Here is a 129,030-nt window from a genome sequence, read left to right as displayed (position 1 = left end):
TCTCAGCCCTATCTTGTAGAGCCCCCAGAATGGTGTTGGTGGTTTTCAATAGGTTTGTAATGGTGGACCTGCGTTTCAAGGCATAGTGAATGTATGGTGATTCACATGGCAGAACCTGGTTGGTTAGGATAGGAAGAAGGCACTTCTCCATGACTTTGAGGAGACATGAGGCTTTCATTATTGGCCTGAATTGTGAAATTGATGTTGCTCCTTGTGTTTTGGGGATTGGTCGGACAATATATTGATTCCAGGCTGTTGGGAAACTTTGCGTTGTGAGGATTCCATTGAAGATACCTAGGAGTGCATCAATGACGAATACACTAACGCTCTTAAGAATGAATTGTGGGACCCCATCATATCCAGTGCAAGACGTTGGTGGGATATCATTGATGGCCTGGATAAGCTCTCTTTTTGTGATGATGATGGAAGCGAGGACATCTCGCTGACAACTGTTGTGAATGCTCTTAAAGTCTGATGCTGACTTTGGCTTAAATCTTGTGATGTAGTCTAGCCATTCAATTGGATTAAGTTGTTGGGGGAATTCATCATGCCTTGCCTTAAACGGTGCTTTCCCGATCTTGATTGTTTTGTCGATATAGGCTTTAATGGCTTCAGATTTGCTTCTATTGAACTGGGCGCGGGCTCTTGAGTATGCAATTCTGTCTAGTGGGTCTAATTTTTCTTTCCATTTTGCATGTAGTCGTTGTTTATTCCGAAATTTAAGGCTGAGATCTTGGGTCCACCATGCTTTGCTTCGACAGGAGATTGAAACTGTTTTTGACGCTGCAGTTCGAGCAATAGACTGCAGCCAGCAGGTAAGAAAGTGCAGCCCGAGCTGTGGATCACATTGGTTTAGGGCTTCCCAAGGAAAAATAGATGCTGCGAAGCAGCATTTCTCTGGATTGAGGAGAGACGGGCTAATCACTGTCTTCTTAACTGGTGCCTGATGTTGCCAGGATGTCCTGGGAGTGATTGGAAGAATGAGGCCTACTGGTAGATGGTCTGACATGAAGGCTGTTTCCGGTTGGCTGTCAACGGTGAGGGTGTCTGTTGCAAATATTAGGTCTAACAGGTTAGAGCCTCTGGTAGGGGAAAAATTCTGGAGGGTCAGACCTACTGATGCCAAATTAGAAGATAACAATTTGCGAAGACTGTGTTGGCCTGAGCTAATATTAAAGTCTCCACACACTAGTAATGTTGCTTTAGGGTGGCATTGATTAATGATCCAGTTGGAGATCTCTTGTAAAGTGTTCTTTACTGTGGGAGGGGGGATGTAGACTGTGCACACGTCAAGTCTGTGGCCGTGAATGCTGAGTGAGGCTCTTGCAGCTTCAAACAGTTCTGTTTTTAGTGTTGCTGAGCTTGTCAGTGAGAATTTTTTTGTGTTGAAGAGAATGCCTACACCACCACCAGTTGTCCGTTCCCTGGAGGCAAAAATGCCCGAGAAGCAAGTGGCTTGAGAAAATGCGAGGTCTTCTTCATTGGGGGACAGCCATGTCTCTGTGATACAAATGATGTCATACCACCTTGACAAAAGAAGAATTTCCATTGTCTGAAGTTTATTTCTCAGACTTCTAGTATTTTGATAGAAAATTGTGCACATTAAAGAAGTTTGGATGTATGTCCTTGTTGGAGCTCTGATGGCCTTCATCAATCGTCTATGGTTCGTTCTGGAGGTAGTTCTCACCTCAATCTTCATATGTCTTCCCTCAGGCGTTTGTGGTGGGTGATCATGGCCCTGGCAAGCTTCTGTGAGGGTGTTTGAACCTTTAAGAAGGTCCTGCTCAGTATAACCGGAATGTTCCTCCCCAAACTTCGACTTAATGGCGGGTCTGAGTCAGGTTTTCCTTTCATTATTTGTGGTTTTAATACGTTGGGGATACCGCATCCAGGTAGAGGTACGCTTTGTAGTGTAGAAGTGTTTCACTAGTGCCCCTGCAGGCCAAGAAGATGCAAGGCTGAGTAGTTTGTAGTTTGATTCTGCTGTAGTGATTTTGAATGATGCATAGTATGGTTGTTTGGTCGTGAGCCTGGTAACGTCTGTGTCTATACCTAAGTCTTCATTCAAATAAGACCACATCTGTTCAACAGTTGTCTGTGGAGAAAGCCTGGAGACAAAAATTGATTTTTCATGTGAAGAGATTTTTAGCGGAATTGCATGTATTTTCGTTGAGTTAGCAGTCCCGACTGTGGGCTTCATGTTGTAGTTTGGCTTTTCTGGTGCAGTTACTTGGTTTTTTGTGTATTTCTGCTTCCCTTTGCACGGTGTCATCTTAGGAAATGTTGGGTGTCTTGGTTTGGTTGTTTCCTCGATGTGGGGGCGAGATGAATAATTTCGGGATGATTTGCTGTGGTTCTGAAATTTCCGGGTGTGATTTGGTTGATAGGGAAGCTCCGGTGCCTCAGATTGTAGACTTTGCATGCCGGGAATTGGTTGCCCCTCTTCCTCTGGTGCGTGCGGCCTGACCCGTAAGCTGGGGGCATTCTTCCAAGGTGTCCGGACGGTTGAATGATTAGATTTAAGGACATCTGCAAATGTAGCACATTGGCTTACTTCTGAGTCTTGGACGGAATAGTTTTGTACCCGAGACGGGAGAAAATGGGTGGTGCTGTCCTTCTGTGATTTATGTGAGGAGGGGTAAGAGGAGGTTTGGAGTTCAGACGCTGGTTCTCCAGGAGGGGGAAATCGTTCATTGCGTTGAAAACTCTTATTCGCTCCTAATGTTTTTTCCTTGAATGGCTTGGTATTGATCCTGAGTGGGGGATGATATTCATCAGTTGTCTTTTCCTGTGATCGAGAATGATTTTTTCCTTGGGAAGAACACTGTTCGTTCGTGCCTTCTGGAGGGGGCTGTTGAAGACCAGTGGATTCGGCCCGATCAGGGATGTCGATCGAGGCCTCAGCGGAGTCGCTTCTTCTAGGATTTGTAGCGGAAGGAACGTGACTAGATTTTGTTTTACACTCAGGACAAATTAACATGATATTGGTCTTTTCATAATTTTTATAAATCTTAATAAGGTCCTGCGCGTTGAGCAGATTGACAAGCTCTCTAGAATCCTCGGACTTATTCAGTTCGATTTTATTGTAGATGTCTAGAAGAATAAGCTTGATGTCCTTGTTACATCGATGCAGAAATGTGACGTTATCATGAAGTTCTGCGAGGTTCGCTTTCATCATACTAAAGCCGAATTCCATTTTCGAAATGACGTCGGATGAGGTCTCCTGGAGGTTCCTTAGCTCGTTTTCCATGAAGTTGACTCTTGACATCACAATTTCGGAACTGCTGACGATCGCTTCCATGACGTTGGAATTACTTTCTGTAGTCATTTTATGCTGATGTTCGAGTTTTGCGACTACATTCTCTGTCAGACGCATGTGAGAATCTTTTAACTGATCTAGTCCGGATACCAATTCCGTAACGGCGACTTGAATTGGGTTCACTAGGACTCTCAGCTCATCACAGCCAATGGGATCAGTCTGTTCCGAATGTTTTCTGTAAAAGGTGGGATGCGCAGTATCAACTTTATCGCTGTCATTATTGATCATTTTGCAGACATCACATTTCCACGCAAGTTTAATTTTCTTTGCAAGCTTTTTTACATCCGAATATGGGCTGCAAGGTCCGCAGAGACATACCTGCTTACAGGAAGAACATACAAGTAGAAAATCTGCTTCCTTGAGACATCCGGTACATATCAAATTTTCGCCCATGCTGACTAAACTGAAATGTAATGGCAAAGCAGGGTCAGTGAAAGATTAAAATACCTTCAGCGTTTTTACGTTAAACGGAGTGATCTATGGGAAGGTCACTTCGAAAGTGTGCCCTGGGGCGGCTGGCTTTAGCAGGAGACAATCAAAGGGGGGTTGCGCTGACCTTGTCCGCAACTGAACTGGCGAGAATGACTTTCTTTGTCAGAAGTAGAAACAACGATAAAAATTATAAAAATTACCTTGAATCTGACGACCTGATGCAGCTTATCCAGATCTAGAGATCCTCTGTGAGTTTAGTCCCTGGTAGACCAAAAATCACCACTGAATAGTTTTACAAAACCATTTAAAACAGATAAATTTCTGGAGCACCTTCGAGCACATGTTCACCTCGGTACGCGCATGCGTAACTTTTTCACATCGTGTCTGAGTTAGTCGATCTAGGCCAGGGTAGCATGGTTTTTTCTTCCAGAAACTCGGGTTTTTCATCCAGCAGACAGAAAATCGACCTCAGAATACGCAATTTACAGATAAGATACACGAAGCAACATGGCCTTAGTCGCTGATGCTCCTAAAAAAAACCCTACTACAATGGAGGATTGATCCAAAGTCTGGTCGGCCATCGGAAGAAACAGTTCTGGAAAAATTTCCATCGTTGAAGTAAAACATTTAGAAAATAGAAAAATTAAAATTGCCTGAACTTCAAAAAGTACATAAAATTTCCCAGGAGCATTTTAACAATAATACACGAGTATTTGGAGACAACCTAAGTTTGTGCAAGATGGGTTCCTAGAAATCTTTCCATTTATGATAAACTCCAGAGGATGGAGTCATCAAAGGAGAATTTAAAATTAATTCACACTAATCCAGATAGATTTTTATCCCGTTTGGTGTTGAGACTTTGCTACATTTTATGGTCCTGAATCCAAATTAAAACCATGCAGTGGAACCACAAGGGATCTTCAAACTATTAGCTGGAAAAGAACTGGCGTCAATTTTCTCGAATTAAAAAGGATTATTGTTAATATATTACCTTGAGCACAAAACCAGTGACAGGAGAATATTATGCCAGTCTTAGGCAAAAGTCATCGGGTTTTACTTCTCCATAACAATGCACCCGTGCTTAAAGCCCGGGTTGGATAGTATAAAATTCATGAATTTGGATTTTAACAGTAAAATAACTTCTCGTATAGTCCATATCTAGCCCAAAGTGACTATTATTTATTCAGAAACCTCAAGGTTCGTCTTCGTGGAACTAATTTCAAATGTGATGAAGAGCTAGAAGCAGCTGTGGAAGCCTGGTTTTATGTTCAACCCGAAGAAGAATTTTTATTTGAAGGATTTACAGATTAAATTCAATGTGTATTGAACTTCTGGTTGAATACATTGAAAAAACAATTCTGTTGTAATGTCTTTTATACACCGTTCTCAGAAATATTTGTCCATCCCTCGTAATATAAATTTCTGTTGAAATGGGAGAAGATTCTGAAACCATTCGTAGGACTGAAACATCATATTTTAATAAGTTGGAGTCAGTCTGATTTTTCCTTCAACACCAATGCCCGAAAATCTGAAACATACCAAAATTTCCAGTGGTTAGATTTTAATGAAATTTGGGATGGCCCAACAGGTCTTTCTAAAAGATCCAAATATAAAATTCCATCGATATCCATCCATTGGAAGTCGAATTATTAACCAAGACGTTGAAGAAGACATTAACCATAATCGGATAAATGCTTGATTATTGGATTTTCTATAAAATCAGATGCGTCTAAAAAAAGAAAAAAACAATAGTAAAAAAATCCATCTCAATCTATTCGTAACGTAAAGCAAGACCAACGTCACGTGGGTTGAGTCTTCTTTCCCCTGTGTTCAGTTGGCTAATAATTGAAAGATCATTGACAGAAGACATCAAATTAGTGTTGGGCAAACACAGAGTGGCCTATTTAGATTATTTATCCTCTCCTCTCATGAACCACGGCAGACAATTCTGCATACAAACGAAGTAGGGCGAATTATCATAAAAATGGGGCAGCAACAAACCGGGTGGGGGAAGGGGCGTCTCCAGAAATCCCTTTCCCACATTATCGCAAGAATCATGGCGTGGTAAAAATGAAAATCATATGCAAACTAGCTACTGGAACGAGGGACCGTGCCAAATTACTTTTATTTATAGAGAAAAGAACAATGAAAGCTGTCTCTACTGTCATTTTCTTTTGTTTCTGGGTCCTGTAGCTTGTCGCGTGTAATAAGATTAAATTTTCCCTGAAGACGTAGCGAGATAGATTATGGTTTAGAAACTTTATCTTCGCCAGGCATTTTTACATATTTATATCTTCACCAAATGCGTACTTGGAGAAGTTTATATGCATTTACCTGTCACAGTTCCCAACGAGAGAGGAAATAATTGCAAACGAAATGTCAGCCAAAGAATTATAGATATACGTTTGAACTGCTTCTTTAAGGCGCATTCGGTGCCTACTTTATCAAGGCTACTGATCGAACCTGGTGTGTTCTGGACGTATTTATGGCGACTAAGGGTTTTCGACCGTGTCGACTTTGTACTCTGTAAGTTCCTTATACATCTTTAAGGCGCTTTAAATATTATTCTCAAGTTCTAATAAGATCTTTCGAAAATGACAGATAAAGGATAAAAAAAAGAGGTTGGAGAAGATTCAGTGAAGAAATTTTAAGGATTTATGCGATAAGACAATTTCACTGACCTTAAAAAAATTAAATTAACAACCGATAGTTGCCCATTTCAAAGATAATAATTTATAATCATATTTCTGTAACACGAGGGGCGGTCAATAAGTCTTTACCCTCACCTAGAAATATTCCTGTTAGGAATTTGATATTCTCGTAAGTTACTGTATATTTATTTATTCTTCTAGATCCATGTGTTACTGAATACAGCGAGAGGTGGTGTGTCAGAGAAAGTTGAGGTCAGGCCCGTCATAAAATTTCTCCATTTGCAAGGCAGAGAAGCAAGACAAGTCCATGAGTTGGAAGCTGTATATCGGGAGGATTGCCCATCATGTGAGACGGTGAAAAATTGAAAAGACAGTTTAGGTGTGGACGAAGAAGCAGTGTGCACGATGACTTAAGAGAAGGAAGACCCATCTTAGCCAAGGCCCTTTCATTGTGGCTAAAGTGGAACAACTAGCCCTTGAAGGTGGACGTTTGACTATAAATTTTATAGCGAATGAAGTGAATATTAACCATAGGTATTTGCACCATAATAGGTGGCAGCCCAATGGACTTCGGGATTATTGAGACAGAGTGATGTACCCAGAGACAAAAGAGCAAACAACAGAAACGTCCATCTTCACCAACCCCCAAGTCAAGATCCAATTGTCTACCAACAGGATCACGCTTTCATCCTTCTGGGAGGTACTGTAGAAACCTCTTGGAAAAGTTAAAAGGGTTATCAAATTGAAGAGACTTCGGAAGCTATTCAAAGATGTCCGCCAACTAGCCAACTATGCTCCTGCTCCTGCTTACAAGGACTGCTCTCACAGTGGACTTTTGAGAATCTGCAATACCCACCATATTGACCGACGTCGCACTGTCAGACCTCTTCCTTTTCCCTAAAATAAAGAAACCATTATAGGGCCGCAGCTAGTGAGGAAGTAAAGAAGCGGAAGCCTGGTTTTCTGCTCAAAGTAAAGATTTGTATTCAAGGGTCCTTGAAAGAGCTTATCCACAGATGGGAAAGCTGCAGCTCTAAAATGCAGCTTCACAGAGAAAGATGAAAGATCCACCCAAGTTTCAAATCCATAACTGAAATATTTCTAGGTGATGGTTGATCGCCCCTAGTAGTTTTACCAGAGCAGAATCATCTTTGTTTGTTTCAATACGCTTCATATTGAAGCAATGGCTTTCTTCGTTCATGATCAAAAATGCATTTCTTCAATTAAAAGGAAAATAGATAAATAGAACAGCGTATGAGGCGTGGAAGGGGATTATCGATTTACAAACCAAACACATTTGAATGTCAGTGGATTTTTTTCCTTAAATTATGTCCACTTTGGTATAAGAATTGATCGCTTTATTCCCACAAGAGAAATAAGCTAAGATGTGATTTTTATCACTGGAATTATTACCGAAAGAAATTAAAGAATCTTTTAGCGGTGAATTATTGAGGGAGATACAAAGGCAGCTCTCCATTAACGCTTCCATCATTCAAGAATGTTTGCACGCTGGAAAGAAAACCTTCTTAATTCTTCTACCATCTGCACTCGAAGAAAGTGGGAACGAAAGAGAAAATGCAATACCTGCTCACTAAGCAGGTTTCAACGTTATTTATAATTCCCGGCCCTGAATAGAATCGGTGAAACGAACAAATCTGAAAGGCGGAAGTCGCTTCTACCCTTCTGAAAAGTGCAATTAGAAAGGCACGTACCGAGGCCTTTTCTGAAGAGGCACATTTAGGTAATTTATAGATAAATATTTAAGGATTTTATTCCAGAGAAAAGCGTTTTCCGAGCTCACTTTATGAAAATTGGTTTCCAAATAATTACACGGTTCTTGCGAAGTCGCGAGGATTTGAATTCTTACATTTCTTTGATGGAGGATTTTCAGTAAGATATAATTTGTTGTGGGCAGATCAAATGCTTTTTCACCGAAGTCACTATTAATGTTAGAATGGTATAATGATGCAAGACGCGAACTCTCTCATATTATTTCCATTCTGCTTTGAATTTTGACAAGCTCTCCGCCTTGGTCGCCTTGCATACAACTTATTATAACGTGTTATAACATTCTGTCACAGAATGTTATAAATGGTAAACTTCAAAAAGATTGTAAACAAATTCAAAAAGATTACAGAATAGTAAGATATAATTCGTCATTTACTATCAGCGCCATCGACGGAGGAACAAGAACCAACAAGAACAAGAACCTCCCAGTGCTGGTAGAGCTTTTCTTTTATATAGATTTTCAAAGGATTATTCAAAATAATTTACACTGAAAGGAGAGAATTCATGTGATACCTGGTTCCTGGGAAACGCGAGACTGTCACCCCTCTCGCTAGTGGACGAACCCACCGCTTGGCAGGTATACGGCATTACTGCATTCACGTAGACGGTAATTCGATGTCAGTATGGGTAAACGTCGTGAGTTAACCGACTTTGAAAGAGGGATGATAGTGGGTGTCCGATCCATGGGTCGCTTTATCGTGGAGGTGGTACAGAAATTACACTTTCCCCGTTCGACAGCATCAAGAGTGTATTGGGAATACGACATTGCCGGAAGAACATCTCATCGTGGACAGCGCTGTAGGCGGAGAAGGTGGTGGATGAACCTGGCCCTCGACGTCTGTCTCGCATTGTTTCAGCCAACTAGCGAGCGACAGTGGCACAAATTACCGCCGACTTCAACGAGGGAGGTGCCAGAAACGTCTCCACCAAGACAATCAGGCGATCATTAGCCGCAATAGGTTATGGGAGCCGCCGACCCACCAGAGTCCCATTGCTAACACCATGACACAAGACTCTTCTCCTCAACTGGGTTAAAAAATATCAGCATTGGACCTTGGATGATTGGAGACGAGTCTCCTGGTTCGATGAGTCCCGTTTCCAGTTATTTAGAGCGGACGGAAGGGTGCGTATCTTGTGGAAACCGCACAAGCTGTGCACCTGTCATATCAACAAGGAACTGTTCAGGCAGGTGGACGGTCGGTAATGGTCTGGGGCGTGTTCAACTGGCACACGCTGGGACCTCTGGTAAATCTAGACGCATCTCTGAACGGTGCAGGTTACCTGTCCATTCTTGGAAGCCATCTGCATTTCTTCATAGTCCTCATGCACTGACAGGGAAATGGACTCTTCCAGCAGGACAATGAGCCTCCCCACAGAGCTGTGATGACTAGAACATGGTTCGAAGAGCATTTCGCAGATTTTACCACCATGGAATGGCCTCTCCGTTCATATGAACCCTGTGGAGCATCTTTTGTATGCTGTGGAAAGGTCCGTTCGGGCTTTGGCTCCTCCACCCAGGAATGCCACGGAATTATGGACAGCGGTGCAGCAAGCATGGATAGAAATACCCGTGAAACGCGTGTGACCGCCCTTATCCGGGCGAAAGGTCGGCCTACCCGTTACTAGGTAAGTATACTATGATTTATGTCCACTCAGTGTAATGGCAAATGATGTAAAAAGGCAAACTTATAGAGAATCAGAAAAAAAAATCCCATTTCACCTATACATCCCTCCAATAGTTTCTCTAGTTCTTCCATGCATTAATTCAAACGGTCCTCTTCCACAACACCAGATAGGATTTTGCTTCCCAAATCAACCACCCTTTGGCTGAAGGAAAACTCCTACATCTCTATTCTGCAACTATCCTTTCTCAATTTAAATTTATGCCCCTGATGTGTGTAGTCTGAGCAAGAGGAAGAATTCCATCAGCGCTGAGTTTGCTCATGCCATTTAAAGCCTCAATTTAAATGCAAATTGCAGACGCTGCAATTTGCAAAACTGAAGCCTTTCATAGTAAGAGTATCCCTTTGTTCCTCTCACCAATCTCAACTCTACATTCTTCCTAAAATGAGGCGGCCTCAAGATCTGATTGCAGTACTCGAAATGGGGCCTGACCATTACCTTATACAAAATTCCTGTATATCATGAACTGTCCTGGCAGCAAGTCTGCACTGCTCAGAGAACTTCATGTCTGGCTGCTCAATTACCCCCAAGTCTCTTTCATTCTCCACTACCCTGAGTGTAGCACCACACAGTTGACAAGTTACTCTGGGGTTACTGCTACCCATATGCAGTACTTTGCATTTGTCAATGTTAAACAAGAATTGCCATTTCTGAGCCCATCTGCCTAATTTTTCTAGATCTTGTTGCAGCAGGAAAACCTTCATTATTGTCATTAACCAACCTGCCAATCTTAGTTATATTGGCGAACTTAGACAATAAGCGTGATATACTTTCATCAATATCATTGATAAATACAGATAACAATAATGGGCCCAGTACTGCACCCTGGGGGACTCCACTAATAACATTAGTCTAAGAATACCAGTGTCGTTGATAACCATTCCCACTCAACCAGCCCTTTATCCATAACAGTGACTTGCCCTTAGTGGCACATTTCCCCAATTTGTACAGCAGTCTTCGTCCAAATACATACATGATATCAAAATTATTTTTTGCATCCAGTTCCTTTGTCACTCGGTCATAGTATCCAATCAAATTGGTCAGACAATATGTCGCCTTAACAAACCCATGCTATGACTGAAATATAACTGCACTCTTGTCTAGATGGTTCTGAAAATAATGGAGTCTGGTTCTTTATTTTCCCTGGAATAGAAGTTAAGCTAGCAGGTCTGAAATTACTCACATCACCCTTTAATCTACTTTTACGAATTGAGGAACATTCTCACATCTTTAGGGACCTCCTCTGAATCCAAAGATACTCTCATAATTATGACTAAGGATTTACTTACCTCCTTTGCTGCCACCGTTATTATACTTGGATAGATCCTATCCACCTCAGGTAGCTTCTTTATGTTTGACTTCAACAATTTCTGTACGACTTTCTTTTCAGGTATCACAATTTTTGATTCCTGTTAGAGTTTGATAATCTACCATCCCCTTCTATAAAGAATTCCCCATGTGTGAATGTAGATGCAAAATACCTATTGAGCCTGTGTCAGCAACCTGAGCAGGATCATCAACTATTAAATTATCGCAATGATGATTGGCAGGCCTAAAATTCTTCTTCATAGCATCTTCTTCATAGCTTCTTCATAAAAAAAGAAAACTCAAGTTTTTTGGACATATAGTAAGAAGGAAAAACTTTATGTTGAAGAATACAAAGGAAGGAAAAATCGAAGGGAAGCGGTGCAGAGGAAGACCTGACCTGCAACTAGGTGGAAGGATGGGATCAGTGAACTTCTGGGCATGACACTTTGCGATGCCACATTAGAGAACATGATCGATGCAGTTGGAGGAATTTGTTGGTGGGAACAACAGCTCCTCAGGAAGCTATGTGACTGGAAGAAAGAGAATGATATGGACCAATGTGATTGGCCCTTTCTTCTATCGTTAATATATGTAAAGAAGTCTTTGCTGCTTTTCTTGACATACTTTGACAAAGCCTTCTCGTAATCTTTCTGGAGTTGCCTAACCTCCTTTGTAACTTTATTGCAGACTGGTTTATATCTACTGTAGGCTTCTGTGTCACCTCCTGTATCACCAATTATACATCCCATGCATTTTTCTTATCTGCCACGAGTATTATTAGACATCTATTTACGTCTATGCCTTGAACAGTATTTCTTAGCTGATATCAGAAGCCTTGGAAAATAAAAGAGAAATAATCAAAGAAGCCGTGTTACTTCTATTGCCTGAATGTTCTTCATTTAGAATTTGCTGTTGGTATCATCATTACTTGGTCTCACTGCGTACAGTTCAAAAACTATCTGAGACCACTGCAGTTACCTTTACGAAAACAAAAACCCTTCCCTTTACCCTTCATGGTAGTTACATCTTTAAGCAAATCCCACTTGAATACATTGTGATCACTTCCACCTAGTGGTTCTTTGATCTGCAGATTCTTAATGCATGATTAATCACTGCTGATAACCAGATCATGGGTACTGCTTCCTCCTGATGCTTCTCTAACATGTTTCTGTAGAAACATGTTAGAGAAGCATCAGGAGGAGTCTTGCTGGAGTGCGAGTGACCAATCCACAAGTTCCAGTCTATATCTGTGAAGTTAAAATCTCCCATTACAATGCATTCTGTTTTATTGGTCCACAGTGTTTCTCTGTACAGTTGTTCATTGCACTCTTCAGGGTCATTAGGCCTATACCACTCTTATACTCTCATTTTTGTTCTCCCAGTGCTTATGTCACACCAAACTGACTCAATACTGCATTGGTCTCCAATGTCAATTGGACGCACTTCTTTAGATTTTATGTGTTTCTTAACTAACATCATGGACAACATCATAAACATCCTGTCTGTCCTTTCTGTACACATTGTACTCCCCAAATTCCAATTCTGCGCTGCTTTTATCTGTGTGACACCATGTCTCTGATATCCCAACAATATCCACCTTTGATGTCTTCACCAGCACCTCAAACTCATCAAATTTATTTACTATACTCCTAGCCTTGATGTACATGCAAGTATACATTCACTGTTCTTACTCTTAGTTACCCTAACAGATTCCATGTATTTCCTTGTTCAGTGATGACCCACAGCAGGCTTTGAAATACAGGGTATGTTGTCTCCCAGGCTACTGCTGCATATCCCAATAGAAGCAGTGGAAGTGCATCGATTTCATATTGCGATGTATTGGAAGTTCATTGTGACAAAGGTCCATTAAAATTCCTCGCATCATTGACGAGATTTGAACTCAGATCTTTACCACCCAGTGTGGGGAGGACGAAGATTTTATGCGGGCTCAGACTGTTGATGGAATTGTAGTTTTATGTCGAAGATGGCTCCGAGGTCAGCATGATTGTTGACATTCTTGCTGGCACATCTTTCAGTGAAAGAGGTTATGGCGAAGAATGCTTCAGGGAGAACGTAATTTGAGATAATTTTGCAGGATTGATCTTTATAGAGACTTTGAAAAGTATTTGTTGAGATCTTGGTGCTTTCCGATCACTATTGATCACACATCAAACTCATTGTTATTAAGACTTACAATAGCAAAAACCATCCGTGTACGTTATGATATAGGACGATCTGTTGAAAATGGGATTATTGCTGCTGAAGAGAAGATACCAGACAGAATGCCTCCTTGAGGAACCCTTGCAGTTAGAATTAACTGCATGTTTTTGTTCTTGGTCTTTGTTATGACTGTTCTCCTCATCAGAAGACTTGTCAGAAATCGTAGTAGGTCACTATGAAAATTGTAGCATTCCCTGATGTTTCCCTAATTTAAAATTTCCTAAATTATTCATAACGCGACACAGAGCTATTGCAACTCCAAAAGAAGTCTATCAGGAAGGCTTCCAAAAGTTTCAGAAGCGTTGGAATCAGTATATGCACCTTTAAGGAGAACTGCTTCGAAGGAATGCCATCCTACATAGCTGGTAAGCTTTGTCATTTCCCAAATAGTAGTTAAGTATCCGAACTTTTTGATCACACCTCGTTTTCGTGGACAGAACAGTTCCCATCTACCACTAGTTGACAGTGAATAGATTTTACTGTCCCCTTTCATATCAGATTTCTTTTAATTAAAAACATTGTAAAAATGCTAGACAAAGAAAGATGTTCTAATGAGTGAAACAAAAATTTCATGGACTTAAAAAGTCCATCTCATCTAACTTCACACCTACTGGAAGTTGTTATTTGGCAGACGTATCACCGCATCAGCATTGTGTTGTATTCAACCGCCAAGTGTGTAGTTTTAAGTAGTGACAATCTTTCTCTCTGTCTAGGAGAATTATTGTCAATATTCTACAGAAATTGTTTATCCAACTCTAGGAATGATATATTCTTTGTACCTCTGTTTTTAGTTTAACCCTTTGTTATTTTTATTTTGGTTTAAAGTTTTACCCTGAAGAAGGATCGTTGAATGCCTATCCGAAACGTCACCTCATGAAGGTTAATAACTACATCCACGATAACTAGCGAAGTTAGGCGCCACATTTTATTAAAGTTGTTAAGAGGGATTGCAAAATATAAATACAGATACGTTTCGAAATATTTGGTAGGAAAATGTGCTTTAATATTTTTGTATTAACAGAGAATTTTGGGAAAAAAGGAAGCTAGCCAGCATTAGTATTTCTTGTGCATTTTACTCACTACCCTACAGATGCTACTGTAAGTCTTACATCCGATAAAAAATGGGAAACGGATCCACTGCCGATGTATTTGATGTGTTTAGTTTTTGCATCACGTCCATCGCAGCTAAAAGAAGAGCAAGAAAATAAAGTTGTGATCGATAAACACAGAAGAATAGCAAGTCGGAGAGAAGAAAGGATCATAATTAGGTTATCGGACTGCTGTATGTGAATACCAATTGAACGAAGGGGGAAGAAAACAGCGTCGCTAACTTCGTGGTTTTTATTTCGATAGGATTTTCATCTTCAACTACAGCTGACTGGAAGAAGTACTCGATAGATTTGATTTTCAAAATCAGCATATGCGTCTTAAATGTCCAGAATGCGCTCATGTATCATAAAGTAACTGGCAACAGATTTAATGAGGATTAAACTTTAAGGAGAATTAAGTTTCCTTCCCTTAAGGAGAAAAGACCTGAGAGGTTTCGTCGGTGACTATATTTAGCTTAAATATTTTTTCCTTCTCTCAGAGAGCTTACACTTACCTTCTACGTTGTCCTTAACGTATTTTAGAGGTAGATAGGGACGTAGAGAGAGTTTACTTTTGACAGCTAAAGTACCGTTGTGTTCTAAAAACTTCATATTACAAGATAATTATTCATATTTAAAGATGTGTAAGTGTTGACCGGAGTAATTTGAAGTATCGTCCAATTATAATCTCATTAACGTTAATTCACTTTGAGTGTGCCATTTCAGAGATGTTTTGCTGGAGGCTTTGCCCACGTGGATTTGCTTAAATTTTTTAGGATTCTAATGAATTGAGATCTGTAAAAGGACTACAGTGGCTGTTAAAAATAACAATCTATACCACTAGATATTTTCTGTGTCATTTAATGCAAAGTAATGTATTATTTTTATTAACCTACTAAATTTTCAAAGTAAACACGATTGGTAACGAAAATTCGAGACGGAAATTACGTAAATTACGTCACTTCCTAGATGACACAAATGATCCCTGGTCGGTGCAATGACGTCACTTCCTGGATGACGCTTTTGAGGCTAACTCAATCACTAACGCTGATTCGATAGTGTTGTTTAATATAAACTATTGCATTATTAATTTATTAATAAAATACACAATTTAATAGTGTCATTTAATACAAAATGTTGTATTATTGCAATTTAAATTACAAAATTATAATAAACAGATAAATAGTGCCATTTAATACAACATGATGTATTACAGTATTGTGATTACAATACGCGATTTAACAGCGTTATTTAGTACAAAACAGTGTACTAATTTTTATATTACCAATTTAATAGTGTTATTTAATAGAAGCTTTTTGTTTTATTGTTTTTAAAATACATAATTTAATAGCGCATTTAAAACAAAATATAGTTTGTAATTATAAAATTACAAATTTTATAATTACAAATTATAAAATTTGTAATTATAAAATTATTTTATAATTATATTTTTTATAGTTTGTAATTATAAAATTATAAAAGTTTTGTAATTATAATAAACAGTTTAATAGTGTTATTTAATAAAACATGGTGTATTACTGTTATTATAATACGCGATTTAAAAGCGTCATTTATACAAAATATTGTATTATTTTTTATATTATCAATTTAATAGAAACTGTTGTATTATTGTTTTTAAAATACAAAATTTAATATTGTCATTTAATACAAAATGGTGTATTATTGTTATTATAAATACAAAATGAACACTCAAATAAGAACATCTCTTACGTTTTTGTTTTGTTAATTATTTTATTTTATTTAGTTTTTTTAAAGATCTGTTAACTTTAAAAAAATTAATTAAAGAAAATTAACACTCAAATAAGACATCTCTTACGTTTTTGTTTTGTTAATTATTTTATTTCGTTTACCTTTTTTTAAAAGAGATCTCTGAAATAATACTTTATTTATTTTTTAAAATTAAAGATTAATAATATTTCAGTACATATTTTCAGAATCATATTTCATAAATATTAAACATTTCAGATTTTCAGGTGATAATTACAGAACAATTAGACATTTACGAAAATAAATGAAATAATAAGTGGCTTCAGCTACGCATGCGCCTACCATCTGTCGTCATTGGTAACTCCTTAAAAAAAGTAAAAAAAAACTGATTTTTTGAAGATAGTTTTTGGTGTTGTGTACAAGATGTGGTTAAAATAAAACAAGAATCATTGCTTACAACGCCTTACTATTGCGCATGTCAACAACATTCATACTCTGCTGTAGCATGTTTTTTTCCTGTTCAGATCAGTTTTTGTTTTGTTGCAATCGGTTAAATTTTGATTGAACTGCGCCTCTTTAAGCGAGTGTTTTAACCCTTCGGCGAAAAAATGAGTGATCGTAATTTGGAGCAAAGAATTGTTATTAAGTTTTCAGTGAAACTCAGTAAACTTGGGGTAGAAACGTTGGAGATGTTACAGAAAGTGCATGGTGATGAAACAAGATCAAAAGATTGGAGCATGCGCCTTATAATCCAGATGTGGCGCCGTGCGACATTTTTCTGTTCCCCGTAATTAAAATCCAGCTCAAAGGAAAACTATCTGAGGATTTAGCAGACATTAATAAGAACACAATGGAGAAGTCAACGTTGAATTTGTTGTATTCAAAATAAATTATTTAAAAAATATTTCTCCTTTCTTTTTAGCTGCATTTAGTTTTGTATTTCGAGGAGTGGCCTAACAGTGGAATTATGACACCCCTCTCTCTACATGGTTCAAAAAATCATCGAGAGGGTACCACGAAGTGGTAGTTATCAAGTTCTTTCATGGAACCGCCTTAATTAACGATTTTAGAATCAAAGAGAACCACTTGTGAGTCTAATGAAAGCCTCACGATTAACTTTAATGGTTTGAGATATTCTTTTGTCGCTTCCATGAAAACAGCTGGGTATATTTAATTTCAGACTGTAATAAACAATATTTTGTAAATATCCATCACTGCTTTCACAGTTCTCATGTTCGCTACCAAGGTTTCTCCTCTGCGTGACCTTCTGTGAAGATGGTTGCGAAGTGCCCACGTAATTCATCAGCTACCTCAGCTGGATAGCTGATCGCCTGCAACCATTATGTAGGGGGACAATCTGATTTGCTCTTTTATCCTTTGTAACCGCCTTGATGTAGTAATAAGAAAACGTAATATTTATTATATTTAGCAAATGGTGTACTTAAATAAAACAATTTCATACAAAAAGATTATTATTATTCATATATAATTTTAATCATTTAACTTTAATTTAAGCTTATTTTCTAAAAGTTTTTGAAAGAGAGGAAAATTACACTTAAAAACGAAGAAATGGAGTTTGTATCCAATTCATAGCAGAGTTTATTTTCTGGAATATTATTACGATGAATGTTTATCAGCATGTCAATCTAAATGACAGATTAAACAAAAAATCTAAAATAATATTGCATTCCATCTCCAACTTTACTTTTATTGATAAATCTCATAAATTTTTAAACAGATAAACTGAGATTTTGATTAGGGTATCTTACTCTGGCAAGCATGCTTTTATTACTTCTTTTAGGGAATAAAATCTATATATCATCTCGAACTGATACTTTGCTGCAAGTACACTACCTGACCACTTTATTAGGACCATGAAGGTTTGGACTATATGCAATAAGTATATGAAATATATAAAGATGTCATATACCATATTAAATTAAAAATAGAAAATATTGAGTCGCGAAGGAAAAGGGGGACCTAAGAGCATTGTGGCCAGTAAGGGAATGTCGTATTTTAGTGAGCTCCTAAAGGGATTTCCGGAAATAGAAACTCAAGAGATCCTCTCTATGGATACTAGAAATACCCATAAGTATTTCGAAGGAATTTAAAATTTTATGATGATTTTATGAATTTTTATAATTTTATGACGTCGTAGATTGTGCATTTTTAAGAGACATATGCAAATTTACGAGGAATGCCAATATTAGAAGAATGAGAGGATCTTTTAAGAGAGGAATCGTGCATAATCATGTTCAGGGTCGTGGAATGACAATCATAATTTTATTAATATTTTTTAAAGTAAATTTATCAACCAGTGCATTTTAAAAACTTTGTTTTCGAAGAAGAGTGAAATTATAACTTCATTTAGTGTCTGCTGTTTAATTTTGTTTAAAGCACTTTTAAAGATTATGTACTTTGTAGATCCATGTTTTTATTGAGGTTAAGTAATAATAAATACTGTAAAATAATAAACAAATCCAAAGTCCACATTATAAAGGTGAAAAAAAACTGGGTTTCATTATCTGAGACAATCTCGATCTCATTCAGCTCTGATAATCGAGGTTCTATTGTAGTGCAATACCAAGGAAACTCGTTATAACAAATCTATATTATCGGCGAGAAAGAAATGAATTATTACCAAAGATTTTTTAATTAATAGTCTGTTTCGGATCATCAAAATGTCATTCGAATGGTATAATCAAATGACTTGTCATAATCAAATGATTTTACACAATCGAAAGAATCATTCGAACGATTTTCCATAATTGAATGATTTTCCATTAACTGCATGATTTTCATGGGTTTCAATAATCGTAATAATGACCTCTTGATTGTGCATATCAGTAGTATTCATCCCATATATCCTCAGTGATCACTGAATTGTGACCACCCCATCCGGCAACACGCCGACCGATGCTTTCTTATGTGGGGCAAGAAACGCAAGTCGATGGACCCACCCAGCATGGTGCCCAGGCAGGTGGCGGTGGTTGCTTAACATGGGGCATTTGTTTCTGATAAGAACTAGGACTCCTGGTGCGTATGGATCAACATTTCACTGGTGAGGTCTACCGGCAGCTTTTAGGAGATGATGTGCATCCTACCATGTTGCATTTTTCCCAGATAGAAAAGGGATCTTCCAAGACGATAATGTGCCATGTCATCGGGTCCCCACTGTACACGAGTAGTTCCAGGAACACAGTGAAGATATCACCCATCTTGATTAGCCTCCAAAATTCTCCTGATCTTAATGCAATTGAACACCTGTGGGATGTTTCGGAACAGGAAGTGGGGTGTATGGACACGATTCGTCATCTATTCCGACATTATGGAAAGCCTTGAAGGCAGCATGGCTGCAGATCCCTCCGGAAGTCTTCAGATATCTAGTAAAGTCAATGCGTAAGAGAATAGCAGCTGTTATCCATGCGAACGGTGGCCCAACACAGAATTAGGTGAAGGTGGTCACAATTCAGTGATCACTGAGTGTATGGTAACCGGAAAGGTGGCGCCATCAGCATTATTCCCTGGGTGTTTTGCTTTTAAAATAGTTTCTATCAGGCTTATGAGCGATCTAACAGGTGTATTAGCAGCCCAAAGATTATTTTGAAAAATATTAAAAGTTTCTTTCATGTATTATAACATCTGGTTTTCTTTAAATCGATTCAGATCTGAAACTTAATTGTCAGACCCTGTATTATTAATTTTAATCTGATATACCACTGCTTGCAGAGGGAGCCACAAGACAATCACATACTTTATTTGTATTTATTGCTTCATTCATTCAAAAACAACCGCTTATGTTCCGCTGTACAAAGATACATGTAATAAGATATTCAACAAATCATGCAACCATTGTAAAATGAGGAGACGGAGTTGTGAAAATTCTAGGACTTGTGTGATATTTGGTTTTCGCACAAGTTCATAGTACTTACCTTCATGGCAGACAGAGCAAACTGTGTTCAAAAAGATGTCTATCAACATTATCAACCACTTTCATAGTCGATATGTTTCTACACCAAACTGGTACACACAAATATATACAATGTGGCTCTATTCCATTGTTGGTACAGTTCAAGAAACAATCATCCAACAATGGACCTCGCGCAAGAGTAGGTCTGTTGGCAATATCTGTCAATTGTTGCGCGCGCTAACAATGTTGAGCTATTGTAGATTTCTTTAATATTTAGTATTTCAAAAAAGTTACGTACGGTAGCCGAACTGTACAATCAAATGAATTCCATGACATCCATCGAAATTTTATGAGAATTTTGAAAGCGAATACAATGTGTACATTTTTTTTTCTTATAGAGATTTGCAAAAAAATTTCATTATAGTTATTCTTGGTATAAACATTTGAAAATCATTATATTAATTGAGTATTTATTGATTAAAAATTAATTAAACAGTCTCGCACTTCTAAATTACAATGATGGTGTCATTGATCTCATTTTGATGATTCCAGCCGTTTCTACCGATATGCAAATTTATGAAATACAAATACAAAAATAAAGCACATATAACTATTCTTACATAAGAAAATATGAACTAATATTCTTGACTTACAAGCATATTACACAGAGAGACTTTCAAATAGTAAACTGTATTTAAGAAACTTGGCAAAAGGAGAAACTGATTGGCATAAGCGCATATACAAATATGTTTGATAAAAATTTTTCTTGTTTTTTTTTCAAGAAAAAACATATATTTTTTTTCTTAAGAGATAGCATGAGATATGTTTGGAGTCGATGTAATTGGTGACAGAGTGTATTTGATGATAATATCTGGGTATTCAAAAATCATCCAATGCCTCTCTAACTGTTGTTTGAGCACATCTTTTTAAAGTACATTCAAAAACTTGGAGATATAATTATTTCTGGCCACTGAACACAATACACAAACGATTTCAACTTCCTTAACACATAATTAACCCTGTAGTTGAAATAAATCGGCTGTTTTATATGATTCTCATTACTTTCGAGATGATTATCTAAAACATAAACAGCGTACAAACACATACACAAGAGACAGAAAGCACTTTGAGAGGGGTGAAGTTTTAAAATCCCTCATGTATAATTATGAAAAAGACGACATTTTCTTCTTTATCAACTCTAGGAGAGTATGTGGATGTCTCTCTCTCTCTCTCTCTCTCTCTCTCTCATAAAGTTGAAATTCTCAGAATCTCAGCTTCTGCACTAAGTCATTCTCACAAATCATGGACTTTTTCTCGAGTTCAAACCGGTTTCGGTAAGTCAAAGATAATATAATCAAACTTTTAGTCATTTAGAATATTCATTGAGCCTTCTTCCTAAGGTGTAGAAAAATTCTAATAAATATGTACTCATTATGAGTTACTTTGTAACCGAATCGGTGGAGTCTGCGTTGTCAATCTGAATATATAAAAAAAGGGAGGAAAAAAGTCGTCACTGACGTAATTCAGACGTCTGACTGTACATGAAAATCGAAGATCTATGTTTAAGAATGCCTGCACCCTTTTTTGAAGATCTTAGCTAAAATATCACATCCATTAAAAGGAAAATCATTTAAAACATATCATAGCAAAAAATCACTTCGAAACTCCAATAGACTTAAAGAAAATTGAGCGTTTACTGGATCGTGGTATTATGATTTGAGAAATAATCCAGGATCTACAGAGGCTTGGACATGGTAAACAGTTTTGTCTTGGCTGGGTGAACTTGCAACAGTAAAAAGGCTTAGACAAATCTACTCCAAGGATAAATCAGTTGTTTAAGATTATTACGTAAATATATTTTCATCCAGCAATAAAAAAAGTAAAAACACACGGGTAGATCCCTTAACTTTTCGATCATCGATGAATATTTTCCTATGATCGAATCCGATATTAAAAGAATGACATTCGACCTTGTGTATTAAGTAATAAAGGCAACAATTTCTCAATCATAGCTTTGCGAAATTTAAACTTGTTGAAGCACAAACACCAGAATCGAATTCGTGATAATCAACTTTATTATTTGTGAGGTAGTATTGTGTGATTGGCAAGGTTTTTATTTATGTATCATAATTCAAAAATGCCCCATAATCAAATTAAGGACACCGAAAAGTTTAAAACACATAAAATAGTCTTGAGAGCGGCTCTGGTGGCCGACAGATAAAACGAACTAAACATTTAAAAAATGAATTAATTTAGTCTTAAGAACGCCTCTGGTGGCCAATAGAAAAAACGAACTAAACATTTACGAAATTAATTAATTTAGTCTTGAGAGCGCCTCTGGTGGCCTATAGATAAAACGAACTAAATATTTACAACAATGAATTAATTTAGTTTTAAGAGCGCCTCTGGTGGCCAATAGAAAAAACGAACTAAACATTTAGTCTTGAGAATGAAAATGAATTAATTTAGTCTTGAGAACGCCTCTGGTGGCCTATAGATAAAACGAACTAAACATTTACAACAATTAATTAATTTAGTCTTAAGAGCGCCTCTGGTGGCCAATAGAAAAAACGAACTAAACATTTAGTCTTGAGAATGAAAATGAATTAATTTAGTCTTGAGAACGCCTCTGGTGGCCTATAGATAAAACGAACTAAACATTTACAACAATTAATTAATTTAGTCTTAAGAGCGCCTCTGGTGGCTGATAGAAAAAAACGAACTAAACATTCACAAAATGAATTAATTTAGTCTTAAGAGCGCCTCTGGTGGCCAATAGAAAAAAACGAACTAAACATTTATAAAATGAATTAATTTAGTCTTGAGAGCGCCTCTGGTGGCCTATAGATAAAACGAACTAAACATTTACAACAATGAATTAATTTAGTCTTAAGAGCGCCTCTGGTGGCCAAAGAAAAAAACGAACTAAACATTTATAAAATGAATTAATTTAGTCTTGAGAGCGCCTCTGGTGGCCGATAGATAAAACAAACTAAACATTTACAACAATGAATTAATAAAATTGAAGAGGCCTGTGGTATCTAAAATGAATTAATTATTAGAAGGTAAATTTAAGAAAAATTTAAGACAAACTACTTATACTATTTTTTATTCATGTAAAACTGTAAAAAATGCTGTTTCAGAGAAAGATAGCGTCCTTAATTTAACATGCAGGCTATTCGTAGTAAAATTAATGCTATAAATGTAACTACTGTACGTGTTCTGTTTACAGAGAAAACTCTTTTAGATTATACATTACGTAGTCGGCAATTCCTTTATTTCCTACAGAAATATTTCAATGAAAAAGAAGCTATGAACTGATCCATTAGCCAGTACAATGGCACATATAAAAAGATTAAAGAAAATGAAATATCGAAAAGAAGATTTAAAAAACGGTGCCAAGACTGTATCAAAAGTGTGATACTGATTTAACATACATAGACAACATTAAAAAATCGGTTTCATCAACCATTCACGTTATCTGGTTGCGAAAAAACATGGAAGCACCACCATTTCAGTTCAGCAATGGGATATAACTAGTACAGGTAATTTTGGCAAAGCATAATGGACCACATATATAGTTTCGTGGAAAGTACTTCGTAAAAAAAATACACCGTACATATTCAAATGAACTCCTACGAATCTGTTTGTTTTGGCAAATTTCCAGCTGTTTCTAATAAAGCTCTGATTCTTAACGTTTTTTATTTGGTGTATTTTAAATCGGTGCTACTTTTTTTTTTTGACAATAAACCCTTCCCTTTGAAGTACTTTCCACGAATACATATTTAAGATCTACTTGCCAAAATATTTCAAACAACAGACCTACTCTTAAATTGGGCCACAAGGCTAGGCCTGGAAAAAAATAAAATTAGAAAAAAAAAAAAAAAAAAAAGTACATCTCATTATTTTTAATATCTCATTTTAGTAATAGCAACCGGATCTAGATGGCGCCAGTTGTAAAAAGTTGAGCAGTTTTAAACACCTTGAACAGATATTCTTTCTCTAATAAATAAATAAATAATAAATTTAAAAAAAAAAAGAAAAGAAAACTATGGGGATGGGATAAGTCAGTTCAGACTGTCTCAGGTAGTGTTCACTTATAATAAAATGTTCCCACTATTTGGAGCTAGGGGGTCTGTCCTTTTTTTCTTTGGCAGGAGGGAGTTATTGAAGGCTTTTCTGTCTTGAAGTATGGAGTTGTTTCTGAGCTGTTTTCATGACTCACTCCTTCGCTCTATCCGTCCTCTGCCATTTTGATAAAGGAATATAAAGCACCTTGCTTGACGTATATACTGGAGTGTGGGTTGTTGTGTACTTTGCGTTTGGATTTGCTAGGTGTTGTTAAACTGAACAGAGGCTAAGGAGAACTCAGATCGACACTACATCACTCTGTGTTTGCCTTCGCTTTCTTACTGCATAGTTCTCGTTCTCAGGGGCCTCTTTTTCTTGCTCCTTTTCCGCGTTCTCTATGGCTACTTTGGGGTTCTACTGGAATAAAATTTTCTGACTGATTTTGGGAGGACTGGAAATGTTAGAAAATGAGCATTTTTCCCCCCCCCTCAGTCTTCGATTTGAAAGTAAAGAAAAAACAGCACCACTGCCATTCCACACTGATGTTGGAAGGACAAATTAAACAAACCAAAACATCAAGAGTGTTTAACTTCATTTTTGCGTAGACTTCGGGCGTCGGTAGAAATCATGAGCCAGAACACTTCCATGAAGTGTTGGAGGACACTGCAGTGCTACAATACCCGTTATGCAATGAATGGCAACTCAGGTGGAGGTGCACTTTTTGTCGATGAGTCTTGAGTGGTTTTTTCTTTTTTTTTCGCCCTCACGTTGGTTTCCCTTTGTGCATTTCTATGATCTGGTCTTGATCGACGTACTGAAATATGTGTGGAGCATCCAGAAGAATTCCTATCGTCCCAGCCGTTGTAACAGCGAAGAATATGTAGAGTTCCAACCTATCAATCACCATAGCAACGTATTTCCAGTCTTCTCGGATCTGAAAGAAAAAAAAATGGGCAGTTAGAATTGTTTACTCTAAGGGTCGTATCAGGCTTAATAATAATTAGAGATGTCAATAAAATTAAACAGCATTGCATTTAATTTTTCAAATGTTATTAGTGGATATTATTAGTGGATAAGGAGGTGGTTACCCCTTTGTATAAGGCAATGGTCAAGATACACCTTGAGTACTACATACAGATGTGGAGGCATAATTTTAGGAAAGATGTAGAGCTGCTGGAACGAGTACAGAGAAGGGCAACAATTTGGTAAGGGGAACAACGGGGTGCTCTTACCAAGAAAGGCTTAAGTTCTGCAAATCACAGCATCTGGAGAGTAGGCATCTGCGAGGTAATCTGATTGAGGTGTATAAGACCTTGAATGGTTTGAGCAGGCGCAATGCTGATGGCATTCTTCTGCTTGCTCAGAGTAAGAACCTGAGAGGGCATAGATTCAAATTGAGGAAAGACAGATGTAGGATAGATGTGCGGAAGTTTGCCTTTAGCCAGCCGGTAGTTGATTGCTGGAAGAGATTTCCATCTGTTGTTGTGGAAGTTGGAGCGAATGGATGGGTGAAATAAGGAAGTTTTTTTTTTGGCTGTGCTGTATAAGATTGCTTTCTTGCATCATAAGCCTCTACTAATGCTAACAACGTCGTATAACATCGTATAATTTCAATAATACTAAATAGCAATAGCTATTTTATTTTATAATTACTAAATTATTATCTAAAAGTCTGCAGCTTTTATATAATAATTATTTTAAAAATTATAAAAAAATATAAAAGCTATAGAATTTTATGATAATTGAATTAAATAATAAAAATCATAGGATTATTTTTAGAATAATTGAATAACTCGGTTATTCAGAGTCTTTTTAGTACCATTTTATATCCATGGCAGAGGCCACAGTTTCCATACTCTAGTTCAGTGTTTCTCAAATTGGGGTCAATAGACCAGTTCCAGGGGGGGTCCGCGAAACGGATCCTCTGGAAGTGGTCAAATTATTCGTTCTATGTATAGCAAATTGATGATAAATAAAGTTATTATTATATATTTATGTAAAAATAAGAATAAAGTTGAGTTGTTTTAAAAATAAAACTTTGAGTGCGTGCATATATACACATACAGAGGTATATTTGATACACACACAGGTATATTTTAAATCACAAGTCTATTTGAAATATGTCGATGCTAATCGTGAATACCACTGCCTGTTCTTCCGATGGATAGAAGATTTTAAAAAATAGGACATTCAAATATCCCCACCTTGTATATCAAAGACGTCCAGGAGATTTCCAAAGAACTTATAAAGTACGCTATCGGATTCTAAATCACACTCTCTCATCTTTCTGTTTTCCAAGATAGGAATAAACTCTCGAGTCACCACATCACACATATCCGCTTTTCAAATCAGTCTTAGTAATATCCAACAAATCGAATCATTTATTTCGAATTTTTTTTCTTTTATGTTCTCAACTTCGCTTCAATTGCGACTGTCCAGAAATTTGCAGACATTCTTCACGACACACAGCAGATATTTTGCTGGCTTTATTTGCTTTTAAGAAAAATCATCGATTTTTTTTACCTGATTAAAGAACAGGATCACGTTTTCTGTGGAGGGCTGTAAGGCGTTAGATAAGAAACCATTCTCTTACGAAATTGCGAGTTTTGCGAATCAACTTGCTGGACTCTTCAAAAGAAATAAGAATTGCATTGGTCCAGCGAAAACTCACAAACATGACCCTTCGGACTTTTATTTTCCATCAGAAAACAGATAAGATAAATGACATACAAGTGGGATTTAAACGCAGCTTCTGCGGTGGTGAAAAAATACATCCTAATTGCTTTGGTGAGTTTCCACAGTAAGTGCAACTTCTGCAAGCTTTTATTATTTTTCGTTATACAGCAATTAATATGAAAGGAAACCTAATTTTTTCAAGATGTATCCAGGTCGTATCCAGGTGTATCTAGATATTGGGGGTGAGCGCTTCTAGTATCTCTCGCGAGTTGAATCTATTTGTTAGATTATGGTTGAGTAATATGTTTCCTTTTATATAAAGACTTTATGAAGTTGTTTGAAAAATGTTTTATCTCTGAGCCATAGCGATGAATCCATGTAATTAACCGTTTTTAAATTATTTAAATTATTCTTATTTTTTTGTACTGAATATATCATGAATTGTCAAACTAATAGAACAAACTTATCTGTTCCAAACCTCCCAAACATCTCGTTCATTTCACAAATATACGTAGTCTCAGTTCCAATCTCATTGATGCCTATTTTCACTTACAGTCTGCCAAACCCTCGTATTTCACTGACAGAATCACAATTATCAGTTGATTGATTCAAGTGCTCATCTCAGTTGTCCTAATTATTCACTGTACGATTTGTTTCACTTCAAAGGTGGTACTTTTCCAAATGTACACTCTGATATTCCTTGCAGATACTTCCTAATTTGGAATCTCCCTTTTTTTAATCTCACGTGCCTTAAAATTGCTTTATCCCATTCTGTCAAATTCATCTTTTGCCTCCATCGTTCTCCAAACTCCAATAATCACTCGGAACTCTCTGACTTCCTTCTTTGAAAATCGACTTCCTCCAGTCAAATTTTCCTCGGCGATTTTAATGTTCACAACTCCAGCTGGCTTCCGTTTTCTCGTCACACGGATCCAGCTGGTAGAGATGCTAAGACTTTTGCAATTACTGATAGCCTCATACGCATTATTCATTTACCTACCAGAATGTCGGACAGTTCTAACCACAAACCCAGTAATCTCGATCTTTTTCTCACGAACTACCATTTATAGTCCTATAAGCACTTAAGATCACAACTTGGTGATGGCATCTTCCCAAGTGGCTCTCTCCAATAGCCATTTTCAGTCTCGTGTTGTTTGGCGTTGCAAAAATGCGAAATGGGATGACGAGGTTTCTCTTCTTCTTCTTCTTTTCTACGTTTGGATTACTGTTTTTAAATCTTTTGATCCCAATGTTTCTGAAATCGTTTCAGTGAAATTTTTCTTGTATGGAAGAAATCCTTTATTTCACACTCCACCATAAATTCTCGTCCTTCATCTAAACCTTTGTTTTCCGATAAATGTGCTATAAATATACTTTTCCAGGTAAGAATATTGCATATCGCAATTGGCTTACAGTATCCAAATGTTCAGTTTAATTTTCTGCCTACACTAAAGCTCGCTCTTGTGGTCAGCATAGTTGGTATAATTATCATCATCGCCACACAGGGTAGAAAAGACCTGTGTTGGAAGAATTTTTATGGACCTTTTTCACAATGTAGCTGTTGCTCTCATGCGAGGTTAGCATATGGTTTCTTTTCTGCGGAAAACGCGGTTTTTTTGTTCAGCAAACGGCAAATCGACCACAGAACACTAGCAATTTACAGACATATTATACACGGCGCAATATGGCCTAAGTGGCTGATGCGTCTAAAACCCAACAACAACCAACCAAGCTTTAAGCACAAGCCAAAAAACTTCCCACATCACCTGTCCATCCTCTCTTGTTCATTTCTTCCTTGAATTTATTCAAATTACCCACTTCCACAACAACACATGAAGGTTTGTTTCAACGTGCAACCACCTGCTGGTTGAAAGCAAACTTCCGTACATCTATCTTGCAACCATCTTTCCTCATATTGAAGTTATGCACCCTCCTGTGGCTAGTCTGAGTAAAAGGAAGAATGCCATCATCATTGAGCTTACACAATCTATTTAAAGACTTAAACACGTCAATCAGATAACCTCGCAGGTGCTTAGTCTCCTGAATCTGCAATTTGGAGAGATAAAGCACATCTAGGTCAGAGCACCCTTTTGTTTCCTTCACTAATCTCATTGCCCTTCTCTGCACCCATTCCAGCAGATCCACATCCTTCCTAAAATGAGGCCTCCACACGTGCATGCAGTATTCAAGATGCGGCCCAACCGTTGCATTGTACAAAGGGATAATCGCCGTATTATCCAATCAAATTGGTCAGACCAGATTTCCCCTTAACAAACCCATGTTGTGTAGATGATCCTATGCATAATTGCATGCTGTATAGTTGCAGTCTTGTCTAGATGATCCTGCACTACATCTTTTACCAGTGGCTCCATTATTTTATCTGAAAAATAAGTTAAACCAAGAGGTCTGTAATTACTCGTGGCACCTTTGATCCCCTTTGTGAATTGGAGATATATTCGCACATCTCCAGTCCACAGGGAACTCACCTGGATCCAAAGATTCTCTCGTAATTATGGCTAAGGGTTCCCTTACCACCTCAGGCGCAGTTTTTATGTCTAGCTGCAATAATTTCTCCTCCGCTTTCCTCTCATTTATTTCAAAATCATTTAGCTCTCTGTCAGAGTTTTATAAACTTCAAGCATCTCCTTTACTAAACAATTCCTCATGTGTGAATGTAGACGCAAAATACCTATTGAGTTTGTCGGTAACCGGAGAAGAATCACCAACAGTTAAATTATCGACATGAAGTAGACCAGTGTGATTCAATCCTTTCTTTCTTTTGTAATATAAGTAAAGAAGTCTTTGCAAAGACTTCTTTATATTAGTCGTTAAAGTCTTTCCTTCTGCTTGGAAATTTTCTCATATCCAGAGAGTTCCTAAAAAGGGTGTAAGTCTCGTCCAGTCCAATTTTCCTCTCATTGCATTTAGCGCTACTCTTTTCAAAGTAATGGAGAAACCCATAAACCCCAAACAACTCCTAAACTATCTCCAAACCTTTCATCTGATCACCAATATGGATTCCATCAGTGTCAACCTACTCGTGATTTACGCTATTCATCTTTGGACGAATTCGATAAAAAGTTTTTTTTTTTCTTTTATCGATGAACGTGAAATATTAAATACATGGAAAGGAGACCCTCATCTTCTACTCCAAGGTCACGCAAAGATAGAGCTGTGCGTTCAACTCCTCGTAAAAGCTATGGCAGCGAAATTCGACAGAAGAATTCCCTAGATCTCATGAATAATGTCTGCTATACACCCTCGTGGGTAGCACGGTTGGTATAATCACCGTCCTCACCACACAAGGTGGAAAAGACCTGAATTCGAATCTCCTGAATCACGCGAGGACCTTTTATGGGTCTTTTTGAAAATGTGGCTGAGTAAGTCAGTCTCAGGCGAGGGTAGCATGGGGTTTCCTCCTGGAAGCTTGGATTTTTCGTTCAGCAAACAGCAAATCGACCATAGAACACATGCAATTAACAGAGATATTATATACAGCGTAATATAGTCTAAGTTCCTTCTGTGTCTAAAACCCTACAACAACCATATCCTTTGTGAGAGCTAGATTCCTTCCGCTTATTTTATATAATAATGCGTTAATACTACTAACTGTGACAGCAATACGTAAACTGACCAGCTTAGTTATAATTATAAAAAATCCCCAGACAACTCTTAAGTTGAATATAGCAGTGTTTTGGTAAGGTTAGTTTTCATTCGTAACACATAATGTGAAGGATTGTTACGATGGTCAGCGTTGTTAGTAGATGGAGGGTTCCTTAATTCGAATGTACAGGGCTGATCAAGACAAGTTGTGGGCACTCATTTGTGGTAGTTGCAGGTCGACATTAGAAGGGATGGTTTCGTGGTACTCGTAAATGTATGCCGCACAAAAACCACCATGGCGACTGTTACTTTTGTATAGTGGAATCACCAAAGTTTAACATATCAGTGGATCGATAATAATCTGTAGTGTATCTCAACATAACAACCTCCACTGTTCCAGTACCACACAATGAGCTACCAATTTACCCGATAAGCGGCTTCAGATTTGGAAATTTGGTGAGCAGGACAATTTGGTACACATGCTAATTAAATCCAGTGCACAGTTGCTGACATTACGTTTTAAACAGTGGAACTACCGGTCCAAATTGCAAGAGTTCCACATATAGAACACATAAATAAATAAATAAATAAATAAATCTTGTGCACTGTGACTAGTATAAATTGGATATCTGTGGGGACAGTTGCTCAATTTCTCTGCCTCTGGGACAGGGCAGACTTCGTATTGCAAAAGAAGAGAATGGTATGCTAGAATTCAGTTGGAGCTGGCGCACATAATACATTAAAGAAATCTCTTGGTTCTAAGAAACAAAGTTTGCTTCCGCTACTACATATCAAGCTGAGACTGGTCAAACAATTCCCTTAAACATTGGATCATCAAAATGGCGCCGTTAAGCTTATACACATTTCCAAAGCTGTCTGATGCAAAAGCGAAAGATTGCATATTTATTTGTCAAATAAAGAGGATGGATTCACAAGGACTTCACAAAGACAAAACGACGGTTGTTGCTGAGCGAAATTCTGAATATTTTTCAGACCAAATATGAGCGATGTTAGTAAAGAGCAGGAAGAGCTTCCACCAGAAAGAGCTAGCCAGGGCACACACAATCAACGGAGAAGATGCACCAAGGAAGCTAGGATAAAGTTATAAGGGGAACATATAAAGTTGTGGCAATAAAATTCCCGGACTGGTCCTATTGCGATCATGTTCAATGAGTTTGAAAATAAACGGAAGTGGTATGTTGTAGTTAAAACTTCCTCTAACAGATGGTGGTACACAGATTGTCCAATAGGCTGACAGGTTACAAGTAACAACCGGTTTCATTAGTAGCGTTAACATTCCTTGTCACGATTTTGCAATGGAGCAACGAACGAATGTCGAATTTTGCTTTAAACTGGGAAAATCTGCAACAGAAAAGTAAGAAATGTTAAAAGTTGTTTGTGGTGAGGAACCGTTAAGTCGTACCAGTGTGTTTGAATGGTATAAGTAGTTCAAAGAGACGGACATGACGATGCTCCAATGACGATGACCCAAGAAATGGACCTTGTCAACCTTTTGCAACACAGTTGCAAAACTTCAACAAAAGTTCTCTGTTCAATTTCATTGTTTCGCTGGGCGAAAAACCCGAGTTTCCCATTAAAAATTACTTGCCATCCACGCCTGAGCCCGAATGACAGCCACGGTGTACAAAAAGCCTTAAAAGTTCCTCTCGTTATTCACTGGATTCGACCCCGGACATTTTCCACCCCGCTGGGATTATAACCTCTGTGCTACTAGCACAGGCGACCACAAACACAAATATGTTCAAATATAAAAATTTAAGGATTTTTGATTCTGTACAGAAGTGTTTTTCTCGCAATTTTTATGCAGTAAATAAATGTATATTTTAATAACAGTAGAGTCTCTTTGAATGGCTTTATGTTTTCCATAATCATGTTGTCCCCTCTGCAATCTAGATCTCTGTCTCCATATATCTAAAGCGATTATTTAACGGCTGAACTTCCTGCCCGCTGGTATCAGTATCATCCCATACCTCTACCCAATATTTAGTATTTTAAAACACTATTATTTAAAGTATTAAACAAAAAACCAAAACTGGATGGAGCGTTCTTAGAAATCAGCTCAAACTGAATCAAACCATTGGCATTAATACTATCAGCAGGTGTCATTTATGGCCACTTATCTAAAAGTGAGCAAGTTGCTTTTTACCCAACAGAACAGCCCATATTCGCAATGGCTGGAACTCAACGATATGTCGAAAGCGTGCCAAAGGGATCGTGGCTCCTTGTTGACTCAACTTCTTCTCCATAGGTGTTGCAAATTGGATGGTTACGAATCTCTACCCCGATGAGGTTTCATAATAAAAACCTGTCATATCAAGGCCACCCGAGAACCAACTCGTCTTCTCATATGTATCTTCATAAAGAGAGTTCACAGGTCGATTTGCCTGTAACTACCTCTATAAAATTCTGCCTACTTGCCATAATTCTGTAAATGTGCCACTTTTTATAGGAAAAAAATACAGTTATTGGTTGATTTTGTATAATTTACTTACCGTGAGATGAGCAACAGACAAACCAGCTTTGGTATATATACTGCCCTACTATTAATAACCGGACACCCGATTTTAGACAAAAAAAAAGAGCTTTTATTGTGTCTTAATATTTGTGCTGAAACCTTTTGCTTTTATGACGGTCTTCAATCTTCGCGGTATACTCTCAACCAGCTTTTTATAACTCCACTCGGCCTTTTAACGCACGCACCAGTTCGGCCTTGTTCTTTGGCCGATCTCGACGTGCACGTACCCGGCGATTCAATACATCCCAAAGATACTCAATAGGGTTCAGATCAGCATTATGGACTGGCCAATCCAACTTTTCCACACCCGTGTCCTCAAACCACTTTGTTCTAACCCGAGCAGCGTGGCATGGCGCGTTGTCTTGCTGATATAGGTATGGGCCTTTCCCGAAGTATTGCCATAATGTTGGAAGTGCATAATTGTCCAAGCTGTCCTGGTATTGCACAGCATTCATGGTTTTTTCGATAACGACTAATGGGCCCAAGCCAAACCATGAAAGGAGCGCCATACCATGACACTGCCTCTACCAAAATTCATTGTTGGGAGGATACAATCAGGAAGGAACTGTTCCCCTGGCATTCGCCACACCCAAGAACGACCATCGGACTGATAGAGTACGAACTTCGACTCGTCTGTCCATATTATTGTTTTCCACTGCTCTACAGTCCAGGATTCGCGCTCCTTACACGATGTTAATCGGCGTCTAGCATTTGTTGAGGTGATCAGTTCTGTTGAATGTGTCATCTTGCATGTCCACTTTTGCAATTGTCTGTTCGAAGCCCAGTGTGCATATTTATAGCAGGTTCTGTGACGTGTTGCATGCATAGGACCTGTTTCCCAATCCATGGAGGGGTGTCCGGATATTAATGGTAAGGCAGTGTGCTCAATTCAACATTTCTTGGTTGAGTTTGTCCAACTCATCCAAAGCAGTCCATCCTCTTTCCATTAGAGCTGCAGTATACTAATATAATAAAATTTATATTTCGCATTTGCGAGAGTATTTGGGAAGATTCTAGAAATTGAATAGATTTAAAAATTACGTTTACTTTTCATAATTCAACTGGAAAAAAGTTTATTTTTTTATATATGGCTGACTGTTTTCATACCTGAAATAAATTTTACGATTATTGTTATATTTTAATTTAGTTTTTTGATGGCTGGTGTAGATGGCCCGGTAATTTCGAAGTAATATCCAGCGAGCATGCTCAAAAGTGATTTATGTTATCCAGTTGAACGTATCTCTGGTGAGGTCTTCCTAAAGTTTATGTCACCCCGTCAGTTATTTATTAGCAATAAAACTTCGAAATAAATAAATGAAAGTGTTAGGTAGGAATATTTACGATTATTACGTTTAATAATAACTCAAGTTATTTAAATATTATCCCCTGTAGTTTGGCTAGATGAGCAAAACTCCCAATTTCCCTTAATACGTCTGGGAATTTTATATTAATGGAGAAGTGAGGTTGTATTTCGTTGGCAGCATCTTTAGCATCCATTTCCAGTTGAGTCACGTCTTTTCCCACACAGGATCGAAGGTCTAAGTTTGGAGAAATCTTTGATCTCTTGGACAGAACGCTCTCACGTTCAACGTACGCGTTGAATATTTGCCACGCAAATCCATTATGGTCTTACAAAAAGAGAGTGCCAGCATATGCGATAGGATATCCAGCGGTGTACACAAGGATTTGCCTGCAGATGGGATTCATAGTACACTTTGTGTGGAATATTTTGGTGGTGTGCCGCAGTTGGTAACGTCTGTCAGATAAGATACCGAACGCCAAAAGTGGTTCATGCAGTTCAGAAGCAAATAACGTTCATGAATAAGGAATGTTTGCCTCGTGATCATAAAGACCACTGATTATGTGGGGAAAATGGCGGTATCAATTGGATTTGAATCTTTCTCGAATTCTATTTGAGTTATCATGAAATCGAATTTATTATATTAGAATACTGCATGTTCTGCCAAATTATCATAATTTATTCATTAGAATATAGCAATATTGTCTCAGGAATACAGCTACTGCATCTGAGGAGGTGTTTATTTTATTTATTATTTTTTTTTTTTACGAAGTTTATTTTAATATTAAAGAGGTATGATCAAAAAGTTTGGGGACTGGCTATATCCTGAAACTGGGTGAAGGAAAGGGAAGAGCTTGACGCAGTTTGAACAGGAAATTATTTGTGGAACTAATAAGGCGGGGGCCAGGATTTCAACAACCGCAGTCATTGTCGACTGTTCGATCAGTTGAGATCAATCACAGTTGGCCCATGCTGTTGGGGACAATAGACGGCTCACGGTACTTCAATTAATGGCACACTACAACCAGGGCGCACAGAGAAACATTTCCGAGCACAGCATCCAGCGGACGTTTTTGAGGATAGAACTACTGAATAGGCAACTGTTCGTGTGTACATGTTGACAGATCATTGAGCCCTCTGCCCGTAGTGGGCACGGGTGCACCGTTCCTGAATATTGGACGACTGGAATAGAGTCGTCTAGTTTGAAGAATCAAGGCTCCATCATGACGGTGGACGGGTGCATATTCCACGGTGAGGAGGTTGAAACCAGTCTGGAAAGTTGGACGAAAACAGTACGGCGGTGGTGATATCATGGTTTGGGAGATGTTCCCACCACCAAATCCTAAATCAGCATTATTTTGGACCAAATTTTGCCTTACATGCTGACCGTGTATCCAGAAGCCACTGGACTCTATCACAAGACAGAACGTCGTGTCACAAGTCCCCTATTTAGCAGGAATGGTTCGAGGATCATATCAAAATATTTCGTGTTCTCCCCTGGATGCCAAATTCCACTGTCATCAGTCCCATCGAACGTTTGTGTGATGTTGTGGAACGCAGCATACGCTAGTGGCTCGCCCAGCTGTCCAATTGTCCAGCTGGTTCAGGATACCTGAGGACACCTTTTACGGTCTTGACGAGTCGGTGCCACGCCAGGTTCAAGCGGTAATCATGGTGAAAGGTCAGCAAACAGGCTATTAGGTAGGTGGTAATAATATTTTGTTTCATGAGTGTATATATTGAATGATCATTGATAATGACAGTTGTACAATGAAAAGAAATGTAATCTCATTGTAATGGTAGTGTGAATATTTGCAATAGCATCTTTTAATTTTAATAATGAAGTAGATTCCATTATTCTAGGTGGTTGGGAAATAAATTTTCTTGGTTAATTGAATCGCGGAATAATCCAAGATGAAAACAAAATTGGTAAATGTGACAAAAAAAGAAATTTATTTGAAACTTACTGCATTTATATTTATATGCAGCTACCGTTTAAGATTAACCTCGGGAATGTGGGGGTTAGGAGTTGAATAAAATCTATTAGAAACCAACTGTTCCATAAATCCTCTTTACGAGTTGAATAACATTCTGTTCATCGAGTGAAACAATGCGGAACGTTAATTAGCCAATCACAGTGAAGAGTTTATCTACTAGGTCCTTCTAGCTAAACTCTCTCTATCTACTGTTCGTTTTGACAATGGTCAAGCTGGAGGAGGAGTCGTGAAGGTAATGATATGTTTTCAGAAGGTGAAAGAACATGAATAGCTGCTATATCGCGTGAGCCTCAACCATTTGATTTTTCCCTTGGAGTGGGAAAAGTAAAAATGCCACTGTTGTTGGTAACTTCGATGATTTTGATTATCTATGGACCTAATTCGTCATGTTCGTGTTGCTTGTTGGAGCAAAATTCTTCAACTTTATTGGCTACATCACAATTTGTTAACCACTTTGATTGATAAATTCAACGTTCTCTGTATTTTCGACTGATAATAGCAAAAGTTATTTTGTTTAAATTAAATACAATGAGTGTTGTGTAGGAAAAGTTGTACCAAGATGGATATAAGAGCAGTTAGACGATTTTTGAGTGAAGAAGGAATGAAACCCATTCAAAATAGTCGTAAGATGGTTTGTGTCCATGGCAAGAGCTGTTTTTTACAATGGAGTATAAAGTAATGGGCCCAAAAGATGTACAGAAATAAATGCGTAGAATGCAGGAGGGTCCTTTTCCGATTCAGCATGATAATGCACCATCTGATGTATGTTGCACAATCTGTGGTGACTTAGCTCGAAGACATTAGCTGATAAAAGTTTCATTAGCCTGCTCAGGGTACCGATGTTAACCGCACTGAATACTATTGGGATTAACTGGAACTTGGGTTTTGGGTTAGAACAACACGCCCCAATCAGTAGCTGAATTGACCGCTATGTCTAAGGAGGAATGGACCAAAATACCGTAAATTTGGTAATACATTCTAGCACTTTGAGTTGCAGCTGTTTTTACTGATTTGAAGGTTGCCTCTCCTCCAGAATGATGAATGTAACAGCAAGCTCAGTTTTTATTTATTTATTTTTTAATGTAGATTAGATAATGTCAGTGTTGTCAAGCAAATTGGTCACTGTGGATCGGTTAAAAACAGAGTAATGAATCTAAGGAACTGATGTGGGTAATGGTTGCTGATTAGAGCAAGGATGAGAAATTTCTTTAATAGATTTTGTAAGCTGATGTTCTGGCAATGACTTGCCAAGATAACTGTTCTAATGTGAGAAAAAAAAAAATGGGTGGATGCATCAAAAATACTTATACATTTGGAAATCTTCAGCACTTGTGGTGATAGATAGTGGTATGGGCCCAATTGGTCATAATCAGCTGTTTTCTAAACATTGTGATCGGTACCATTAAGTTTGTCTGGGAACGTTTAAGTATGACAAGGCGATTGTGACAGTCTTTAGGATTCGCACAAAATCGATCCAGTAGAATTCAAGTATTTGAAAAGGTTTTGCTTCGACCAAGAGAATTTTACATATAACGATTATCATCTATGACTTTATAAGTCGAATAAAAGAAGCTCCAGTTCAAGAGTATAGTGCTCTGTTAAACACGTCTCAAGAATGGTTCACACGGTTTGTGTAGGTGTTGTTTAAACTTTATACTCATATTACGATGGTAGGGCAGTCACTCTATCTGATCTAGGAGTGTAGGTGATTGTTCTTGATGCTGCACACAGCCACAGAGTTCAACAAACTAGTGATAATTTCTACATGAAACTGCTTGAGGACGGTGAACTTAATGATAAAGGCATTCATAAGCTTAATACTACGTATTTAAGTTCCAAATACATAGTAACAATATTATACAGTGAAGGGAGTATGTAAAACAGAAGAAATTGGAGCTCGGAAGTTATTAATGGAACATCATGCGTAAATCTGGCGCCTTCGATGTTTTTTAAGATCCGGGCAGCCTATATCCTGTCAGCACTTGTACTTTAAAATATGATATACTTAAACTTCCTTAATATTCTTTAAATAGGATAAAATACAGTTTATATCTGCTAATAATTCATACAAACTATCCTATCTGCAGTCAGAAGGGTGTTTAGAGAAACCCCTTTAATTGGGGGAAATGCATCTTCCTAATAAAATATGTATGATCTGCGGTTGGCACGGAATTTATTTAAAACGTGCACACCGAATTTGAGCGCACGAAAAGTTTTACAAGAGTTTCAGAAAGTAATAATAGTTGGAGTCATGTGGAGGAGATGTCACTACCGGCTATTTATCTGGAGTTAAACATTCCCAAGTAGACAATTAGCAACGTGCTTTAAAAATGTAAATCAAGAGGTAACAATAAGTCCAAGAAACTTCCAGGTTGGCATAAAATACTGACCGATAGGAGCCGACACGCCTTGAGAAGACTGATGACCTCATCTCACCCTAGAAAATAGCTTCATGTATGTGAATGTGTGTTAAAGCGCCAAAACAACTAAGTCTATGCGGTGTCAGTGGATTGTGTCTGTAATTGCATATATTCTCGGTCGGTTTGCTCTTTCCTGGAGGACAAATCCGAGTTTTCGGGAGAAAAAACAATGCAACCACCTAACCCCGAGGTGAATAACATCGGAACATTTTCCAGTGGCCAGCATAGAGGTTTGATCCCAATCCACTTGCGCATCTTTGAAATGAAATGGAAAGCAGAATTTGATCAGTGCCAAGACGATACTCTACGTTAAAATTGCTGACGAATGCTTTATATGAGTGAAAGAGCACAATACCATCAGCAATCGATCAGAAATTAGTACAAAGTCTAGGAGTGAAAGAGCACAATACCATCAGAAATCTATCAGAAATTAGTACACAGTCTTCCACAACTCATTGAAGTAATCGTTCCAAATATCAAAAATAAAAAACACACAAAACTGAAATTAGGCTTGTTGGATAATTTCTGTTAATACCTTCTTGAAAATATCTTTAAAATATTTGTACGCATTCACGAACTGATTGACACACAAAATATTTAACGCCATTAAAAATAGGAGTCCTAACGAAAACAATAAACGCCGTTTATTTGTACCCTAAAGGCCATGTATCTATTACCGTTGGTGTTCTCTGGTCTCTACTCAGTTATGATCGTACTCTTAGAACTAGAATCAAACTTCGGACAAGATGTATACTGTATTTGACAAACATATTACTTGCATCCTTCCAGGTCACTCTAGGACACCAGGAAATGAATGCGCAGACTATGCTGCAAAACATCCACCTAACCCAGCATCTTCATGTTTTTGCGTTCCGTATGTTGATTAGAAATCTAATATACGAAGGATATGTAAGGAGCAATGGACACTTCCATGGAAAGCTCAAACGGATAATGAGCTATTTCAAATGAAACCAGAACCACAGCTATGGTCCTCTTGTTTCCGTGCAAACAGAAAGGAAGTAATCTCAGCCAGAGCACGAATCCATCACAGTCAGTTTATTCAACTATTTCTCCTCACAGGAAATGATTCTCCACAATGTACGCACTGCAACTGTCCGCTCACATTCTTGTTGAATGACCCTATAGAAACATGCTTGGCAACTCTCATTCAGCTTTCTTCCAAATGTAAAAGAATCTTTGAAATTCTCTCGTATCATAGGCAACGATGCTAATCCCATTCTGCTTTCTTAAAAGAATAAAATTCTATGATCGTTTCCATAACGGTCACCATTGGTAACTTCTATATCACTGATAGGCGCAATATGGCCTAAGCAGCCCTTGCGCCAAATATAACAACAACAACTTAAATCCTTTTAACTATAGTATTATAATGCTGAATACTAATACGTAATCAGTTTTGATTATTTTTTTTTTAAAATAAAGATCTTAGGTGTGTGTACCAGTATTTCTATATATTTATTTGTGCTTTTGCAATTAAAAGAAAATAATTTTTATGAAGAGTATTACAATTGTAAGCGAAAATATAGGTGGCGCACTATGAAATGAGACATTTGATTCATTGAGTTGATAACTGTTGAAATTCTTAAAAGGTTACTGAAAGTGGAATAATTTTGTCTTTTTACTTTAAAACATAATAAAAAAAACAATTAATTATATTCTGGAAATGCCTTCTGTAATACTTTTGATGTTTCGCAAAATTCTGGAGGTTATTGAATAAAATAATTAATTTGCAAATCAATAATGGAAAATAACTGTTATTAATCACTATAAGAAAAGCTCAATAGTGATTAATAACAGTTTTCCAAAATAATTAGGACGCCAGAAATACTGTTTTAAATGGCGGATAAATGATTTTTGATTAAAATTATACAATACTACTATGAAAAATGCTACAGATTGATATTTATCTCATTATTTGTACTTTTATTATTTATTATAAAATAACGATGATTGTAAAGCAACTTGTCGTTTTGTATAATGGTGTTGTTGTAAGTTTTCATCACTAGGGGCCCTGCCATTGATCGATGAATCTTTTTATATCGCAAAAATTAAAAAAAAAAAGATAAATTTCATAATTTTATAAATTAATAAAATTAATGAGATTTAGATAAAAATCATTTACAGTTTTTTACGAATTTATTTTAGAACTTAAGAAATAAAATTTGACTAACCAATATTTTAAATCTCACTTTGTAAGTTAGAATCGATATAATTTTGAATAAAATTTAATATCGCTAATCATTGATTGATGTGCGTCACGAAATATTGAATATTTCTAGCGTGTTTTCATATATCGAACAAATATTTACCTTTTTTTTTTTTACCTAGTCAGCGCCTAAATATAGTGAGTGATTGATGGTACCCAATTCATATTTCTTTCCAAAAGCTATTGGCTGTAAGCCAATGTTCTACAGTGTCCCATTCAATATCGACTCGGTCGATAACTTTATATTAAGGAAAAGATGTCTGTAAGAACGAAGGCAATTGTTAGGAATTGACAAACACAAGAATCTTACTATTTTTCTTAAGTTTTCCCTTGTATTCGAAACAATAGAATTTTTAGTGTTGGCAAATCGATCGAGGAATATATGAAATTCTGGAACAGTAGTAGTAAACAGATACTGTTAAACCTTTAAGATTTAGACGAAAAAGTATTAGTGCAATGTCACAACGTTGGTGAAGCTAATTCATTGAAAAACTAGAACAGCAAATGCCCTTGTAGCATTTGCCATTGTTCCAGAAATGGGGATATAAATGTTCACCGTCTAGACAGGATTATAGCCAGTGTAATGAATATAACCAATGTAGTGTTCGGCTTCCAGAGGTGCTATCCAATAATAATAGTGGCAACCATCAAATTATGTTCTTTAGAATGAATCCGCTTCAAAAATTATTTTATTTTTTCTCATTGTTCAGCTAACAGGAAAATTACCTAGTTCAGAATTCCTCCCTCTAGATAGATAATTTAGAAATATAATGGACACAGATTCTTTTGATGTTCTTCTATAAAACAACTACTGCTTCGGAATGTATCTTTGATCATTTTTATAGCAAGAATATTTTGTTTTATACTGCATTCCAAATGTTCAACAACAAATGCACAAAAGTGAATATCGCTATTTTTTATTATTATTATATATTTTTTAATTTTGAGGGGATGATTTATCTCTTGATTCCCTGATGAGGCATTTTTTAAAGTTTTATTCCATAAATGTTTACATGAAAATCAGCAGTGGTATAATTTAACGTGATAAATCAGAATATGATATTCAGAGTGCAATTTCCGATTTTGGTATCTGCAAATCAGGTGGCAATAAAAGTGGTATTACAACAATACCATCAATTTCTAATTTAGTAGGGTGTAAAAGGTAATTGGTTACGTTTCCTCTTTTCGAAGGGTCACATCTCCCACACTGAACTTGCTTTCAAGACAGTCTTGAAGAATAGAAAAAAAAATCTTCTTCTTAAGGAATGAGTATTATAACGAGGCAGTCTTTATTAGTTTATATATTTTGCTTTGATTAATGTGCTGTGAAGAAATGTAATTAATGTCTAATTTCGAAAAGCTGTGGAAGAGAAGGAGTTGCAACTTTCCCTTTTATAGCATTGGTAAGGGACGGAAGTCGAGTACCTTGAGACGCTTGTTGCTTTCATCCTTACTTTATCCATACACCTTGCCGAGCAGCATAATTACTTATAATGATTATGTGAAATTAAATCTATTGTTTTTGCTCGTCAGTAACTCGCTGTTTATGGAAATTTTGACTAGATTTAATGAAGCATACATTTCTCTAGCTGTACCACGGTTTCAGTATCTCTCTCTCTCTCTCTCTCTCTCTCTCTCTCTCTCTCTCTCTCTCTCTCTCTCTCTGCTCTCAGCTGTCCAAAAGTAACGTCAAACTGGTTACAGCTCACGCTAGTGCTGTATGACCAGCCACATAGCTGTAATTTGTAAACGCAGTTCGTTCCAAGCTACAAAGTTCATTGAATAACAGATAGAACTAAAATACATAACTTAAAAATTATAATATCGATAAACCTATATGGCTTCAGAGAAATTATACGATGTCTGGAGGAATACCCAGTAGCAGGATTTACACTGCACAGATAATGTCTCTCCGACATGCAGTGCCTCACACTACGGGCAGTTTATGTTAAACCAGACTCCACTCATGGATTTCTTCAGACTGCAATATTCGCATGAAAGACCAGTGTAAATCTTTCTACTTTGTATCTGTATATATATATTTAGTTATCAAAGGCTATACTGGTGACAGACAAAGAAAGTTTTATGTCTGAAACAACCAACGAGCATCATTCGCTCGTTCCTGTTCATCACTTCTTTTACGCGTTCCACTGCATAATCAATAGGGACAGACGTGAAAATTGTGACCACATAAAATGATACCAGTATTTCGTTTTCCTCTGATGACAACCATCTAGGGGTAGAGACACTTGCGGTGGACAGTAGTAGGATCACGTTTTACCACTGCGGTAACCGTGTCATGTATTCCAGTGGAATGTTGCTATTGGAAAGCTCTGCAGTCCACATTCGTCATGAGTTGTGTTGGTACTGTACTACTAGAAATAAAATGCACTGCTTCTGTGGAGAAGTGAAGTACATTGCTGTTTTATTTAAAGTGCTTCCACTGCTCATACTCCAGTTCTGACTCTGGAGTCTCATTGGTGAGCATTTAGGTAATGTGAAGACCTTAGAAAGTGGTCTTCAAATAGAATCGAAACTCGAGTATGGACAGTGCCTTAAATAAAACAGTAATATACTTCTTCACAGGAACAGTGCGTTTTATCTAGAGTATTGCAATACCAAGGCAACTCGTAGTGAAGGTAATATGATTGATTGGTTGCTGTAGGATTTTAGGAGCATCAGCAACTTAAGCCATGTTTCGCCGTGCATATTATATATGAAAATTGAGTATGTTCTGTGGTCCATTTGCTGTTTTCTAGTGTGAAAGAGACCCATAAAAATTCCTCACATCATTGATGGGATTTGAACTTAGGTCTTTTCCACCCGTTGTATGGGGGATGGTGATAATACCAAGTGAAAAATGTCATGGATACGTACAATACTAATACAAGTATATGGAGACAGAATTTCTTGCCTATAATCATACATTCTGTCTTTTTAATGTGGCATTTAGAAAAAGGTCAAAAGAAGAGTTCGTTATATACATTATATTAATTCATTTTAACTCTTTTGGCAGCTATCGATAAAATTTGAATTATTTTACTTGATACTTATTATTTTCAAGTATTGTTTGATTTAAAAATAAAGTGAATTTTATTTATTCTTTTATGATTTATCACAGATATCAGATTGTTATCAAAATCGATATCAAAGCCTGTTCTTTCAATATCGTAGTTTATACGTGAACATGCTTGAAACCTTCCCACACGTGTGTATATCTTCTACAAAGGGTCGGCTTGGAAAAGCTGGACAGTCGCCAATTTAAAGATGAGTGGTGTTTCTTTATCACAGAATATACTTTTATCGATTTAGCGAAGCCCCACTTTTAACAGATAGCTCGATAAGAAAGAATTTTCACAGTGCTCTGATCTCTGGAAGAACGCAATAGTCTGGAAGTGGACAACGGAAAAGTAGCGCTGTTTCAAGAACACAGCCTTTCTACTTTCATAAGAAAGCAGTCTTAAGAACTGTTATTTTCTTTAAAAACAGAATTGATTTATGTGAAAAAACAAGAAGAAGAAAAAACCCTTCTTTACCTTTGCACATGCAATATACATAAATTTAAAATATGCATTTTATATATAAGAGAAGGCCAAATCAAAAGAAGAATCACTACACTACTCGCAAAAAGTTTAATACACGAGGGAGACAAATGATTTAACCACAAAGGGGGCATGAATTTTATCGAATTATTGATAGAGTGTGATGCGTTTAACTTTTTGGACACGAGTGCATACAATGCTCTAGTTACAGTGCGCTATATGAATATAGAAAAACTTAAACTAATATATTTGTAGTCTGTATATTTTAGCCAATAAGAAAAACTCCAAAATGTCCTCTCTTTCAGAAGCTGTACTTACTCGATTTGATTATGAAGGACTGGAAAGGTTTTATTCATCTACTAGCACTTGAACGAATTCTTACATACACTATCCCCTCAGGAGTTTGGACATCCTACCGAAGATAGAGTTGTATGCAAATATAGAACTGATATTAAAAAAAACCCAGGTGAAAAACATCACACTGATTCTAGAGACATGGTGGATCTGGAACGGTTCCAAAAGAAAGTACCGGAAGGGGATATTAAAAGAAACAAACAACAAAAACCTTGGAACACTTAAGGAGTCCTGAAGACCTTTTTTTGCTGTTTATACAAGAGTGGAATGCCTGAGAAAGGAAACAGATGTGTATCCTTCAATAACGGATGTAAATATTCACCTGGAAGGAATTTATCACTTTGCTTTCATTTCTAAAACGTTTTAGCCATGTCTAGCTTGTTTTTTATTCTCTTTTTTTTTCTCTTGGAGGATCAAATAATTAAGTAACTGAGCATGGATTTTTAAAACACCCGTGCCCTATTTATCACAGAAACCATTATGGCTTATCTATTGGATTGGCTAATGTTATTTCATAGCTCTGCAGCTGATGCCTTCAACTTCGTGCATTTAACGCCTTTATTTAGAGATTAATGACTCCCTACTAATAGATTCGATAGGGAAGGTTGTCAGTAGGTTTGGTAGCAAAAGTTATCTTATGGCTTCATATTATGCAAACCTTCTACTAATGCGAAAAAAAAAGAGAATACTCTTTGGAAACGTGGTTTATTTTATGTTTATAGGAATTTCTACTCGTATGAATCTGTATTTTAAGGTGAGTCATTTACCATTTAATTTAACAGAAATGAATATATACATTATCTTACCAAAAGTATGGAGGCATTAAGAGAGAAAAGATAACTGTAAACTACAGATCAATTTTAATATCAAGTAGTGAATTCTTTGACCTATAAAAAAGTAATATCTTTAGTCTTAAAGGGAATGCTGCTCCAAAAGTGTAAGAAATGCATTTTGCTGCATTAAAACATAGACTCCATTTTCTGACCATGCGTGAAGCCTGTTCAAATCATCCTGAAGGATTCTGCTTAGCATTGATCATTAATGAGTCTCCCAATCTTTACATCGTCAGCAAATGTTTACATAACGCCGTCTACCTCTTCGTAGGGTCGTTCATGAAAATCAGAAACAACAATGGTCCAAGGACCGATCCTTGGGTGACCTCACTTCTGACGTTACACCAATATGAACAATATCATTAACCACAATCCTCTGTCTCCAATCCTGCAGCCATTTGATGGACCATTCTGTGATCCATCTAAGGAATATGCCTGTGATCCCAACATGTTCCAGCTTACACAGTCACCTCTTATCAGGGCCCGAGTCAAATGCGTTGCTGGAATCCAAATGAACAATGCCAAAAGTATTTCCTACATTATATACATAAGTGATTCTGTCAAAATAGTCAACCAAGTCAATTATTCGGCTTCGAGCACACCCCTTCGTCTTCTGGAAACTTGTGTTTGTCCCACATCGAAACAGGCAAACTGATCATAGACCATATATAATCTACAAACCCAATATACCGACGCCTCCTAGTCTTCTTTGCCTTGGTGTAAATAAAACATAAAATAGAAAGCGCCATTTCCCCTTATGGATGTTAGTACACATCCATAAGGGAAAATTTTCGAGTTATCTCCCTCATATTCAACTGTTGTGTCGAATTAGACTCAAATTACATCAGTGACAGTGGTGACCATAGTTCTCAAGTTCGCATTATTTAAGAAATCTTTACTTATGATTTAAAATTTTCATTACCTTTTGAACAAATCATTATTACAATGAAAACGAAAAAAAAACAAAACAATAATGTGCATTTTCCATTACCTGTATGTATTCGTCCTCACTTCTCAGATGTTCAGCAATAAACTCAATGGCTTCTGTCGCCCTATACGCATCAGGTGAGAGGAACAGAGTGTCCGTACTTTCACTGTCTCTTCTCCCAACATCCCTTTCGGAGGAAGGCTTGCGAGCAATAGTGCAGTTTGGATGATGGATGTCAGCTAATTCGAGAAACTCCATTTTACCTTTTAGAGTACATTGCTTTATCTCAGGTGGGGCGTGGTAGTGATGATGGAGCCCAACACCGGGCATCTCCATCATCCACCTAAGTCGGGTCTTTTTAGGCCTCTTCATAAACAAAAGGGCTGGTAAATACTTTAAGAAAACTGCTCGAATCCAATTTGGCATCCTATGAGTTCTGGGTCCGCGGAAGTTCCAGTTGATGATAATCACCGTGACCAGGATGGAAACCGTGTTCATAAGAAAGGTGAAGAGCAGGTACTTGGCGATCAGTGGAAGAACAAGTGACGTCGGTGGCAATATCTTGGACACCAACAGCAGGAACACTACCAGTGACAACAGAATGGAGATTCCCAAGGTGACCTTTTCGCCCGCTTCTGCCGGGAGATAGAAGACTAAGATACACAAAAAACTAATCAACACAGTCGGTAGAATCAGGTTAACCGTATAGAAGAGTGTCTTCCTCCGAATCGTGATGTAGAAAGAAATGTCTGTCTCCGTAGGCTTCTCGTGTTTGGAGCTATTGTAGATGTTGAGATAGGCTGGCACCTCCACGATGTCCCACGTGCCGCTTTTCCAGTAGTCAGACAGATCCACCCAGTAGTTGTTGTTGTACAAATTTAAGGACACTTGATCACCATTGAAAGTCCACGATCCAAACTTCATTACGCATTTCTGCTGATCGAATGGAAAGTAGGTGACATCTATGGTGCATGAGCTCTGGTAAATAGCAGGAGGAACCCACATCACAGTCCCAGTGCTGTAGATGAGCACGTTCGATTTATAACGGACTTCATAGTTTCCATCGGCACTGAAATGACAAAAACAAAAGCAATTGGAAACCGATGGAATCGAAAAACATATTTTCATTGTAATATTGCGCATAGGAATCGAATTACAGTTAATCTTAACAATATATCCAGCAGAGAGTTTCCTTAATAATATAATAATAAAAACTTATTGAATCTCAATGTTGTTTAATTAAAAGGTAAAACCCAGATCTTCTCCACACCGTTTGAAAAAGGATATTGAGGACTTACCCGTAAACTGAATTACTGAACATTTTAAGCACTGTTAACAATCGCGATTTTATGCTTGTATTGCTATCCAGATGATCACACGCCTTCCTGGAGTGTTTTCAGGGATTATGGAAATTCCAATTTATTATGAAATACCAAATGAATTCATGAATTCATTTCCATAACTCTGTAATTTGAATTTCCCCAAACTGTTAGCCTCTACCACCCATGTAGGTAACTTATTCCAGTAATTTATAACTCGCTGTCTAAAATAAAACTTCCTACAATCCATTCTAAACATCTCCCCCACATAACATGAATTTATGTACCTTAGTTCTAGAATCATTTATAACCATGAAAATTTCGTCCTCGTTCATTTTAGTTATGCCTCTCAGAGCCTCAAACACCTGAATAAAGTCTCCTCTAAGGTGCCTAGTTTCCAAGCTGTGCAACCCACATATTCGAAGTCTTTCCTCATATGGACGCCCTTTTGCCAAACTCGCCAGGCGAGTTACCTGTCTTTGAACCTTTTCAAGAAGCGCAATGTCTTTCTTTAGGTGCAGTCTCCATACTTGAACACAGTATTCCAACTATCGTCTAACAATAGCCTTATACAATGGGGTTATGACGTCCTTATATTTACTAGTAAATGTTCGATAAATCATCGATAGGACATCATGGGACTTCCTTGCAACCAGTCTACAATGTTCGGAGAACTTCATGTCTGCCGTATCGTAATCCCAAGTCTCTTTCCTCCACTACTAGCTTTAGGTCAACTCCACCAAGGTATAATTTATTTTGGGGTTACTGTTCCCCAGCTGCAATGCCTTACACTTTACTGGATGAAAGCATAACTGCCATTTTTCTGACCATCCCTGAAGTCTATCTAGGTCATTCTGAAGACGCTGTGATTGGCGGCAATCATTTACTACTCTACCAATCTTTACATAATCTCCAAATTTAGACATCACTCCCTCTATCGCTTCATCGATGTGATTTAGGAAAATCAAAAACAACAGTGGTCTCAATAGTGATCCCTGGGGAACTCCACTTCTTAGATTAACCCAATCTGAAGAATAACCATTTATCACAACCCTCTGCCTCCTGCTCCGAAGCCATCCTGCTGTCCATCTAAGGATTTTTCCTGCGATTCCAACCTATTCCAGCTTATAAAGTAACTGCTCATGTGGGACTGAGTCAAATGCATTGCTGAAATCTAAATAAACAATGTCGAAATTATTCCCTAATTCCAGCTCTTGAGTGACCTGTCAAAATAGCTAACCAGATTAGTTAAACATTATTTTCCCTTTACAAAACCATGCTGAGTATCCTTCAGAATTCCAATTCTATCTAAATGATCCTGAATTCCACCCTTGATCATTGCCACCATGATTTTCCCTACTACTGAAGTTAGACTGACAGGTCATTAATTTCCCACTTCACTCTAAGAAACGCCTTTATGTATTGGCGATACATTGGCACTTTTCCAATCAATAGAATCTCTTCTGAGTCTAGTGATGCTCTCATAATTGGCCTCAGTGGTTCAAAGAACTCACTTGCCGCCTCCCTAAAATCAAACGTTAAATGCAATCAGCCCCAGTAGCCTTAACTGCCTGTAGGAGTGAAAGTTTTTTCATTAAATAATCGTGTGAAATTTCAACCTCATTAATTACATATTTTTCAACTTCACTCCCATAATTTTTTCATTGACATAAAGAGTTTTTCTTCTGTAAATATCGATGCAAAATAACTAATGAGTTCAGCTGCAACATCAGCTAGGGTATATTTGGAAACGTTTAACTAGATTTTATGAGGTATACATTTTTTCAGCTGTATCTACCACTGTTTCAGTATCTCTCTGCTCTAGCCGTCAAACAGATTAGAGCTCACGCAAGCGCTGTATGACCAGCCACATAGCTGTAATCTGTAAAAGCGTTGTTAGCTAGCCGAAAAAAAAAATCAACTCTTCAAAATTACAATTAGTACTAAGCGTATATTATTATATCATAAAAATATTGATTCATTGGGCCAAAGGTCACTTACTTATTGAACAGTACAATGTCAGGCTTCCAAACTTTATCCGGAGGTAACCTGAGAGTAATTATACCACCATAATCAGCGTCATCCCATTTCAGCTGATAATCTGTCCATGACTAAAAACACACATAAAGATTGGTTTAATAAAAGAACTCTTGTAATAAGAGTTGATTTATACTACTTGAAATAATCATAACAGAATTTTATAGAAAAAAATACGCTTTTATATGAAATTTATGAAAAAAACTTTAGAATTTCACCAAAAATCCTTAATAATAATAATTTTATCCTGTCCAAAGATTCAACTTACCAATTGTAACCAGACATTTGAAGTCATTATCTGATTCTTTTCATTCTGAAAGAGAATTTAAAATATTATTAATAACTTTTAAAGTGGAGATGTAACAAAAGTATAAATGTATTACTTCTTTTTTAGCGAAAAAGAATAATTTGAAATTTAAATCTATAATTAAAATTTTAATATCGTATTTAAATTTAAATTAAGATTGAATACGGTGCCCTTTACAGGTAAATATTTAATAAGGTTAACACTAATTATTCATCACGAGGAAGAAATTATACGTGATGTGTCTTAAATCAAGTTTGCTGGCAATAAAATTTACATTAATGACATTTTCTGTTTTTATCATAAGAAACAGAATAATTCTGGCTTATTTTTTCTCACCAATGAATGCTAATGTAATGATTTAGCAAAATATTTACTCCCGTATCTATTTTTAATTATTTAGTGAAATATGGAAAGAAAATTACTGAGATTTTTTTAAAAAAAGCCAATTTTTTTAGAAGAATCTGTTCATAAATAAAGATCATTGAAATTGATGCTCCAGGACGCCTTATAGAGGCCAGACTATGAACTATAATAGTTATTTATTATTATTATTTATGAAAACCCCAAACACGAGAGGTATTAGAACCTATAGTACTTAGTACCGTGCTTGGGTTGGAGGTTGAGAAGATAAAATTTGTTGACATTGAACTTCTGTAGATGGTAATTTTCAGGAAATACGTATGAAGGAAGGTTGTTCCAGGAATGGAAGTTGAATTAACAAATGAGGGAGAAGAAAAGTTGGTTCACAGAAGGATTGAAATCAACTAAGTTGTCTTTGCCCCACTGGAGAAATACCTGGAGATCAGTATTTAAGGAATTGGTAGTAGATATTCCAGAAGTTGAAGCTGTTTGGGCAGGGCAAGGTTTCTCAAACTGGAACGTTTAATGCAATGTGCTATCATCAGCAAAACTATGGATAGGATTTCTGGTCAATGGAAGAAGTGCATTAATATACAATAGGAAAAGAATGGGAAAACAGAAATTAACCTTGGGAACACTAGCATTAGTTTTAATTATTCAGTTACTATCTGGTCAAAGAGAAAACTGGATATCCAATTACAAAAAACAGTTGGCAAACCATAAGATGGAAGCTTATTTAGAAGACCTTTATGCCAAACACGATCGAAAGTCTTTGAGATGTCAAGAGCAACTGCTTGTGTTTCACCAAACTTTTCCATTGAATTAGTCCATAAACAGGAACCATAAGCCAGAATATCACCAGTGGATAGACACTGACAGAATTCGTACTGGAGATCGTTAATCAGATGAAAGGTTTCTTAGGTAGTTTAAGAGTTGGCGGTTAACTGATTTCTTCATTACTTTAGAAAGAGTAGAAATAAGGGCAATAGGACGATAACTGGATGGGAGGGATTTGTTGCCCTTTTTAGGAGCTTGTTGGATATGAGAAAATATCCACGCAGAAGGAAAAACACCTTTGCAATAAGAAAGTGAAAAAAGGCGGCAAAGAACAGGAGTAAGTTCAGAAGCACAGGTTTTGAAAATGAGTAAAGAAATATCACCAGGACCTGGAGCTTTCTCAGAATCAAGATAGATCAAAATCCTTTTGACATCTTTTTAAAGGAAGACCACAGGTGGCATTGAATGGAGTGTACTGATAATGGCGGGAGGTGGTTTACCAATATATCAATACACGAGTTGGAAGAAAAATAGGATGCTAGATACAGCTGAAGTGGCAATAGAACCATTTAATTTTGACAGAGGTGGGAATGGAGATGGACAAATGTTTCGGCCTATAGCTTTGGCAAGAGACCAGAATGCACGGCTACCATTTGGACAAGAAGCAAGTTTTCTACTCTTATCCTGTTAGAAATCTATTTTGTATTGATTAATAACTGCTTTACAATTATTGCGAGCTTTAGTGTAGGCAGAAAATGAACTTGGAGATTTGGAAACAAGCCAATTGCGATATGCAACATTCTTCTCTTGGACAGCCTTATCATATTTTTTTTAGAAAACCAAGGTTTAGATACAGGATGAAATTTTAAGGTAGAGTGTGGAATAAAGAATTCCATATCTACAAGAATAATTTCTCTGAGACTTCAAAACATTTTGAAAAACAGTAATCCAACCAAGGAAAAGAAAAAACGAAATCTCGCAGATCATCCCATTTCACATTCTTGTAATGCCAAACAACACAAGGTTGACAACGGCCACGAGAAAATGGCTCCATTGGAGAAGAAACCGTTACCAAGTTTTGACCAGAGGTTCCTAGCTCACTGTCAGGAAATTTGGACTGGAGAAAGTCAAGTTTCAAAGAGAGGAAGTCAAAGAGTTCCAATAGATTAGTGAAGTTGGGATAAGTTAGCCTAACTGCGATACTGGAACCTTTACTATCATACTTTTGTTTTGATGTTGGGCCACCTTTAAACAAATAGCAGGTAGCCTCTGTAAATTACCTAATGAGGGACGAGTTTGTCCTAAAAAGGGTTGTAGCAAAGTCTCAGAGTTTAAATAAATAGCAGATTAACTTTTTGGCGACACCATGTATTTGGTAGATAAAATTCTTGCTTGGATTAAGCGAGTTTCGCTCAATCCAAGAACGCTATTATACTTTTGGCAAGAGTTTTTTTTTTTCATAAGAAAAGGATTCTCTACACTCACCTCCCAAAATATTAGCTAATAAATGCAATATTTAGTATTTTGAAATATTTCCATGCATTTATATTAAATGAAACGTTCCACGAATTTTAAGGAGGACGAGAAAGCGTTATTTCGATTTAGTTATTGCTAATCGAAATCTACTAACATTAATGAGACATCTGGCAACGAATGGGGCTGCTCTTCATTATCTACCATCAACAGAAGGAGATTCGTTCGGCTCACTGCAAATGGTAAAATAGAGCAGTGAGAGCAACTAGCCTTCCGTCAGGCTTAACGTACAGGAGATAACATTTGATTCAGGAAGCAAATCTCCAAGTAATATCCCTCTAATCTGGGATTGCAATCACTACTGGCTTTGGAGGCTGCGCTTATCAGGAAGCCAACCGAATTAACCGAGATTTGGAGTTAAACAAGCGATGGTTACTATGCAGAGTAATCCATCTTTTATACAATGGCCTTTATGGCTTTAACTTTTTGGACATAAATAGATTCATTAGCCGCTACATTTAAATAATGAAACCATTAAAATAAGACAGAGGTGGATAATGTCTGTAGTTACCAGATAGCGCTTGAAGCTCTTATTTAATATACATTCACTAGCTCGATGCATAACTTCAGTAAATCTGATTATACTGTATTGATAAACAACTCTCGTTTGTGGTTTAGTCAGGTCTGGAAACTCTACCTAAGGATAGTTGATAGGAATAGTGGAGATTGCAGTCTGAGAGGGAAAAAAATGTCTTTTGTATTCTCGTATGGTGTAAGTGAGTAAACGTGCCAGATATCTGTTGTGTATTCAATCCATTATGCTCTCTTTGGGGAGATCAGCCATGCCTATTAACCCCAATCGCAATAGGCCCATCACTGAGATTAAACAGCGTTCGTCCGAATGTGTATTTTCTTTATGAAACCTGAGAGAGAAATATATATGGGTGTAAATCTATCACGCTTAATGGAAGTAAGGTAGGAATGCACGCCTGCGTTTTATTCAATCACGCTAAAAAAACATCAATATTACTTTGTGGCCAACCATGAAAAATAACCACTCAGATTAACACACACGAGTATTCAAGTGAAACCCAGACATTGCAAAGTAAAGAGAAATTTGTAAGCCTTGTATTAGAGAGAGAGAAAGGAACAAAGACGGAAAGAGACAGATGACTCAGAACTCACCTGATAATCTTGAGGAGCGTGTTGGCTGGTGAATAATAAGAATTAAAAATCCTCATGAACACGGATCCCACTTTTTGATCTAAAAACCGCTCACTCCTGTTGTTCCTTGCCTAATGAGCACCAGTGTATTTAATACTGAGAGGATGATGCAGTGATAGTAATGGACTTGGATGCTACACTCACTGGCCAAAGAATTAGAAACCTTTATTGAATATCTAATAGGGCTACATTTTGCTCCAAGCCCATACACGTTGTTGTATAGATCCCACTAAATGTTTGAGCGAGTCTAGCTCCAGATTTCAACATTCTTCCCACATTATTTTTCATTTGCTTTATTGTGGTCGGTAGAGAACTCTGAGGCTGAACCGCTCTTTCCAACATATCTCAATCAATACCAGTTGGATTCGGAGCTGGAGAATTTGGCAACCAGGGATATAGTTCGGGGAGCACTCGAAGAAACCTTGGCAGAATTCCTCAAACCATTCCGATATAGCTTTTGCATGGTAAACAGTTGCGTTGTCGTCTTGAGGGAATCCATCGAAATCCGGTAAAAATGAAGCATTGCAGGATGAAGTTGGAGCGATAGGCCAGAAAGATGTTCATTGGAGGTAGCACGACCTTCTAGCGGTATGAGTGGACACAAGCTGTAGCAACATAATATGCCCCATACCATGATACCAATTCCAGCCGCTTTAGTGGTGGACATGAGAGTCTGGATTCAGTGTGGCTTCACGAGGTTCAAGCTACACTTTCACCCTACTATTGCTGCAAACAAGCGTAAATGAAGAGTCTTCAAACTGATCTTTTTCCACTGTCCTGCCGTCAAGCCTTGGAGTTGACAGTACCACTCCAGTCGAATCTTTCGATTTGTACCAGAAGAAGTGGCTTTTGGATAAGCCCAAGATTACCAAATTCCAGATTCTTCAACTTCCCCCGCATAGTTTGGTAGGAAAGTGGTCTTTCTTTTCCTGAAAATTTTTTCAGTCATTTGCTGCACACTGATCATTTTGTTCTGGCGCACAATTCGCTTTAAATTCCTGCGGTCTCTTTTTTGGATTATCAAATTTCTATTACATTTCTTCCTTTTAGATCTACATTATTCTTTTATCTTCTAATCATTGTATACTTTTGAGATGGTTACTTTCGACCCACCAGTGATTTCCTTTGTTTTCTAAATTGCGAAACCTGCTGAATGTCCTCTAACAATAACACCTTTCTGAAAATCGAAAAGATCATCTGTGTTTTCCATGACCTAATCGATTAAGAAGCTCCAGGGAATCGTACATAATTTATCTGATATCAAGCAACATGTGATCATACCATGTGACAACTGACATTCGCATAAAGAAGATTAATTATCTGTTGAAGCCAATTCGGTGTCTCTTTTTCCATTATGGATTAAGAGGCAAATGGATCAGTTAACACAACAAAAGTTCCACCAGATTTCATGATGAAACAAGAGTTGCAAAACCAAACCCAAAGGACGAAAATACAGCGAACAGATGTCAAATAAAGTTATACTCACCACGTTGATCAGCTGGATGAAAGAGAGGCCAAAATCTACCACCACTGTCTGGTTCATAGAATCTACAGGTCTTATCAATTTGTTGTAATCTCGAAAGAGATCCCGGACGAGTCTTTCCTCATCCTCAGAAGAGAGGACTGTAAAAGAATCACAATATTTAATTAGGGAACGCCTCTTAACAATTTTCATAAAGATCTGATAAAAGTTTTTTCTATAAAAAATTGTCAAGAAGTAAATTTTAGCACAGTAGATTGGTACAGCGATCAAACCATCTTTCGAGTTAAGAATAACAAATTCTGGATCCTAAGATTAAAAATAAAATAAGCGAAAGTATGATTAATAGATTGGAGAAAGAAATGGAACATTAGAAAGACAATTTTTTTTCTTTCCATGTTATTTAAAAGTGCTTATGCTGAACTTACCGCCGTATCCGATAAACCTCAATACAAACGATCATCCAAAATGGTATTACGCTAGTTTTACGATACAGAAATACTGCGACACGCTTCAAATGAATCTCTTATCATATAACATGAAAATAAAATGATATTCAGCATTTTTTTCTGGGGAGTTAGGGGAAATTTGGGTCACTATCTAACTCCAAAATCAATAGCGCCGAGTACTGAACCAACATCTTTTCATATTATTGAGGAAGGCGGCTGTGGAACAAGAGATCTCTTCCGAAGAAGAAAAATAAAATAAAAAATGGTGGAAATGCAGAATTCATGAGACAGCAAGGTCGATGTTCAGAGAATACCCTCGGTATGCGAACACGGCAAACTCGGAACATTAACCGAAGCCATCTTTCTCGCGAGTGAATCTCGAAGGGGGTTTGCAGATTAGTGGGGGCTGATCTTGTCCGTGGTGGAGTTAAAAATTCATGCCATTCTGAGAGAAGGGGGTCTATTTATCGCGAGATGTCCACCGACTGACACCTCTATATGGAAATTAATGAGCGTTTATATAGACGAGTAGCGTGAAGGCCTTCAAATCAATGAGTGATGGCACGGGATATTTCATACATCATTATTTCAGGAGGACGGACAGCGTGAAATATGCTGTGGCCGATCGTTTTATCTGGAGACTAGCCAATAGCAAAAAAGAGAGAGAGAGAGAGAGAAAAAACAAGCTGACTGCGAACTTTTTCTCACCCCACATCAATAATTACGATAAAAATGCCAAAAAGAGCGCTCCTGAAACAATCCAAATGTAACACTTTGCAATTAGCTCATATTTATGCCTGAAAGTAGTACCCAATCACATTTAAAACAATATAACGTTCGATAAATGGGGTAACCATAGAAACTACAATTAAATACGTCAATTTAACTTTTTTTATCATTTGAAATTACTTAATATTTAGACCTGCCCTTTTTCAGGTTCAATAAACAAACGTGGAGACTATAAATATATAAATTTTACATAACCGTGGAGTTACAGATGCATAAGTTTCGAGTAACCATGACAACTATTAATACGTACATTTTCGAGTAACCATGGCAACTATAAACGTATAAATTTTAAATAACTATGGTAACTGTGGATATGCACGTTTCCGAGTTACCATGGCAACTATAAACTTGCAAATTTCAGATAACTATGGCAACTATAAACATGTAAATTTCAAATAACCATGGCAACTGCGAATATGTACATTTCTGAGTTACCACGGCAACTATAGACTTGTAAATTTCGGATAACTATGGCGACCGTAAACGTTTTAATTTCGAGTAACCATGGCAACTCTAAATATGTAAATTTCGAGTAACCATGGTAACCGTGCGAATTTTAATTTTTATCGTTTGCAATTGATTTGCGATTAAGCCTAGTTTCGTTCAAGTTCAACGCATCTAACCATTGTATATAAATATGCAAATTTCGCTTTTTTAATTGCTGCTATTCAATTAATCTGCTGTTCAAGGCGAATCTAGTTCTACTGCAGGGATGTTTCTCGGCTTTATCCTTTTTTTTAATTTCTAAAACAGACAAACTGACCCAAGAACATACTGTTTGCAGATACTGAACAGTGAAGTAATCTAAAACAATCGCGCCCCCCTTCCCACCTCCATTTGCTGATAGAAATACAGATCGATTAATCTAAGCAACACGCAGCAGCAAATGGAAAACGATTATTCCTCCAGATGGCGCTCGTTTCCAAGAATAAAGATAAACGATGTCTTTTTTGCGTTCCATCTTTTACGAGTAATTTATAGCGAGTACAAACCTTTTTTTTTCTTTTATAACTGTCAGCATTTTTACACACAGACGATGTCCACTTTAAGAGAATTGCAATCTTCTGCGTTTAATCTTTGTAGATGTAAGTGTGGGGGGTAACTTGCCATTGATTAATGCCACAGATGAATATCAGACCCGTTCGTGTTTACGATATAAGGGGGAAATCTCCGGTAGTTCATTTCTACTTAAGATTAAGTGTCCCGGATGTGCCTTGAAAATATTGGGCCGGGCTGTCGTTTTTGCCTTATCAGAATAGAAGCAAAAAAATCTAATAAAGAAGGTATACGGGGATGGTCATGAATTATAGATGTGAAATATTGATATGTTGCCACGACTAAAGAATCTCCAAGCAGAGAACACTGTCCATCTACTGCTTTGCTAAGTGCCAATAGCAGAGACACAAGAGAATAACACGCGTTTGATCTAACTCCTCTCGCTACGCAGATGTCATCTTCAACCCATAGATTTCGGTTTTACTTGTCTATAGAAAATTCTTTCTGGGCTCGTCGTGTTCTTGGGATCAACCTACACGCATCGAAATGCACGCGATCGTGGTTATGAGATTACGTGTGTTGGAGATGCTTAAAGACAAGGTGGCATCCATATGTCACCGATGATCCAATCGCGGGCAACTGCCGAGCAAAATATGAGATGTACTTCGATTGAATGATGCGCACGTGCGTTTCTCCCGTCCCATTTTTCGATACTGGGTTTGCGAGTTATCTGTGTAATGGTGCCTTATCTCGTTTCTGTTCCATTTTCCACATTCCCTCTTTTTTTTTCTCGGTCCTCTTCCACTTCTCTGTCTATTCCTTTCTCAATATAAACCTCAAATTATAGGATTGAGGTGTAAAGATAATTGGTGAGTTGGAGAGTACTTTTTTTTGGAGCGTACTGTACATGTTCTTATACTTTTGTTCGTATTGAGAACGCCTCGTGTAATACGCATAAACAGCGTATTGTATTACTGTTTTGCTTCTATATACAGGAACGCTGCCAGTATTTGTTCGATCTAACCGCATATTTTATGAATGGTGACGCTGGCTTGGAGAATACCTTCAGAAGCCTAAAATATGTCCTTATATTCATAAATCCTGCCACTTAAACTCACATCCACTTTGATAACGCACAATTTAATCTCCAATACGTCCGTTATGTTTAGTACACTTTATTTTGGCGCATACTGTACATACAGGTACATATCATGATGATTTTGATCAATCTCGCAATATTAACAGAACACCATAAAGATGAGAATAAAATGCTGTACAGATAGACAGAAAAATACAGAAAGAGCACGAATTATTCCACGTCGATTAATAGATGCTTTGTACAGAGCTGAATATCCGGCTTGATCTAACGTAGAGGTAAATGTCAAGGACAGCTTTTAAGTGTTGCTGCGGATGCGCTTTATCCAACATTGGTCCCGAAGAGGGGGAGTTTGTGAGGAATGTTTCCCACGCATCGAACACCCAGCAGTTCGCTATAGGCCAGAACAACTGCGTGGTAACCTGTCTGGAACCCACCATCTTCGGAGAATGCGAACGTGGCAGTGCTTTTATCTGTCGCTCTGGTATTTATCTCCGCGCTTATTTCGGAGAAAATTGAAGCAACAGATTGTCTCTGCTCTACACCCCCGCTTTCGCTCTACGATTCCACTGCACAAAAGCGCATGAGCGGAGCATTCGTGGAGAACTCTACTGCAGCACGTTAGCCAATGAATTCTCTGTTTTACGTTGCTCGGTCCCAGGTGGGCTAGCTTTCGCACAAGTACTAATGCTCTCTCTCTCTCTCTGTACCAACGTGTTTCTTTTATTTTTCCATCGAAACAGTTCTTTATTTTGAAAGTTCAACCGCTTGCTATTTATCTCCCACTTTCTGTTTTTCATCTTTCTTTATATATACCATATATATTTATTTATTTATTAGGTACGCTAAACCTGCTCTCCCATAACGTATTAGTATAAGACAAAATGAAGGAAGGAAAAGAACTTTGCTGCACCACCCAAAAATAAAATAAACAAATCCCAAATTGATCCGTGTCTTCCTAGCAGCCTGTTTACACTGTGAGGAAAATTTAATGTCTGATTTTTAGTCCTCGACCACTTTTAATTGCTCTCTCCCGAATTTATACATGACTCAAGGATGCTTCTTCCCAGAAGTGCAACCATACATTTATTTGCCATTTTCGGACCATATCTGCAACCGATCAAAGTCTTTTTCAAGAGACTTGTCCCGATTCGAATTCTTAAATACTCTTCCCACCTTTAAATCAACAAACTTAGAAATCATCCCTTGGACGCCCTTGTCCAATATCATTTATGAAAAGTATAAATAGGAAGAGACCCAAGGCCAATCTCTGAGGGATCTCGCTTGTTAGGCTGGTCCACCTTGAAGACTGACCAATTATGACTTTATCTCCTATCTTTTAGCTAGTCTACTGGATTGAGTCTTATTTGTAAATCCCAATCATCATCATCGTATTATTTAAAGTGTGGTGGATCGTCATGGATCCAAGGAGATTCATGAAAAGGTCCCATCGATTTACTCCACTGCCTACCACATATAAAGAAGATAATCAATCGTAGTTTTATAAATATTGAAAAGCTAATGGTAAGAAAGTTTAATATTTCAAACACATCTAGCTTAATTGAGGTACGCGTGGCATATCTTCCAGCGGTATCTGCTTTCTCCTTAATACATCTGCTTATCAACAAATGCTGACTTAGTCCTTTGATCTTTGTTGTAATTCGCCTGAATGTCCACAGATCCAAAACTAATAAACGTACTGATTTGCACAATGAAAGGAGAAATTACAGCGTACATAAACACAATAATATAATCGACATATTTAATTCGAAATCGTAATGACTGTTAGCCTTTGGATAAGTGGATTTGAGAAGTGGTCTAGTGAGCGAAACTTTATTAGGTGTCATTACTGCACGGGTGAGTTGAACCATCACTTCGTCTCGCAAGAAGCTTTTCCTACCATTAAACCGTGTTATGCATTACCTGTAGCAGCTGGGGCCCCCAGTTTTACTCCAAAGTGTGGAAAATACGATTATTCTGAAGAGATGGATGCAGAGAGAGAAGTTTGGATTGTGATTCAAACCCGTAAACGCTTTTGGGCACACACATACGGCTCCACTGGTTCCTGAAAATAGATTAACTTCGTATCGATGAACAGGCGCCTCTTCGTAAGTTCAGAGTTCACTGGGATGTGTGATCGTAATGACGAAACAGCGGGTGAAAGAGAGCGGTGACAAATATAGACAGATGGATGGATAAAGAGAAGGAAGTGGATAAAACTGATAACGGAGAAGTAAAAATAAGAGACAGAGAGATGTACACTTAGGGTGAGACAATTCTTTTTGGCACCGAGTGTATTATTACCAGTAAGACATGAAAAATAATGTTTCTAGAAACAACTTGATATTCATATTCTTCCCTGATCTTAAATACTTGATGTAAATTTTTGTATCGTTCTACAGGCCTATATATTAAGTTCTGTCAGTCAAATGATGTAGTGGTTCCATCAATTAATAATATGATCTAACAGGATCAAAAAGAGACGCCACTAATTAAGTACTCATATTTATAAGACGATTAATTTTACAACAAGATCAAGACTTTGAGTTCATATAAGGAGTTTAGTTTCTTATCTAAAGCATTTTTATAGCAGATCTACTCCATATCTATCTAAGAGTTTTAGATAGATATGAAATTCTGAAGGACACCCAATGAGCTGGATTTAGGGAATAATTTCGACATAGTTTATTTGGATTTTAGCAAAGCATTTGACTCAGTCCCTCATGAGAGGTTGCTGTATAAGCTCGAACAGGTTGGGATTACTGGTAAGATTCTAAGATGGATTGCTGGGTGGTTGTAGGCCAGAAGACAGAGGGTCGTGATTAATGGATATTCTTCAGATTGGTGTAACGTCAGGAGTTTGGTCCCTCGAGGATCCGTTCTTGGACCATTGTTGTTTCTCATTTTCATAAATGACATCGACGAAGGGATAGAAGGTGTGATGTCAAAATTTCAAGATGACGTAAAGATTGGCAGATTCGTTAATGATCAGTGCCAAGCACTGATCATCAACGTGCATCCTTCAGGATGCACGTATTTCAAAGATGGTCAGAGAAGTGGCAGCTATGTTTCAATGCAGCTATACACTTGGTGGGGTTGAACAGTGGAGGAGGAAATGGATCCGGGAGTTACAATATGGACAGATATGAAGTTTTCTGAACAGTGTAAACAGGCAGCCTGGAATACTGTGTTCAAGTATGGAGACCTCATCTGAAAAAAAGACATCGAGCTTCTAGAAAGGGTCCAAAGACGGCCAAGTCAAATGGTGGGATCGGCAAAAGGACGATAGTATGAAGAAAGACTCCGATTATGTGGGCTACAGAGCTTGGCAACCAGGCACCATCAGAGGTGACCTGATTAAGATTTATAAGGCTCTAAGAGGGGGTTAGTAAAATGAATGAAGGCGGAATTTTCATTATAAAGATTTCCAGAATTAATTTTAAATGAGTAAACTTTAAAAACTTAACATTTTAAAGTATTTTATATCATCTTCGTAATTATTTTTCGCTTGGTTTTATTAATGGGCATAGTGTCTTCTTTTACTCATAGTTACTTGGTGGTTTGATGTATTTTTAGGTCGAGTTGGGCGCCTTAGCCATCAATTCCGGGTGTGTCGAATCATTAATGGTTCTTTGGGTGTGAAAATTCATTTAATGTAGTTTTATATCCGTTTAAAGTTTGAAGAGTTTTGTATCGAAGTGTTCTACGGACAATATTGAGGTAAATTTCTCTTATTCTACTATAAATTCTCATTTAATATACAATAAAACAAGATCTCTACATCTGTAAATTCAATTCGCTCTAAGATCACTTATAATGATTCTCGTACTTTATATTTACAACACAAACGGTTTCGACATACCACTGACCTCGTCTAAGTTTTCCAAGCATTCAGATATTCTGATCACCACTTCGAATTACTCGAACTATTTCTACAGAAGCTGTTATAAATTATTGGCGATCTCTAAATACGCTAATATCAGAGATACGATAGCATCTGTACTATTCGTGGCTGCCAAGACAATTAATCTCCTTTAATCGAGAAATCGGAAGTCTCCTAAACTCCTACATCTCATGGTATTTCAAGATGTTTCAAACATTGGCTACAGCAATAGGAGACGAAAGATTTTGGTATTCGCTGAACTCATCTGAACTTATTCGTGGATATTAAATATTAAATTAATTAAGTTATTGTTATAAAATCACTGTATATAAACAGATAAAGAGAAAAAGTGGATTATTAGAGAAATAATGTTTACTTTTAATAAATAAACAATAAATAAAATAATATGTTCTAATAATCTGTTTAGTCTACAGATACGATGGCATTGGTACTATACGTGGCTGCCGATCTCCTTTGATCGAGAAATCGGAAGTCTCCTAAACTCCTACATCTCATTCGTGGCATTTAAAAATGTTTCTAATATTGGCTACAGCAATAGGAGACGAAATATTCGTGCAGTTGAACTTAACCCATCTGAACTTATTTCTATCCTTGATATTAAATTAATTATGTTATATAAAATCATTGTAAGTAAATAAATAAAGAAAACAGTGGATTATTGGAGATATAATCTGTTTACTTTTAATAAATAAAAGAATATGTTCTATTCAAGATGTTTCAAAAATTGGCTGCAGCAATAAGAAATGATTTTTGTATTCGCAACTGAACCCTTCTGAACTAATTCCTATTGTGAATATTAAATTAATTATGATATTATTATTATGTAAAATCACTGTATATAAAGAGAAAAAGTGGATCATTAGAGAAATAATGTTTACTTTTAATAAATAAGCAACAAATAAATGAATATGTGTTCTAATAATCTATTTAACTTTACAGATAAGATGACATCTGTACTGTTCGTGGCTACCAAGACAATTAATCTCCTTTGATCGAGAAATCGGAAGCCTCCTAAACTCCTACATCTCATTCATATTTTTAAGCTGTTTCCAACATTGGCTACAGCAATAGGAGACGAAAGATTCTTGTAGTCGAACTTAACACATCTGAACTTATTTTTATTGCTGATATTAAATTAGTCATGTTATTATTATTATATAAAATCATTGTAAGTAAATAGATAAAGAAAACAGTGAATTATTGGAGATATAATCTGTTTAATTTTAAAAAAATAAAGAATATGTTCTATTCAAGATGTTTCAAAAATTGGCTACAGCAATAGGAGACGAAAGATTTTTGTAGCCACAACTGAACCCATTTCTATTGTATATTCAATTAATTATGTTATTATTATTACTATATAAAATCATTGTATGTAAATGGTTAAAGTAAAAGCTTTATTATAAGAGAAATAGTTTGTTTATTTTTAATAAATAAACAATAAATGAATGCTACTAGTTGATAATTCATATCAGTCATATATATGATAAAACAATCAACACGTTAAAGCTTTTCGTGTTACTCACCCACTCTACATGAAGTGTTCTTTTGTCCTATTACTCTGTTTCATTATGCGCCTAGGAGAACAATTTCTATGTAGGAGTTAGGTAGAGCCTTTGGAGATATCTAATGTTACTTTATTAATGCCAACGGATGTTGGGCTCACAAAAAGACACTTTGTAGATGTGTGTAATTATTGTAAGCAATACATTATGAACCGAAAGCCTTCTACGCCACTAATCAAAGCAATAGCCGTTGAAAGAATTGGAGGTGTAGTTCTCAAGAACGTGCTTCTGAATAATCAAGGCAAAGTCATCCGACTTGTAAAGGGAGAATGAGCTATGTATAATTAATTAAGGTTGTGCTGCGATGAAGAAAGGGACCGGGTTGGGGAGAAGAGGGAAGGGACGTACGTGATTAATTACAGAGCGAGAGCCCAGCATCGATCGATCTTTAAGTCAGTAAGCCGATCTCTTGTTTCCCAGACATGAATCACCTCTTTTTTTGTTTGTTTGTGTGTTCGATCTTTTTTTTTTTTTTACTCGGGGAAAGAGAGAAGAGAGCGTGGAGGATAATGAAGAAAACAATATACATGACAGATGTATTGCTCTTTGGAAAACCGGCTAATTCAATGCATTTTTCTCCTTTGTTTATTGTGTACAAGAAAACCTTAAGGCAACTTAAGCTTTTAACCTTTTCTTCGGTGATACGATTAATTACGTTACTCTGATTATACAAAACCATTGTATTTAAATAAATAAAGAAGAAAAATAGATTTTTATAGATATATACTGTTTATTTTTAAAAATCAAATTTATAAATAAATCCACCAGTTTAAAATTAATATCAATTTATTATATTAAATGAAGACAGCCAATAGAAAGTCTTCTTTTATATTACGTCATACGCGTACTATCCATGTTTGCGAACTCATAAAATGGCAACCATCTTAATTCATCAACATCATCTCTATTCTCTTTCCAAATGGCGAATTAAGCAGACAGCCATGAATATTTTAACTTGTTGAAAAAATTTAAAAGAATCTGTCCGCTAGAGTTCGCTATATGTTTGTGTGGGCGGGCAAAAGAAAAAAAAAAAGCGATTATATAATGCCTTTTCATCAACTAAACTCCAGTATGTTGCAGGGAAGTGAAACACAAAATCGATATATGTCTGCCACGCTCGTGTGAATTATCTGAGAACTGTTTCTAGTGGAACAACCCTCCTCAACAGTGTCTACACCACTATACTCACCTGCGGAACCAATAGGGGTGAAGAGTGAAGTGAAGAGAGGTCGTAAATTGATCATACTTGGAACTGAATCGGTCAGCTGCATCTTCCTCCATGCTAAATCCTATCTGATACTAATCATCCAACTGAATACCACGTGATTAGGTAGTTAATGTCTATGTTCTCGACCTGTATGAGTTACTCGATGAAACAGGCCTATTCTTAGATCGAATTATAACTCGCATTGCGGGGGCCGATTTTATAGGGGCACGTCTCTTTAATTAAAATGCAGTAAGCATATTCAGTACGATTTAGTTGCAAACGTTCTCTTACTGCCGGTTAAAAAAAAAAATCAATAGTTGTGGATCGTGAAGAATCCTGCCAGACATGCCTAAACGATCACCATGGAAACTGTTTCAGGAGACAGAGTGGAAGAAATATCTTCAGGTGATCTTTAGCATTGTCTCGTTGTGTACAACCTGTTAAGATGGGATCTAATAAAAGCGTCTTCTTGGTAGCAGCATACACGGCATTGCCAAAAGAAATGGAACACGTTTTAATTGCAATTATGGGTTTATAGAACCACCCAATTCTGTTAGCTAGTTTTTGAATTTTAACCTTGGGAAGAGAGTGGATGCAATTTATTAATCGACCACTTCCTTAAATACAAATTTCTTCTTAAATCCAGTCAAGTTTTTCTTTACTTCCATTTCGATCTATTTTTATTCCTCCATCTAACGTTCGCCTTTGCCACAGAGTTCCAAATATAAGAAGCGTCTTGTATAAATAAACGATGCCTGAGGTCCTCCTAAGAGTGTTTTACGTTTTTATTTTGGAGTCCAATCCGGGCGAATTTTAAGCATAGACAGAGTAGATTCAACTGAATGTTACTCAAGAAACCGGCCTCTCGAATAAAACAAAATATGCAAGAAAAGAAACGATGGAGATATTCGTGCTCTGTTGAGCATCCAAAGAAACTTTGTTTATGGCAAACCCCCTTTAAAATTCCTTACTGCAACTTTGAGGTCGTCTTTCTAATGGCCAGAACATTTTAGGTGAAGTAATGTAGGCTTAAGATGTGGATGCACACATTTCTATAGATTCAACGGACTAAGCCCATTTGGGTTCCTTTTTGATGTTCCACTAATGGTAATCCAAGTCAAATCAATGCTTTCTACCTACGTTTCAACTTGTAATTCTTAGTAGAATTGCGCTGATTTGCCACCAGAAGGATGTATTGTTCAAGAGGGATAATAGATATTCAATCCATAGTTTATTAGCATACTCTTTCGTTGCTGTTGTTGGATTTCAAAAGAAGGATTCTGAATCAAATATATAAATTCAGTTTTTAATGATCGAATGGAATGTCTAGAAGCATTTCTTCGGAACCTCACTGGAATGGAACGTGCTTAAACTATCAAAGATTCAATAACTTCTATTTTCCTTTACAGTGTCTTTTATTTGAGTTTTTCCGAGAGTACCAGAAGAAATCTTCGATTGAGGATGGAATTTTAAACAGGATGTACTGAAGGTTTGGAATGAAAGAAGGAGAAATCCATTGGACGTAATTTTAAAAACGAATTTGCCTCACCGTTATATGGGAAGTAAGAAACTTCGAAGGCTTTCAGAGCTAAGAAATATAATTTGAGATTTTTTCTATTGCCATCAGTAGAATTCACTGCAGTTCTCACCAGGACACGCATTATTGTATAATATCGAGAGTTGGGTACTTTTTGAGAGAGATGCAATCAAATTTCTAAACAAGGATGGATACAGTCTATCAAATTCGACTGTGAGAAGAGGATTATGGGTAATACTACGTCAAAAGAAAAATTTTTGAATCCGATATTGGACACACAAAAAGCTTAAAAAATCTCGACGACTAAGATTTTCACAATAGAAGCATAAGTTTGTATATTTGCCGCTAGGGGAGGCTCTGGACTTTTTCGTTTAAGAAAACTATTTTAATGACAACACTTGGAAATTAAGTCAAAGTTGGCTTATTTTTTACAGATGAGTGTCTGAGAGTGAGGGAAGCATCTCGAAGCTTGCTGGTTTCATAAGAAACGATTAATCTTATGGGAGAAATAGAACGAAAAAACATTAAGAAAATAATGAAGCAAAGTTAGGGCGAGTTGGCATTTTGCCAGAACATGAAACAGTTGTGATTGGTAGTGAAGTGCAGACGACACGAAGGCACAGTTATTGATGCGCGTCAGTTTATAGGAAAGAACGAAGAAGAAAAAAAGTAATGAAAAATCTTTTCAATCAGTTTCTAATTATGAATTAATCTAATGCGCATGTTTCTGAAGCAGTACAATGTGTTTAGAGCTCGAATTTATAAACTGTGGGAAGTCGTCTGCTTGGGGTGTACTAAACGATAAGCAGTGCGTTTATCTTTGATTGATACGCTTTCTTTCGTTTCCCCCACTGAGACAGCCGTCACTTTTCGACGCAAAATGAGGGTCCCATTAAGGGAAACGTGAATTCCAAGTCGGAAACAAATGTCACAGAATCAATCGTTACAAGCGAGTGTGGACTACGATCGCCAGATGATTAGCGAAATTAAATCCGTACGAGATGTTCATTTCGACAGCTTTCGTCATACGGAAAAGAGTTTAATTAAGTTTTCTTGGTGCCAACATATGAGACAACCCACCTGCGCTCAGAAGGCTTATCGTTAGTGGAGGGTGATGTGAAATTTTCTTAAAGACGTCAAATAAGAACAGATCTGCCTTCTTAGAACAACTTTACCTACGAAGGGTTTCATAGTTTGGCAGTTAACGTGGCATTTAAGTCTTCAGTAGCTAGTAATTACGCCCATTTTGAAATAAAGCAGGTTTTTTTTTGTTTTTTAATGGAAATATCAAGTATTAAGAGAAGAATTAATACATTCTTTGACAAAATATTGTTTACTGCAGTCAGAGCAGATGACAGAGCATCTGAGTTTATCTATTTGTTAGGCAGAGAGAGGTAATTTTCAATATGTACAACATTTTGTACCTGAGGATGATTTTGCCTTAATTATCGAAACGTTGGTAGGATTTAATTTCGTGTTAATGAATATTTAGATGCCAAAATCAGACCATTTTAGATGACTAAGGTCAGTGCAATGTGGGTCTTGAGATTTCTGACCTCAATGCAGAAGCAATTGAGGAGATTAACACGGGTGATTAAACATGGGTTCATCACCAGGATCCTGAGACCAAGCAAGAACCAAGGCAATGGAAGCACAAGGGTTTTCCTCGACCCAAAAAATTTGGACACAACCTTCAGCCGGAAAGATTATGGCCACCATTTTTGGGATGCTGAGGGAATTTTGTTCATTCACGACTTGGAACACAAGCAGACAGTCACTGGAGAGTCATATGCATCCCTAATATACAACCTAAGGGATGTTATGAAGGAAAAACGACGTGGGAAACTTTCCAGAGGTGTGCTGCGCCTTCACGTCAACTCACCAGTGCACATGCCACACGCTGTTGCTGTTGCTTTGAGAGGGTGACTTTACAGAACGTACCCATCCACCTTACAGGCCGGATCTGGCTCCCCCAGTGACTATTTCCTGTTTCGACACCAGAAAACAGATTTTTGCCTCTATCTCATTTCGAGATAGAGATAACGAGATCTTTAAGCAATTATATAACTATTATTGCGTTCCTACAAACTTTTTAAAAGTCCAAAGGTCCTTTTGAGAGACTCACTGACTATTAATCTGAGGTTAAGCGTGTAATGACAATTAGTAATTTGGAGAAATCATTTAGGTTTGCGCTAACTTTACAACAGCAACTCGCTAATTTTAGTACAAGATACATTATACGATTCCAGTTTAGAGGGACATCAGCGAATTGTGTGGCTAAATGTTGTTAGATAATTAATGTGACGTCAGTCTTCCAGCTAGATGTTTAAATGTTTCCGGAAATTATGGGAGAGTAACAGCTGCGAGCAGTGCATCCACACTACATCAGACACGCAGAAATTCAAGAGCTCGTTCTTGGTACTGTAGTGTGTTTACAAGGTGAAAGATCCCCTTTTAGGGAGAAAATAAAGCGTGCAGATAAATTAGGGACGTTGTTATTGATAATTTGTTAACTTATGCTCCATGATTAGCTGTTTGTGGTGCATCTTTTACTTTGATTTCTTCGAAAACATCCGGTTATTTGCATCTGACCTTTTGCTTGACATTATAAGGCTTTAGCGATTAATATGCACGCGCATCTATGGTTACAAAACACCTGTCCGAATCAATATTCGTTATTTACCTCCTTCTCCTTTCACACTGGCGCGCACACACGCACTTGCATATAAAACAAGAGGGGTGGTATGGAAAGAGAAAATTGCTTTTATGGTAATTCAAAACAAGAAGGATTAATGAACTTATAACTGGATGGGGGGAGGGGGTTGAAGTTCGAGAAGCCGAAAGTAGGTGATTATCATTCGATTTTAATTTGATGGTTATAAGAAATGTTAATTGATGCCTAAAGAAATGACTGTTTCGAGGCTTATTGGCCTTTCATCGGTTTTTGGGTATTTTACCATTAAAGGCAGTACAATACCAGAACAACTCGTGGTGAAGGCGTAGTTATGCTGTTCGTGCTATTAAGAAAATTGTATTTGTTAGTCAGGTAAAATCCTGCTAGCCATATACACTATATGACAAAAAATTAAAGGATGTACGTACAGGTAGTTGAAAACTGAACTTCTAATTCAAAAACCTCCAGTAAGAGTCAGAATTCGCCTCATTCCTTCTGTAAAGCAGCCTGTCAGGGCCGTTTTGGCCTCAGAGTCTAGAAGGATTCTATTTAGACTCGGTAAAAATCGGAAACGACCATCTTGGTGACTGTGATATGAGCAGCTGCCCTGCCATTGAAGGTCATGTAGTTGGTCAACTATTAGTAGGAAGGCTAACGTACTGCATGGTCCTGCAAGGAACGAACTACCCTCCTTATGGGGCGTTTCTTCGTTCAGGCATCATCTACTGTCATCCATCTTTGAATAACATCCACCAATAGTGGATTTTCAGTGGCTCAGACGAGCCACAGTCGCGCTGATGTAGCCACAACCATTCTTCCACGTTGAAAGTGTATAAATTCCACTGCATGCCCATGCTGTCCCCCAAGATTTACATTGTTATGCATTCGTTGATCGGTGTCTGGATACTTTTGGTAATGTAATGTAGATAGGTTTCATTAATGAAGGAATTGCAAATGGTGTTCATCCAGCCATGAATCCTGGGAAAAAGATTTACAGCCGGTTCATTAGTTAAGCGATCGGGGTTGTGGGAGGGGAAGGGGGGGTTCCACGGAAGCTTGTAAGCCATTAAAAGTGCGGTTAGCTAACAGTCGACTCTCCCGGCCCTGCTTTGTCACAAAGTGTTAAAGGGTGGGCAACTGGTCGCCATAGCAACTTCGACGCGTATATTTAGAAACGTAATGTGAAAAGTAATGAGCAACACTCAGCACTATCTCGAGCATCATAAAATGCGATGTCGATGAAATAAAAATAAATAACGGCACTGCATGTCAGGTGGTCATTAAATCCGCCTTTTTGTGAACCTCGTTCCTGGGACTCGTGTTCTCTACGAGCAGTTGGTCACTGTTCGACTGCCTTTCGTATTTTTTCCCCCTTCTCAGTCATCCGAAGCAATCTGCAAATTTCATTTCGCTTTACGTTTCGAGTTTACATTAAAAATCCGTCATCAGGTGTTAAATCAAAACACAGCGTTTTATAGGAGATTTCTACTACTTCCTTCGCACTTGTTAAATAATATATTATTTAATAATGAAGCGCGAGTTACTATCAGCGCAGTAATATCGTTAGATTTCTGAACAAGCACGCGCTAAATTGAATTCCCACATAACGTGTCACAAGAGCATCTGTATTGCGTCTAATCTCCCTTCGGGATGTTCTCTCTCTCTCTCTCTTCTGCCACTGACTAAGAACTGTTCTCTGTTTCAGCATCGTGTAAGAGGATTCCGCACTGGACCATTTTTGACATAAAACAGATGCGATGATTTTTCTCTTTCAACTCTAAGCTACTAACATAATAACACTGTCTTATCTGGCCAGGGGAGGAAACCAGCTATAACTACGTCACTGCACTGGTTTCTTTGCACGTGATATTACGTATCTAGGCAGACGAATCTGGAGCTTTTGAATTTACATTTACACCTGGAGCCAGAATAAGACACGCATTTCATAATAGGGGAACGTTTGTAGAGAGAAAAATCATTCCGGTTATTCGATTTAATTATAAATAAACTTACTCAAGGACCCTAAATTCCATTCTAAACAACTACACTAAAGTGTGTCGATAATCCAAAGTAAGCAAGGCCATAAGGACTTCAGCGAGAGGTCATCTGGAAGATGGGAAACAAATATGCATTTGCACACGTGTTAAAGAGAACTACAACAGCCTCGATAATCCGAAGCGACAAGACCATAGGGACTGACTGAGAGGTCATTTCTAAGATAGGAGACAAAAAGAAATTCGGACACGTTTTAAAGAAGAGAACTACAGCAGGTCCTCGATAATCCGAAGTTATTGATTTCTGGAAGAAAATCGAGGAAGAAGAAACCATCGTACCCTCATCTGAGACCTACTTACTCAGCCACTTTGTGAAAACAGCCCATGTCACAATGGAACTGAAGACGTTCTTCGTAAGAGCACCCCTTTGTTCTCCTCCCCAATCTCGTTGCCCTTCTCTGTACTAGTTCCAGCAGCTCTACATCTTTTCTAAAATGAGGGCCTCCAGACCTGTACGCAATACTCAAGGTGTGGCCTGACCATTGTCTTATACAAGGGGATAATCACCTCCTTATCCCTGCTAGAAGTTCCTGTATATCATTGAAAAGACCCCACGAACTACCCTTGCAGATTGTCTTCACTGCTCAGAGAATTTCATATTTGACTGCACAATTATCTCCAAGTCTCCTTCATTCTTCACCTCCTTCAGTATAGTACCACACAGTTGGTACTTTCCTCTGAGATTACTTCTACCCATATGCAACACTTTTCATTTGTCAATGTTAAACTTCAATTGCCACTTCTCAGCCCATTTGCCCAACTTTTCTAGATCCTATTACAGCAGCGTACTGTCATTAGTGTTCTTAACAACCCTGCCAACCTTTGTGTCATCTTCAAACTTTGACATGAAGCCTGATATACCGTCATCAATATCATTGATAAATACAGAAAACAACGATGGGCCCAACACCAAACCCTTTGGGACACCACTAATAACATTAGTCCACGAAGAGCTGTGTCCATTAATTACCACTCTGTCTTCTCCCACTCATCCATCCTTTTATCCATTGCAGCAACTTGCCCTTAATGCCACACTGCTCCAATTTGTACAACATGCATAGATTTAATATCATTATTAAATTAAATTAAATAAAATTAAATTTTAAAAAGTTTAGCTTCCAGAGATTCTGGAACTGTTTTAGAAATATATCGTACTTTTTGGAAAGTCAGCATCTTTCGATTTCCCCCATTCTTTACCTGTTGTGTTTCAACTATTCCACTTTTTTGTTTGCCCTTCTCTCTCTCCGGAAGTAATAAAGCTTCGGGATGGCAATTTGTAACCAAATGAAACTCAAGCGTGCATACAGTTGGATATTACATACAATTAGCCGTGGGAAGTTCTTTCGGCGCGTGCATATCAAACAGTGATTGATGCGTGAAGAGAAATTCAATTTTAAATGCACGATTTGAGACGCGGTTCCATTCACATTCACTTCCTGAAATTTGTTTCATCATATTTCTTACGAATTCAATTACTTTGCGGCTCTAATAATGCGGGGCCTTTTCCTTCTCTGACTTGGCTCATGCATCCCGGTTTTCTCTTTTTTCATTTCGAGTCTGTTATCTTGAACAAGAAGAGTTTCTTTTCCCCCCTCGATAATATCAGCACGGGGTTTATGTCATAAACCAATTGCGTGGTTCTCTTAGCGAATCAATGGGCACACAAGTGAGTTCATAATTCGATTGTGTCTCCTTCAATCGACCAAATTGATATAAGTTTGCAAAGACAGCGGGCGTGAAGGATGGAAAAAATTGTCTTAACTACCCTAAATTCGGCGAAGATATCGAGTACAAGACAAAAGTAATGATGTCTCATCAAGGAGATGGTTTGCTGTACTCAGATACAAACAGGAAACGTTTCTCCATTAATTTTATGACCTCCGAATATGCATTAGCCAAATCGGATCGCGGTTGTTACCTAAGACAATTAAAATGCGATTTTCAGCTGGAACAAAAAGACCATTGAGGATTTTCCTCTCTCTTTCTCTTTGAAAGACAGAGAGAAAGAGATAGAGAGAAATAAAGCGATATATTTGTTGAAAGCGATAACTCTACCCCTTCCAACATTGAAGAGGACTTTAAGAATTCCTCCCGTCTCCCATATGGGAGTCAGACTTGGACGTCTCCAAACGAGTGATGATTGATCAAAGTTATTGATGATTACTTATTATTACTTGCGAAACCACTGCAGTGTTAGGAACGACTGCATGTACAGTAGTGGGCAAAAAAATTACAACACACACAAGAAAACAGCAAAAAGATGTCAAGAAATTACAGAAATAATCATAAACAATTGCCAGAACTGGAACACATAAATGTCACAGTTTTTTTGTTATTTTTATTTTAAACGTGATGGTTTTCCCAACAGTTCCCATCAACTCGAATTACAAATATTAATTTTCAGTCTCAAACAAGATCAACAGAACCTTGGACTTTATAAAAGGCATTCTCATTTCTAGTGCTGGAAAAACCACTTATGCGCAATGAGCTCACCAAGAACTGATTCTAAGCAAATAAGGATGGCAGCTGTGCATATATTTCTTCTTCCTCCTCATCTATCTATTAAGCGGCCATGGTGCAAATTTTGAGCGCACCCCTTTGAGCTAAACAGAGAAATTCCAAGTGGCCAGTGGAATTCGAGGTGGATCTGAAGTGGCTTTTTTGTTTGCTATTCTGCCACAAATGGATACATTAAAAGAACATTGTAGGAAATTAGGCAAGAGAGCGATTAAGGATATGAATAGCAGCAGAAGAATTCTTTTTGCGAGTTTTAGAAGGATTGAAAGCAACTAAGTTGTCTTTGTCCCACTGGAGTTCAGCATTTAAGGAATTGGTAGTGAATATTCGAGAAGTTGAAGCTATTTCTGCAGGGTACGCTTTTGTCTAACTGGAAGGTGGTATCATCAGAAAAATTATGGATAGGATTTCCAATCAATGGAAGGAAGTCATTAATATACAAGACGAATATAGTGGGAGAAAGAACTAGACATTGGGATACACTTGAATTAGTGGAGAAGTAGACAGAGAGCCATTTATCATCACCCGCAGGGAGTGGTCAGAGAGAAAATTGGATACCCAAATACAAAAACATTTGGCTAACCACTAGATGGAAGCTTGTTTAGAAGACCTTTATGCCAAACACGATCAGAAGCTTTTGAAATGTCAAGAGCAACTGTTTCAGTTTCACCAAATTTTCCATTGAATTTGTCCATAAATGGGTAACATAATCCAGAATATCACCAGTGGATCGACACTGATGGAATCCATACTGGCGATCGTTGATCACATCAAAGGTTTCTAGATAGCTTAGCATTCGGTGGTTAATTGATTTCTCCATTACTTTAGAAACAGTAGATGAAAGAAAAATGTGATAATAATTGAATGGAAAGGATTTGCCACTCTTTTTAGGAACGGATATGAGGAGATTTACAAGCAGAAGGAAAAACACCTGCAGAATAAGAAAGTAAAAAAAAAACTGCACACAACTGGAGTAAGCTAAACAGACAGGTTTTAAGAACAAGTGTAGAAATACCATCAAGACCTGGAGCTTTCTTAGCAAACAAGATTATTCAAAATTCTGACATCCTTTTGACGGAAGACCACAGAGGCATTGAATGGAGTGTGTTGGGAATGGTAGGAGGTGGTTTACGAGGATCATCAATACATGAGTTAGAAGAAACATAGGATACTATCAGGTCAGCTTTGTCTTTGGCTGAAGTGGCAGGAAAACTATCTGGTTTTGACAGATGTGGGGATAGAGAAGGGCTAAAGTTGCGGGCAATAGCTTTGACAAGAGACCAGAATGCTCGACTATCATTTGGACAAGAATCAAGTTTTCTACTGTTCAAAATCTAGTGTTGACTGATTAATAACTGCTTTACAATTGTTGCGAGCTTTGGTGTTAGCAGAAAATGAACCTGGAGATTTGAATACAAACCAAATGCGATATTGAATATTCTTACTCTGAACAGCCTTAGCACATTTATTGGAAAACCAAGGATAAAGGACGAGATATTAAGGTGGAGTGTGGAATAAAGGATTCCATTCCTGCAAGAATAATTTCACTGACACGATCTGAGCAAACGTTGACATCAGAAGTTTTAAAACAGTAATCCGACCAAGGAAAAGAAGAAAAGAAATCTCGCAGGTCATCCCATTTTGCATTCTTCTAATGCCAAACAATACGAGGTTGGGAATAGTCATGAGATAAAGGTTCCATTGGAGAAGAGACAATCACCAAGTTGTGATCTGAGGTTCCTAAAGGACCACTCACTTCGACCGTGTACTTAGAAGGGTTGTTTGTGAGAAAAAGATCAAGAGTGAGTGTTCGCTGTATGGTTAGGATTGTCCGGTATTCTTGTAGGTAAATGAACAAACTGGGCGAGGTCATTAGTAATTGCAAAAGCCTCAGCATCTCGACCAGCTGGGTCCGTGTTAGAAAAAGGAAGACAGCTGGAGTTGTGAACATTAAAATCACCAAGGAAAATTACCTCACTGTTAGGAAAGTTGGACTGGAGAAAGTCAAGTTGCAACGAGAGGAAGTCAAAGAGTTCAAGTGATTAGTGGAGTTCGGATAACAATAGAGGCAACAAACGAATTTGATAGAATATGGTAGAGAGATTTTAAGCCAGAGAAGATCGAAAAGTGGAGATTCCAAATTACCAAGTCCCTGACAGGGAATATCAGAATGGATATACACACAAGTGCCACCTTTGAAGCGAAAGGAATCATACAGCGAATAATTTGGGCATCTGAGATGGGCAGTGGTTGAATCATTTGATGATTGGGATTCTGTTAGAAAAATTACATGGGGTTTGGTAGACTCTAAGTGGAAATGGACATCATTGAGATTAGAACCGTGACCACGTATATTTGTGAAACGAAGGAGGAAGTTCTTTTCGCAGTTTAGTTTTTTTTTCATAGTTTGACATTTCATGTTTGAAAAGGTGGGAGGGACATGTGTGAAGTAATGAAATTTTTGGATATGGCAAAGACATGGCAAGAATGTACCTAGCTCCTTGATATAACGTGGCCTCGAAAATTCCCCGGCGCAAAGACAATTGGACTTCCTCCAGTCACTGTATTCTATAGTAGAGACAACGAGAGTATACAATAGCTGATCAGGAAGCCTCCTAAAGAATTGCCAATAGGTTCGGTCCGGTGGACTAACTAGCTGCCGACCTGCGAACACCATTTTAGAACTGTACCCTCGAAATGTACGGAAGATTGGACCTCCCCACAATGTCCACCATAATATTAAAAGGCATCAATCATAACACTGCATGATGGAAAAGATGGGGATTGCCGGAGCTTTTCTCTGGAGACTAAACGTGGGTTCCACCACTTAAAGGCGCCAATAATCAAAGTGGTGGTAGTGCATCTACCATTTAGTATTGCCTGGTAACGCAGAGGGGCAGCATTCCTCTCTGTGGTGTGCGCTCTACACCTCTTTTCCTGCTTAAGTTGGTTCGCATCTAGGTGGTTACCTCCAGTATGTTAGTTCCGTATTTCAAGACTTGCACATGGGGTTACTATCAGTCCCACCATCGTGAAGGTACAAGCAGATGATTTGGATTTAACAGACAGCCTCAAGGATACTGTTACCACACCACATTAATTGAAACCTGCGCTTAAAATGCTCCCTCTTCCTCTCAATCTTCATTGGTCCTGTACTCAAGTGAAGTGATGGAAGTGTTGGTCCATATGCAGTTCTAAAACTGCTCGCCGTTAAAAGTCGGATTGTTCGACCAAACTTTAAATTAACACCACTTAGAAAAGTGATATTTATCTAAATATACGTAAATTAAATAAAATATAAATAAATGTATATTAACCGCATTTATTTAAAATAATTAATTACATAAACAGATTTCTTCCGATGGATTATTGCATTCTGTTGGAACTATCCATTACAAAGACTTCTTTAAAATAATCATTTCAAAAATCCTGTAGAAGGTGCAATTTTTTTGTCTACTACTGTATCTTTTCCTTCACGCCTTCCTAAAGGAAAAGAAGAAGAAAATCTTTTCAATTTAGAAGTATAGACGTCAAAGGAATTTTTTTTTTTTTCAGAATACAAACCCGAAGGCAGTGTGAAAAGTGTAGCGACTCGTGTGTATTCGCCAATTGAACGAGGTGGATTGTTTTCGTTCTTTGCGAACTCGTGCTGGTCTGATCTTGGTGCCCTGTTGACTTTTCAAATTAAATTGTGCGATTTCCTTGAAGACAGAATGGTCACTCGAACACATTCTCATCACAGTTCCTCGGAGCTTGTTTTGTAAACCAAGCCTCGTGGATTTTACATTTACTTTCTGTGGTTATTTTGGTAAGAGTGGAACTTTCCAGATGCAACCGATGCAGTTTCAGATAATTTTTATGATGGTGGATTCTTTTCTGCGAACTGGATCCAGGGAATACGAAGACCTTAAATTAAAACTTGATATACAGTTAGGAGAAATTGAGTATCGAAAAACACGAGTTGATGCCCTAGAGAAAAATGGACCTGTGTCTTCACAGGGTCTTCCAATTCTAAACCGAGATAGATTGTCCCTATTCCGGCCCCAGAACCGGACCTTCAGTACAGAATGTTCTGGTTCCGCAGGATTTAATGGAAACCGGAAGTATATTTTGTAATAAATACATGGAACAGAACCAAAGAATGTCTACTAAGTGCGAAAATTTAATGAGAGACTATCTATCAGTTTCTAAGGATGTTAAAAGTTGTACAGTGAGAGAGACTGCGTCTCTAAGAACACGAGTTGATGCCCTAGAGATAAATCAACCTGAGCCTTCACAGATGTCTAATTCTAAGCCCAGCTAGCTTTTCCTTAGTCTGGCCTCAGAACTGGATCTTTCAGTACAGAATGCTCTGGTTACACAGGATTTATGGGAAACCCGAAGTACACTGTAATAAAGATGGAATAGAACCAAAGAAAGTCTACCACGTCCGAAAATTGATGAGTGAAAAGCCACCAGTTTTTTAAAGATGCTAAAAGGTGTCCAGTGATCCATACAGGAACAATGTACACCTTTGTGGATCCATGCCAGTGTGGATTGTCCTAATTAATATAGGAAGTTTACTTTATAAAGAGGGAATTTATTTAAACAGAGGAGGCGCAACGATATTTATTAATACCCTGTGACATTGCAATTTCAGTGCCCAGAAGGAATGATCAGAAGCGCAAGCAAAGCAGGCAGATGAGTTGCTCCAAGATGTGCAAATGATCAAAATACGGGCGCAATAGAGTGGAAGCTTCGGCTGATACAAAAATTAATCCGTGTCTCTGTATTCCTGTTCCTTAGGGGTATTACAATTTCCTTGCCACAGATTGTATCATTTAGGGCTTCAGGGTAGGGAAGCTGCTAATTGAGTGCATTAGGATGTCGTAGAAATGATTCAGGTTAGTGGCATGTGTCAAATTCTATTTGCATTCTCTCTGTGAGACAAACTCAGCCACGAAGTGAAAAAAGCCCATAAAAGTTCAAATTGCCTCATGGTTTGAAATGATTGACTTACAATACTCCTTGTGGAAACAGACTTTGAGCCATCTGAATGATTATTTTTTTAAACACAGAAAGTAAAATACAAGGGGTGGTAATATCCTTGACTTGATTCTCAGTAAGGATCCACACAGCATTAAAATTTAATGGGTGCTGTCCAAATAGATTTCTGTTGTCTAAGGTGAGGTCTTCAATTTGAAGAGATGGGATTAAAATGGAATAACCTGCTTCTTTGGCTATATTAACTAAAGATGCAACTATAAGCAGTTGGGCACAAGTTAATTATGGGAAGAATTCTGGTGATTAAAGATAGGAAGGGTGCTCAACGACCAGACCCAGGCCACTGAAGAACAGACACTGAAGCTGAAAATAAACCATTACTACCAGGGAGTCTTTGTAGTGGAACTGAAAACATCATGTACAACGAGACTAACAGAACAAACTGATCTGAGAAGAGATGCAAACCTCACAGAATCTTCTTCATTCATTTCACAAAAGTGGTTTCAGGTCCAATCTCAATGTTGTCCATTTCCACCTTCAATCTCCAAAGTCGCAATAAGTTTTTTCTGACAGAATCCAAATTATCGGTTGCCTCAACCATCACTAATCTCAGTTGCCCTAAGTACTTAACCTCTCCTCCCAAGTACCTAACCTCTGCTACCAAAGGAATCTGTACCCCATTAATTAATGCCTTGGGGGACGTTGATAATTTAACTCCCCTTTAAGAAGCATCATTACTGTTTTTGTTCTGGAAATTACTAGTTTGTGCAAATTAGCCCACTTGGCTAAACTATCTAACCCTTGAGACAACCTGTTCTCTAACATTGACCTAGAATTACCCATAACACAACACCAAATCATCAGCATATGCAATTTTATGTACGTTTCGAACCTTTAACTGTAACCATAGGTTAAGCACCAGGTTCCAAAATAGTGGTCCAAATACAGATCCCTGTGGGCAGCCTCTTCCAAGACTTATCTCGTTTCTGTAGTTTGATACAATAGTATTGGACATTGCATTTCCTTAAGTGCCATTAGAATACTGTCATGCCAGACAGCGTCAAAGGTACCAGTAGCCTCCCTAGTAAAAGGCATTAAATCATTAATGGCATCCTCAAAAAAGTGTCCCTCGTGGGTGTGTGGTGGCTCCTAGGCATCTGTCCATCTTCACTTTGTTCTTTTGTGGTGGTGCAGATGAACGAGGTTGTGTGTCAGTCTAATGTGCATGTGTTGTTGCATTGTTTGTGCAAGGCTACCCCGCCACCAGGAAGCAGCTAACACCTGGACGACTGCTGCCTAGTGCCCATCCCTAGGTACTTGGCTTGGGTCCACTATCACCTGTAGTGCTGAAATGCACAAAATCTCGCACCCACCGGAGAAGTGTAAGGAACAGGGGGTTCCACTAGGGAGGGCCTTCACAGAGTTCTGTGTTACACAAACAGAACACACAACGCGAAGATGGGGAGGGGAACTTTTACTTACCGGACATAGTGCAATACCGGTGGGCGTCAGCCCTCGTGGGTAGCACAATTGGTGGCTGTCCTCTGCCCACCAGGTGGAAAAGACCTGAGTTCGAATCCCATCGATGACGGGAGGAATTTTTATGGGCCTTTTTCACAACGTGGCTGAGTTAGTCGGTCTCAGGCGAGGGTAGCGTGGTTTTTTCTTCCTGAAATTGGGGTTTTTAGTCAAACAAACAGAAAATCGACCACACAACAAATACAATTTACATGGAGCAACATGGCCTTAGTCGCCGATGCTCTTAAAACCAAACAACAACTAAGGGTTTCTTTGGTGTTTATAGGTGGTACAACTCATCAGTGGATGACTAAAACCTGATAGACACTGCACTAGTGCTCGCGGGCAGATTTTCAAGTTGTGCGGTATGAAAAATCCCGAATACCTCACCGAAGAAAATGTTACTCCCTTCGCCTGAGATCGTCTAATTATAGCCAGTATCAGATAAAGGGACGGGCAAGCAGAACTGCAGCCCAGGCCACAACAGAAGCAGAAGAAAAATACAATGGAACCATAATAAAATTTTAAACCTCCAGTGACTTCAAAAAAATATGGGAAGTATTAGGAGTGAAGAATGGAACATCCAAAGAAAACTAATATACTCGTGTGTTAATTTTATATATACTTTCTTTTGGTTTAATATTATGTGGTATATTTATATACTTGCATTTTCATAAGCATATCAAAATATTCGTAAACTTTATTAATTTAATCTTTAAATCTTTAAATTTATTCTCATGTTTCATTCCAGAAACTAGATTTTTTTAATATTATTTTAGTTTTTTTTTATAATTATCTATTTAAACTTGGTAAAAAAAAAAAAAAAAAAAAAAAATATTTTTTTTTTATTTACGAAATAAAGGTATAGAAAACTTAAATAAGAAGACTTATACAAGTTAGGAGGAGATTGTGGAAACGAGGTTCAGAGTTTTTAGTCGGGGTTGATGCCTCACGGGGAACAATAGGAACACAACAATCGCAGCTGTCCGTCCGTAACGCAGTCGGCAAATACGATTGCACTTTGATCACCACGGCAACCTGTAGGCGAAGCATCTCGTTAGTATTATTGAACGACAGGAGGGGAATGGCGGGTGCAGTTTTCTAGAGTCTCATTATTAAGCCGCTTCTCGAGACCGTGTGCGTGTGGGTGTGCATAGGCTGTCGAAGACAGTGGTGACGTCATTTCCGGTCCCTCACAAAGGGTGGTTGTAATTTTCTCACTTCGCTATGATCACCACGAGGAGTTTCAGCTGCTTGGACGAAATCGGTCGAGTGGATATGCTTAAATAAGGAACATTGCGAGAATTATTAGGATATATATATCTCGGTTTCGAAGAGAAATCGGGTGTTTTGATAAGTTGCGGTAAATTAGATCATTTGTCATTCAAAAATCATAAATTTTTCTTAAATTCTATATAACAATAGATAAAATTAAAAATAACTTTAGAAAACGTAAGTTGTATTATTAATATCGTTTTATTGCTATAACATTACACGTGTCTCTAATACACCAATTTTTCATTTTTAGGTTTTGGTTGTGTTTGTAGGAGAGTTTTTGTAGTTATTTGGTAAAGCTAGTTGGAGTAGGAGCATTCTTAGAATCGAAAAGAAAAGGAGAAAGGAAGGAGGTCTTTTATCATCTTCCCAGCCAGTTATCTGTCATGGTGGATCCTTGCTGGAATAACAAGCAGCAACATGGTCTTCCCGCTATGACCGATGAAAAATAGAAAATAGAAGAAACTTTTCTTCTCCTCAGAAGAAATATAAGAATTTACATGTGTTAGAGTTTTCCTGTTCAGGAATTCTGCGAGGGTAAATAAATATTCACGCATTTATTCAAACCTGTTTTGGAATGGTTGATGCAAAAACTCGTATAAATTGAAAATATTTTTTTCTGTTGTCCACAATCGCAACTACAGAATACTATCTGTCTATCCATCTATTTTTATTTCTCTATGTATAATTGCCAACTATTTTGGTCTTTTACCATATCGAATACTAATAGAAGATAAAATGGCCTAGGCTGTGACGTCAGAGTGTTGTAATGGTTGTTTAACCAATAGCAATTAAGCAAAAGCGAGATCGCTATTTATCGATTAACATTGTCTGGTCAACAAGTTGATAAAGCTGAAGTGATGAATTTTTCTCTGAAGATAAATCCAATTTCTTTTAATAAGATGTACACTTGAAATGATAAAGTTTCGTTCTTAGTAAAGTGCATTAGGATAGTGCTTTTGTACTACTTGAAGTAGTACAATCCCAAGGCAACTCGTTGTGAAGGTAGCGTGTGATTCGAATGAGAAATCTATCATAAGGGCCGGTCCCTTTTTTTTCTTTCTCATACAGCACCTGGATTGGCTGAAGCCCCAATTTCTTTTTTTAGGATCAGAGTATAATTAATAATGAATAACTCAGTAACCGTATATCGATTTGTGTGTGACCACGAAAATGGCCTTAATTTTCATTCCTCTATATATACTGAGTGGCCACATTATTAGGCGCCTAATAGTGAGTAGATCCCCTTTTACCCACCAGAACAGCCTGAATTCATTGTGTAATAGACTTAAAGTGGATTTGAAAGTGGCATGAATGCTGGTCCAGATTAATTCAATTGTTTCCTACATTTGCTACAAATTGGATGATCAATTAAATCTTCCAATCAATTAAATATTCTGTTAAATCATCATTCTCGCACTAAATAGCACACATACAGCATCCATACTTATCTGCCTACCTGCTTCATATCATACGGTAAGAGCACGTGATGCAGGAACTTTCCATTTCGTGAAGAGGCTAGGTGTACCTAATAAAGTGACCACTCAGTGTATACATCGATATGTATACACTGAGAACTTGAAATACATGAATATGAATTGTATGTTGAGCACGTACAGTTAGTATACAAGTTTTATAACTTAAAAAAATATCTTTAAAATGTTAAATGTAACTTAAATATTAAATTATATTAATATTAAATAAATAAATTAATTGATAAAAATAAATTTAAAAACTATATTAAAATTTAATATTTTATAATATTAATATACTTATATATGATATATATATTTAATATTTAAATGTATTATAAAGTATATATAGTAAAATATGGAAGTTTATAATTTTTATATTTTATTTCAAAAAATATTTTTAAATTTTAAATTGTAAAAATATACGTTAATTTTTAATAGTTATCAAAAGTTAGGGTACGATTTATATAACTTAAAGATAATGGAACTTACGTAGTAAGTTCAATTATATTAAATAAAGAAATAAATGAATTGATAAACATAAATAAAAAAATTCTTTAAATTTAATAATTAATATTAAGAGATATTTTGCATTATAAAAGATAATAATATGACAGTTTACAATTTTTATATTAATTTATTTTAAAAATATTTTTAAATTTTAAATTGTAAAAATAAAAGTTAATTTTGAACAGTTATTAAACGTTAGTATATAAGTTATATAACTTAAAGAAAATATAACTAAATATTAAATGCAACTTAAAAATTAATTAAATTAATATTAAATAAAAATGTATTGATTAAAAATAAATTAATTAAATAATTATAAGTCAAATTTAATTTAAAATTAAATAATTTTAATCTTTTCGTAAATATTTTGAACCTCTCTTGGGAAATTGAGCTCCTATGAAAGTCAGAAAACAAGTTTGCCTTTCATGTACACCAACCATGAAAAATATTAGGTTGCCCACACTCTTTTCGACCACAATAGCGCGTGACGTGCGCAAAATAGAATTGAACCCGTATTAAAGGACACGTGGGGATAACGCAAATACTTGCCGATTGATGGAATCGCAACCATAACAGAAGGCGATGTTCGGGCGCGCATTGGCGATCGCTGGATTGGTCCGTCAATAGGGATTTCATCGTCTGAATAATTGAACTGTTGGTTTACAGTCGTGTTAAGGGCTTTGGAACAGACGTGTTGACAGAACAATAGGAATGAGGGTAAGTCGGTGATGGCTAATTAGTATTATCCGATGTGTGCGTTGTGAGAAGCAGATGAAAGAGAGACCCCCCCCCCGAATGGCGGACAGGATAACAGATTTGCTTCATTATGCCCTCTCTGCAAACAATATCTATTGAATATGCAGAGCAGAGGCGCATGGTTCGATAAACCTTTTCGCTGAACATAACTCGAATCCTGCGTATAGATTAGAACTTCTCATCATCTGCAGAATGATTAGTATCTCCCCCCTCTCCAAACGATCTTTCTCTGTCTCTCTCTCTGTTTTAATCTTTCTGTTTATTATATGATTTCGAACCTTAATAATCATTTACTATCAAACATTTAGAGTTTTTCATCGAACCAAATAGAAAAACCGACAATACATTGACGCCTCACAGCCTTAGTTGCTTTGGAAAAAAAATATGAACTGCAAAAAAATTATGTGTTCTTTGCTCAGGGAAATCTATTGTAGATTGAACCCAACTGCTGCCATTTTATGCATTTTACCTTCGCACTCTTTGCTTTAACTGAGATTCACTTTTAATTAGAATAATAATAATATTTTTTCAAGAGCTATACATAAATTTCTCTTAATAGAACTTTGAGGCAGCAAGAATTTGTGACGTCATCAGATCTTTCATTAACGTCGATATGTAAAGTACCACAACAGAAATAACAAACAGGAAGAGTTTGGGTTGTCAAAAAGACAAACGTATTGTAGGTGCAGCGTAAAAGGAGCCTCCAGATGAAGATGTTTTTGTCACATTCAAGTTGTTACTGAAGGGTACTTATCGGAGGAGCATAACACATAAACTTATTAACTTATATTTAAAATAAATAAAAAATCCGTTTTTAAAATAAGCACTGTTAAAGGACTGGAACTACGAACATTATAAAGTTTAATATTATGAGGTCCCTGACCTTGAACCACTAGACTTTCACATTTTGAGAAATTTTCCATCACTGAGCCACCAACGTGAGATCTTTAGAGAGAGAGAGAGAGAGAGAGAGAAAAGGCGACACGGAGAAATAGACCGTGAACGAGAAATGAAGAGAGAGACAGGGAAAGAAAGGCGCAGGGAGGATAAGAAATATTTCTCGTTAAATCATCGAAAATTATATTTCATATCAATAGAAAGGTGAGTTCACTTTTGAGCACCGAACCGCCCAGTCCACAATATCCCCCACCCTCTACAAACAACCCTCCCCCCCGAAATTTCTGCGAACTCCTTCCATCCACGAAAAATAAGCTTCGGATTTCAGTGGCAAACACTTCGTCTGCATCTCTCTCTGCTGCCACTTCTTCTTCACCAATTTTGAAACTTCACCAACTTGGGCTCGCATCCGCGCTTCCGCAGGTGCTGTTAGTTGGAAAAGTATATTAGGGCGACACGCCCACAGCCTAATCTGCTTCTATAAACAATTATTACGGAGAAAGTGCCCGAAAGAACTGCCGACGACCGATACATCGTAAACTGCAGATTACGGACAACGACACGGATAATTACAGGGCCGGGAACGGACCGTCCGAACATGATTAATGCACTCCATAGCGAACACACCCTCGTACCTACGGGGAACGTGCCCCAAAACCTTCCCGCTCATCCGCTGGACCCGCTCGTTAAAAGCAAGTTCCGCGAAGAACGTGGCTGCCTCCTCGGTGCATCCCCCGCAGGTGTACACTGCCCTTCCAAAATACGAGGGCACCCCGGTGGAGTGCAGTGCCCGATGCGAGTGGGGAAACCAACCCGAAGACCATTTTCCTATTAAAAACCCTCGTTGTCCGCTTTAATTAAGGGAAGGCGTACGCAGGGGTGAGTACGAGGCGGAGCGATCATCGGCTGCACAATTCGGGTCAAATTCATTCCGATTCATCCGCGGAACACTCGTTCGTTTGTGAGACGACGAAATCGGAGAAGCGAAGTTTGTCTCGAAGGAGCAGCGCCCCCTGGTGGAGCGAGCGAGACGGCGATAGGGGAAGGGTCCTCGGACGGAGGACGTGTTCGAGTCCATTACGTCTCGGCTGCGTTCATTGCGAGGTCTGTCTCGCTGCTCGCGAAAGCGTTATCGATCGCCGTTAAATGCGCGAGCGGAGCACACACACACACACACGCGGGGAGCACGGCAGTCACGTGATGCCACGTGCAACATAAGGAGGCACCGCTTTATCGCGGCGTCACTGACTCATAATAGTTAACCCGATTTCTCTTCTTCTTTCTTTCTTTCTTTACTGCTGCGCATCGCATAACGAAGAAGAGTTTCATTTGGAAACATCCGCGCAAAAAGTGATTCGCTTAAATTGCTAATTGTTTCCAAACAACCCCACTGCTCGTGGCTCGTGTTCAGGGGATCCTTCCGGGCCTCACACTGCACAATAACCACCAGGAACGCACACAAACAGAGAGAGAGAGAGAGAGAGAGACACGAAGTGACAATGACACAGTCAGAAATCCAGTGAGACGAAGGGAAAAAAAAGATACAGATAAAGTGGAAAAACAGAGAGAGAGAGAGAAACAGACAGAAAGAAAGAGAAATTAAAGAAAACGAGAGAAAGAAAAAAAGAGAAAATATGAGAAAAATAAAGATGGGAAATAGAGAGAGAGAGAGAGAGAGAGAGAGAGAGAGAGAGAGAGAGAAGAGAAATATAGATAGAAAGAAGGGAAGAAGGAGAAATCCTAGAAAGAATAAAAAAGAAAGAAAGAGAAATGTAGACAGAGAGAGAGAGAGAGAGAGAGAGAGAGAGAGAGACAGAGAGAGAGAGAGAGAGAGAAATTGTAGAAAGAATGAAAAAGAAAGAAAAATGAAGAAAGAAAGAAAGAAAGAAAGAAAGAGAAATATAGAGAGATAGAGAAATATAGAGAAAAAGAGAGAAAGGAAAAAGTGAAATGTAGAGAGAAAGAGGGGAAGGAAGAGAAATACAGAGAGAAAGAAAGAGAAATTGTAGAAAGAAAGAAAGAAAGAAAAGTGTAGAGAGAAAAAGAGAGAGGGGCAGAAAGGAAGAGAAATACAGAGAGAAAGAAAGAGAAATTGTAGAAAGAAAGAAAGAAAAGTGTAGAGAGAAAAGAGAGAGGGGCAGAAAGGAAGAGAAATACAGAGGGAAAGAAAGAAAGAAAGAAAGAAAGAAAGAAAGAAAGAAAGAAGGATGGAGGGATAGAAACTGAAAGAGAGAAAGTGGAAAAGAAAGACATCGATATGAAAATTGACAGAGAGAGAGAGGGTGAGGAAGATAGACAGAGATAAAGAAATAAAAACATAGAGATATGGAAATTGACAAAGAAAGATAATAGAGGAAGAAAGAGACGGAGATAAAGACATTAAGAGAGAGAGAGAGAGAGAGAGAGAGAGAGAATGAGAAAGACAGACAGAAAGAAAACACAGAAATTTAGAAGTTAAGAAAAAAAGTGAGAGAGACAGAAAGAAAGAAAGAACGACACGGAAATATAGAAGGTAAAAGAGAAAGAAAGAGATAGACAGACAAAAAGAAATACACGCATAGAAAAAGTTAGCCGTAGAAACACAAAGATAAACAGAAAGTGTTGTAGAATAGAGGGACAGAAACAGTTAGGAGAGAGAGAGAGAGAGAGAGAGAGAGAGAGAGACAGAGAGAGAGAGAGAGAGAGAGAGAGAAACATAGAAGGGCTATGCTGAGAAAAAAAGGGATATGAATAGAGAAGTAGCAAGGGCTATGCAGCGAGAAGGGATAGACAGAAAGATAGATAAAGAACGAGACAGAAAGGAAGAAATGCAGAACGAGAGGCAGTGGTAGAGAAAGAAAGACAAATCTAAAGAGGAGTTAGTCATGGAAACAGAGGCAAGGGGAAAAAAATCAAAGGAACTGTCCACGGAAGCGGAGAGAGAGAGAGAGAGAGAGAGAGAGAGAGAGAGAGAATAAGTCAGAGGGAGAAACAGAAAAACAACCACGAAGAAAGGTGGAATGATAGACGACAGAGAACACAAAAAGTAGAAACAAACGGGGAGAAGGGTAGAATGAAAGACAGAATTAGAGGGGAACAGAGAAACAGAAAGAGCCAGACTAATCGTACGCACACGGAGGAGAGCCACGAACTGAGAGACATTCACGGTCCACGCGCTCTCCCTTAATTTGCTGCAGGGGCAAAAGTAATCGTTTATTAATTTGCAAACGTAGAAAGCGGGAAAAATGTCTCGCTTTACTCCAACCGAAGACCACAATCAGCGGGAATGATCAAAAGCCGTCGGCCAGAACCCCGATGCGGAGCACGAAGTGTTATCGTTGCGGGCCAGCCTCGCGGCCACTCATTTATCTGCCGAAGCGCACGAGCAAAATCATCTCCTTCGACAGGTTCGGCAACGGTGAATATTGCGATGTTGGCACCGCATCAAACCCCACCCCCACCTCTACCTTCGCCCATTTATAATTTTTATTGTTTTTCCCGGCAAAAAATAACAAAAAAAATCAATAAAACTGGGAAAAAAATTAGATAATTTTCAGTACCTTTACGATACTTCCCTGATCTTTCCACACTTATCTTTCATATACTTTAAAAATTCAATAATATTCATTCGAAAAAAATCAAATATTAACAACGCATCCAAATATGCAAAAAGAAACGGTGCACGTGAGAACAATACGCTTATAACAATGAAAAAAAAAAAATTCAAAATTTGAACGCAGCCATCTTTTTTTTTCTACTAGACGCCTAGATTTCCATACTTCATAAAACGTAAATAATCATTTGAACAATCTAAAAAGCTATTTCATATTTACTGAGAGATATATTAAACTCAAAATTACCCCTGCAAACATAAAATTTAATACAACCGAGTCCCTGATCTTGAACCATTAGACTTTCATATTTCGCCAACTTTTCCCAAACTTGCAATCGCGAAGTGGATTTAGATGGATTTATTCCATAGAGATAGACCAAATAAATCGGATGGTTGTAGAGTGTGTGTGCGAGTTTTCTTTTCGTGTCCAAGGAAACTTAGTTTTCTCATCTCCCCTGCTGAAGACAAATAATTCTTTCCTTAAACGTACGAAGAGAGGAGCGTAGATATTTCTGAAGTACAAGCAGTATTTTGGCAAAGAGCCAAGTACTTTAAAAGGCATACTTCTTTAAAAGGCATCCACGCATTGGCAGTGCAAACCCAGATGAAATTCTGCCTTCAGTTCTCGTTATTAAAATATAAATCAGAAGATAGCAGATTGGCCGGCATCGGAGGAAATACACGGCCGATGTAGATTGCCCGCAATAAGAACGCGAATCGATGTGGATCGAAAGCGGAGGGACACAATTGGGACTCCCTAAGGTTCCATGATTGTTTTTCATTCGGGGTTTTAAACGTTTGACAGATAAAGGCAATGGTGGTTGGTAAAAACAAAAGAACAGAAATTTAAGTTTTAAATCAGTTGGAAGACATTCAATGTTGCATTTTTTTTTTGGTTGTTAAATAGTTGGATTTCCCAGTTTATGCGCGTTCTTCTTCAAGATGTTGTTTTAAGAGAATTTTCCCACGAGGCCTGAACAGGTCGCTCAAATTCCAGGACTTCGCGTGCAAAGTTACAGCAGTGACACCTATGGGCGATGGCATTCCTTAATGGATTTTATTCAGCTAGGCGCTAATAATAATAAAGAATATAGCATCGGTTGAAATCCAATGGGCACAGAGGGTATTTGATGGAATCTTGGGGAGATTATTTACCCTGGTTTCCAGAACAGCTTCGACAACAGCGACACCTATGGGGGATAGTAATCCTTAATGGATTTTATTCAGATATTAGCATCTTACCATTATATGGAGCTGAAAATCATAAAGAATCCATTGAAATCTAATGGACACAAGATTGAATCTTGGGAAGATTATTTATCCTGGTTTCCAAGCTTGACATTAGCGACACCTATGGGTTATGGTAATCCTAAATGGATTTTATTCAGATATTAGTATTTTAACTTTATATGGCTCTAATATTCATAAAGAATCCTTTGAAATTTAATGGCCACAGATCGATGAAGGTATTTGATGGAATCTTGGAGATAATTTACGCTGGTTGAAGTTAGTCAGAGGTAGAATTTAAGCAAGGGATTAACGAGGTTTTCGGTGGACGTTAAAAGATATGGGATGTTCTTTGTTTTAAGTGATTCAAGGACTTGTTTTTCTTTTGTTAAAAAGGAGTACACATTGAGGAATGCAATGAGTTCGGATTCCCTGCTTGCTGAAAATGATTCTGAAGTCATTAAGAGGTTGTTATTAACAAAGCGCTTTCTACGAAATAATGGCTCGAAGAAGTCCTTAAGGGGGTATGCAAATTGGGTCTGGAATGGTATAACAACATCAGTGGATGAGACAAAACATAAAAATAATGTAAGGCTGGGGAGAGAGAGAGAGAGAGAGAGAGAGAGAGAGAAAGAATAATTTATAGTCGGCAGACGACGCTAAAGTGGGGACACACACACACACAGACACAGGGCGGTGTACAATGACAGAATATCTAATGTAGACGCGGTCAAATTATGCGCATTTTGAACAAGAGAATTTCAGGGATGGAGATTGGTGTATTGGAGGACAGTAAACTCGCGCATCAATCCACAATACGATGGGGAATTGGTTTCTAGGACGCTGTTGCTGGCTCATTATAAACAGAAAGGGTCCAGTTTAAAACAAATGTCGGATAACGCTTTGATAAATTAATAACATCGGAACAAAGGGCGCTTGGAAAAGCGCCACCTTGTGACAAATGGATTTATCTGACACATAAATGATCGTGCTTATTATCACGTGACTTGTCATCCTCAGATCATTCAGCAATCCGTGCTGCCAAGTTGTATAGCAGCGCTATGATCTTTCCCATTATTATACACTCACTGTCCAAATTATTAGTAGCAGATAAATATTGCACGCTTTTTTGGAGTTTTTTTAGTCGATCCATTGTTGTGTTAGTTCATATAAATGATAAAGAATATTTACTATAAGATCAATAAATACTGTCTTTAGAAAAAATTGTGGATGGTTTTAAACAGAACGATGTGGAACTGGCTCCATCTGGGTTACTTAAGGGACACTCACAAACAGCTTTAATCCGTCTGACGCCTACTTCCTTGAAATATTTGGTTCGGCGTTTCTCTTTTTCTGAGTTCTGAAAGATCTATTCTGGTAGCCTCTGGCAAGTGAATTATATCAGTGGACTTCTCATCGATATTTGCTATGTTGCCCTTACATCGCCCAAAGCTGGATTCTTGCGCAGAAAATAAAAACAGACGATAAAAGTGCCAACCGCGATACCACTTCGCTTTGCCTTACATTTTGGGGAATAAGGTGAACAGTGACAAGTAACTATAAGGGACGCGCCATTGGTGTGTAGTTTGATACATATAGAATACGCGAGACCCTAATTTATAGAAGAATTGCAAGTATGCTGAGTGGTCACTTTATTAGGTACACTAACAGTAAGTAGGTTCCACTTTAACCCTCAGAACAGACTGAATTCATGGACATGGTCTGAATGTGGAGTCGAGAGATTGCCATGGATGTTGGTCAATGTTGATTCAATTGCTTTCAACGGTTGTTGAAAATTCATTGGTTACGAATCGCTACTCTGAACAACTCTGTTCCATCCCTTCCTACCAGAGCCGAATGGAATTGACAGCTGATTACTTAGAGTGATCACCACAGCAGGCTATATTCACTCCCATGCTCCTGGAGCCAGATCTGTACAATTCTGACCTTGTGACATAGCGTATCGTTCTACTGGAAGAACTATTCAGAGATGGACATACGGCAACCACAAAGGGGTTCGCCCGGTCGGAATCAATTTCCAGGCAATCTGTGGCATCTAAACATTTCTCCATTAATATCATGGGAGTCAATGCGCACCACGAAAGCACTCCCCCACACTATTCCACTGTCTCCATTATTGACACCTGGTAGGAGGATCAATGGACTCATGCTGTTTTTGCCATATTCTGCTCTCCCAACAGCGTGAAACAACAAAGAACGAGGATTCGTCTTCAGACCAGGGGCAACGTTTTTCCGATCCTCCACAGTCCAGTGTTGGTGTTCGTCAGCTCATTGTAACTGTACCTTCTCGGAATTTTAATGAGATCATCATTAGGCTTCGGGATCCCCTTGGTTTGAAGAAGAGTTAATGTCTTCTCCAGTCCACGAAGGAGGGCAGAAGCGACTACCGACCGCTAAGTTTGATTTCATTGGTGAATCAGTTAATGGAGTTTGTCGTTAAGGGTATGATACCAGATCATCTAGATGGAATGGTATCCTGGATCACAGTTAGGTTCGTGAAGAAAAATCTTCCTTGTCCAATCTGGTTAATAATTATGAAGTCCTGAAAAACTGTATGCGAGAAACAACTTCAATATTTTTTCCTTGACTTCGGCAAAGGCAGTTTTGCAAAAAGGGTCCATTGGCAATATTTTTTTCGATAAAGGACTGGCCAAAAGATTGATGAAAGTAATGACGAATGGATATTCTTAAGGGTGTACTAGCGTAGCATGAGCACTGCGTAAGGGATCAATGCTTGGGACTCTCGGGTTTCTCGGTTGCAGATATGGTCTGCAACCGAGAAACCCGAGAAAACCAGCATCAGCGTCTTAGACCATATCGCGCAGTACATATTGTCTGTAAATGCAGTCGATTTGTTTAGTCATTCGACTTTATTCTTATGTCTAGTTCTCCACTGAAGAGGGCACAATAAATCCCGAAACAGCTGTATGGGTAGTACAATATACTGTAGTTCTGTAGCTTTTAAAGGAGTCATCTTTATAAACGTTGATTATTTGGTTGAGCTGGTATTGAACACTGGGGTATGTACAATGTACTCTTGCTGGCCAAAAAAATGTAAACATTTATTCAATATCTAAAAGGGCCACCTTTTGCCCAAAATAACAGCGGCTACGCTTCGTGGCATGTATTACACTAGGTATCTTAGAGAGTTTAGTTACCGACTTCACGACTCTTTCATCAGGATGTTTGTCAGCTGCATTGTGGATGGTAGAGAACTGTGAAGTCGAATTGTCCTTTCCAAAGCATACGAGAAATTTTCAATTGGATTCATGTCTGGAGAAAGTGGAAGCCAAGGTAAACGTTGGAAATGTTCCCTCGAACCATTCATATGCATTTTTCATTTGTTTTGTTGTTGTTGTTTTTGAAAGAATCCATTGCATCTACTGGTACGGAATGGGTCTGTTTATACCGTTAGAAGGTCGGGTCTCCATCATCATCATCATCAGCCATTTTCAATCCACTGCAGGATGAAGGCCTCTCCAGCATCTTTCCAGTTCCTTCTGTTTTGAGCACTGGCCATCCATTTACTACCCAAAAACTCATGAATTTCATCTATCCATCTCCGCCGATTTCTTCCAGGTTTTCTTCTAGCTCCTCTTGGCTACCATTCTGTTATTTTCTTAGTCCATCTGTCATCATGTCTTCGAGCTATGTGTCCTGCCCAAGACCATTTTAGTTCTTTAGTTTTGATAAGAATGTCCTTTACTTGAGTTTGCTGCCTAATCCATGTGTTTCTCTTCTTATCTCAAAATTGGGAATCAGACTTCTTCATTGGAAATCAGACTTCTTCAGTCTGATTCCCAATATAATTCATTCCATTCTTCGCTGTGTAGTTCTCAGCTTCTCTTCCATTCTTTTGGTGAGTGCCCAAGTTTCACTTCCACAAGTCATGGTGGGGAGTATACATTGGCTGTTTATTTTACGTTTCAGACAAACTGGGATATTGCTCTTCAGTATGTGACTATATTTCCTGAATGCTATCCATCCAAAATTTATTCTTCTCTTGACTTCCAGCCATTTATCATTATTACAGCTAATAACTTGTCCCAGATAAGTATATGACTCCACCTTTTCAATTACAGCTACTTCAATCATTATGTCCCTTTCTGTGGCATACTTGTTCATCATTACTTTTGTTTAAGCCATATTCATCTTTAGTCCAAAATCCTTACTAACTGTGCATAACTGATTAAGATTTTCCTCTAATTCTTTGGGATCGTGGCTTATGACCACAATGTCATCTGCAAATCGTAAATGGTTTAGGTACTCTCCGTTCACATTGACTCCTTTCTGCGACCAGTCTAATCTTCTGAAAGCTTCCTCAAGGGCAGCAGTAAACAGCTTTGGAGATATTGTGTCTCCTTGTCGAACTCCTTTCTCGATTTTAAATTTGCTACTGTCTTTATCTAGTCTAATAAAGGATGTAGCACTCTCATATATTTTCTTCAAAATCATAATATATGGAGTATCTATGCCTTGTCTTTCCAGTGCCAGAACGAAACATTGCCTTATGCTGTATGGAGTCAAATGCCTTTTCATAATCCACAAATGCCAGGCATAATGGTGTTTTATATTCATTTGCTTTCTCCATTAGCTGTGATATTACATGAAGGTGATCCATAGTTGAGGATCCTGTCCTAAAGCCAGCTTGCTCTTTCGGTTGATTCTCATCAAGTATTCTTTCTAATCTGTTAGTAATGACCCTTGTGAACAACTTGTAGATATGGGATAACAAGCTAATTGGTCTATAATTTCCAATTTCTGATTTATCTCCTTTCTTATACAGCAAAACTATGATTGCATTATTCCACTGCTTAGGCATCACACCTTTTCTAATGCACTTTGTGAAGAGCCTTGCCAGTTTTTGTCGGGTCTCCAATGAATACTTTTCTTTCGTATTGGACCAAGTTCAGCCTGCAATGCTTCATTTTTACTTAGATTATGGATTCTTTCCAGAGGACAATGCGCCTGTCCACCGCGAAAATACCCAATGTCATGCTAGCCGCTTGAACGGTGGACACTGGACAGTCTGGATTCATGGCTTGATGAGGTTCACACCACTTTTACCCGACTATTGGTGCAAAAAAGTGTAAATGGAGACTCTTCAGACGACGCTATCTTTTTCCGCTGTTCAACAGTCCAATCCAGTCGAATCTTCAATTTTTTACACGAAAAACTGGCTTTCATAAATATTCCTCTAATCCCTGGGGAATAATAATTAATTCCAGACGCAACAAAGGAGACCGATGCACACTGACAGATAGATTGAACAGAACTGGACAAGAGATATGCATGTCTACCAGACAGCAGAAAGTGGGACACTCAAAATCAACTGTTGGAAGTATCGAACACCAATCAAGATAGAACGTAACGCGACCATTCATCTCGCAATGTCTGACCACCATTAATATCTCTGGAAGTGCAATGTAGGACCAACAAGCATCAGAATACTTCATATAATGTGTTTTCTCGGTCAGGCAGCGGTCTGTAAATCGAAGCTGCCTCCCAACAGTTGGCTGTCTAGTTCAGTGGATGGAAGCATTGGACATTACATCAGTGACGTAGAGTGATGAATCAGGCTATAGAGTCAAGGCATCAGACTGGCACATCTGATGAATATTTTGTAATATACCTTACAAAATATTTATCAGTACGAGTAGGGCTGTCCTTAGGGATTCAGCGGTACGATACTTCCAGGGCCCTGGAATGAAAAAGTCTCCAATCCAAAAGGGCACTCTCAATCCAGGAAAGAAGAACTCCTCCATGATGTCCTATCTAGCTATTTACGTTTCACAGCTCTAATGGGAAAACCAACATTGACGTGTCACTCGGCATCACCAATCCCTTTGTCTCTGGCTGTCTTTTCACACACCGATTTTACTATCAGCGGCCATTGGATTACTACTTTTATCATTAGAGCCATCTATAGTCCCTCTGTCTCCAGATGGAGACAATTCTTTACTCATTAAAAAAAGTCTTCTAGGATTGGTTTGATCGTACTGTTCTTACTAGCTCTCTATCTGTTAAAACTCTTATTCTCTAAATACAGAACAATTATCATTAATCCAGGAAGCCATAATTAAAGCCATTTATTGGTTAACAAGCAAGAAGAAACAGTAGACAGGTATACCAAGCAAGAAGAAAAACGTAATTGGCCACTAGCTGAAGTCAACACACTCCACATGTGAGGTAAATTATCTAAGAACAACATCATCTCAGGAGACACCTTCAATTCTATTGCTTCCACGGGAACAGAAACTTTAAATTCTGTAAATGTCTGGTTCTGTAAATCTTATTCTGGACAAATGTTTGCCGCGATGATGTCGCTTCTGACATTTCAGAGCACCAAACTGTAAGGCAACTTAGTCGAGACGATTCTTCAAAATCCACTCCTTTATTCACAGCAGAAAAACTCTCAGTTACCTTGTCAATGTTTCACACAAATGTCCTAAAGTGGACTATGGACAATATCGTCATCAAACAGTTCCATTCTCTTACACCCAGCATTCTACTCCGACTTTGAGTAGAATGCTGGGTGTAAATGGTACTCTCAGTACCAGTTTTAAAGTCACGCGATGGAATTATATTATTATATTCGTTCATAATTCAGACAATCCTCCAAAAGATCCTAGATCATATTGATCCATCACATTACCTCCAATTTGGGCAAGGTCCTGGAAATACTTTGAGAATCACAATTCAACTGAATGCAGATTCCCTGTCTTTCTTACAGTATTATTTCAACGCTATACTCAACTGTGAAGATACCATTGTTGAGTTTCACGGATTTATAGACAGTTCCACTTACCAATGTGGTCTTGTTCTTTTCATCAACTTTGAGGACACTTTAGAAAGACTTCTTTTTAAGGACAAGCGCTTTACTACAACCGACTATCTATTATTGAACAAGAATCGAAAATGATTCCTTTACCCTAGATCTACCAAGCACTGTGAAATCATTATGGGTGATGCAGCTGGACTTTGGTTCAAAATATTTCTAATAGTTTATACTAGCAGTCTGGCACGTTTATCGTACCGTTTCTACCACGGCCTTGCAGATCATCGCAGGAGTTGTTCCTATAGAACTCCTTCTTGTCTTCAAATAACTATACTATTGCATCCGCTATGGTGAACGTCTTATTTTCCAAGGCAGTAGAGTTAATATTATTGCTGATCAAAAGAAATAAAAATCTAGATGTTGGAATGTTCTAATTAAAGGAAACAGATTGGCAAAACAGCTGGTCAACTACTGATAAAAGATTTATCAGTAGTGCATGCCTGGATTTTCACCTCTTTCAACTAACAGACCATTGATCACCCAATGCAAAATTGTATCAGTTTAATCTTCCCAAAACAATATCTCGCTTTTGTTATGAACTAGAGGACCCAATTTGTGTCCTCGTCAACTGTCCATTTTATACTGACTTTCAGCAACTCCCAATATCTTTAACTGCCAATAGAACTGAATTGATCAATTCAGAATTGATCAATGTCCACAGGGATCTGCAGCCATGTTGCCTGAAAGGCTTTCCACATTGTCGGAATAGATGATGGTCGCATGTCCATACGCCTCATTTCTCGTTCAAAAACATTCCACAGGTGTTCAACCAGATTAAGGTCAGGCGAATTTGGAGGCCAACCAAGATGTTGTGATATTTGCACTGTAGTCTTCGAACCACTTGCGCACAGTTAGGGTTCCATGACATGGCGCATTATGATTTGGAAGATCCTTTTAGTGTCCGGAAAAAATGGTCTCCAAACAGCTTCCGGTAGGTCTTACCAGTGAAACCTTGGTCTACGTACCAGTGGACCTAGTTCTTGCCATCAAAACAGAGCCCATTAAGCAACCACAGATACCTGCTTGGGGAGTCGGTACTTTGCACGATGGGTCTATGGATTCATGTTTCTTGTGGCGAAGGTGTCCATCGGTGTGTTGCACCAGTCATTTGGACTCATCCAACCATCACACTCCTTTCCAGTCCTCTGGTGTCCAACCAGAGTGTTGTTACTATATGTCACTATGTTCCCCATATTTTTGTTACTACTATAGATATTGTAGAGTTAATCTTCTTCAGTACAGTACACTGGAATGAAAAAAGAAAAACGTTACGTACATGACAATTAGCGTTCTTTCTTTCTTTCTTCGCGTCATTGAAAATCAGAGTTCTCCATAATGAGAAGTCTGTGCTTTTTGGAAGATAATTCTTTCGCTTCATTATTTATATTTCTCTTTCCTTTTCTATTGAACCGCGCACCGTTTCTTGAATTCATAGCACGTGTGTTCCAGATGGGGAAAATCACGTGCCAGCATTACCCAATTATTACCGGGCCAATTGAAGTTACGCAAATATTGACAGAACTTTAGATTATAATTAAACTTAAATATTATGCAAATTCTTTCCTATTCGTACACGCTGTTTTTTCTCCAAAACAATGATTATTAAAGCAGGAGTTAGTGAAAGATTTTTCGCTTCTTTCTTTCCGATTCTTGATCTCATTATGTATAACATCAGAGAAGTGTTCTGGACAAAAATTGCCCTCGTTTGCATAATTAAAGCTTCTTATTTCTCACGCATCCTTAAAGATACGTCACGTTAAGCAAACACCCTCATGATTAGCATATATTAAGACTTTTATGCATTTTAATAGTGAACAGAAACAAATAATTCTTTCCGAAAGATTCCAACTACTCATGCAGTTGTTTTCTATCTCAAATCAACTGCATGCGTGGTTGTGATTGGATATTTCTTTGATATGCGCTTCTAAGAAACAATAATGCTGTTTCCGCCGGTGGCCGGTGGGGGCGTATCAACAAATTCATTTTCTTTATCTTACTTACTTTTAACTCAAAATTTGGGCTAAAACTAAGTTTCGGCTGCATAAATAGTTCATATTGGGATTACTCGAGAGAACAAACTCATACCCCCATTTGTATAATATGCATAAATTGTCTGCTTTCTTTGGAAGGTTTGCCTGTTTTGATGGACAAAAATAATCTGTATTCAGGGAGAAAAATCCTAGCCATTCTCGTCTTAGACGTCTGAAATAAAACAGCCCCTAAAAGTTCCACGCGTTCATTGACGGGATTCGAACATGGGGCAATTGCACTTGGTGTTGTCAGGACGTTGATTATATCAGCTGTGCTACTGGGAGGTCATGTTGATCACCTTTAAGGTTTAAATCCAATAAACTTTATAAACATAGCTGAAATAATGAGTACAGTATTATGAAAAAGATATGGCCCAGAATGTTGGGATAGAAGCAGTTGTCTCCCAACATGCATTCATTCCAGAAACCTTTTTTAGCGATTTTCCGCTGATTTTGATAAAATCATTATCCATTCTCGTCAATCATCATGCCAAGGTTTTCCAGAAAGAAGTCTATATGTAAGAATCCTATTTCTTAAATGCCTTGAGCTGTTTCTGAACTCCATCTATGTATGCGGGAGACCTGTAGTTTCCACAAAGCTATTTGAAAGCCTGCTACCATGCTTTTAGTTCTAACACATTGAGATATTTTTCAGTCTTGCGCAAGCTCTCTAATTTGAGGCCCCAAAATTTTTTTTATCTTTCACTTTCGCCGTACTGATCTTTAGAAATTTCTCATATAATGAAATTCTCTGGAACTCTCTCATCCACCGCTCTCACAAAGGCTTCCCAGCAGGCAGGGAGAACAACAATATTTGTGAACGTTCCTTGCACATCCATTAACATACCAAAGACGTTGAGGTTACCACAGACATTCCATCGATGAGTGCTGTATTGAATTGCTTCCAGGTTGGTTGGTTGGTTGTCGTAGGGTTTTAGGAGTTTCAGTAACTTAGACCATATTGCATCGTACATAATGTCTGCTGTAAATTGCGTGTGTTCTGTGGTCGATTAGCTGTTTGCTGGATTAAAAGCCAAAGTTTCCTGAAGGAAACTTTGCTATCCACGTCCGAGTTCAACTCATACACCCGTTGGCGAAAGCCAATAAAAGTTCCTCGTGTCATTGACGAGATTCACTTGGGCTTTTTTCATTCGGTGTAGGGAGGAAGGTGATTATAAGCACTGCGCTACCCACTCAGACTCATCTAGAGGATAGCCAAAGTCTTTCTCTTGGATTTTCGATTGCCGGGTCAAAGATCTTAAGTTTAGAAGCTTTAAACTCCAATTCAATATTCAAAGCAGTCATTCTGTATGTTCCACCAATCAACCACCCGCTGGCTAAAGCACGTTTCTGCAAATCTATTCTACAACTGTCTTTCCTCAATTTTATTTTATGCCCCTCAAGTTAGTAATCTGAACAAGAGGCCGAATCCCATCAGCATTGAGCTTGCTCAATCCATTCAAAGCCTTAAACACCTCAATCAGATCGCCGTGCAGGTGCCTAATCTCTAGACGTTGCAATTTGCAGAACTTAAGACTTTCTTGGTAAGAGGACCTCTTTGTTCCCTTCACAATCTTGTTTTTCTCGGTACTCGTAGCAGCAGCTCTACATCCTTCCTAAAATGAGGCCTCCAGACCTATACATAGTACGCTAGGTGTGACCTGACCATTTCCTTATAATACGGGATAATCACCTCCTTATCCCCTGCTTTCAAAATTTCTGTGTATTATTGACAAAATCCCATGAGTTGTTCAGCCAGTCTGTCTGCACTGCTCAGAGAACTGCATATCTGACTGCACAAGTTGCTCCCAGCTATTTTTCATTCTCCACCTCCCTGAGTGCAGTACCACACAGTTGGTACGTTACTGTGGGGTTACTGCTACCCATACGCAGTACGTTGCATTTCTCAGCCCATCTGCCTAACTTTTTTAGATCCTATTGCAGAAGAATACTGTCATTACTGTCGTTAACAACCCTGCCAACCTTTATATCAATTGCAAACTTGGACATTAAGCCTATATACCTTCATCAAATCATATCATTGATAAATATAGAAAACAACAATCGTCCAAACACCGAACCCTGAGGACTCCACTAATAACATTAGTCCACGAAGTCCACAATTTGTACAATACATTAGTCCACAATTTGTACAATAGTCTTCCATGCGCAACAGTGTCAAAAGCTTTTCTGAAATCCAAGGATATGATATCAGAATTGTTCTTTGCATCCAGTTCCTTTGTGACCACATCATAGTATCCAATCAAATTTGTCAGAGAAGACTTCTCCTTAACAAACCCATGCTGTGTCTGAATTATGACAACACGTCTCTGAAATCCCACCAATGTCTGCTTTTGATGTCTTAATCAGCACTTCAAATTCATCAAATTTATTAATTATACTGCCAGCACTGGTGTACATGCACCTGTTTCTACTCTTAATTATCTTAACGCAGCCCACTATTTACTTTTTCGGGATGACTCCCAGCAGTCCTGGAAATCCCGAGTACCTTGCTTTCCAGACTGCTCCTCATTCCAATAAAAGCAGTGCATGAATCACTTTCACCTCTTCCTACGATTATTGTAAATCCATTAGTCTGTGTGTCCCTCCCCCAAAGCTAGCAGTTTTCCGACCCACTTAACAGTGCCTCGATAGCATCAGCAAATATTATTGAGCCCTTTCTATTTAAGTGTATTCCCTCTCTGTAGAAGAAGTCTTTCCTGTCAACAAGCACAGACCACGCTGAGAAAAATTCTATCCAATGAACCTTGCACATTCTCTCCAGGGCCGAATTGATTGACAAGGCCCTCATCATATACTCCTTCCTATCGTGTCTGGACAGAATTGCAGACACTTTCAAATTCAACCCTAACTCGAGACTTTATTTTTCAACATTGATCCATACTTCTTAAGTAAGTCCGCAGATCTCCTGCACTTAATGTCATTTGTGCCAACGTTTACAACAATATGACCTTTTGTGCCCTTAAAAGATGATATTTTCTCTACAACATCATCAACCTTTGCCTCTGGCAGACCCTATTTACACAATATATTTCCCGTTTCCCTGAGAATAGACTCACCCAAATATGGTGATGCTCTCATTTCCTTACTTTCTAGCTGTGCCCTATGGGGTTCAGTGTTGTCAATCATAACAAATTCTTTACCTACAGAAGTACCATGGGTCGAATGATCGCTACTCTATACTTCAGGGTACAATTCCTAAGCATGTGGGAGTCTTTACGACAGAGACCAATGCCACCCCATTTCAGCAATCGCCCTCTACCAACCTGACTGTGTCCTGTACGTACACATGATTGTTTCAAGTTCCTCTCTAAACCACAACATGACAGTGGGCTATAACTGAACTTATCTGTGAAGAGTACACAACGCCAATCTCGGTCAGCCCAATTACGATGCTCCGAGTGCCCACACCTTCTGGGCCTATGGTTTTTGGAAATTAGTGGAACGCACGCCATTGGTACTCAGTGGAATTGGATTAACTTCGACGTCCCTATCGCTGCTACCAACGTCTGAGTAGTTGGATAGAATTCAAGCGTGATTGCAACAGATCAAAATTGATGCAAGTGATTGCAACTGATGATACTTTTTGACACGCCAAGTCATGCTGTAACTTGGCATTTTGAGTGGTAGGCTTCAGTCCACCAATCATCTCCAAGCAGTCAACTGGCCGAAATTCGTCTGAGATGATATTTTGACATGCTTCACTACGATGAACCAACAGTCGCTTTGGTGTATTTTTAAGTCATAGTTGACCAATGAGGTTCGACTGCGAAATGGCCGAATGTTCCACGAAACGATTTCATGACATGTTCTTGGTCTGTATTTATTGGAGAACTTAGCAATTTACATCTGCACGTCAGTCCGTGGTACGTTTTACATCCTTGTGGCCACAGATTTCAATACAGCAGATTGCTCAATAGATCGTGCAGTGATTCTCTAATTGCTTTGACCTATAAACTTCCGGACAAGGATAAGCACATCCTTGCTCAAACTGTCTGAGAGAACAGAAATAAAACATAAATCAAGACCTGCTGGAAGTTCGTAGGCAGAAATTTCAACAAGAATTATTAACAGGTCACTGAAATATTTTCAGTTTGGATATTGAGCAAAACATCAGAAATATTTTTGTTTCACTTCGCAACGGAATAAGCAAATATGCTAGAAGAAGAAATCTTTGGTACTTAAAGTAATGCCTTCGTGGTTAGCACAGTTGTTATAATCGCCAACTTCCCCACAGTGGATGGAAAAGATCTGAGTTCGAGTATTATTGTGATCCGAGGAATTTTTATGGGTCTTTTTCACAACGAAACTGAATTAGTCGGTCTCAGGAAGGGGTAGCATGGTTTTATCTCCTGGAAACTCGAGGTGTTTTGTCCAGGAAACAGAAAATCGACCACGGAACACACACACAATTTACAGACAGTATACACGAAGCAATATGGCCTTAGTCGTTGATGCTCCAACGATAAATCTTTGACCAAGTCAAGCACACCCAGTAGCTACCTATATTTGAGTTAGTGATATAAACATTGAGAAAACAAATTACAATAAGGGCGTTTTATTGATCAGATGACCGCGAAGAGTATAAAGGACAAGTAATGTAGACCAGCTAATCAGAATGTTTTATTATGGCGAAATTAAATTTTCTGTAGATTGAACTTGTGGTTTGGTTACTCATCTAGTAACATGGCAATTCTAGATTTGCTGAATACTTCCTTTCAGCATGTAGAAGACTGCCACAAGGCGAAGAAATATTCTGGACCTGGTTATCAATAGCGATTCATAGGACTGTAAGAATCTTCGAATAAATGAACCACTGGCAAATAATGATTACGGCCTTTTGAAGAGGGACCTACTGGAAGAAATAATTACTGTTGAAGGAAATGCTTTTTGTGTTTACAGGGGAATTACAATGGTCTTAGATAAAGTCCTTAGCTCAGATTCAAAGAGAAGCATCAAGGAATCATTTTCTTACGTTAGCAGTTAAACGAAAAGAATCAACCATATCCGTCCTTTTGATATAAGTTGTAATAGTATCAGCCTTGAAATTGTTGCTGAGAAACTGATTGAATATTTTTCATTCATATTCGAGAAACCTTAGAAACTGAGGAGAGCAGTGACCTAGAGAATAACAGTTTCAAATACAATGATTTTATGGTAATTAATGAGGATCTAGAAGCAAAGTTAGCACGATTAAAAGTGAACAAGGCACCAGTGGTTACCTTATTAGTTATTAAAATGAGAACATCCTTGAATTCATACGAAGTCCATGTAGACTGGAGATGTCCGCTAAGGACTCCATAATCTTCTGTGCCAGAGGAGATAATGTAGTCTTCTGTTAAGAATACAATACAAGATCATATGAACAGCAATGGAATTATAAAGTAACCATGAAATGCAGGTGATCCAGATTAGGTGCGACATGTCCAAAGCTATGAAGCATCAGTATATTATGTCCTTCTTTGCGTATATTTTTGGTCGGTTTGCTGCTTGCTGGATGAAAAATTCAAGTTTACGAGAGAAAACTATGCAATTCGCCCCTGAGACCGGCCAACTCAGCCATTTAGTGAAAAACGTCGCGTGACATGCGAAATGGAACAGATTTGTAGATGGTTCCAGTAGAAAGCAAAACACCAAATCCTTCATGAATTTGATCATCATGCGGATAATAATGGATTTATCTCTTCAGTCGTCAGTGGAATCAAAGATGACAGCTTTAAATATTCTTTTACCGGCATGGCGCGTAGGTATATCAAGAACTGGGAATTGGTAAAATAATAAGCTCTTAATCCTGCGTGGAGTGTAATCTTCTTAAAGAATCTGTAATTCGATCTATCACCTTACAGAGCGCCACATTATGCCTGTAAAAACACGGGGATTTGGACCACATCACTTCATTCCCGTTTTTTAGCTTGCACATCAGGGTAGCCACATCTCTAACACTCAGGATGACAAGTCATCGTCGTTTAGATGATTCTTTGAGATGGTGGCTCGTTGGACGCCTTAAAGCCGGGTAGCCGCAAGAGAAAGTTGAATTTTGGCTTAAGGTGTCAAGCAGTGTCTTCTCGGCACAATGGAAGCAGTTTCAGGAGACAAGAACCATTACAAGAAGAATTGGCCAAGGTCGGCCGCGGGGTACGTCAACCAGAACAAACTGCTTCTGGCTCTAACAGCAAGACGGAACCCTACAATTAACCCCAAACCACCGAAGAGCTCGTCGAAACTGGTGCCATGAACATGTGACTTGGAGCCCTGACAAATGAGGTACAGTTCTGTTCTCTAACGAGTCCCGTTTTAGCCTTCAAACAGATTCTAGACGTTATTTCTTCTGGAGACAACGAGGAATGCGGTACCATTCTTCCAACATCAGAGAAAGGGACACTTACAGTGGAGGTGGTGTTCTCATGTGAGGTTGAATAATGATCAACGGCCGCACCCCTCTTCATGTTTTTGATAGGGTACCGTAACTAAGATTGCTGAGATAGAATTCGTGTTTTCTCCTCTGCTCACGGAATACGGCTTGAGGTCCAGGCTGAAGTGATTTGGCTTGGTTCCCTCTGGTTTGTATGAGTGCGGGGCAGTAGAGACTGGACTTTATGTTGCCTTCGATTACATAATTATTTGGAAAAACCCAAATTAACAATCGTTAACTTGATCAACCACTGTGGTTGGAGTGCTGAGGGTCTTTCATAACTCTGGGATGACATTTAGTACCATCAAAGCCACTAAGGATATGAGGCGTCAGTATATTGTGAAATATATGAAATACATTATGGGACATGAACCGTCAGTGTTCCTTGTGTAATATATGAAACTTAGTTTCTTATGACTCAATGAGCTCAAAGAGCATTTCGGGGATTTTAAGCCCCACATTATGCAAATCACCCAAGAAATTACCCAGACCTTTTTGACGATCTTCGCAATAAGTTCCCCACTTATGAAATCAATACCCTGTCTAAGTGTGCCAACTGGACTTCGGGCATACATTTTCTAAGTGTACCTACCAAACGATCAAGGACACTGACGATTTTGCTCTTACCAATGACTTTTATGTAAATTGTTCCCACATCATTAGTAAATGATAACTGCACACCTAAGACTCTTGATCTTTTCCTCACCATAATCGATTAACATCTTTTCTTCACCAACAATCGGTTAACAGCAGAAATTCCTCTGCTATTTCTCTGTCTTTTGAGAACTTCAGATCACAACTTGGCGGTGATATCTTCTTCTTCAATGAATCTGCGTTCTCATGGCCATTCCAAATGTCGTGTGGTTTGTCATGACAACAGCGTTAAGTGGAATAATATTTGCAGAATAACATTGTTCTAACTTCCAATAATGCCATTCTACAATTCTACCTTCCAATTTAAGAAACCTTACTCTGGAGAAATAATCACATCTACACTAGTTACCAAAACTTTAGAAACATTTACAAAAAGAGCATATTGTGGGAAATCTCAGAAATATTCGATTAATCTTTATTGAGTGCTATGATTGTTGTTGTCATAGTATGGTTTTAGGAGCATCAGTGACTACCATATTGCTCCTTATATACTGTCTGCAAATTTCTTGTATTCTGTGGTCGATTTTCTGTTCGCTGGGCCATAAAACCGAGTTTCCGGGGAAAAAACCATGCTACCATCGCCTGAGACCGACTAACTCAGCCACGTTGTGAAAAATGCCCTTAAAAATTCCTCGCGTTATTGACGGGACTCGAACTCGGATATTTTCTCCCAGGTGTGGGGATGATGACTGTTTTACCAATCATGTTACGGATTAGTAAATAGAAAATGATCAAATGACAATGAATATAGATGCATAAATCATTTAGAACAAATTGGTCATGATTGGAATGCCAGTGTCTGGTCAATAGGAGTGTGGTTTTTCATTATAACCTCCCCGCACCGGGTGGTAAAGACCTGAGTTCTTCGAGTCCTGTCGATGGCGTGAGGAATCGTCCAGCAAAACAGAAAATCAACCACAGACCACATGAAATTTACAAACAGTATACACGGAGCAATATGGCCTTAGTCGCTGATGCTCCTAAAATCATACTCAACAACAACTTTCACTATAATACACGGCTGTCAGCAATATTGGAATTACTGCTGGGGCTATTAAGAAGTCTAGATAACGATGATACCCATTAATTCACGAGAAATAATTTCTAAGCCCATAAGACACAGTCGTTAACCACTCTGAGGCGATGTCATTGGGCATTATCGTCCTCCAAGATGAAATGTCTCCTACTGCTCTCATAGCTCTTCAAATAGAGGTGTCATTTCTATATTGCAATGTAGTCAAGTAGCTCCTTGAAAGCACACGCAGGCCGGTATATCCACTCAAAGAGATGTCCGTTCAAACCAGCACACTACGCCAATAGGTCTCTTTCAATGATGTTATTGGGAACTCTTGTGTTTCCTTGCTCCTTCCAGTACCTCTGGAATCCAGATTATCAGGACTCTGAAAAACTATACACATAGTCATCCGTCTTGAACCTGTGTAACATGGTGTCTGCACCGATTCAGGCGCTTTCTCTGCGACGAGGGAAACAAATACCATCGGTCGTCTTTACAAAGGGCCATCCAAGTATATCTCTCTGTATGGGGAGGCAGACACAATCGTTTTAGGATCTCAAGTGGTTATGAGATTTGAAAACAGACCAGATAGTGTTCTTTCACCGTTCCAACAGTCTACGGCATCTATCTTCATTCCAGGCTGTTGCTTTCTAATTGTAATATCAGTTCATGAACTGTGGAGTCTTTTCCAAAGGATATAGACAACAGAACACTCAACATTAGCATTAGCATTAGCACTAGTAGAGGCATTTGATGCAAGAAAGCAAGCTTATGCAGCATCAGCCAAAAAAAAAAAAAAAAAAACCACTTCACCCCTCTGTTCGTTCGAAATACCTGTCCAGCTGAGCCTTAAACTTATTTAGGCTATCAACTTCCACGACAAGGGATGGAAGTCGGTTCCACCAACCAACCAACCACTCGCTGGCTAAAGGCAAATTTCCGCACGTCTATCCTACATCTGTCTTTCCTCAATTTGAATTTATGCCCTCTCAGGTGATTATTCTGAGCGAGAGGAAGAATCCCATCAGCATTGAGCATGCTTAAACCATTCAAGGCTTTATACACCTCTATCAGATCACCTCGCTGGTGCCTAGTCTCCAGACACTGTAATTTGCAAAACTTAAGCCTTTCTTCGTAAGAGCACCCCTTTGTTCCATTCACTAATCTTGTTGCCCTTCTCTGTACTCGTTCCAGCAGCTCTACATCCTTCTTGAAATGAGGCCTCCAGACCTGTATACAGTACTCTAGGTGTGGCCTGACCATTGCAATATAGTTGCATCTGCTTTTGCTTGTACAGTCTTTAGCCTTCCGTTAGCTGCCCATTGCGAAAATTCATGTAGGTCCTTTTCGACATTAACTCAATGGAAACCCTGTGAGACTGGTTGGTTTACCAAAAGAGAAAAGGTAAAGAATTGTCTATGTCATCAACGGTATAGCCGTGGATTCAACTATTTAACCCCCTCCCCACATTAATTTTCATGCAGTAATGGAAATCGACGCCAGCTTTTGGGTATGCAATGATTGCTTATTGTATGTTCATTATAATTTATATTAGAAGAATGCGTTACAAAGTAGGCGTATTATTTAAGTTTTGAAAACTAGTGTATTCGAATATCCATCATAAGTTTCAAAATGCTGACCTGGAAGTCAATCCCACTGAAGCGACTTAAAGAATATAACTGACCTTCAATCTTTCGACATTGCATTTTGTCTTCATTCCTACCAAAAAAGAAGCTAATTTACTTATGTTCACTTGCAAAACATTCCAATTCTCAGAAAAGAACCTTATATAAACCTCAATTATTTTTCGCTGTTAATCGTGTACAAATCAAAATTGCGCTCAACCTGGAATACTCAATCACTCAGTGTGCTGAAAAATTCATGGCCTCTTTCCAAAAGGAAACAGTCATATTAATTAGCGATCCTTCTCGTACAAACCCACTCCACTTCCAAGCACAGAGGTGTTTTCAGAGGACACTGTTCTTCTAAATTGCCATCTGTAATTACACTTATTTTTCTCAAAGTAGTCCGAACACATGCATCAGTTAGTCATTTTCCAAACTCTCCAACTTAAGTTTTCTTCATAATTTTTTCTCTATTTCTGGTCTCTGGAAGAACCATCCTTCTTGCTGCTGCTTTTTTCTTGAAAATTACAACCAACAGAAACTGAAGTCCAGTATCCATATATTTCTTCTTACACCTCGATCCTACAATTCATCCACGATCCTAGAGCATCACAGATTTCAAAAACTTTTCCTAATTGGTCACGTTAAAAAGAAGAACAAAAGAAACCAATGTCTTAACATGGACCCAAGCATTCCCTTTTAAATTCATATTAATCAATCCTGTGGAGATCACTCGCCTGGCCAAGGAACTTCATTGAGTTTTCCTTAAGCTTTCCCCAATAACTATTTTTATACCCTCCTCAACAATTTGTTGTTGGCCTCATTTTGCGATGGATTTGTAAGGAATAACGATGCCAATGTTGAGTCCTTAATCTTGAAATGCTTCCAATGACCTTCAAAAATCAATACGCTTGGGAATAACGACACACTTTCTCCTTTTTCAAAACATATATTACAGCCAATCGCACTGGAACAAAATCGTATTCAGTCATCGATACGAATGTATTCTGGATTGCAGAACTAATAATGCATGAGTCCAAGGAGTAAGTTGGAAGATGACATTACCAGCGAAGACATCTTTATATTGCATTTCTGTCAAATTCATTGCACATCATGATCACTGATTATTTGTGGACTTTATTACATTTACTACTATTGCTATTATTATTACACACTACCAGTGAGGGCATTCCCCCACCCCAATTAAACTAATCCATACTACTCACCTTTGATCAATAAAATGAGAATTCTGTTTTTTTTATTATGCTGTGTTTGTCTGTTTTCGGAAGGAATTGAAGTCTCCAGAAGAAAGCGTACCTACTGTTCTAGCCCATTAATGAAATAACTGTTGTTAAAATAAGTGAAATCCAGTCAGACAACAGCTCATGTTTATTAAGGTCCAATGTAAAATTAATGTTACCATAGTTTAATCTCATTCACTGAACTGGCATTAAACCTTTGAAGAAGAATCCTCAATCAGAGTGCTGTACTTCAAAATAGGCATACAAAAATAGTTGAATTACGTAGTGTATTTGTTTCTCCTATTTTGTCCTTACATTCCAATCCTCGACCTAGGATCGAGATGAATTTCCTCTAAGAAAGACAGCAATCTCTTGTGGATTATTATAAGATGTCCTTTAGACATCTTGCAAGAGATTGCTCACAAGAGAAAAATAAAAAATAATAAGACAATGATGTTCTCGCCATGTGGGATCAAGGTACGGAAGAAATCAACAAATTCTTCAATAACCTCTGCAGGTCTTCAATGTCACTTTTACAATGGAAGTTGAAGTTAATCAAAACCTTCTTCTATACATTCACTTAATCACACAAGACCAACAATACGTCTATGAAATCGTACAGAGACCAACGAGTACTGATATTATTTTAAATTTCAACAAAGGTAGGCGTCATCGGGTCCTTTATCCTAAGAGAAATCACAATTAGATGTACAAAAAGAGCTTCCAATCCACCAACTCAGGAAGCATTCCCATACCCCTGAATTCTTGCAAAAGTTTTCAATGTCCCCACTCATCTACAGGTTCAAAGTTGCTGAAAAGAACACTCCAACAACCCAAAGAGTTATTAATAACCCAAGAGGGCCCATATACCAACTCATCTGTGAGTGTGGTTAAGTATATTTGGAAGAATCGTTTCATTCATAACAAGGTTAGGAGAACACACCATGGACAAAACATAGAAGGGTAGACAAGTCCAACCCAGCCATGCATATTTTGGAATAACAGTTGGAATGGGATTTTAATTTGGCTTCCATGCTGTCTATAAATTTAAACTATAACAGAAGAAAATTCTAGGAATTAGTTTTCATCAGAAGCCACAGAGAACAAGCCATCAACTAGTAAGAAGGAGTAAACCTCAAGCCAGAATACCTCCACTTGTTTACACAATAACAAAAGAGCCAAAAACAACACCAGAGTTCCAGAACAGACAGAATAAACATAAAAAGAACCAATTTGGATCGACAGGAGACAAGTAATTCTAAATTAATTTACATCTTTTGTGTGGATGCCTTAACTTATTATTTAATCTTAATCAATACCTTAATCTCGGAGATATGAGATTAAGAATTAATACAAATACCAATAGTCTGGAAGCAACAATTGTGATAGCAGATTGGTGAACATAATTTCATGCATAGTGCTGTACATAAATTATATAAATATCTTATCAAATATTTGATTGGGTGCCAATGACATTTAATTCTTTTTAAACTTAACTATCTTATTTAAATATAACAGAATTATTCTTGAGTAATATTTTATTTAGAAAACGATTATGGATAAATTAAACATAATATTAAAAAAAAAAAAAGCATAATGTCATTAGTTAAGAATAAGCCAATCAGAGCTTTTCTTCATAGAAAAAGAAACGTCTATCCACAATGGATGGTAGACGTGTGTGTTTTGTGTTCCTTGCCTTATATTTTATATATTTTTGGCAAGTTTCTGAACCACAACTGTACATAAACCACGAATGAATCAAAAACCTTTTGATAGACCATTTCAAATACGTTCAATGACCTTTATTCGCATCTCTGTGTACTCTCCGTTTTAAATGAACTTCTAACGTTTTGGATTTCTTTTTTTAATCTATCCGCAGATAAGAAAATGCATTTACTCAATGGATTGGCTACTGTTTCAGTGTTGGATGGCTTGATTGATGTAAAGGAATCTACATGCAACTCATGGCTTCTGAATGGCTCGCATTAGCGAAACACCCCACACTTTCACAATTATGAATGAATGAAAAACTCTAAGAAAAACTTACCTTGGACAGCCAGGGAACAGGCAAACATCAGACAGAATATTTCTGTGCAACTCATGGCTCTCTACAGACATTCAACCTGCATCCTAGCATGATAGAAGTTTCAGTACGGTTAGGCCTAAGCAGTGGGTGCGCGTAGAAAAATATTACATCCTCAACTAGCAGCGATGTCGGCGCAGTCGCAACCGAAAAGTACACCAACCCCTTGTCGGTGCGGCCATTCTCCCCCAATACAGCCGACGCTGTTGTATACTTCGTTCGCGTGCAACGGACTACGAACGCTGCTTTTAGGACATGGTCAAATCTTGGAACTCACACTGAACTTCGGATGGGGTTGAAGGGATACTTCCAATGGACCACCAGAGGGGAGAAATGAGGAACTTCTAGTAAAGACTAACTGGGGAAGATGGAGAAAGAGAGAGAGAGAAAGAGAGAGAGAAAGAGAGAGAAAGAGCGAGACTGATGTAGGGAACGGCGTCAATGCTTGAGCTAAGAGTGTCTGCCGGCCTCGGCGCGTTTCGAATGCGCTGTGGACAATCGACCAACGCATTGGCAGATTACATTTCTCTAGGAGGAGGGAACTTGTGGAGTGCTCCCTCTGTCAAAGGTGCAGCGAGATTCCAACGGATGCGGAAAAGATACGAGAGGAGATGGTGATGTTCTTAATCTTAAATTTTGTCTCGAGATATAATCGAAAGGACTGCTCGCTGCCCACTTTCTGATTAAAGATCAAATTCCTGATGAAAGACTTAGACGATCTTGCCTTTATTGATTATAGACACGGGAGAGGAGCTAGATCTACTAGCATCTGTCGTGCACACTTTATGTTTTAATTTGAAGATATCTGAAAATTAATTTTGTTCGTTCTGCCCATTAGAAATTTAAACTCAATAATAGCTCAAAATATAGTGGATAAAATGCTCCTTGATGTAAGTTAAAGTTAAATAATGCACTTCAGAGAGAAAAAACTTCTGGATCATACTCAAGAAGAGCTTACCTAAACTTCACCACCTGATGATATTGTGAGATGGGATTTGTGTGGTGAAGTACCATGTGCACCCTCTTCTCCTACTTCTTTACCCCCTTATTTCTCTTGGGCACCCCTCCCTCTTACTTTCTAAGGGGGAGAAGGGTGAACAAGGAAAATGGGACATTCATCGACATGATTTTGGTTCAATCTTCAAGAATAGAAAAGCTTCTTTTGAAATAGAATGCTCCAAGTCCTTACTTTTTTTGAAAAGGATCGGTGCTGCTGTTCGAAATTTATAGCAATTTTTTGGGGGGGACTAGGAGGGGGGTATAGAATCGAATCATGTCTAAACCTCCTCCAGAGACTAACGGAACATATGATGAAAATTTAGTATAGTTTAGACTTTTTCCTATAGAGTAGTGCTCCAACATCCGAATTATTATAAACTGATATTTTTAAGACAATTCGAGATTTTATGAAAAGAAATGCCCAATTAAAAAACTCAAAAATTCTTAAAAATTCCCAATAAAAGCACAAAACTTTCGCCAAAATGCCAACTTTCTATTGGTCCGATTTTAATTGAAATTTGAAGTTTGGTGAACAAATCTTTGCCTGAGAACCAAATCATGAAAATCCATCCGATGGAAGTCGTTCTCTAGTTCTTATTTGCTGACTGATGGACACTGTGAAAAAAAAGAGATGCCTTGCTTATTTAAGAACTCAAATAGGCATTCTTTTGTACTACTCTTTCTGTACCGAAGAGACTGATAATTACAAAATCTCTTTCAAAAAGTAATACACTGAATACCATTACTGATAGGACTGCTGATTTTATTAAAATCAATGCTAAACAAATATTTTTCTTACAAAATACATTTTAAAATAACCTTATTTAATTATTATTATAGAGCCCTGCCAAAATCTAGACCCCCCCTTCTGTGAAAAATGAATACTTTTATTAAAATAAATGGCTAGAGATGCGATGTCCTAGAAAATTGAAACGATGTGCATGGCCGCTTTACTATTTGCTGTTTAATAGTGACAAATGATACAAGAAAGCAGGTTTCCAAGCGGATTCAAACTATCCACTTGCATAACACCAAATGGAAATTTGTTCCAATAGTTAATGGCTGAAAGCAAATTTTTGTACAGCGTACAAACCATCCTTTCTCAATTTAAATTTATGCCTCGTTGTGTGCGTTGTGTGTGTATGTTGTCTGAGCAAGGGAAAGGATAGCATCAGCATTTAATTTACTGATTCCATTCAAAGCCTTAGCCCATTATTGCTTTAATAACCCTCTCTGTCTTCTCCCACCCAACTATCCCTTTGTCCATAACTATTTGCTCTTGATGACATACGGTTCCAATTTGTACAATTGTCTTTCATGTGGATCATGTATCGAATGCTTTTCTGAAATCTATGTCAAAATGACTTTTTGCATCCAGTTGCTTTGATACTAGAGCATAATATCCAGTCAGATTGATCAGACAAGATCTCCCCTTAACAAACACATCTATGATTTCCCTATAACTGCATTCTTGTCTAGATGGTTCTGCATTACTTTTTAACTGGTGACTCCATTATTTTCCCTGGAACAGAACTCAATCTTACAGGTCTGTAATTACTCGGCTTGCCCCATTTATGGGGAACTCTTCTGAATCTTAGAATGCTCTCATAATTATGACTAAAGATTTGCTTATCTCTTTTGCTGAATGGATCCTATCCACCTCCGATTTCTTATTTACTTTTAGCTTCAACAATTTCTCTTTTTCTTTCCTCTTCATTTGTCGCAAATCATTTAGCTCCACGTTTGAGTTTGACATCCTTCCGGAATCCACATCTCTAAAGCTTTTCTAAGTGTGAATGCAAATATAAAATATTTATTTGGTTTGTTAGAACACATACAAGAGTTATGTGATTGATATCTAGCGAACCATGAAGCCATCTTGAAAATTAATCAATCAACACATCAATGTAGACAATCTTAAATCATATCCACAGGAATCAGGATATTCCTTAGGTGTCTTAACTTAGACTGTTTTCCATTTATAATCTGAAGACTCTTCAATACAATTGCCATAAATAATACACGAATCTTTCGAAATTTAAGATCATTCCTGCGAATACGACATCGTATGGACTTCTTTCTCCCCACCTTCTGCATCACTTCGGTTGATAAATCCATTCAAAATTGACTGTTCTTTTGTACATCTCCAATAAACCATGCCGACAGGAAGTATACATCAAAACACTAAAGAATATTGCCAGCATGAAAAATAAAAAAGATAATCCTATGGCAAACCATCAGAAGTACAAAATTGAAAACTGTCTCTTTGAAATATATTTAAAAGCGTGTATTCTCTTCAATCCAAACCCTTCTGTCAGTAATGAGAAAAAATAATCTACAGAAGAAAATAAAATGAGCCAAAATAAATTCTTTAGTAACTATTAAAATAATCATTGTAAATGATTTGATATTTGTTAATTATGTCCTTCGTAGCAGATTAATCTGTTTGGGCAGATTGTGACTCCATACATGCATTTATAATTGATTATAGGAACTGGATGTGGCAACTGAAAGATGAACATTTGGACACACGCAATATTAATGTCTATTCGATACCATGTGACTGGATGCCATTCAAACTGATGCAAAGAAGTTTATTATCGAAAGCCATTTTGTTTTTTTTTAATTCTGTTTTCAATTTGTATGGTGACACCAGGTGGCACTCTACACAACCCTCTTTTCAGAATAGATTGAACTTTGAAATTAAACATTGCAAATGCAAATATTTTAACATACAGTATAGTGCTCTTTTAGAATATCGATCAACTCTGGTAATTGATTCTTTTTTGAATTTCTTTTGATTTCTTTCGATTTCTTTTTTATTTAATTCATCGGAAGTTAAATTACTTCTCCCTTGAACAGCATATTTTAGTTTTTTAATGCATATTTCTTGTTTTTTTTTTTAGATTGTCATGCAAATAGTGTGGCATAAAAATTGATTAATTAGTTATAGTTTTTTGATTAAAACTAATTTAAAAATATATTTTTTTAAAAATAAAACAATTAAACATTACTTGCACATGAAGCTAAAACAAGCATCAAATAAAACAATCAAGCATTAACTGCACATCAAAATAAAACAATTACACAAGGGAATAAATTTATATCATTAAAAAAAGGTGCCTAGTTAAATAAATATTCATTTTTAATTAATTTTTCTTAAAAATTAAAATTTTATTTCTTTTACAATTAATTTATTAGTTTCAAATCTTTTATATAGAAATTAAATAACTAAATTGAAAAAAAAAAAAGTTCAGCTTTTTAAAAACTCACTCGCATTATAGCCTATTTGGCAATTGTACAGAATCGGTTGTTTTTCACTAATTTATTCTAATTCCTTAAGAAATTTACCACCTACAATTGTGGACCATTAGAAATATTATAATTAAGGATATGGTTTAAATTAACTAGAATGAAATAAATACATTTTTAATTATGTAAAGGAATTGAATAGGCGATGACCTAATTGACTTTCATTAATCAGTTTCGCAAGTTAGCCGCTTCACGGTTGTGGCGTGGCAGTAGATGTTTAGTTCGTGCTATTTTCAAAAAGTGTATAATATCATGATTTATTCAGAAATTGCTGTTCTTAAGAATAATTTATGTACATAAATAGGGAATAATTTACTTAAATAATTTATGCAAAAATCATAGATTGAAAGCAATGTGCTTGTTTGAAATATTGCTCCCAATTTACTATTTAACTTCCCTCGTAGAAAGCCTGGATCAGTGACATTATTGTAAACGTATATTATTTACATTTTTAATATGTAGCTGTCTGTGGAAGATGGTTATCCCAAGAGGGAATGGATTACGACCACTACTGGTGGGGTCATAAAATTCAGAGACTTTGACACGAAAAGGTACAAAAATGAAAAAACAAAAATTGATTATCCTACTATGGATAATCCCTAAATTGACACCAAGTCACAGCTGGTGTCTAAAAGTTATTAAAGTTTAAAATTTATGGCTTAAAATGATACAAAATATTTTCTAAATATTTGAAGCTGAGTACTTTTTTTTTTAATTTTCATTGGACCAGAGGTGGACAGTTATTTTGATGGAGGGGAAGATTTTAAAGCGCGTTCTCCAAACTGTGTTTATGATCTTTGTTAGTCTGCGTATTAAACGAAAGTTATTAGCTAGAGATGGGATTTATATGAATTAAAAAGTGGATTTATGCATGCGTATGTGCTCTTAAAAGGAGTTACATATGTATTGCAATGCCAAAATATACCTTAATAACTTATATTTTTTGAAAGAAAAAAAATGAAGGATTCTCACAAAGATTATTAAAAATATTAGCATTGCAACGATATTTTCCAAGTTCTTCAGAAGTAAAGCTTCGCCTTTTATCCAGAGAGAATTAGCAGGTAAGCATAAAAAGCTCTTTCAAGATCAAGAGATGTGATCTGATGGTATTTGTAGCATCATCTCAATAGTGGAGATTTCCTAGTCCTTGGAAAATGAAACGAGTTCAAGCCTCCAGTTTGAAATGGGTCCCAAATCCAAATATAGGGGCAACTTCCTTCAGTTTCGACAAGGGGAACTGGGTAGCCACACCATTAATTCTGGTACCCGGGTTTTTGGTTCGGCCTTGAGTAGAGAAACACCAGAAGGAAGAAATGCAGTGGTTAGGTCCAGATACTTGTTGACTGACACCAATTTCTGGAAAATGGCAATGTTGCAAAGTACCGTCCATCGTTTCGTGCAATTTCGTAAACAATGTCCATAATATCTAAAGAATCATGTAAATAAGAACCGCATGTCTCGAGAACTTTTTTATTATTATTATTATCCGTTTATTTCCATAAGGAAACCACCCCGGGACGGCAAAGTGCCAGGAGGGTGTATACCATTTGATACCATTGGCTAGACAGCAAAAGTACACGTAAATAATAGTTAGGTTTTGACCCACATTTGAATGCGAAGTTCTGAGCATCTTCGATCCAAACAGAATCATTCGCATCAAAGTCAAAACTATCTTTGATGAAATTAAGCACATTAAAGCCAAGTCCCGTTCTTTCCAGCATTTTTCTGTAAAGAACAACACATGCTATAATCGAATTTTACCTGCTTCTTCAGTGCACAACTTTCCCACGACCATGTTCACTAAACATCTGCCACACCAGTCATTAGTTTAGCCTAAACAAGCCACAAGGAATTATCCTCTTTGTTGGATTGCTGAGTTACAAAGCAAACTTGTATAATTTTCGAACGATATTGATTTGTTAGGAGATGATATCAACAAAACAGTTAATTCTTCAGGAATGAATGGAAAGATGGACTGCATAGTTTTTCAATGGTACATGTATATTTCTATAAGTTAGAACTTCACGTACATCTCGAGAAAAACATGCAGTATTTAGAAGAGTCGGAATTAATCTGAATCGATAGAGACCGAAACATTTTACTTTTATTCTCCTTTGAGCAACAGTACTCACGAGGAGATTTAATTTGAATCTTTTAATACGCTTGACTTATTTTGAACAAACCTAACAAAATACTGCCGTTCCTTCTGTGGAAAGTCTCATCCATTGTCCAAAAAGAGATGATTGAGCACAGTACTTTTTTCCCTTAGATACGATTCAACAATCAAAATGGATAAAATATATCACAATTGACCAGTTCAAACAAGTAGCTGTTTTGGTTATGTTTTCTTTAAATCAAAAACCTTAAAAACGGTTTTCTTTTCTACAAGGATCAGTATCTGTACGATTGGCATTGATATGTAAATGAGAACCACTAGTGGATGAAGTTAGCGGGGTATCATCTATCCCCTTTATAAGCAAATTTTGGAAAATATGCTGCCACGCGATATGTTCCTCCACTTTAATGCAGCCACCAGTACGGCCTTGTTCTTTGGGCAATCTCGACGTGCACGCACCCAGCGATCCAATACATCCCAAAGATGCTGGATAGGGTTCAGATCAGAACTCTGGGCTAGCCAATCCAACTTTTCTACACCAATGTCCTCAAACCACTCTGTTCTAACCGGAGCAGTATGGCATTGCGCGTTGTCTTGCTGATACAGGTATGGGCCTTCCCCGAAGTATTGCCATAATGTAGGAAGTGCATAATTGTCCAGGCTGTCCTGGTATTGCACAGCATTCATGGTTTCATCTATAACGACTAATGGGCCCAAGCCAAACCATGAAAGGAGCCCCATACCATGACACTGCCTCCACAAAACTTCATCGTTGGGAGGATGCAATCAGGAAATAACTGTTCCCCTGGCATTCGCCACAGCCAGGAACGGCCATCAGACTGGTAGAGTGCGAATCTCGACTCGTCTGTCCATAGGACTGTTTTCCACTGCTCTGCAGTGCAGGATTCGCGCTCCTTACACCATATTAATCGGCATCTAGCATTTGTTGAAGTGATTAGTTCTGTTGAACTGTTAAGGTAATTCTGTTGAACATGTCATCTTGCTTGTCCACTTTTGCAATTGCTTGTTCGAAGCCCAGTGTGCATATTTATAGCAGGTTCTGTGACGTGTTTCCCCATCCATGGAGGGGTGTCCGGATATTAACGACAGGGCAGTGTATGTATTTTAAAATCCTCTTGAACTTACTAAATAACTTATAACTTTACTAATAAGTTAGTAAATAATCACGATAAAATATCTTGTTCTTTGAGTGTGTAAAGAAGCGTTTTAAAGGTTCCTGTTCTTTATAAGATGCATTGTAGAGTATATTCGATCGAAGTTTTTGAAATGTCAATCTAAGTCTCTGCTTTCTGTACTTACTGACTTTCCAAAAACCTTCTTTGTGCCGATATCTTTTCTTATCCGAAATATCCAGCTGGTATCTTTTATGCATCCAGTTTTATATTAAAGTCTAGAACGAATATTAAGATGTATCTCAAATGCAAAGCAAAATTTCGCTTTTTAAAACATAATTTGAACATATTTTAAAAGGATACATTTGACCAATTGACATTCCAATTTAAACCTTTTATTCAGCTAAGACTGATATACACGCAGAAAACAGAGTTCAAATAACTGAAGAAAACCAACTTAAACATTAAAATTTAATATAAAAAGTAATGGTCAAATTTCAGGAGTCTTAAAAAGATATATTCGTTATATAAGAAAGTTGAGAGGTTCCTGCCCATGGAAATGCTCGAAAAGATTGATGCGGACTTCAAGAAGTTTATTGAGAACATATCCTACAGAAGATGTGTAATCAGGAAACAGTTCTCATCCTAAGCTGAGTTGCTGCCTATGTGGTTCCAAGAGTAGTGATCCAGCAATGGTTAAGCGATCTTGATGATGCTAATCAGTCGATTTTTACAGCCAGTTTTTAGGACTTCCAGCGGTTCTACCAATATTTTAATTTTTATAGGTATCTGGTCAAATAAATATTGAAAATATATGTTCTGATAATGCCATTTTCACAAAAAATGACTTTGTTTACCCCTCTGCGTATCTACTCTCTTTAAGGAACCGTTTTACCGCCTGGGGCCACTTGTACCCCAGGTGGTAAAACGGTAAAACAGGTGGTGTTGGTTCCAATATTTCATTTTAAACATCATTTGGCTTGCACAGAGGTAATTTAATTGTTCGAAATGAGGAACAGATCATAAGTTGTCCAATAATTTCACTGATGTAATACTAGATCAGCAGAAACCAATTTTGGTTTATGGACCCAACATAATCTAGAAGAAAAGAAGACCAAATATGTTTCGTAATACTTGCTCACACGCGTATCAAACCTGAGTGAATATTTTTGGCCAGTGATATAAACTCAGTGTCCAAAAAATTAGAAACCTTTATTTAATATCTGGTAGGGCCACCTTTTGCCCAAATTACAGCCCGGTAGGTGTTTGAGGGAGTCTAGCTTCAGATTTCACCATTCTTCCATTAAGATATTTTTCAGCTGCTGTATTGTGGAAGGTAGAGGACTGCGAAGCCGGAAAATCTACTCTTTCAGACATATCCCACACATTCTCAATTGGAAATCTTTGAAATCCTTATTGCAAGAGGTAAATCGATACTAGCCAACTCAAGTGGTGTTTTCCACTGTTGTACAGTCCAGTCACACAACTGGACTGTAGTTCTACAGGAACACAACTACCAAATCCCAGATTCTTCAACTCTTGTTTCTGTTTTTTACCTAAATGAAGTTTTTTGGTCTTTTGCCTCACACTGGACCGTTATTCTGAAATCTAAAGTCACTTCCACAGGGCCCTCGTGGGTAGCACATTTGGTGGGATCGCCGTCCTCCCCACACCGGGTGGAAAAGATCTGAGTTCGAGTCCCATCAATAACGGGAGGAATTTTTATGGGCCTTTTTCACAACGTGACTGAGTTAGTCGATGCTCCTAAAAACCATATAACAACAACAACAACAATCCCTTAACCTTGCTATGACACCTAATATGCAAAAATCAGTTAAGATGTAAAAAAGCATACATCTATTAGGACTGGTGTCACATCTACTAAGTAATTCGGTCAGAATCATTTATTTGAGGAAGTTAATAAGCGATAGAAAATCAATGGATGCAGAGAAATAAGCAGTTTCTCGTTGGCAAACTATCATATCGACTGTTCTTAAATATGGTGTTATTCGGGGATGATCTCGGCAATGTGCAGCAATACGAACAGCCAGGGGGTGAAATGTAGATAAGTGGTCACGATAAATGACTTTCTCGTAGCAGTCATTGATCAGTGAGCTTTACAACCTCCTCCTATTCCTCCCTTTCATTGTTCCCCAGCAATTCTACATCAGCCAACGAAAGAGACTCACAACGAATAATAATCCAGTCCATCGATTGTAAGTGCCTCTTCAGTAGATTTATCGAAAATTTAGAGTGTCTACGTATCGCGAGTTGTCCATAAATACAACGGTTCGTTGGGCACTACTTCGATGCATTTCAAAACAGCCCAAGGCACGAAAAGTCAATGAGAAATTCCAATGGAGGTGCAAGAGGATTTCTGTAATCACGTGTACAAAGATTATATCTCCATGAAAGTTTGTTAAAAAGAGATCAATGAAATCTTTTTCACATCTGCGAGTATGAAGCCCACTTATCGAAAAACTGGTTTGTGCATTTGTAAATAATAATAATAATAATAAAAAAAAGACCATCCAGCATTATTTTCTATTAAGCAGTCAAGATTGTGATCTTAGTAGCGCCTTCAAAATTTTCTGTGGAATGTTCATGGAAATTAGAAATCTGAGTTGAAGACAGATCTCTGTAAACACGACACAAACTCGACCTCATTTTCCACAACAAACGTCAGGCAGAACTTATCGTGCCAACCTTCTCTTTAAAATCAGACCATCAACTATTTCACTGTGCATTTTATGCGCACTCTAACCTCCGTAGTCCCTCGGTTGAAGGATGTGACCCTCTACATACAAAAAGAGTCTTTTCAACCAAGTTCATGAACCAGGAAAAAATTCTCCAACCACTAAATAGAAATGGAACTATCTGTTAGAAAAGTCAGGTTTTGTAGCCGCTTCTTCCATCCTGGCTGAAGAATTATTTCAAATAGCTTGTGCAGATGCATCTAAGGAGATTCGGCTCACACATCGGTCTAACTGGTGGGTTTGCAAAGTCTTCAAGGTAGTGTCTGTAAGAAAACAAAAGGCATACAGCTCTCGTGGTAGCACAGTTGGTAGAATCGCCATCCTCCCCACACTGGGTGGAAAAGACCAGAGTTCAAGTCCCGTTGAGTTGATGACGTGAGGAATTTTTATGGGTCTTTTTCACAACGTCGCTGAGTTAATCGATTTCAGATGAGGGAGGATTACATGGTTTTCTCTCTGGAAAGCCGGTTTTCCATCCAGCAAACAGAGAACTGACCACAGAAAACGCCTAATTTACAGACAGTAAATTCAATAAACCTTTAAAATATCATTCTTTACCATCAATTACACATTTTCTGTAACATTCAAGAGAAATTCGGTTGACTTATTGATAATGGCGTGTTGAAGAGTTTATGACGTACGGATGAAAACGTCAGAAGTGGTTTGCTCTAATGAGCCCAGTGTTTACCTTCTGGAGGACGTTCAATGAGAAATCCGGAAGTCATTAACGTGTTGCTGAGATCCGTGTATTCTGTTGTTAACTGGAAAACTTTAATTGTGTCCGACAACCCAACCATTTTGGATTGTGATGAAATTATCTGTCCACTTCCGCACATCTATTGTTTCATACTTGTTCAAATCAAGCTGATCATTCTTAATTTTTGTACGAATTAAAATAACTTCTGGAATTTTTACCACAATCCAGAATTCAATGTTGAAGGAAAAGAATCTTGTGAACAACGCGTAACTTATTAATTTTTCTGATAATTAAAAATTTTAAATACTTTGTAAGTATTAAATTAAATTTGACTTTTCTTAGACTTGAATATAATTTAAAGCGTGATTTTATGATTTAACTTTTGATTTGCTTAAAGCTAAATATTTGTGTACAACGATTTGTATACCAATAGATGGATACCAATTTGTACAGCTCTTTGTACACTAAACCGCTACACCACTTTGTACAGTAATAGGGAGACAGTAATTTGTATATATAATTGTACACTAAAACAGCAATAATATTGTGTACAGCGACTTGTACACTACTAGAGAAACGCAAATTTGTACAGCGATTGTACACTACTAGAGAAACACAAATTTGTACAGCGATTGTACACTTCTAGAGAAACCCAAATTTGTACAGCGACTTGTACAGTACTAGAGAAACGCAAATTTGTGCAGCAACTTGTACACTACTAGAGAAACGCAAATTTGTACAGCGACTTGTACACTACTAGAGAAACACAAAGTGTACATTAATAAAGCGAGACTAATGTGTACAGCAACGTGTGCATTAATAAAGCAAGACTAATGTGTACAGAAACTTGTGCGCGAATAGGGCACCACCAATTTGTTCTCCGAATGTACGCTAATAAAGTAACCATAATTTTGCAGCGACTGTACACTAATAACGCCAGACAAAATTGTACTGTGACATGTACACTACTACAGAAACACAAATCCTGTACAGCGACTTGCGCACTACTATAGAAACAAATCTGTACAGTGAATTGTACACTACTATAGAAACACAAATTTGTACATTAATAAAGCGAGACTAATGTGTACAGCAACTTGTACATTAATAAAGCGAGACTAATATGTACAGAAATTTATGCACTAATAAAGCGACACTCATTTATACAGCAACTTGTGCGCGAATAGAGCAACACCAATTTGTATTCCGAATTGGTGTTGCTTCCAGGCTCTTTACATCTCTTCCTAATAAAGTAACCATAATTTTGCAGCGGCTGTACACTAATAACGCCAGACAAATTTGTACAGCGACATGTACACTATTACAGAAAAGCAAATTTGCACAGCGACTTCTATACTAATAAAGGAGACTAATGTGTACAGCGACTTGTAGACTACTAGAGAAACACAAATTTGTACATTAATAAAGCGAGACTAATGTGTACAGAACTTGTACTTTAATAAAGCGAGACTAATATGTACAGCAACTTGTACATTAATAAAGGAGACTAATGTGTACAGCAACTTGTACATTAATAAAGGAGACTAATGTGTACACCAACCTGTACGTTAATAAAGTGCGACAAATGGGTACACAAACTTGTACATTAATAAAGCGAGACTAATTTATAGCACAGCAACAACAATTTGTACGCCAATAAAGTAACCCTAATTTTCCAGCGACTGTACATGAATTAACGCGACCTTAATCTGTTGGGAAAGGTTTTTTGGATGCGCACTGCAAATGTACGCTAATCAAGCAATGGACAACTCATAATTGTGCAATCGCTGTACTTTATATAAAGAAATATGTAATTAATTTTGGTGTATCTCTGAATTAATCTCTAAAAATGGGACAATTTATCACTTATATATATATATATATGTATATATATATGTATATATATATATATATATATATATATATATATATAGAGAGAGAGAGAGAGATTATTTGTTTGTTTATTTATTTGTACCATAATTCCCATCAACAATAATAATTTTCTCTGAAACATATTCGCGCCGCCATCTGGCGGGAAGTTTTGAAAATATATTTTACAGTACGAAAGTTAGAATATAGAGGTCAGTGACCCTGACATTATGCGAGCAGAATGGGGGGAAAAAATTAGAATTTAAAAATGGATAGAACGTTGGGAAGGCAGCCACATGACGTAAAGGAGAGAATGGACATTTTCTGTGGGAACTTGAGATAGGCGATGAAATTTAAGTTTTTGAACAAAAAGAAAAACACGAAAGCATTTGGAGGTGCCTTTAAGCGTTCTGTTGTAATAATAATTAAATGTAGCCCGGGTTCCGCGTGAAATTGGTCGCTAAACTTTGATCAACGTTCCTGATGAAAAACAGAAGAGGAAAGTTACTGCCGGTTATGGCAAATGATGCTGAAACGGTCCATTGCATACCTTCTCCACAATTTCCCATTTTCACGCTCTTTACTTCTCTTCCAGGTGATGGTTTGCAGACGTTCGTCTCTCTCTCTCTCTCTCTCTCTCTCTCTCTCATATATTAGAATTTCAATTGTAGTTCATTAATATACAGAGGCTGCATCCATTCTGTTCAAGAGCATTGGGGTTATTAATTGCCAATGAAAACGAACTTACCTCGAAGAAATAAAACCAAATATCTACTTTATTCATTGAAATTAAAATAGAAATCGCTTTCCTAAAATAATTTATTTTATTATTTATTTTTTTTAACTTAAACTGTCTTAATTAATTTCTAACAGTTAATTTCCGTACTTTCATAAATAAAAGCTTAATTTGCGAAAGAAGGAGAAAATGAGTGAGAGAACAAATGAAAGCGATAGAAAGAAAGAAAGAAATAGAGAAAACAAAAGGTAAAAAGAATGACAGCGAAGGTGAGAGGGAGAAGAAATCAAAGGAAGACAGAGAAAACAAAAGAAAGAAAGAAGAGAGATAAGCAAGAGAGAAAGGAAAGAGCGGATGAACATATGAAAACAATGCAGAGAGGAAAAAAACAGAGAAAGAAGAGAGAAAATGAGAGAGAGAGACAGAAAAGGAAAGGGAGGAAGAAGAAATGAATGGAAGACAGAGAGATAGAGAAGAGAACAAAGTAAAAAAGGGAGAAAAAGGAAAACACATAATGGAAGAAAAGGAAAGAGAGTGAGAAGAAATGAAAGGGAGATAGAGAGAACAAAAGACAGAAAGAAAGAAAGATAAAAGAGATAAGGAAACACAGAGAAAGAAAGACAGAAAGGAAAGAGCGGGTGAACAAACGAGAAGGCAGAGAAAATGAAAGAGAAAAAGAAAGACAGAAAAGGACAGAGAAGAGGAAGAAGAAATTAATGGGAAGCAGTGAGAGAGAACAAAAGAAAGAAAGAAAAAAAGTAGAAAACGAAAGAGCGAGAGAGAAGAAATGAAAGGCAAACAAAGAACAAAAGAAAGAAAGAAAAAACAGAAAGAGAGAAGGCGAAAGACAGAAAGCAAGTCAGAGAAAAGGAGAGAGGAAAAGAAAGGAGAGACAGAACTCTTTTTCTATATATTTTTTCTTCCAAAGGAGGAAAAATATATTGAAAGAAAGAACAAAAAAGAAATCGGGACTAAACTGAAAAAAGAAATAGAGAAAGAGAATAAAGAGAAAAAACACTAAAGAATGGATGAGAGAGAGACAGACAGAACTAAAGAAAGAAAGAAAACAAAAGAAAGAAAGAAGAAGAGAGAAAAAAAAGCAGAGAGAAGAAAGAAAGAAAAAGGAAAGAGAGAAGGCGAAAGACAGAAAGCAAGTCAGAGAAAAGGAGAGGGAGAAATAAAAGAGAGACAGAACTAAAGAAGGAATGACATGGAGAAAGAAAGAAAGAACAGAAAAAGAAATAGAGTCTAAAATAAAGAAAGAGAGAGAGAGAGAGAGAGAGAGAGAGAGAGAGAGAGAGAGAAAAAACAGAAAAAAAACTAAAAAAAAAGAAAGAGAGGGAACAAAATAAACAAACAAACAAACAAAGAAAAATAAAACGAAAGAAAGAAAGAAAGAAAGAGAGCTATAGAAACGAAGATTGAGAGAGCTAAAGTAATGAAGAGAGAAGAAATGAAAGACACAGAGAGTGGGGGGAGGGGGAAGCATACGATGGGGAGAGATGGTATGCACAAGAAAAATGCATTATTCGTTGCGTTAATACTTCAGTAGAGCAACGTTCACTAATCAATGTAAATTATCACGACTGATTCTCGAGGGACCGAGTCCAGAGGAGCTGTGATTGATGGCGCCATTGCGTATTTAAAAGTGTTACTGCCACTTGTACTACAGATAAGTCTCCCTTCCATGGCCCTTGTTACACATGCCTTAATTAACCGATCGATTACTTCCAATGTCTTTATTGTCACACACACATTTCGCAGCAAACTATGAACTTCCATAAACTGTGCACGCGCACACACACTCTTCCAACAACGAGGCTTAACAATAGCCCGTGGCACCATTATTACGCTACCGAAATAACCCGCGCTCATATAAACCCCCACCTTCAACACGCGCCACCATATTGCGTGACTGTCATAATGAGAATAATAATAAACTCTATTATGCACGTGTACGACGCACAATTACGCCTTAAGGCACCAATAAGGTCGTCTAGAGGTCATAGGTAAACATCCTCTAGACACGCGGTTGCGGATCCAGGTTTAACTCTCGGAAAACCTAGATGGTTTCCATGACAACGATGGTGGCGATTCTCCACTGAGATGGGCCATCGACGCGCAACTTCCACTTAAATAAATTCGGCTTTTATTTAGAATAAACAAATCGAAGAATATTGGCACGGTAGAAGATCGCTCCGAAGAGTAATCAAGAACGCTACTTCTTACTTAGCGTTCCAGAAATGTCAGCAGATGTCCATTTTGAGCAGCGTGCGAAAAACCATTCCGTAACTGAAAAATTACGCCGGATTGCTATTAAGATCACTTGGCCTACCGCCAGCACCATCCGAAGCAATCAGCGGACTACGTTTCGTAAGGTATTCTACGAAACGTCAGCCATTACCACGGCGTTTTCGTCGATGTGCAGTTTTTAGTTGCCGGTAATTAATCCGTACCAATAAATGACGCTAAACAGAGATCGATAAACGCTTTTCAAATATGAAAAGATCGAAAAAAGAAGGCTAAGTTTACTTTACTACCTTCCCTTCGAATACTAACCACGCTTGGAACTCAAAAAAATCAAAAGTAAACACGCTTTGGTAGAAAAAAACATCCATTTTTTTCCAGACAAAACAATTCCAGGCTGCTAATTGGTTCATTTCTATCATCTCGATTAAAATAAGAGAACAAAATAAAAGAAATCATTGCACGCGCGCATTCATTTTTATTAGTGTAACGATAAAGCATGCACGTGCGGTGACTGAACTTGTTCATTTCAAAGCGGTTACCAATAACGACCAGAAAAGTGCGCATGCGTAATAGAGCATCTTCATTTCCGGTTTTTCTATTGAACAATGGCGCT

General features: G+C 37.7%; 1 protein-coding gene across 1 annotated transcript; it reads right to left on the bottom strand.

The window, feature by feature from the left end:
* Positions 1–24,527: 24,527 nt before the first annotated feature.
* LOC150088802 (acetylcholine receptor subunit beta-like 1) lies at positions 24,528–112,593 on the bottom strand. Its single transcript, XM_090370906.1, has 6 exons — positions 112,514–112,593; positions 55,598–55,734; positions 50,239–50,283; positions 49,935–50,044; positions 46,678–47,683; positions 24,528–25,132 (listed from the first exon to the last, which is right to left on the bottom strand). The coding sequence occupies exons 1-6, from the start codon at positions 112,566–112,568 to the stop codon at positions 24,962–24,964; spliced, it is 1,524 nt and encodes a 507-aa protein (XP_090227032.1). The 5' UTR covers positions 112,569–112,593; the 3' UTR covers positions 24,528–24,961.
* Positions 112,594–129,030: the final 16,437 nt, after the last annotated feature.

Source organism: Mastigoproctus giganteus, chromosome 3 (assembly GCF_048544385.1).
Source record: "Mastigoproctus giganteus isolate SK-2022 chromosome 3, ASM4854438v1, whole genome shotgun sequence".
Taxonomy (NCBI): Eukaryota; Metazoa; Arthropoda; class Arachnida; order Uropygi; family Thelyphonidae; genus Mastigoproctus; species Mastigoproctus giganteus.
Note: the sequence above shows the minus strand (reverse complement) of the source record. Positions and strands in the feature narration are given on the sequence as shown.

Excerpts from the sequence above, each read along its gene's own strand:
- LOC150088802 (XM_090370906.1), bottom strand. The coding sequence starts at position 112,568 with ATGAGTTGCACAGAAATATTCTGTCTGATGTTTGCCTGTTCCCTGGCT. Across the intron at positions 55,735-112,513 it reads CTGTTCCCTGGCTGTCCAAG|TCCTCTCTTCTGAGGATGAG; the intron begins GTAAGTTTTTCT and ends ATTCTTTTACAG. Across the intron at positions 50,045-50,238 it reads CAAATGTCTGGTTACAATTG|TCATGGACAGATTATCAGCT; the intron begins GTAAGTTGAATC and ends GTGTGTTTTTAG.